This window comes from Musca autumnalis, unplaced genomic scaffold (assembly GCF_047663935.1).
Source record: "Musca autumnalis isolate F117 unplaced genomic scaffold, ASM4766393v1 scaffold_2, whole genome shotgun sequence".
Lineage (NCBI taxonomy): Eukaryota > Metazoa > Arthropoda > Insecta > Diptera > Muscidae > Musca > Musca autumnalis.
In genome coordinates this window covers 197,620,781-197,761,202 of record NW_027411755.1, presented here as the reverse complement: position 1 = coordinate 197,761,202, position 140,422 = coordinate 197,620,781, and the positions used below count along the sequence as shown (strand labels likewise).

The window sequence follows — 140,422 nt, the reverse complement described above, 5'->3', positions numbered from 1 at the left end:
AGCAGCTATAAAATCGGATAAAAATATTTTACGACCATCACCAATAACAATAGGTGTCTATTCTGATCTAAGCCCGACCTCCATGCAAAATTTCGTGACAATCGGTCCATAATTGCGGCCTGTAGTTTGGTTACAATTTATAATGAACAGACGGAGGGACTGACGGACACACATCTCAAAATCGTTTTATCCAACACAAACTTATAATAACCTTTCCACATCGCGGTGTAGGGAATAAAAATTAAATTATTAAAAATTAAAACATGTAAAATAAAAATATAAAAAATAAAATATCTATATATAGATATATATATATATATATATATATATATATATATAAATATATAAAAATTTATAAAATATATAAATATATATATATATATATATATATATATATATATATATATATATATATATATATATATATATATATAATAAAAAAAGGATGATGTTAGTTACTACGTTTATAACTCAAGAACGGCTGAACAGATTTTGACAATTCGCACCGATTCGGAATCGGCTCATGACAGAAAAGGATAAAACCTAAAAAAATCGCGAAAATCTGCCAAAAATTTGCAAAAATGTTTTGTGAAAAATTCATTTTTTCCACACATTTCTATCGAACTTCGCTTTTGGAATATACCATGACCCATTTTTGGACGAAAATTGTATATGCACCAACTGTGAGGGGCCATTGTACGTCTCTGTTTTTCAATTTTTAAAAGTTGTAGAGAATTTTTTTATTCACTATCAAATCGATTTTCATTTATTTTCAAGCATCTTTTTAGCAAATTAACAGCGAAAAAATAGTTAAAAGGAAAGAGTTTAGTTTAGAATTTGTAAAGGATGAAGATGATAACGCCAAAAGTGGTTTCCACAGTTTTAAGGAAAACAGTACAAAATCCACACAATTGGTGGGTTATTTGAAAAATCAAGAGCTCGGAGGTATTTTCAAGGCAATTACAAATTGCCAAATACGTACATATGTATGTACTGGAGATTTTTTTTTGGTCGAATAATTCTGTGTCGGGCCACATAAGTAAGTAAATACATATTAAACGTTGCTTAAAATGCTGCGAGTCAGAAGTTTTTATATTTGACACCAAACCCGTAATGTAGCATGACCTCGAAATTAAATGCAGGGAGACCAAGTAATTGCATGAGAACACCCAAGAGTTAGTGCTACAAGATTTCAAGCATCCTAAATACACAAAGAACGACAACTGATAGAATAGCTCTGCTAACAAGGAGAAATGTACTAAATACAGAATTGTGTAATCTCGGTGAAAATCCAATCACCGCTGTTGTTCGTGTAACCAGAGCTATTGCATCTAACTTCGAACTTGCACTGCAAGTACAATTCGGGTGATCACTTTAAACAGAGACGTCAGAAAGAAAAGCAGACGAAGTTGGTTACTTGATAACGATCGGATCCCTCTACTCAAAATGGGATACTTGATTATTTGATTAAAACACAAATTGAAATAAGCTTTTGCTCATTCGCCATTGAAATTCAAATATTCGACATTAAATTAAAATCCCTACGATGGTATTCCGTATTCGTATTCAATTGTTTGACTGAAATATCACGTTCAGTGGTGGAAACAAGGATTTCAGGAAACCATGAATTATAAAACGAATATGGACATTATGATATTGCTTTGCTTCAACTGTGTCACCAAATATTCTTATTTACATAGCAAAATGTGTTATTTGCTTAAAAATATATCTTAGTCCCGATATACAGTTTCCTAATTTTCTCGCGGCGATTGTCATTTTATAGGAGAGAGAGTGCAGGAAAATAGAAACACTTTGCCTCTCAGTACGCTCTCCCTTCGACAAACTGACAATTGTCGAAAATACAATTGTCTAATGTGCATCTGCTTCAAAGATGAAACAGTTCAATACAAAGACATATTTGCAATTGAGGTGATAGCAATAATAGTATTATAGGTTTGAACCAAAGCCATCAAGTTCACATACCTAACAGACTGAGATACGAAGTTCGCCGGGTCCACTAGTATATAATAAATATAAAATACAAAATATAAAATTTAAAATATAAAATATAACATGTAAAATATAAAGTACAAAATATAAAATATTTATACACACCTTACACCCTATCATCCCTTTGGATTAATGTTTCCCATAGTAAAACATTGTCCGTCAAATATGACCTACATTCAATTTATGTTTATTTTATGTTGATGAAAATTGAAACAGTTCATATCAATTATATACAAGTATAGTGATTGTCCTTTTTATATTTACATACAACAAACATACAACCTTTCTATCAATTATGTTGACCCATTTTCATGGATTCACACTCCCCTTTTGGTGAAAACAAATTTACCTTACATATTTTCATAAATCATAATCGAATATTTTTATAAGTTGAAATATAGTGCGATATCCATCTTTTCTGTAAATATGGAAACATGAATATCAATATTGAAGTATAAAAATAATTAAATGTCCTCACCAAATGTCACCAATAGTAAGATAACATCTTCCTGATTTCCACTAACAATATGTTCATGTGTACATAATTTATGCGTGTTCTATTGGACATTGATGTTTGTGACCTAATTTTTAAGGACAATAGCATGAAAAGGAGGGTTGCATAGCCCATTTTCATTCACAGCCAATAACGTTGTTAAAATGTCCAATCAAGTTGAAAGTTCCTGATTGTTGCCGAGTTCATTGAAAATCATCGACTATGTTCACAATACATGATTATGTTGTAAATTTGTTATGTTGACATTGTGATTGCTGGGCTGGTCCTTATGCCAGAATGACAATGTTAAATTTTAATGTGTTGTATGAATGGATGTATGTATGCTTTTTAAACAATGTGTTACTAATGGTACACTTCATTGATAAAAATCTGTATTTTTGGTACCTATCCTAAAGATTAAACTATATATTAAGTGGGTAAAGTAGGGATTAAAAGGAAAAGTTAAAATAAAAACAAACCAATCTAAATTTGACGATCCCTGCAAAACGCTTTAGTGATAAGTGAGTGATAAGTGAGTGAGTAAAGACAATTATCTGCGAATCTGCAGATGGAATATTCGGACTCTTTAAAAAGAAGATTCAGTTTACGCATTGGCGGATGTACTAACAAAGTATAAACCGATATTACTGGCATGCAAGAAATAAGATGGGTTGGGAAAGACGCCACAACAACACCTAAAGGTGACGTACTGTATTATAGTTGTCATGACTTAAAGCACGAATTTGTTTGCGGATTTATAGCTAGTCATAGGTTAAAACATCTGGTCTCCAACTTCACCCTAGTAGATGAAAGACTTGCCGCAATTCGCATAAATGCTAAATTTTTCAATATCAGTCTTATTTTCGCCCATGCCCCCACCGACGACAAGGACGAGCAGACCAAAGATATATTTTACGAGAGCTTAGAAAAAACTTATGATCGTTGTCCTGCCCATGTCAGTAAAATTATTCTAGGCGATTTAAAAGTCAAAATTGGAAAGGAGAATATCTTTGGCACAACAGTCGGAAAATTCAGTCTCCACAGTTAAACATCTGACAATGCACAGTGTCCGATTTTCCAAAAAACCTGGCCAAAACTCTAAAAATGAATAGATTTTGACCTAACCTTTGGTTCTTATGTTTTTCCAGCCGCTGATTACATTTTTGTTATTATTTAACCCTCAGGCGGTCATTTAAGGGGTCTTTTTGGTCCCTCCTCCTATAAAATGTGATCTTATCGGATCAAAATATTCTACAAATTTGTTCGCCATCAATTTTTACTATGGGTCCTAGAATACACCAAAACTCTATACCTTACCTAAACTCCAGAAATATGCAAAATTATAAACACATTTTAGGGTACTTCATGTGAGTTTTGGCAATATTGTCATACAAAGCATCATTTTAGAAGAATGCCGTCAAAGACAAAAATGTTCTCTGTTAAATTTCACTATAAGTTACCAATGAAAAGAAATCTCTTTGCATTACATCCACAGAAAATATCGGTATCAATTTTGCCAAAAAACCAAGAAACTAAAATAGGGTTGCAAGCTTCCACCATTTCTACAGTTTTGGAAATATTTGAGTTAAGATTCCTTGCACTTTAGGTGTATAATGTCTTTGGTAACTATACTGACAAGAATGCGAGGAATATTTTTCTTAAAAAAATTAAACCTCGTGCGAGTCATAAAAGGGGTCCTTTTGGTGCCTTTTTCCACAAATCTTTAAAATCTCCTATAAAATGTGATCGGATCAGACCAAAATATTCTAGAAATTTGTTCGCCATAAAATTTTACTATAGGTCTTAGAATATACCAAAACTCCAAATTATACCCAAATGCCAGAAAGTGAACCTATACTATATTCTGACATTCTGAATGAAAGAAAATCTGTACATACCTGCAAGACAAAATATCACATAAAAACAAAAAGTGCAAATATGTGCAGGATGTTTCGATGGAAGTTGGTAAAAAACCCTTCCTTTTTTATGAAATGATAAATTACACGGCCCAACTCGATCTTACTCACAACTATTTTCATAATTTATTGTCAAAATTGATCTTGAAAAAAATTAACAAGTACGGACATTTTTTATTAAAGAACGCACAATTCATTGGCGACACTGAACATCTTAAATACGTTTCACATACCTTTCATTACAATTACAAAACGAAAATATTTAATAACCGTTGTTTATTTTGCATATTCTCATAGATTTATAAACAACTTAAATATTGAAAAAAAAAATCCAAATAGGGTCGCTTCGACCTGCTTTTATACCCACTTATTAAACAAGAAATGTATATATTTTTTCATAACTACACTCACTGGGATCCTATAAACAATATGTGACCCTTTTTAGTGTAAATTGATAGTTTTTTTTCTATTTTTGGCCAGTTTTTTTGGAAAATCGGACACTGTACAATGGTATGAGGCTGATAGACTTCGTAGCAGCAAAAAACATGGTAGTTATCAACACCACATTTAAGCAGTTCGATGTTCATGAGGGCACCTGGCTGCCACCAGCTCAGAAAACAAGAAACCAAATTGATCACGTTATGATTGATGGAAGATATTCGCGATCGTTACAAGGAGCAAACATTCACTCGAATCACTATCTTGTTGCAGCAAAGATACATACCCGTATAAATGTAGTAAATAAAGTAGGAACAGAGTCTGTTCAACAGACACAAAACGAAAATTGTTCCACTCAACTTGCCCAATTGCTTAATCAAAGCACTCCTCGTCCCGATAGCATATCAGCACAGTGCCAAAGTATTGCCCAATCCATGCAAACTTTCCATTCTTGGATACCAGAGGCATATCGGCCTACTCTACAATCCGTAGCGCACGAGAGAGGTCTCCCAAAAAATCGCGGACATAACTCCCAACGAGTTTTTTCTTAATTTCAAAATTATAACTCAAAAATTCGTTTTGAGAGTTATGTCCGTTGGGAATTGTGTCACGGCGCCATATGCATCAGCTAGATAGCACCATTTGGCAGGAAGAACGTGTACCCGATGATTGAAACGTGAGTATCCTATGTCCCGTCCACAATAAAGGATATAAGACTGTGTGCTCCCTATTGCATATAAGATAGTGTCTGGGATATTGTGTGAACAACTAATATCAGTGCGTCTTTGGACCTGCTCTTACCTTGAGGTAAATCATGGAAAAGATCCAAGAAATGAAAATCGATTACTACCACATTGATACCCGGTCCCACAGTGTCACGACCGTGGCCAAAAATGGTCAAAATCAAGTACTTCGGAATACAAATTTATTGATGAACATTTATAGTAAACATTTCAATTTCAAGGAATTTGAATTATGGTATTGATTTGTCAAGTAGTTTTGACCATGTGAAGGTTCAAATTCAATAATTGTTGGAAATAAGTATTTTTGTCCTTATTTTACTAAAATTAATAACCTGTACTATGCTCCAAAATTTTTATATTTAATGTAATTTATCGTTCTAAAATAAATTTTTAAAGTTGCTTTGGATGTAACAAACATGGATTTAATTTTGTTTAGAAGTAAATAGTGATCATATTTTGTTTACAGAGCTACCCAAGTCTGTGGTACTTAGTTCATCGATTTTTTGAACCAAATTTTAAAATTAGTGGAGTGGGAAAAAATTGTATAAAAGTGTATATCGATATTATTTGTTGTTTGAGTTGTGAAAAGTGAGTACTTCAAACCTATAAAGGTTCCAGCTGCATAGGTTTGCAGACGAACATGTTATTTCCTTTTTTCAGCGACCACATCACTCAGGGGTTACGGATTTCATTGATGCAATGAAACTTTTAATTTCTATAAATTTAAGAAAAATGTGTATGTATTGAATTCAAACTAAATAGATTGGGCTAAAAACACTAGCAAGCAAACATCTTTTAAAAAAAATGGCGAAAAATGTATATATTCTATGTGTTTGGTTTGCTTTAAAAATTAATGAAACAGTTTCATTAAATAAATGAAAGAGTTTCATTAGATAAATGATAGAGTTCATTCATTAAATAAATGAAACATTTTTGAAATTCCTTTTTGCGTTTTGTATTCCTTGTAAATCTGTTAAGTTATAAAATTTGTCTTCTAATTATTTTGTCTTTATTAAACAAATTAAATTTTTGGCAATCATAAAAAGAACACATTTATATATTGGCTACTTACATTGTATGTATAGAATCACATACATAAATATGTATGAATGCATATTTGCCAAAACTAGCAGAAACGACATCAACTGTACAAAAATTCGCTACCGTCGCCGATTGGCGTTGGTATACATAAATATTCATCCACATTAAAAAGAATGCTCTTCTCAGTTCTTTGTTGTTTGTATTTTCGTTCATTGAATTCCATTTGTGGTTGTGTGTGTGTATTTAACCAGCAGAAAAAAACACGTGTTGTCAAAACAACCACCGCTTTCTTAGCTACCACAAACAATGTTCAAGAACAGGTATCGGCACTAATACAAACGCATTGTTTGCGGCATCATCCGGCAAAAAGGGGCACACGTGCCCTTGATGAGAATAACAACAGAACAACTACCACTCAGTCTACTTTCAGAAGTCAATGAAAAAGGTTCTGCTGTCGGTTGTTTCAATGATTTTTAATTTTAGCAATGTATTAACGCACACGCTGTTTGTGGAGAGAGCGAGAGAGAGTCGTATGTGTGTGACCGCAAACAATGCGTTTGTATTAGTGCCGATACCTGGTTTGCGGTCACACCCATACGACTCTCTCTCGCTATCTCCACAAACAGCGTGTGCGTTAATACATTGCTAAAATTAAAAATCATTGAAACAACCGACAGCAGAACCTTCTTCATTGACTTCTGAAAGTAGACTGAGAGGTAGTTGTTCTGTTGTTATTCTCATCAAGGGCACGTGTGCCCCTTTTTGCCGGATGATGTTCAAGAACATTATTTTAGTTTGCGGTAAACCACAGTCAAGTGCGGATGAAAACAAGTTATTTTAAGTCTGGTGTTTCCAACTTGTGGTGTTTAACATGAAGAGAAAATGTAAATATTATTTTTAGGTGTTCTGTTGTTCTTTAAAGTGAATTTTCATTTATATTGTTCTTGTAATGGAAGCATTCAATAAAAAATCTAAAGATGAGTGGAATGGCGGAGAAACTGTAACCATTGGCCAACGAAGCATCTCTTACTTAGAAAAAGCAAATGTTGTATAGTTTTCTGCCCAACGACGAAAGTTAAAGGTAAAATAATGTTTAGAAAGAAAACCAGATAAATTACTAAAAATTGTTTTATGGTTTTCAATTTTGCTTACAGATGACAACATTCAAAAGGATAATTAACTTCGCTGAAAGTAAGTATGAAGTGTTTAATAATGTAAAATGAAAATTCAAATATTGGTTAAATTATTTTTTGTAGATTTTATGTGTTCGTTTATTTACTTTTTTAATTTTCATTCATAGTTGCAATGGAGATAAAAAATAGAAAATCCAATGATCAGTGGAATTACGGAGACTGTCCGTGGCCAAAGAAGCACTACTCCCTTAAGAAAAAAAAATGCTGTATCCTAACATCGTGGACGTACACAGGGGATGACTCAGCGACAAAAGTTGGAGGTAAGTTATGGTTTAGAAAACCAGTCAATTTGTTAGCAATTTGTTTATTGTATCAATTTTACTTACAGATGACAACGCCCAATACTATCATTAATGTGCTTAATACCCGAGGTATTAAATATGTCTTGTTGTATTAATGGTCAAAACTAATTGCAATAAAATGAAATAAACATATTTAGCATTGACTTCATTTTTGTTCATTACGTGAGTATGAAATGACTTCATAACATGAATAAAATCCTACGTTGTATCAATGAAATTTGTCATTGATTTTGAACCAACGTAAGGCTTCATTGCATAAATGAAGAAGTGTCATTACAACAATGAAAGTATTTCATTGCATTAATGAAAATGTTTCATTGCATCAATGAAGGACTTTCATTGCATTAATGAAAAAGTTTCATTGCATTAACGGAAAAGTTTCATTGCATCAATGAAGAAGTTTCATTGCATACATGAAGGAGTTTCAATGCATTAATGAAGGAGTTTCATTGCATTAATGAAAAAGTTTCATTGCATCAATGAAGAAGTTTCATTATATGAATGAAGGAGTTTCATTGCATTAATGAAAAAGTTTCATTGCATCAATGAAGAAGTTTCATTGTATAAATGAAGGAGTTTCATTGCATTAATGAACAATTTCGTTAATTTTACTTCAATGAAACTCAATGAAACTTTTTTCATTTATTCAATGAAGCTCTACGTTGGCTCAAAATCAATGACAAATTTCATTGATACAACGTAGGATTTCATTCATATTACGTAGCTTTTTCTTTCAGTGTATTAACAAAGCGCATTGCGGTGTTGGCTATAGCGCGAAAACCGAATGATCCGGTCATCATATATTTTTTTGGGCTTATAAAGTACGTAATAATCGTGCTTTTAAACGAGAGACTTTTAAAAATATCAATTTTTAAAAAAAATGTGAATAGCGAATATCAAAATTCGATTTTTTACAAAAATGGACCGTTTTTAACCATTAATCGGTCAAAAAACGTTTTTAAAGGAAAATTTTCATATATAAAGACAAGAGTTTGATGTACTCAATAAGCTCACAAAAAATATGAATACTGAATACCAATTTTCACTCATTTCGGGTGGATAATGAGGCCACAACATTAAAAATACCGAAAATAGGGAGGTACGGTTCTATGGGGGTATACGAAGACGAGGACCTATACTGGCAGATTTTTGGTGGAAAGTTATAAGCCCCCAACGAAGACTCAATACCAATTTTCAGCCATTTCGGTGTGATAATCAGGCTAAAACTCCAAAATACTGAAAATCGGGAGGTACCGTCCTATGGGGGCTATATGAAGGCGTGGACCTATGCAGACAAATTTCAAGGTGAAAGTTTAATGCCCACAACGAAGACTGAATAGAAAATTTCAGCAATTTCGGTGTAATCTGAGGCTATAATCTTCAAAATGCCGATAATCGGGAGGTACCGTTCTATGAGGGCTACACGCAGAGAAAAAATATTGTTGGAACAATCATATTCTAAGAACAAAATAGTGTATTTTAAAATTCTTAAAATATGTATTATAGGCCCAACAATATATTTTGTGTCATCATGTTTCCTAATAAAAAATATATGGTTCAAACAACAATATATATTTTCAGATTTTTAAAATACACTATTTTGTTCTTAGAATATGATTGTTCCAACAATATCTCTTCTCTGTGTGTATATCAAAACGTGGACCTACACCCAAAATTCTCAGTTGGATTGTTTCATACCACTGCTGAAGACTGACCACTAAATTTCAGCAATTTTGGTTGGTGATTATGACTAAAACTTTCAAAATACTGAAAATATGGAGGTACGGTTCTATGGGGGCTATATCAAAACGTGGACCCACCATCCCAGTTTTTTGTCCTGGAGATTGTAAGTCCATAATAGGTACGTGTATCAAAATTGATACACCTACAACAACTCCTTCTATTTTGGCCACAGTTAATATGAACTTGCGACATAGTGGGTCCTCAGTTAAAATATGAAAGAACATCTCCGAACAGCTTACTACCAAAAGAGATTTCAGACAAGAAGATGGACAGTTGGGTGCTCTTAAACATGGTGTTGGAAAAGGTTATACGAGATGTGAACGTGATAAGAAGTGGAAGAATATATACAAACAGACCCACGTTACTTGCTTATGCCGACGACATTGACATCATGGGTCGATCGATAAAAGAAGTAACTAATATCTTTGAAAAATCGAAAGAGAATCTGCTAAATCGGTTTGGAAGTAAACGGCGATAAAACTAAGTTGATGGGACCGACGCGTAATACGTTCACAGATCTCGCACCAACTGTGGATGTTGGTACCTACAATTTTGATGTAGTACAAGATTTCGTCTACCTCGGCACCGCCATAACCACAAAAAACAAACTCAGTTGTTAAAAGAATAATATGCTATATTGGACTAAGTAAGTAGTTTAATAGTAAAGCTACATCTGGTCAAACAAAGCTAATACTTTACAAAACATTGATACTATGCTTCCGAAACATGGGTACTTGTGCAAGCAGATAAAGCTCTGCTTGCTGTGTTCGAGAGGAAAATTCTTCTAAAGGTTTATGAGCCAATCCGCATTGATAGTGAATATTGATGCCTTATGATCTTATCTGTATCGCCTTTGCAACGACATCAGAATAGTTAAACGTATCGAGTTGCAACAATTGCGTTGGCTTGGCCACGTCTTGAGAATGAGCGATGACGACCCAATTACAAAGGCGTACAAATACGGCCACAATGGCACAGGCAAAAGTGGAAGGCCAAGACGTAGATGCAACCAACAAGTGGATGACGAAACAGAAAACACTATATCACGAATTGGCAAAATAAAGAACAAATAGAGAGGAATGGAAATATTTTTTAGTTCGGCGTATGGAACAATTGTTCTGCAGACGACCAGCTAAGTAAGAATGTGACAAGTAAAAAAGTATCAGCAGACATATAACATCAGCCTCGGACCTAAAGAAAAGAATTAACATACAATGCTTCAGACGTCCAAATAATACGATGTACAACGTTTGGACCAAATCCGTTTCTCCTTCGATGCTTATCTTACGTACTACCCAGTTTAGTTGGAGCCGGCAGGCTTTTATGGAGCTTTTGGGTCATTATCTCAAGAAGTCAGGACTTTGAAAAAAGTGTACTCTAGTAATGGAGGCAGCGAATACAAGTTGTTACAAAAAGAAGCAAAACGATTTGAGAGCAGAACTTAAACTGCACTCTTCACACATTTTGTGTGGGAAGTACTCGAAGGAGTGGACCTATATAGTTCATATTCGAACCTGGTCAATGTCCCGTACGGATATTACTACACGAAAAGTATGGACCAAATCGGTTACTCCCTTCAAGAATTATCGTGCGCAACATTTTTCCGAACATTTTTAAACTTTTGTGGGGGTGGTACCTGAAGTAGTGGACTGATATGGTCTAGCTTCGAACTTAAACTAAGACCGAAACGGTTGATCCGTTCGAGAGTTGTCGTGCGCTCCTGCCACTACACATGGTGCCATAGGGGTATTTAAAACCTTTCGGACTATTTTCTCAGGAAGTATGGACTTGCCCCTGATAAAACTTGTACCGTCGTGATGGCGGCAGCGAATACAAGATGCTACAACAAAAATCAAAGCGATTCGAGAGCAGGTCGTAAACTGAACTTTTTCGAATTTTTGTGGGGGAGTTACCCGAAGGTGTGGACCGATAAAGTCCATATTGGAATCTCATCTATGTCTGGTAGAAATTTCACAACTTGCAAAGTTTGGACCAAATCGGTTACTTGCTTCAAGAATTATCGTGCGCAGGTATCTGTAGGAGTAGACCGTAATGACTCATCTTCGAACTTAAAATAAGCTTGGATAAAATATTACTAACACCAAATTTTGGGCCAAATCGGTTCATCCAACCGAGAATTATCGTGCGCCCCAGCCAGACAGACTGACGGCTGTCTTAAACACATTTCGTCCAAACGTACTTTGGGGTCTAAACTCATTATTTTGATGAGGCACATTTTTCCCGTAAGTTTCTTATAGAATTAATTAAGCGTTATAATTATATAAACAAATTCTATTACTTATCGCCTAATTATTATTTCCTAGGTTTGTTGACACCTGCTAAAAATATAACTGTAAAAATAGTGCAAACAAAGCAAACTAAATGACATAGAGCAAACTTATATATTTCATAAATCAAAATCTGATATTAAATTATTATTTGAATAACCCACTTACGAGTAGCTTCACTCTGTGTGCGTTTTGGGATGAGGTACACACACAAAATGGAAGCTTGTTATAGTGAATAGGTCATTAACACCACATTTAATGAGTTCCTAAATCGATACCAATTCAGGACATTTATGGTTTTACTTTATTATACCCTCCACCATAGTATGGAGGGTATATTAAGTTTGTTTTTCCGTTTGTAACGCATTGAAATACTCATTTGCGACCCTATAAAGTATATATATTCTTGATCAGGGTAAAATTCTAAGTCGATATGAGCACGTCCGTCCGTCCGTCCGTCCGTCCGTCCGTCCGTCCGTCTGTGGTAATCACTCTAGCATCCACAAAAATGGAGACAGGACGCTGAAATTTGGGGAAAATGCGTATTTTGTTTGCAGGCAGGTCAAGTTCGATGATGGGCTATATCGGTCCACGTTTTGGTATAGCCCCCATATAACGGTACCCCCCGATTTGCGGTATTTTGACGTTTTTAGCTACATTTTCAGACCGATGTAGCTATAATTTGACATTTAGGGTTCTTAAATGTCAATAAACTTATATAACAAAAGTTGTGGACATAGGTCCACGTTTTGGTATAGCCCCCATATAACGGTACCCCCGATTTACGGTATTTTGACGGTTTTAGCTACATTTTCAGACCGATTTGGCTATAATTTGACATTTAGGGTTCTTAAGTGTGAATAAACATATATAACAAAACTTGTGGACATAGGTCTACGTTTTGGTATAGCCCCCATATAACGGTACCCCCCGATTTGCGGTATTTTGACGTTTTTAGCTACATTTTTAGACCGATTTAGCTATAATTTGACACTTAGGGTTCTTTTGTATCAATAAACTTATATAACAAAAGTTGTGGACATAGGTCCACGTTTTGGTATAGCCCCCATATAACGGTACCCCCGATTTACGGTATTTTGACGTTTTTAGCTACATTTTCATACCGATGAAGCTATAATTTCACATTTGAAGTTCTTAAATCTTTATCCGACCGATGTAGCTATAATTTGACATTTAGGGTTCTTAAGTGTTAATAAACTTATATATTAGAAGTTGTGGACATAGGTCCGCGTTTTGGTATAGCCCCCATATAACGGTACCCCCCGATTTACGGTAGTTTGACGTTTTTAGCTACATTTTCAGACCGATGTAGCTATAATTTGACATTTAGGGTTCTTAAGTATCAATAAACTTATATAACAAAAGTTGTGGACATAGGTCCACGTTTTGGTATAGCCCCCATATAACGGTACCCCCGATTTACGGTATTTTGACGTTTTTAGCTACATTTTCATACCGATGAAGCTATAATTTCACATTTGAAGTTCTTAAATGTCAATAAACTTATGTGACAAAACTTATGGGTATAGGTCCACGTTTTGGTATAGCCCCCATATAACGGTACCCCCGATTTACGGTATTTTGACGTTTTTAGCTACATTTTCAGACCGATATAGCTATAATTTGACATTTAGGGTTTTTAAGTGTAACTAAACTTATATAACAAAAGTTGTGGACCTAGGTCCGCGTTTTGGTATAGCCCCCATATAACGGTACCCCCGATTTACGGCATTTTGACGTTTTTATCTACATTTTCAGACCGATTTAGCTATCAATTGACATTTAGGGTTCTTAAATGTCAATAAACTTATATAACTAGTGGACATAGGTCCATGTTTTGGAATAGCCCCCATATAACGTTACCGCCCGATTTCAGGTATTTTGAGAATTTTACCAACAAGTTTTAACCGAATTATCTGTAATTTGAACATTTGACATTTGAAATTCTTAGTGGTCACCACACCTCTCCACCAAAAATTGTCAAGAAAGCCCCCATATAACGGTACCTCCCGATTTTCAGTAATTTGATGATTTTAGCTACAATATTAAACCGAACTAGCAGTAATTTGACATTTGAAGTTCCTAGTGGTCACAACACCTCTCCATCAAAAATTGTCAACATAGGTCCATGTTCGGATATAGCTCCCATGTAACGGTACCTCCCAATTTTCAGTAATTTGGCAATTTTAGCTACAATTTTTAACAGAACTAACTGTAATTTGACATTTGAAGGTTGTAGTGGTCACCACACATCTGCATTAACAATTTTAAACATAGCCCCAATATAACGATACTTCCCGATTTTCGGTACTTTGAGGATTTTACTTAAAATGTTTAACCGAACGTAGGTCCATGTTTTTGTATAGCCCCAAAACAAACCTCCCGATTTTCCGTACCTTAGCTTTATTTTTTGGACGAACTTTCTGTAATTTGAAATTTAAAAGTCAAAAAAAAATTCTGCAACAAAAATTGTTCATTTAAGTTCATATTTTCGCATAGCCCAGATACCTCCGAACTAGCTGTTAATGACATTTGAAGTTCCCACGTTATGTACCGATTTTCGATATTTTGAGGATTCTAGATAAATTTTTTAACCGAATTAGGAGTTATTTGACATTAAAGGCTCCCATCAAAAACTGTCAACATAGGCCCATGTTTTATTATAACCCCTATATAACAGTACCTCCAAATTTCTAGCCCACCAAAAATTGTCAACAGTTAAAAAGGGTCTCCCGAATGAAGCATTTTATGTACATTATCTGACATTTTAACGTAGTCACTTAAAGTTGGGGACAGGAATGAATATTTTATGGTGGAGGGTATGAAAAGTTCGGCCCGGCCGAACTTAATGCTTTTTTACTTGTTTTATTATTGAAATGGTAACTACTACGACATTTAATGGCTGAAAGTGATTTCGTTAATTTTTATGTTTCAAACTACCTTTCATAACACTTTAGGTCATTAGTGTTGGAATAGAACATAATGTCCCTAACCGTATGTAATGCTAATTTATGTTATACATATACATACATATATGTTCATATATGTACATATGTCTTCTTTACGTCCTTTGATGCCACTTAATGTTCATTATCGGTTGTATGACCTGATTTATGCGGACAATGACATTGTCTGTCAATCCTCGTCACTTTCTTTGTTGCAAATTTTAGAACAACTTGAAAAATCTCCGGCTGTCATTGTCGTTGATGTTGTCGTCTTGTTAAAATATGTATTTTCTATAAACTTTTTTATAGCATCTATTGAAATTCCTTTAAGTAGATGTAAATGAACTGCTGATGATTGTGGACAATGTGTAAAGTTGTCATTTTAATGTCAAAGAGTGTAAGCTCTTATATTTCCCTTGTTCTAGTATAGTTTCCTCCAGGAAATTCTCTCAAACTGTTGATAAAATATTGTAGATGGAATAGTGTGAAGAAAAATGCGATAAGAGGAATTTGACTTTAAGTAGGAAAACGTGTGTTCCACCATGACATGGAAGATGGGAAATATGGGATATTGTGTTAGGCTAGTTACGGCAGCAAATGTTGGTGTGACCATGTGCCGATATCAGGAGATTGTGTTACGGCTTATTTAGGTGTGGATTCCTTGGTACCTTCAGCTGTACCTGCGAGGCTAGAAATAGATTACATGATTACCTAATTATGTTTAAGGGCAATGCTAGAGCTTTCACCACTCTTAGCTCTAGAATCGTCCTTCGGCGGATAGGACCGACGACTTGGAACTCTTTGACCACCTGGACAGAAGGTTGAAACATACCATATTTCCAGAAGACATAGTAATCAGTCTGAAGCTATCCGACGACGAGATTGAAGATGTTAAAAGAAGCTGTGATTGTAGGTATAGAGTCCAATGTCGGTCCACCAGTAAAAACTAATATTATTAAAGATGTCAGGGATACAAAGTCTTATGAAGTGCTACTTCGTATATTCACAAACTCGTGACCGGGACTCAAATTTGAATTACGAGAAGGTATTTTTCAACGTAAGCTATGGAAATGAGAGAAAGAATTTAGCCCACTAAAGAAAGACCAGAGTAATATGGAAGATTGGTAAATGGGCTTGGAAGCACGAGTGGCAGCAACCACCTATAAAAACGACTTTCAATACATGACGCGACAAAAGCTGTGAACGCTGGTGTAGAGCCCATGGACCATCCACCAGTAGTCGACGTTTCTAATGACATTAAAATGACAAGGGTGCCACCGTGGTGCAATGGTATGCACACTCGACTTACACGCTGAAGGTCGTGGGTTCGATTCCCCGGCCAGGCAACATCAAATTTTCAATGGTGGCAAAATACCCCCCAGTAAAGTTGGCGACATTTTCTGAGTATTTCCGCCATGTAAAACTTCTCTACATGTGGTGTCTTAGAACAAGCCGTTAGGACTCGGCGATATAATGTAGATCCCATATCATTGAGCTAATATGAATCGGGGTGCACTCATTGATATCAGAGAAGTCTCCCTTTTCCCGTATGGGATGTTTGTGGAAAAATTATTATACATATAAGTCCAGACGCGAACTATGGTTGGAAAAAATCGTCCTTTCCTTCCGGTAAATATAACCGCTCCGTCTAGAAACTGTGAAACCTGAATGATAAACATTATTTAGTTGTTGGTTTTTTACCTATACATAAACAGTTGCTTTGGTTTGATGAAATTCGCTTGGGCGACGCCGATGTAAAGTAACCTCCAAAGCTCATGGGCAGCGGCTAAAGAAACTTTATTATGATGGCGGAACAAGATTCCTTTATGCCTTCTTTAGTTATTTCTTACATTGGAGACCTTATATAAAAAATCCTTCTATAGGAGTTCTGTACATAGAGACAATGATATAGGTCTTCTTTATATAGAATACCTTCTGTAGAACTTCCTTATATCTGGAAGACCTTACATAGTTCTCCTTTAAATGAAAGTCCTTATACATGTCTCCTTACATGGATGACTATAATTCTTCTTTGCAGGAAAGATCTTCCATAAGACTCCTTTACATGGAAGACCTTTATATGGGGGACCTTCTATTCTTCTTCTGTACATAGAAGACCTTCTGTATGTCTTCTTCTTTCTATTGGTATTTTTAAAATAGAATACATTCTATCTATCTTCTCTACACAGAAGACCTTCTCTGGTCTTCTTTATATAGAAGATCGTCTATAGGTATTTTCTATATAGAAAGCCTTCTATAGGTCTTCTCTATAAAGAACACCTTCTTTAGGTCATCTTTGCATAGAAGACCTTCTATAGGTCTTCTTTATATAGAATATCTTCAATAGGTCTTCTGTTCATAGAAGACCTTCTATAGGCCTTATGTACAAAGAATACCCTCTATAGGACTACCAAGCGTAGAGGGCCTTCTATAGGTCTTCTGTACATAGAGGACCTTCTATAGGACTTCTTTGTATAGAGGACCTTTTATATGCCATCTTTGTATAGAAGACATTCATAACATATAAGGCCTTCTATAGGTCTCCTTTACATAAAGGACCTTCTATAAGTATTACTTACATATACTATAGTCTATTTTTGAAGTCATATATTTGGATAAAATAGTAACGGGATTAGATTCATAACACTTTGAGCCACTTAGAAACAAAATAATTTCAACCTGGGAACGCCTCATGACCATATACCGGACTGTCAAAGATATTGCATCTTACATTGTAAAATTTTATAAAAATCTATCAAACTAAGAACAAATTTGTTTCGCACGACAATTAAAACCCACTAACATAATAAACATTTTTTTAATGGATAACACGTGTAAAGGTATGCAAATTAATATTCTGATTAAGAATTAAAATAAGTTACATTTGGAACGAATATTTGATGTAGACTTGTGGTGTATTTTTTGTGTAGTTTATATTGTAGTTTATATAGTTTTTGGAATAGAACTCTCGGTATTGCGATCTATTCGCGAAACAATATATATGTGGTAGAAGGTAATAGTGAGTACTATATGTGTAGAAAATTTTATCCCCGTATGGATCCGTAAACTTATAGAAAAATACTTACAGATAGCGTGACCCTTAAAAATTTGGATATTTTTTAAGTATTGTGCTTTGCTGGGAGTTAGACTTGTCAATATGACACAAGTCGCCAAATTTGATAGTTATCTTTTAAATTTAAAAATCTTAACCTGTGATTATAAAGTATTCAAAAATCGGACGCGATCGCGGTAGTCTACTTGCAAATGATCAATTAATGATGGAGGTCAAAATTACTACTGTATTGTATACCAATACTTCTAGTAATCTCTGAGATTTCGCGTTTGGCTAAAACCCGATCAATTCTAAGACCTAAAGAATCTATAGTTAACGTTTTATCAAATTCGGTCCAGCCATTTCAGAGGATTTATATTTCGTACATCATGGCAGACCTGAATAATTTTCTATATATATCTAGATATATATACCTGAACCGATCAGAACCAACATTTCCGGACGTGATTCTAAATTGAACAGGATTTACCTTATCAAATTTTATAGCGATCGGATGCAAATTGTGACCTTAGTGCGCATTAAATATAAAATCGGATAAAATCGGTTGAAACATATATGAAAGCTATTCCTATATCCGAACCTATTCCTTCCAAATTTTGCAGACGTATTTTTATGCTCATTATAAACATCGGAGCTAAATTTGTATGTCCAGCAGCTTCCAGTGACTTGTTGCCTCAAAAACCTCTCATTGGGCCCATTGTTCATAGAAGACATTCTATAGGTATTGAATACATAGTTGACTTACTGCAGGTGTTCTGTACTTTAACGACCTTTAACAGGTCTTCTTTCCATAGAAGGCCGTTTTCAGGTCTGCATTCAGAGAAGACTAGGTCTTATGTACATACCTCTTATAGGTGTTATTTTAATCGAAGACCTTCAACAGGTTTTTTTTTTCAGACAATACCTTCCACAGGCCTTCTTTCATAGATGACCTTTTATGGGCGTTCTTAACATAGAAGGCCTTCCGTCTCCCTTATATGAAAGACCTTTTATAGGTCTTTTGTACATAGAAGGCCTTCTATGGGTCTTCTGTACATAGAAGACCTTTCATAGGCCTTCTGTACATATAAGACACTCTATATGTATTTTGTACATAGAATACCTTCCATAGGTCTCCTTATCCGGGAAGTCCTTCTATAGGTTTTATTTACATAAAAGACATTCTATAAACTTTGAACACCCTTCATAAATCTTTTTTATTTAGAAGACATTCTATACACCTTCTTTACATAGAAGACCTCCTATAGGTCTTCTCTATATAGAATACCTTCTATAGGTCTGGATTACATAGAATACCTATAATAGGTATTCTGTACAGGAAAACCTTTTATGGGTCTTCTGTACATACACGCAAAAAAAATCGGCCTCTCTAACATATGTCCCAAACATATTTTGCAGCAAACATATATATGTTTGCAACAGTCCCAAACATAATATATGTTTGGGTCTGCAAACAAATATATGTTTGGGTGGAAACAAATATATGTTTGGGTGCAAACATATATATGTTTGGGTGCAAACATATATATGTTTGGGTGCAAACATATATATGTTTGGGTGCAAAGATATTTATGTTTGGGTGCAAACAATTTTATGTTTGGGTGGAAACAATTTTATGTTTGGGTGCAAACATTTTATATGTTTGGGTGCAAAAAATACATACCCAAAAGGCACAAAAAAACAAACACATGCACCAGTGAGCTCTTACTAAACTTTGAACACCCTTCATAAATCTTTTTTATTTAGAAGACATTCTATACACCTTCTTTACATAGAAGACCTCCTATAGGTCTTCTCTATATAGAATACCTTCTATAGGTCTGCATTACATAGAATACCTATAATAGGTATTCTGTACAGGAAAACCTTTTATGGGTCTTCTGTACATACACGCAAAAAAAATCGGCCTCTCTAACATATGTCCCAAACATATTTTGCAGCAAACATATATATGTTTGCAACAGTCCCAAACATAATATATGTTTGGGTCTGCAAACAAATATATGTTTGGGTGGAAACAAATATATGTTTGGGTGCAAACATATATATGTTTGGGTGCAAAGATATTTATGTTTGGGTGCAAACAATTTTATGTTTGGGTGGAAACAATTTTATGTTTGGGTGCAAACATTTTATATGTTTGGGTGCAAAAAATACATACCCAAAAGGCACAAAAAAACAAACACATGCACCAGTGAGCTCTTACTAAGAGCAAGGGAGCGTAAAATTCAATGTAAAACACTTTAAAATGTGTGCTCACTTGCTCTCAGTAAGAACTCACTGGCTATCTCCATAGTATACACACAAATGTTGAGGTTGTTTATTGGAAGGCAAAAGAACAACAAACACATAGGTACATACAAAATTCCAAAGAAATACATAACACAATTTAATAAAAGAAAAACTGATTGAAATAAATTGTAAATAGTCACACTTTTAAAAAGAAAAAATATATAGAAACGTAGTTGAACGCTTCTCCTTTGTTGTGAAATAAAACAAATTGTCCTCATAGTTGAAATCATCAGCGGGGAATCGGCATCTAGAATCAAATGATTATGTAATGTAATAATAAATATGGATATGCCATATTTCAAATATACATAAGTATGTATGTAATTACCAATATTAAATGCGATTTCTTCCTTGTCCAATAAAATAATTCCATTCAACTTTCCGATTCAATTATAAAATGTATTGGGCATTTAATTTACTAAAAAGCACAATTTCTTTAAGAAAACACAAAACACTGATTTATTCACTCACTTTACCGTCTTGACTCTACAAAGGCATCTAAAACACTGAAGAAAGAAATAAAATATAATTCATATCATTTCTTCTTTTCTTCTTCTCCTCCTAAGTTGGTTAACAACAACAAAACAAGAAACACACGAGTTTGTCGCATACACGCCACCAAAGCCCCCTTCTTCGCTTCTACGTCTTCTATTATACAATACACACAACTCTTCATTATAAAACAGCAATCCACAGCCGCGAGAGCACTGTTATTACTCTCGTTGACAAACATCCTCTCTCCACACATGAAAAAAATGTTCTAACATAAAAAATATGTTGGTACCCAAACATATCAAATTGAGATATGTTACAAAATGTTGCAAACATATATTTGTTTGGACCCAAACATATTATGTTTGGATCCAAACATTAATTTGTTTGCAACCGGTCCCAAACATATATTTGTTTGGATCCAAACATATTTCTAACATAAATTTTTCTGCGTGTAGAAAACCCTCCTTAGGACTACTATGCATAGAGGACGATCTATGGGTCTTCTTATCATAGCAGACCATCTATTGATCTTCTCTACAATTAGGGCTTTTATGTATGTATTTTTATGTATAGGTCTTCTTTAAACAGAAGATATTCAATAGGTATTCCTTACATAGAAGACCTTCTATTGGTATTGAATACCTAGTGGACTTTCCATAGGTCCATAGGACGACCTTTAACAGGTCTTCTTTACATAGAAGACCTAAACAGGTCTGTATTCATATAATACCTCTTATAGATCTTTTTTTAATCAACAACCTTTAACAGGTCTTTTTTCATATAATACATTCCTCAGGCCTACTTTCATAGCAGACCTTCCACAGGTCTCCCATACATAGCACACCTTAAAAAGACCTTCTTTACATGGAACACTTTCCATAGATCTTCTTTATATATAAGTCTATCTATAGGTATTCTTAATATTGAAGACATTCTATCGGTGCTATATACACAGAGGAACTTAAATATGTAGGTCCTCTATGAAATTGCAAAGGAAATCATTCGAATTACAAATGGAATAATTCGAATTACAAATGGAATAATTCGAATTTCAAATGGAATAATTCGAATTACAAATAAAACAATTCGAATTACAAATAAAATAATACGAATTACAAATAGAATAATTCGAATTACAAATGGAATAATTCGAATTACAAATGGAATAATTCGAATTTCAAATGGAATAATTCGAATTACAAATGGAATAATTCGAATTGCAAATAGAATAATTCGAATTACAAATAGAATAATTCGAATTTCAAATGGAATAATTCGAATTACAATTGGAATAATTCGAATTTCAAATGGAATAATTCGAATTACAAATAGAATAATTCGAATTACAAATAAAATGTTACGAATTACAAATGGAATAATTCGAATTACAAATGGAATTCTCGAATTACAAATAAAATGTTACGAATTACAAATAGAATAATCGAATTACAAATGAAATGTTACGAATTACAACTGGAATGTTTCGAATTACATGTGAAAAAGGTGTATATGATGTACATTAGGTCTTCCAAGTGTATATTTCAGAGTTTCGTATGGCTAATAACACTGTGCAACAGTCAATCTCATAATCTCAAATAGAATAATATGAATTACAAATAAAATAATTCGAATTAAAAATGGAATAATTGGAATTAAAAATGGAATAATTCGAATTACAAATGGAATGTTACGAATTACAAATAGAATTCTCGAATTACAAATGAAATGTTACGAATTACAACTAAAATGTTTCGAATTACATCTGAAAAAGGTGTAGAAATTAGTACATACTAATTCACCAGTTACCTATGAATGAAAAAATCACATTAATGAAAAATTTAAAAATCCTTTATTTCATTAATAACAAGTAAAAGAAGTGTCAGTCGGCTTGGCCGACAGAGATACACCCTCAGTCTGTGTATATTGAAACAATTTTTTCCCAAAAAAACGTATGTATTTAGAGGGTTTTAAAAATTTTGAAGGTATGAACGGACAAAAATGTTGATTAGATTAAAGAGCAGAAGTTTTGCGGAGGAAATACTTAAAGGAATGGATCAACATTTACCATTATGGAAGTCGATCTCCAGCCACTACATATGGTGTCATAGGGGGGTTTTACTCCCTTGGGGCTGTCTGCTTAAGAAGTGTGGTTTTGCCCCTGAAAAACTTTTACCACATAATTGAGGCAGCGAATGCAAGTTGCTTCAACAAAAATAAAAGTGATTCGATAGCAGGTCTTAAAGTGAACTTATCCGAAATTTTGTTTGGGAGGTACTGGATGAAGTGGACAAATATATTCCATATTTGAACCTGATCTATATCTGGTAGATATATTTGGATGTGTAAAGTATGGATCAATTCGGCCACTCCCTTCAAAAGTTACCGTACCACAATGGTCCCATATCCAAATTTTCTGGCCAAAACTATTTCAACGTCCATTTTGTATTGAAATTAATTATTATTTATAATAAATGTGCACAAACAGCAATTCTTACGTTTTATCGACCAAAATGACCAAAAACTGCCAAAATTTGTTGAACAGGGTGGTCCCGTTGTGTGGGGTCTAAACCAAAACATTGACCTATGTTAATAATTTTTGGTACGAAGGATTCTTATCTTCCAAGAGGTCAAAATAGCAAATTTCAGCCGAATCGGTCATAAAGTGTCGCTAAAATCCACAAATATCTAAAATCGGACAGTACTTTTATGTGGGGGATACGACAAAAAATTGACCTATTTTCAAAAAAAATATACATACTTGTTTTCTACACTCTGAAACCCTTAAATATGACATTTAAGGGAACTCGGTTGATAGATGTGCGTATTACCGTTCCATTTCAATTGGATACTACGTACAGTCACAACAGGAATTTACAAAAAAATTCTCCCATCTTAAAATAGAAAAATCCACTTTATTTTAACTGTGGCAAATTTGAGCACGATTTGACTTCTGAATTTATTAGTACAGACCCCCTGCTATCTTCCAAATTCGATTTGGAGGTGGACAAATTTGGACATTTTTTTAAAAGTTTAAATATATTTAAAAAATATTTGTAAAAAATAATTTTCAATATGTATACAAACATTGATTTTATTACGCTAATTTTACAAATTTCATCGTTCTCTTTGTAAATATTATGAAAGTACTCATTAACAGCTTCCCGATTCATAATAACTTTGGTCTCACTTCTGTATATTTATGCAGCGACGCAATACAACAAAAATTGTATATTTTACAGCACAAAGTCTGTTTTATTTTTACATAAAAAAGTGTCAACTTTGGTACTGCGCCAATCAACGAATACTAACGTTATTTACAAAAGCTCATTATTTTCAGATGACTTAATGTGTTTTTTATTATTCTGTGCAAAAAAAAAATAAAATTTCGAAACTTCAAAAATAGGGTTTTGGCCAAAAATTTCCTGATTGAAACCTATGTGCGTACGCACAATTTTCCGAACATTTTTAAAATTTTATGGAGTGAACCGATATGGCTTATCTTCGAACTTAAACTATGTTTGCAGATCCGTTGGAGAGTTATCTTACGCTCCAAACACTTCACACGGTGTCATAGGGGTTTTGTGAAACTTTCAGGCTATTTTCTTAGGAAGTTTGGACTTGCCCCTGATGAAACTTGTACTGTTGTATGGGGGCAAAGAATACAAGTTGCTAAAACAAAAATCAATGCGATTCGAGAGCAGGTCCTAAACTGAACTTATCCAAAATTTTGTGTGTGAGGTACCCGAAGGAGTAGACCTATTGAGTCCATGTTGGAACCTTATCTAAGTCTGGTACATATTTCACGATGGGCAAAGTATAAACCAAATCGGTAACCCCCTCTAGAGTTATCGTGCGCACAAATTTTCCGAACATTTTCGAACTTTTGTTGGGGAGGTACCGGAAGCAGTGGACCGATATAGCCCATCTTCGAACTTAAACTAAGTTTGGGCAAAATATTACGAAAGCCAAAATTTGAACCTAATCGGTTCATACGTTCTAGAATTATCGTGCGCTCCAGCCAGCAGGACAGACAGACAGACCGACAGACGGACGGACATGGCTAGATCGACTCCAAATTGTCTGAAACATATTTCGTCCAAACATACTTGGGGTCTAAAACCATTATTTCGATGAGGCAAATTTTCATCGTATCAAAGTGTATATACCCTCCTTAGCCTAAAGGCTGAGGGTATAAAAATTACCCCAGTTTGTTCTTCTGACCTAATACCATAACCTCCACTTGGAAGTTTTTACAACCCAGACTATATTGGTTGGGAACGTGGGCTTGGGTGGTACCGTTATCATAAATTGTTCATAAAATGAGAATTCAAAACCATACCAAATCGGTTCGGAACCAGTGATGCCAGATAAGTTTGGTCGAAATCGTCAATTTATGTTATGTTTTTTGAGTTGCACGACTAGGTTTTACCCATTAAACAAAACTAATATAAATATAGTTTTAAGACCTTAATTATTTTTTTTTTTCCTGTTACTCTTCTTGGGAGCATAGGGCTTCCACAAAGCATCGCCATCTTACACGGTTACTTGCTGCTGTTTTTGCATCTTCCCATGGAAGTTTGTTTTGTCTTAGTTCTTGGGTTATTGTTCGTCGCCAGGTGTTTCTTGGACGCAATCATGGTTATGATATGAACATTTTTTCTTAATGTGTGGCCAATCCGCCTATATTTCCAACGTCTAATCTGCTTTTGTATGGGTTCCTGGTTTGTTAAGTTACACAGTTCTATGTTACTAATAGTGTTGGGCCAGAATATCATGCATATGATCCTCAGGCATTTTTTTTATGAATACCTGTGGCTTTTGCGTGATGGTGTTAGATACAAGCCAGGTTTCACTGCCGTATAGTAGAAACGATTTTGTACAAGCTTCGAATATTTTAAGCTTGGTTTTCCTGGATATATGTGTGCTTCTCCATACAACTTGCAGACGTCCAAAAGCTGCTCTCTTTTTATTTAGCCTATTGATTTCGTCCGTTTCTGCGCCGTTGTTACAGTGCTTCCTAGATAGCAGAAGCTATCGACATATTCAATTGCTTGGTCTTGTAACATGATGTGTTCTGTACTCGTGTTGTTTATTGTCATGCCCTTTGTTTTCTTGATGTTAATCTCAAGTCCAACATTACGAACAAGTCTCTCTAGGTTTCTAATTTTAACTGCATGTTGGATATCTTATGAAAGAGAAGGCATATATCATCCGCATAGTCAGGGACGAGCTTCTTTGCTTAGATCGTATAGCGAGGGCGCCCACTGAGTTGTTTTTGCATTTGCTTCTCTCTCTCACGTACAGTGTAAATGAATGAAAACAAACAAAAAAATAATGTGGTTGTTGCTTTTTTCACTCATACGTTCATACATGTCTTCGCTTCGTTGTATTTCTGTGGTCGTCGCTGGTCTAAGTCTTCGAGTTGTCGTGAGAGACTCCATGTTATGCCTCTTCTCTGAGAGCCGACTTCATTGATTATTTCATCCAGTACAATTGTGAACAGTAGGGGTGACAGAGGGCATCCTTGCTTTACTTCCGCGTTTGAGAGGAATGGTTGGCTTATGTTTCCGTTGTGAAGAATCGCTTTTGTTTTTCGGATTATTTTCTGGGGTACTCTCTGTTTGTTCAATGCTTCCCATAAGGCAGTTCGTTTGATGGTGTCGAAGGCTTTCTTGAAATCGATGAACAGTAGATACAGCGGGGTGCACCATTCTATTGATTGTTCTATTATGACTCCTAGGGTGTTGGCCTGGTCTACACAGCTTCTATTTGGTCTGAAGCCAGCTTGTTCATCTCTCAGAATGTTTTCTACTTGAGGATTTATTTGACGTATACACAATGGAATTGACATTTAAAGTGGCTTTATCAAATTGGTTTATATATAAACGTACTAAAATAAGGTGATCGATTTTATGTATAGTTGTGTTTCAGAGGTCAGGGCTATCCACCACAATATCCACAAAATTCAAATTTTATCTGAAAATGTTGCATTAAGTAAAAAATCGGAATTTTAGGGATAAAAATCGTCAAATCTTCATTTCTGTTTTTTGGTCTAAAAATCGTCAAAATGCCGATAAATTGGCAAATCTGGCATCACTGTTCGGAACACGGACTTGGAAGCTGCCGTTATATGGGGTATTTACCTGAAAATATACATTTATTGAAAATCTTTTGCAGGAAGGTTTTCTATTCCCAAAGAAACCAAAATAAATTTTCAGCTAAATCGAAAATGTGGCTAAGACCATCGAAATTGGTAAAATCAGGAGATACTTTTATATGGGCGCTACTCCGAAACATGGACCTACTTTGAAAATTTTCTGCGAATAGGTATTCCCTACCCTTGGGAAACAAAGATGCCAAATTAGAACCTAATCAATTCGAGAATATGGCCAAGAGCGTCGAAATGGCTAAATTCAGGAAGTAACTGTATAAGAGGGCTATACGAAAAGGGGGACCTGTGTTGATGATTTTTGCATAGATGGTTTACAAATCAAAATACGAATATTTGGCGAAATTTGTTACATAATATGGGTAAAACGTAAAAAATACTCGAAATAGGGGTATATCCTTATATGGGTGCTATACCAAAAATGGACCGACATTGCCCATTTTTTGTACCAATTTTCTATATCAATTTTCAAAGCTCTATATTTAATCTTGCGAAGTGTAGCGCATACCCACGGCCTTTGGTTAGGGTGATATACATATATAAGGAGCTCTAAAAAATTTGGCCTGAGAATCCAAAATGTTTTTGGGGTTTTGATCTACTAACCGAACACTATCACCCCCAGTTGGAATTTTCCATGACCCGAAATTTGTTGCATAGTCTAATTTATCCAAAAATATAAGGAAATGAGATTAAAATAAATGCCCGCACTGATTTTGTTAAGACCCATCAAATGTTTGTGAAAGCCAAATCATCACACAAAAATAAAATGCATTCATACATATATTTTCGAGTGGCATAGTGGGAGATAAAATGCATCGAAAGAAGAGTAAGAAGAACACAAAGAAAAATTCGAAAAGAAGTGTAAAAATATTCTATTCGCTTAGAAAAGAAGAGGAAATATTTGCCAAAAAAAAAAAACGCTGCATAACTCAAACGATGTAAATACAAACAAAAACTATCAACTGATGTCAGATTCCATAACACAAAATATGTGGTGGAGGCTATATAGTCAGCCGAACTGACAAAATTCTACTCTACTCCAAAGTAAAAAATAAAATTCAGTTTGTTAGTATCCTGAATGTTATGGCTAAAGATGGTATATTCATTTGAATACGATGTCTCATGTGTCAATCCAATTCTCGAATCCTCAAATTAAAATAATAAAACAACAATCACATGTAAATTTGCACCAAATTTAAAAAAAAAAACCGTTCGATATACCATTATTTGGAATATTAATTTATTTGAAATTTATAACTCTCTTTTTTGCTCTCATAAACTTATGTTGGTCCTATTTGTGATTTTGCAGCGTATAAATTTGGATTTCGGTGACACCTAAAAGTTGGAAAAGTAAATCCTCAAAAAGAGAGAAGTGGAAATCTATTCTTAGTTTGAGTTATAGGACAAATGATCTATAAAGAGCCACCTAAGTAGGAACACATTGAAAAAACATATCTCAAGTGGTACAACTTAATTGAGAATTTAGATTAAGTAGCCGAAATATTGAATTGACGTTAATAGTGATGTAGGGTACAATCAAATCTATTGAAATTGTTGGACCTTTTAAAAACGCTTTTTTGTAGTAAACAATATTTCTACACATCACCACCAGACGATGTATATGTATCAGCGAAAATGACCAATATTCTATAAGAAAAATTCTCTTTTTTTAGTAGAAGAATATTACAAAACTTTTATTAGATACTTGGATGCATGGGGAGCTTTTCATAAAATGTGAAGATTTTCAGATGTCAGTGACAAAAGAACAAACTACCCAACAAAGATAACGATAAAATTATTTTCCACAAACATGTCAGAAGGGACAAGGGAAGACTATAAATTAGCGTTGCTGCCTTATTATATATTATTTTTTTGCTGTAAAAAGTGAACTGGAATTATACAAAGTATATTAGGTCTTAAGTTTTGTGACCAATATATTGAGTTCAATGGTACGAACGAAACTTTACTAATATTTGAAGTTTCAATTCCCATTACTACTCCTAGTCTGTCAATTAAATTTTGTGGTTTGCGTGTCGTGTGTGTAAAATCCCCTAAGTAATTGCCGACTTTCCTTATTAGTTGACTGGGGGAAATTGTTTGCTACCAACAGGACATAGGGGGGAAGGGAAATCCATTGCACACAGCTATTAACACATTATGTTGGCGGCGACTGATGCCTTAACAATGATAAGAAAAATTAAATGTTTTTAGACAAAATTATTTTTTGTCAAAATATAATAAAAAAAAACACACACAAAAATGTGCAAAGGAGAACTTAATATTTAAGGGGATAAAATAAACAAACACAAAAACTGTGCAGATTATTTTTTCCAATGTAATTTTGATTTTGGGGAAATATTTTAGTTGTTCGGGCGCCACCCACGCATTTTTTGTTAATAATATTTAGTTGTTTTGTGCGATTATGTTCTTCTATTATATTTTTTGCTTGATCATTGTTTACATGTGGTTGTGGTGTTCATGGACAGGGGAAGAAAGTGCATTAGAGAGGGCGTTTATTAAACAATCACACACAGTGGATGGAAACAAGAAACCTATTAAGCAAAAATTAAACAAATAATCTTCTATGGATATAAGACCCTCTTCCATACATACACAGGAGACCATCATAAGGGCTTCCGTAGATGGGGAATTTTCGTAAGGTATTTAATAAGCAGACGAATTTCTTAAGGATTTCTATAGACAGAAAACCTTCTTCTATAGAAAAATACCTTTTTAAAGTCTTCTATAGACAGGAGGTCTTCTTCAGGCCATCTATACAGAATACCTTTTTCGGGCCTTCTATACGCAAAAGTCCTTTTTCAGGTCTTCTATGGAAAAAATCTTCTTCAGGACATCCGTATACGGAAGGCCTTCTGCTGGTCTTCTATAGACAGAGGACCTTCTTAAGATCTTCTGTAAAATAATACCATTTTACGGCAGCTATAGACAAAAGACCTTCTTCAAGTCTTCTATAGGCATAAGATCTCCTTCTATAAGGATATGACCTTCTTAAGGTCTTCCATAGACATAAGACCTTCTTAACGTTTTATATAGGCAGAAAACCTTCTAATGGTCTTCTATGGGAAGAAGACCTTCATAAGGTCTTCTATATGCAGAAGATCCTCTTCAGGTTTTCTATAGATAGAAGACCTCCTTCACGTCTTTTGAAGACATAAATCCTTCTTCAGGTGTTCTATAGGCCGAAGACCTTCTTAGATTATTCTGTGGACAGATGACCTTTTTAAGGTCTTCTGCGCAGAATATCTTCTTATGCTTTCCTACCTCTTTAAGGGCTTCTATACTCATAATACCTTCATAAGGTCTTCCATAGGCATAAGATCTTCTTAAAGTTTTCTATGGGCAGAAAACCTTCTTCTATGGCAGAAGATCTTGTTAAGCAGAAGACCTTCTTAAGATATTCAAAGACAGAAGACCTTCTTAAAGTCTTCTATAGGCAGAAGATACTCTTCAGGTATTCTATAGACAGATGAACTCCTTGACGTCTTTTGAAGAAAGAAATCCTTCTTCAGGTCTTATATAGGCCGAAGACCTTCTTAGGGTCTTCTGTAGACAGATGACCTTCTGAAGGTCTTCTATAGGCAGAAGACCTCCTGAAGGTAATTTATACGCAGAAGATCTTCTTAAGGTTTCCTACATCCTTAAGCCTTCTATAGGCAGAACACCTTCTTAAAGCCTTCTATAGACAGAAGACATTCTTAATGTCTTCTATAAATAGAAGACCTTATTCAGGTCTTCTATAGGCAAAAGTCCTTTTTCAGGTCTTCTATAGGCAAAAAATCGCCTTCAGGCCTCTTGTATACAGAGGGACTTCTGCATGTCTTCTAAAGATAGAAGACCTTCTTAAGGACTTCTATAGAAGGAAGATTTTCTTAAGGTCTTCTCTAGAGGAATACCTTTTTACGGGCAGCTATAGACTGAAGACCTTCCTCTAGTCTTCTACAGGCAGAAGACCTTCTTACGGTCTTCTATAGGCATAAGAATTTTTTAAGGCCTTCCATGCGCGTAAGACCTTCTAAACGCCTTTTTGAGACAGAAGACATTTTTAAGGTCTTCTATTTACCGAAGACCTTCTTCAGGTCACCTATAGGCAAAAGACCTTTTTCAGGTCTTCTATAGGTAGAAAATCTTCTCCAAGTCTTTTGTATACAGAAGAACTTCTGCAGGTCTTTTAAAGACAGAGGACCTTCTATATTTCTTCTATAGAAGGCCGATTTTCTTAAGGTCTTCTGTAGAAGAATACATTTTTAGGGGCAGCTATAGAGAGAAGACCTTCTTCAAGTCCTCTATAAGCAGAAGACCTTCTTAAGGTCTTCTATAGGCATGGTCTCCTTTAGGCAGAATATACTCTACAGGTCTTTTAAGACAGAAGTCCTTCATCAGGTCTTCTATAGGCCGAATACCTTCATAGAGCCTTCTGTAGACAGACGATCTTCTTAAGGTCTTCTATTGGCAGAAGTCCTGAAGGTAATTTATACGCAGACGATCTGTTATGGTTTCATACCTTTTTGAGGTTTTCCGCAAGGCGGTAAGCCTTCTGAAGGTCTTCTATAGGCAGAAGACCTTCTTATGGTCTTGTATTAAGAAGACCTTCTTATGGTCTTCTATTAAGAAGACCTTCTTATGGTCTTCTATTCAGAAGACCTTCTTAAGGTCTTCTATAGGCTGAAGATCTTCATAAGGTCTTCAATAGATAGAAGACCTTCATAAGGTCTTCTATAGACAGAAAATGTTCTTAAGGTTTTCAGAAGACAGAATACCTTTCGAAGCAGAAGACCTTCTTAAGGTCTTCTATAGGCAGAGGACCTTCTTAAGGTTTTCTATATGCAGAAGATAGTCTTCAGGTCTTTTTAAGACAGAAATCCTTCCTCAGGTCTTCTATAGGCCGAAGACCTTCTTAGGGCCTTCTGTAGATAGACGATCTTCTTAAGGTTTCCTACAAACAGAAGACCTCTTTAAGGTCTTCTATAGACAGAAGACCTTCTTAAGGTTTCCTACAGACAGAAGGCCTTTCTAAGGTATTTTATAGACAGAAGACCTTTTTAAGCTCTTCTATAGGTAGGAAACCTCCTTATGGCCTTCTGCAGACATAAGAGCTCCTCAAATCTTCTATAGACAGTAGACCGTCCTCAAGCTTTCTATAGACAATATACCTTCCTCATATCTTCTATAGACATAAGAACCTTTTGAGGTGTTCTATAGACAGAAGACCTTCTTCTGGTTTCCAGTAGGCAGAAGACCTTATAAAGGTGTTTAATAGACATAAGACCTTCTTCAGGTCTTCGATGTGCAGAAATTATTTTTAAGCGGTTCTATAGACCGACGACTTTTTCAGGTCTGCTATACAGAAGACCTCCTACACGTCATATATAGAGAGAAAACCTTCTTCAGGTCTTTTGTAGGCAGGAAATCTTCGCATAGTCTTCGGTAGGCACAAGACTATCTTATGGCCTTCGATAGTCAGACAATTTTCTTAAGGCATTCTATAGATAGAAGAACTTTTTAAAGTCGGCTATAGAGGAAAAACTTTCTTAAGGTCTTCTATAGACAGAAGAGCTTCTTCTGTAGACAGAAGATGTTTTCACGTTTTCTATATACAGAAAACTTATTCAGGCCTTTTGTAGACAAAATGTCTTCTTTCGGTCTTCTATAGACTGTAGACTTTCTTAAGATCTTCTATAAACATAATACCCTCTTAAGGTTTTATTTAGACAGAAGACAATTTCTAGGTCCTTCTTAGACAGAAGCTTTTTCAGATAATCTATAGACATATGACTTTCTTTAGCACTTCTATAAACAAAGATATTCTCCATTTCTTCTATAAACAGAAAATCCTTTTAAGTAGTGCGATTCTCTAACTCATTTTTTGAGTTACAGGCAATTGTCGGTAAAATTAAAATGCTTTTAATATCGGTAATTACCGATGTTTCTCCGATGTGTAAGTTAGCGACGAATAAAAAGCAGTCGTAAAGTTCTACCGATAGCAAGAGTGTTGTCAACTTTTATTTGAACTTTTCATTCATAATTTTGCGTTTTAATTTTACCGATTTTTGTCGGTAACTCAAAAAATGTGTTAGAGAATCGCACTACAGGTCTCTATAGACAGAAGACGTTTGATAAACAAAAGATTTTTTCAGGTCTTCTACAGACAGGAGACCATTTTCAGATCCTCTGTACACAGAAGCCATCTTCAGGTATTCTATGGACAGATTACTTTCTTCAAGTCATCTCTAAACTGAAGACCTACCTAAGGTCTTCTTCAGAGAGAAAACCTTCATCAGGTCTTCTACAGACAGAAGACCCTCTATAGGTCATCTTTAGATAGAAGACATTCTTCAGGTTTTCTTCATTCTTGCTTCATTGAGTAAATGAAAAAAGTTTCATTGAGTTTCATTAAAGTAAATTTAACGAAATTGTTCATTAATGCAATGAAATTCCTTCATTTATGCAATGAAACTTTATCGTTAATGCAATGAAACTTTTTCATTAATGCAATGAAACTCCTTCATTCATGTAGTGAAACTTCTTCATTGATGTAATGAAACTTTTTCATTAATGCAATGAAACTCCTTCATTCATGCAATGAAACTTCTTCATTGATGCAATGAAACTTTTCCGTTAATGCAATGAAACTTTTTCATTAATGCAATGAAAGTCCTTCATTTATGCAATGAAACTTTTTCATTAATGCAATGAAATACTGTCATTGTTGTAATGACACTTCTTCATTTATGCAATGAAGCCTTACGTTGGTTCAAAATCAATGACAAATTTCATTGATACAACGTAGGATTTCATTCATGTTATGAAGTCATTTCATACTCACGTAATGAACAAATATGAAGTCAATGCTAATGTTTATTTCATTTTATTGCTATTAGATTTGACCATTAATACAACAAGTCATATTTAATATCTCAGGTATTAAGCACATTAATGATAGTATTGGGCGTTGTCATCTGTAAGTAAAATTGAAACAATAAACAAATTGCTAACAAATTGACTGGTTTTCTTACCAATAATTTACCTCCAACTTTTGCCGCTGAGTCATCCCCTGTGTACGTCCACGATGTTAGGATACAGCATTTTTTTCTTAAGGAAGTAGTACTTCATTGGCCACTGACAGTCTCCGTAATTCCACTGATCATTCGATTTTCTATTTTTTATCTCCATTGTAACTATAAATGAAAATTAAAAAAGTAAATAAACGAACACATAAAAGCTACAAAAAATAATTTAACCAATATTTGAATTTTCATTTTACATTATTAAACACTTCATACTTACTTTCAGCGAAGTTAATTATCCTTTTGAGCGTTGTCATCTGTAAGCAAAATTAAAAACCATAAAACAATTTTTAGTAATTTATCTGGTTTTCTTTTTAAACATTATTTTACCTTTAACTTTCGCCGTTGGGCAGAAAACTATACAACATTTTCTTTTTCTAGGTAAGAGATGCTTCGTTGGCCAATGGTAACAGTTTCTCCGCCATTCCACTCATCTTTAGATTTTCTATTGAATGCTTCCATTACAAGAAAATATAAATGAAAATGCACTTAAAATAACAACTGAACACCTAAAAAAATAATATTTACATTTTCTTTTCATGTTAAACCAATCACAGTTTTTAAAGTTGAAAACACCAGGCGTAAAATAACTTTTTTTTCATCCACACTTGACTGTGGTTTACCGCAAACTAAAACAATGTTCTTGAACATTGTTTGATGTAGCTAAGAAAGCGGTGGTTGTTTTGCCAACACGTGTTTTTTCTGCTTGTTAAATACTCACACACAACCACAAATGGAATTCAATGAAAGAAAATACAAACAATAACAAAGAACTGAGAAGAGCATTCTTTTTAATGTGGATGAATATTTATGTATACCATCGCCAATCGGCGACAGTAGCGAATTTTTGTACAGTTGATTACGTTTCAGCTAGTTTTGGCAAATATTCATGCATACATATTTATGTATGTGATTCTATACTTATGTATGTTGCCAATATATACATGTGTTCTTTTTATGATTGTCAAAAATTTAATTTGTTTAATAAAGACAAAATAATTAGAAGACAAATTTTATAACTTAAAAGATTTACAAGAAATACAAAACGCAAAAAGAATTTCATTCATTTATTTAATGAAACTCTTTCATTTATCTAATGAAACCCTTTCATTTATTTAATAAAACTGTTTCATTCATTTTTAAAGCAAACCAAACACATCGAATATATACATTTAGTTTGAATTCAAAACATACATATTTTTCTTAAATTTATAGAAATTAAAAGTTTCATTGCATCAATGAAATCCGTTTCGTTTATACAATGAAACCAAAAATCATTGAATTTTAAATAACGTAAAGTTTCATTGTATGAATGAAACATTTCAATATATTAATGTTCATTCATACAACGATGCATTTTTTTTCAGTGTATACATCGAATGTTTTCTTCGCGTTTTCTGTAGAGAAGACCTTGTTATAGTATTCTAAATTTTTTTATGGTCTTCACACAAAAGACATTCTTAAGGTCCTCTATAGACAGAAAACCTTCAAAAGGGCTTTTAAAGGCAGAAGACGGGTTTCTTCAATAGAAAAAATACTTTCTTATGGTCGTCTATACACAAAATATCTTCTTAAGGTCCTGTGTTTTACAGTCAGAGGGCCATCTTCAGGTATTTTATATATAAAAGATCCTTTCAGGTCAGGTCTTGTTTATAAAGGAGACCTTCTTAAGTTATTTTATAGGCAAACGACCTTCTTAAGTTCTTCTATAGACAGAGGATCTTCTTAAAGAATTTCTCTCAGCCACAGTATTTTTGTTCATTTTCTTAATGACACAAAGTAATTTGGAGATTCATTTGCAACAGTTCGGTCAAATATATGCTCGAATGTATGAATGACTGACTGGTTAGTCTTCTACAACAGAACACCAATGAAATAGTGTGAGTAATAATGTGAATGTATGCATGACTGCGATTGACTGGCTCGCTGGCAGAATAGTGGTCGGACGTCGTAATCGTGTGAGTTTCATTGTATTCACTGTGGCATAGTGACTATGCTACGAGTGACTTAACTTCAAATCTTCAAATGCATTCAATGCGATTTCATTCATCGGTCGGTGGGACAGTCGTTTCACATGGCTTCGGTTTCGGTTTTATTCCTCCACTGGTTCTGAATGTGTGCTACGTTGCTGTGTGGTACGAGTGTGTCGCTGCGTACATGTTGAGTTGAATTCAGGGGGATTTTCATTTTCATCGTTTGTAGTTTCATTTTAGTTTACGTTTAGATGTCGAAGTGTTGATTTCGTTGTTTTGGAAAATAGTTCTTCTCCGAAAGAAAATTGACGAGGAAGTGATAAGAAAGAGGAAAAACGAAAAGAAAAAGCTCATAAAAGAAAATTGTTGAGAAAAAGAAAAAGCAACAAAGCAAAACCAAATTATTTTCGCGCAATAAAAAGTGTAATTTGAAAGAGAAAAAACAGCGATTATTTTAAATTGGCGCGCTTTAGCTAAAGCCACCAGCAAGCAATAAAAACGAAAACCCTAATTGAAATTTGAATTGAAAAAAAAAATAAAAATAAAAGAATTAACTAAAAGTGTTGTGCAAGCAATAAAAAATTAAATAAAAAATAACGAAACAAGTCTTTTAAGAAAAAAAAGTAATAAAAATAATATAATCATGTCATCATCTATGGGATATATCTTTGCTCTGCTCTTGGCTGCCATGATGTGCCTTACAACAGGTTTGTGGTTTTGTATTTATTTTTAATATTCCTGGGAAAGGATGTTATCTTCGTTTTTTTTTGTTGTCACAATCTTCCCATATTCATGATGCAATTAAAACAGGTGTTGATGGTATTTCCTTTGTGGAAGGGATTAAAAGTGTTTTTTTCTCTGAAGGATGTGTTGAAATTGTGATTGAAATTCTAATGGAAATATGATTAATGTTTTCAATTGTATGATGATAGTGTTATAGATTATAAACATAGATAAATCGAACAAATTAGAGTGCAGGATTATAAACAAAAATAATAATAATATACCCATGTTAAACTAAAGCAATATACGATTCATGGTATTACAGATGAATTGATTTTTGTTCAATATACGTTTGGTATGAATTAAAGATATAAACACATCTGAACAAAAAAGCAATAGAATTAATTCTAATTTACTCAAGTAAACAATTCAAAACAAAAAAAAACATGCAGTAAAAAAGTAATACATATACTCAAAATCTATATGTTTTCAATATGCCGATTTTTAGCACTCTGTAGTAGGTCGTTGAAATTCGAAGAAAATATAAGCGGTCCATTATGTGGACCCTTCATTAAGGTCTTTTGTTGGACAAGGTACGCCTTGCTTCATCGATTTCGCCCCGTATTGATTTTGAAATTGGGATAGTGAATTCTGATTCTGATCAGTTTGTAATGAGGCGGATGTCCACATTTGAATGTGGATTGTTATACCCTACTCGTACAATACTATGCGCAGTGGCCAATTTTATTAAAATCCTAGTCAAAACTCTAAAAATGACTGGAGTTAGACTTAACCTTGGGTTCTTATGTTTTTCGGGTCGTTGCACAGTGGTCGAAACCACTGATCTAGCGGCGCGAAATTAATAACTTTGAAACGAATGAAGATATCTTTCTGTAATTTTGCACAAACTCAATCTGTGTCTGTGGGTAATTATGGACTAAATATGAACAACATAGGCAAATATTTTGGTATAGCCCCCATATAACGGTACCTCCTGATATTCGATATTTTGAGGATTTAAGCCACCTTTTCCTTCCAAATTAGTTGTAATTGGGTATTTAGGGTTACTAGTGATCGCTAAACCTTTCCACCAAAAATTGTGGACATAGGTCCACGTTTGGGTATAGGTCCCTTTTAAGGTACCTCCCGACTTTCAGTAGTTTGGAGATTTAAAGCTACATTTTCCGACCAAATTAGGTGTAATATGGTATTTGGGGTCCCACAAAAATTCTCCACCAAAAATTGCGAACATAGGTCTACATTTTGATATAGCCCCCATATAACCGTACCGACAGATTTTGGGTATTTTGAGGATTTAAGCTATTTTTCAAGACCATTTATCAGCAAGATTTGCAGCAATTTGCAGCTAAATTTTGGTTATTCGGAATGTAGGGAGTCCAATTTAATTATTAAAAAAATAACTGGACCGAACCTCGGTGGACCTTTGTAGTTACGCTCCATCCAACAAAAGTATATTGCACTAAAAACATACAAAAAATGATAATTTTTGAAAATTTATTGCTTTATAACTATGTAACTTCAGGCCCCAAACATTTTATTTTAATTTAACTTAAACCCTCCCCTATCAATAAAAAATAAACTTTGTTTAGTTTTATTACGAATTTATTTAACAATTAAACAAATATGAGATCAGGTTTTTAGCAACAATTTTATTAAAATCTGATCCGTCAAAATTTTTTGCACTTGACACTGAATAACTGAGTCAATATTTACAACAACAAAAAAGTAAAACAAAATCTTAGTCAGCAGAGTGTCTGTAATCGATATAATTGAAAACATTTCGCAATTTTATACTTTAATTTTTTGACTTTCGCGCCGCTAGATCAATGATTTCCTCCTCTGTGCGCTGGTTTAATCCTTATAAATAAAAAAATCAAATGTGTTATGCAAATAAAATTTGACCACGCCTACTTTTACGCCCACTACTTTCAATTTTCAATTTTTATCTTTTCTACAAAAACTACTGCACTGGTTTTTCTGAAATTGTTAGGGAATGTACAACGATGGCCCCCGGTTAAAATGGGCTACAAATTTTGTTGAATTTCGGAAGGGGCGGAGTACTTCCCCTATACCCTATTTCTTTAAAAATGCAATATTTACAATAATTACGAATGTATCGGTTTGGAAATTAATTTGCGAGAAAATTGTGGTTGTGTCTCCGACCTTACCTACTTTTTTAGGACCCAAAGACTTAACCATGCCCACTTTTTAAAATAAGTTACATCTTCAAAACTACTGAACCGATTTTCCTAAAATTTTCAGGGAATGTACAGGGATGGCTCCCGGTGAAAATAGGAAGCATATTTTCTTAAATTTCGAAGGGGCGGGATACTTCCCTTTGCCATATTTAAAAAACGCCATATATTTATGAATAAAAATCAAATGCCGTCATAATTCAATTTAGGTTTTTATGGAAAGAAAATTTTAGCGTGCCCACTTTTTATACACTCAGCATTTATGCTAACGAGGGTATATACACTTTCATACGGGCAAAATGTGCCTCATCGAAATAATGGTTTTAGACCCCAAGTATGTTTGGACAAAATGTGTTTCAGACAATTTGGAGCCGATCTAGCAATGTCCGTCCGTCCGTCTGTCTGGCTGGTGCGCACGACAACTCTCGAACGGATGAACCGATTTGGTCCAAAATTTGGCTTTCGCAATATTTTGTCCAAACTTAGTTTAAGTTCGAAGATGGGTTATATCGGTCCACTCCTTCCGGTACCTCGCCCAGAAAAGTTCGAAAATGTTCGGAAAATTTGTGCGCACTATAATTTTTGAAGGGAGTAACCGATTTGGTCCATATTTTGCACATCGTAAAATTTCTACCAGAATTAAATAAAGTTCCAATATGGGCTCAGTCGGTCCATTCCTTTGGGTACCTCCCACACAAAATTTTGGAAAAGTTCAGTTTAGGAGCTGCTCTCGAATCGCTTTGATTTTTACTGTAACAACTTATATTCAATGCCCCCTTTACAATGATACAAGTTTCATCAGGTGTAAGTCCATACTTCCTGTGAAAATAGCCTGAAAGGTGCAAAAAGCCCCTGTGACACTGTGTGTTGGGGTTGGAGAGCAAGATAACTCTCGAAAAGATTTGCCGATTCGTACAAAAATTATCCTTGGTAATATTTTGTTCAAACTTATTTTAAGTTCGAAGATAAGCCAAATCGGTCCACTCCTTCAGGTACCTCCCTCACAAAAATTCAAAAATGTTCGGAAATGTTCGAAAAAATGTGGCCACGATAACTCTTGAAAGGAGTGACCGATTTGGTTTATACTTTATACAACCTAATATATTTACCAGATATAGATCAGGTTTAAATATGGACTATATTTGTCCAGTCCTTCGGGTACCTCACACACAAAATTTCGGAAAAGTTCACTTTAAGATCTTCTCTCGAATCACTTTGATTTTTGATGAAGCTATTTAAATTTGCTGCCTCAATTATGACGGTAAAAGTTTTGTTCAGAGGCAAATTCATACTTCTTTAGAAAACAGTCCGAAAGGTGTTCGAAGATCGTTTGTAAATGTATACCGATGGTGTTCACTGTGGTCATGTCTAGAACGATATTATGTTTTCCGTGGACAAGTCCATGCTTCCTGGCATACTGATCCAAAATGTATACGATGACCCACTGAAATGCCTAGTAGGTGCCATATCAATCGAAAAGATATGACTCCCTAAATAAGATCCACTTCCATAATGGGCTATGTCGGTCCATTCCTTCCGCAACAATTTTTAATTTTAATCCTAATCATAATTTTTGTCGACAAGTTTAAATGACCAAAAAGGGCCACAACATTTTGAAAAGACTCCAGACATAGGTTGAGGGTATAACTCTGTCGGCAAAGCCGACGGATACTTTTTTACTTGTTTCAATTTAAATTTTTTTCTGCAAAAATTACTGACCCTATTTTCCTGAAATTGTCAGGGAATGTACAGGCCCCCAAAAGCAGGCCACATATATAAGTGAATTCCAGGGCGCGGGGTACCTCCCCTATGCGATATTTTAAAAAAACTCTATTTTTGCACAAATTACGCATGTATCGTTTTAACAATTTACGGATTAATCTACAATCCAGCTACTACTTTGGGGCCTAAAGACCCAACCACGCCTGTTTTTATACCCTCAGCCTTTAGGCTAGAAAGGGTATATACACTTTCAGGCGGGCAAAATGTGCCTCATCTAAATAATGGTTTTAGACAACAAGTATGTTTGGACGAAATGTGTTTCAGACAATTTTGAGTTGATTTAGCAATGTCCGTCCGTCTGTCTGTCTGGTTGGTGCGCACGATAACTCTCGAACAGATAAACCGATTCGGTTCAAATTTTGGCTTTCGTAATATTTTGTCCAAACTTAGTTTAAGTTCGAAGATGAGCTATATCGGTCCACTCCTTCCGGTACCTCCCCCACAAAAGTTCCAAAATGTTCGGAAAATTTGTGGGCATGATAACTCTTGAAGGGAGTAATCGATTTGGTCCATACTTTGCACATCGTGAAATGTCTACCAGACTTAAATGATGTTTCAATATGGACTCAATCGGCCCACTCCTTCGGGTACCTCCCACACAAAATTTCGGAAAAGTTTAGATTAGGACCTGCTCTCGAATCACTTTGATTTTTGTTGAAGCGATTTGCATTCGCTATCTCCATTACGACGGTAAATGCTTTTTTAGTGGCATGTCCATATTTCTTAGAAGAATAGCCCGACCATATGTGGCGGTCGGAGAGCACGATAACTCTCGAACTGTTCAACCGATTTGGTCCAACATTTGGTCTTCGTCATATTATATCCATACTTAATTTCATGGGGCAATACCGGTACACAAATTCCCGCACTTCTGCCCAATATTTACAAAATGTCACTAAAATGCTAGGACGATATCATTTGAATTGGGCAACCAATTTTGTCCAAACTTTGGATCTCCTAACATTTTTGTCGACAAGTTCAAATGTCCAAAAAGGTCCACACAAAATTCTGAAGAGACCTTAAATACATTTGATCTGTCCGTGGGTGAAAGTTTCACTTCACATTGGCTGAGGGTATACATCTGTCGGCAAAGCCGACTGACACTTTTTTTCTTGTTTTTATACATCTTACAAAAGGTTTTTTACTTTCCATCACCAGTGCAACTGAATTTCGTGAATTTTAGTATGTAATTTTTTTTACAACTTTTTTGTTTTGTAGGGATCTACAAATCGACTTGCTTTTAAGGTTCTATAGACCTGACAAGAACACTTTTATTATACCAAAGAGTGCGGTCCGACTTTATTTTTAGCTCAATGGTTGGGACTTCTTAGCGCAATAAATCGTATATACTGTCTGTCGCGAAACGGTGTCAACGGTGTATACTAACTTTTGCGACAGACTGTAGCTTTAAACATATATAGATAAATAAAAGAAAATATACATGTGTATAAATAAAAACACAAATTCATCTAATGAAAAGATCGGATTTCTTTCACGACTTCCTTTGAATGTGTTCAAATGCTGATGAAAAGATCGGACCTTTCACGACTTCATTTGCACCAATGCAAAAGATCCAGTGAAATCATGACATCTCATGGAACACTTCCACTTGCTGGGATTCTGTCTACTTTAAATAGAAGAACTGTGGAAATAGAAGAACTGTGGAAACCTGATATCTATAGAAAATAGGTGGGGATTCTTCTGTCTACAGAAGACTTCTAGGTTCTGTAGAGGACCTAGGTGCCAAGAGATCTTCTCTGTATAGAAGACCATCAGAAGTCCTTCCATCCATAGAAGTCCTGTAGAAAAGCTTCTGTCAATAGAAGGCTGTTAGACATCTTCTGTCTCTGGAAGACCTGTAGCAGATCTTCTGTCAGTAGCTTATACAAAAGTTTTTATGAATAATGATTTCTCTCTATGGAAGGCCTTCAAACGTTAATCTGGACCATTTAATTATTGGTAAAGTATTTTCCAAGAAGAGGTGTTATTTTGGAATTCAAAGAAATATTCAATTTTTTGAGATAAATGATCGGATGTTTGTTTCAAAATAAATAGGAAGGTGTGCCGTTAATAATGGAAAACAATATCAGCCAAATAGTCATCACGGTCAGGTTTACTTGAACATATCCTTTTCTTAAAATTTTGCATAACCCGATCGCAAAGTGTTTGCCTTATGTCCTCCATAGCCTCACAAATTCCAACTTTGAGGTCAGAAGATAACACAGTCCGGAAAAGTTTTCCTGTAAAAGAGCAACAGTTTCGTTGAAGTACAGTCAAAGTAAATACAATCCAACTCCGATCATTTCAAATTTCATCAAAACACCACCAATCAAATACCTAAAATCGTGCGAACATATATATGGGAGCTATATTCTAATCTGAGCCGATTCTTATCAAAATAAATAGCGTTCGTCCTTTGGAAAAAAAGAAAAAAAAAATCGACCATTAAATGGACAGTGATACGGACTGACAGACAGACGAACATATATTTTTCTTTTGCATGCTACAAACTAAAGCACAAACACATAATACCCCTTACCATATATAGTTTGGTGTAGGGTTTAAATATGAATACGGATATATATGTACATAATTTGAAACGAGGACTTACTCAAGTTAACGAGTCAATAACCCATGGCCCGACAAATATGTAAACGAAAATGGAATTGGATTGGTCACACGCTGAGAAAGAACGATGGGAGTATCGCAAGAATGGCCCTAGAGTGGAATCCCCAAAGGAACAGGAAGCCAGCCCGACAATCTTAAGAGAACTAGAAAATGTAAATAAATCTCATGATGATATTAAAATAATATGTAATGACAGGATAGGTCGGAATAATCATGTAGAAGCACTGTGTTCCCAAGTGGAATAAATAAAGGGGAAATATACATCATCTTTGCTCCTTAGATGGGTCCAGGTGCAGATTCGTGGATCCTGGTACTTACCGTTGTTTTGGATTATCAATGTAATGCCGGTGAATTTTTTGCTTTGCTTCACAGCCACGTAATTATTCTAAAACTTTGTTGTTGGCCCAACATTTAACTGGTATAAGTTACCTTTGGGCGGTATATGTTACCTTTTGCGACTGTTTACGTAAGCTCCACAGTTAATACTACAGGGTGGTATGTGCCAATTTCTGATGAAACAGAAATTAAGAAAAATTCAGAACTTTACCGTGTTACAACCGATTAGGTTCTTTCTTTTGTGTCTTGTATCTACCAATATTGTACGTGTGCAATTAATACTTTAATGAGACAAGTATGTATGTATATGCCATCTAGAACAATATTTACCCCTGATCCCCTGCTCCCATAAACGGGACATCCTAACATGCACGTTATCACCATCATACCCTTATTCAATTTCCATCACTCCAAAAACAAATGACTTTATCATTTATCCTTTCTATGTAATATGAATATTCTCACGTATCCTGTGCTGTCCTGTTTTTCGTTTTGCATGACATGTCCGCCACATAGCCTGACTGTAATTGAAGGTATTATTTAGCTTTGCTTTTCAACCTCACGTTATACTATTCATTAACGTTATTTCTCATAACAAAAAATGCAAAACAAAGACAAATGTGCTAAAAACCTATTTGGCTCAATACAATTTATTACTTTAAAACAAAGTATTGTAAAAATAAAATGAAATTAGATTGCAAATGCAATTAGGAATTTTATTATTCCCTTGTGGATTGTGGACAATGTTTAAGGGAAATTAAGTTTTGGAAAATTAAGATTTTTTAAATCACAAAATGTAGCAACTCTAGAACATGTATTTATTGTATACTAGCAGACCCCGGTCTGCGTTGCTGGCCCGTCGTAATTAGTTTTATTGACTTTGTCGAATTTTGTGCCCATTTTGTGAGATTTCTTATCGTCCACGTCCCATGTCTTTACAATAAAGCAGTCTAATTATAAAAGTTAAAAAAAATCAAGTCTAATTCTCGCGCTTATTGAGACTTATATGTTTTAGTTTTTGATGCCTGTTGAACCGTTGAACCTCACCATTTAAGGAAATTTCTAAATATATCGTTATTCTTGATCGAGGGCGCAACCGTAGATGCAACGATTGCGCTGGTTAGGTCATGTCATAAGAATGAGCGATAATGAACATGTAGAACTGGAGGTCCAAGGCTTCGATGGAGCAACCAAGTGGAAGACGAGATTGAAAGACGCGGTATTTCCCATTGGAGAGATAAAGCAACAAATAGAGAGGAATGGAAATTTATTATTAGTTCGGTTTATAGAACAAATGTTGTGTAAAGGGCCAACTAAATCAGTAAGTAGGATTTTGCATCATGATAACGCACTAGCTCACACATCGATGCTTGTGCGTGAGTTTTTGGAAGTTACCAAAAAATAAAATAAATAAAAAAAATTGTAAAAAATATTTTAAGTAGTCTGTTGTTAAGCTGGTGTCAAAAATGTGATGTCGTGAAATTGGATCAACCAACAATTAACTCATAATTAACATCTTCAAATAAACATGACAACTAAAGCATACAATGATAACACTGTGCGACAACAAAAAAAATGACGAGAAAAATCGAGTAGATTATGAAAGTAGAGCCAAAAATATGAGACACGTGTATCGGCGTTTTAAAAGTTTACGTCGGAAAGTAACCAAAATAGGCGGGGCAAGTTCCGCCCATTTTTAATTTTTTCGAAATATTCGCGTTAAGATATCTTTGAATCCTTGCATTTCAGGTATTAGTGTCTTTGGCAGCTTTACAGAAGAGTATGTGGGCAATATTTTTGTTAAAAATGTTAACCCTCATGCGGTTCATCAAAGGGGTCTTTTTTGTCCTTTTTTTAAAAATCTTTCAAAAACTCCTTAAAAATGTGATTGTATCAAATCCAAATATTCTACAAAATTGTTTGCCATAAAATTTTACTATAGGTCTCAGAATACACCAAATCTGTAACTCTTGTCTAATCGCCAGGAATCTCTAAAAATGAAAATCACGTTTTAGGGTTAAAGTCGGACTTCATCTGAGTTTATTCAAAATTGTCCCACAAAACATAATTTTAGAGAGATGATGTCAGAGACAAAAATATTCTTCGTCAAATTTCACTATGGGTCACCAAAGAAATGAAATGTATATTTACATTTTATAGCATGAAAATATCAGTATCAATTTTGCTGAAAAAAACATGAAAATATTTCCCAATTTTTTTGGTGAAAAATTTTTCCTTCTTTTTTCGAGTTGGTACATGGAAGTAATATGAAACTTGGTTATAGGTGAATAGTGTCAAAGGATGAAAAATTCTACACAAAATTTCACTATGAGTTTCAAAATAAACCATATATCTATGTATACTATTTCCTTAAAAAAATAGATTACAAATTTATATATATTAGGATGAAATTATATGTTTTAATTTTGGACTGTTAATTTCACATAATTCCATACTGGATCAAAATCTAGCAAAATCCTTCACTTTTTGGGAATACTGTTAAAGAAAGAAATGTTCCAAATGAAATTTCATTATGGGTGTCTGAATAAAAGAAATCTGTAGCCATAGCATATAACATTCTTAGCAGCACTTGTTTTTCATATATATGTTTTAGGGCCATATTTCCAAATTTTCATACAGATTGTCGTTGTGATTGGATACTGTAAATATCATATTGATGGTTTTTCGTTGTGAATTCATACAGAAGATGTTGTGCGTTCCATTCATAATGCTTTGTGGTGCATATATATTTGGAATATAAAAACCCACATTGGACCTGCCCAAATTGCGTATTTTTAGTACTTTCAACTTAAATTCCGTAGTTAGGATAAGCCATTGGTTATTTATATTGCATGCGAAAATACATTAGAGGTCTACGGCTATGGTCCAGTGAGAATATAGGTGTCATATGGGCTCTCACATGCACAATTTGGTGTGGTCCAAAAAAACTACAATGATGGGACTCATTCCTACTTTGGTGGCATTTACGGAATTAACCCTAGCAATTGACATAAATGGCTGTATCATGAATGACCATAACGAACCCAGTCATTTATTTAATTAGTCATTTATGTCAATTGCTAAGGTTAATTCCGTAAATGCCACCAAAGTAGGAATGAGTCCCATCATTGTAGTTTTTTTGGACCACACCAAATTGTGCATGTGAGAGCCCATATGACACCTATATTCTCACTGGACCATAGCCGTAGACCTCTAATGTATTTTCGCATGCAATATAAATAACCAATGGCTTATCCTAACTACGGAATTTAAGTTGAAAGTACTAAAAATACGCAATTTGGGCAGGTCCAATGTGGGTTTTTATATTCCAAATATATATGCACCACAAAGCATTATGAATGGAACGCACAACATCTTCTGTATGAATTCACAACGAAAAACCATCAATATGATATTTACAGTATCCAATCACAACGACAATCTGTATGAAAATTTGGAAATATGGCCCTAAAACATATATATCAAAAGCAAGTGCTGCCAGGAATGTTATATGCTATGGCTACAGATTTCTTTTATTCAGATACCCATAATGAAATTTCATTTGGAACATTTCTTTCTTTAACAATATTCCCAAAAAGTGAAGGATTTTGCTAGATTTTGATCCAGTATGGAATTATGTGAAATTAACAGTCCAAAATTAAAACATATAATTTCATCCTAATATATATAAATTTGTAATCTATTTTTTTAAGGAAATAGTATACATAGATATATGGTTTATTTTGAAACTCATAGTGAAATTTTGTGTAGAATTTTTCATCCTTTGACACTATTCACCTATAACCAAGTTTCATATTACTTCCATGTACCAACTCGAAAAAAGAAGGAAAAATTTTTCACCAAAAAAATTGGGAAATATTTTCATGTTTTTTTCAGCAAAATTGATACTGATATTTTCATGCTATAAAATGTAAATATACATTTCATTTCTTTGGTGACCCATAGTGAAATTTGACGAAGAATATTTTTGTCTCTGACATCATCTCTCTAAAATTATGTTTTGTGGGACAATTTTGAATAAACTCAGATGAAGTCCGACTTTAACCCTAAAACGTGATTTTCATTTTTAGAGATTCCCGGCGATTAGACAAGAGTTACAGATTTGGTGTATTCTGAGACCTATAGTAAAATTTTATGGCAAACAATTTTGTAGAATATTTGGATTTGATACAATCACATTTTTAAGGAGTTTTTGAAAGATTTTTGAAAAAAGGACAAAAAAGACCCCTTTGATGAACCGCATGAGGGTAAAAATTTTTAACAAAAATATTGCCCACATACTCTTCTGTAAAGCTGCCAAAGACACTATATACCTGAAATGCAAGGATTCAAAGATATCTTAACTCGAATATTTCGAAAAAATTAAAAATGGGCGGAACTTGCCCCGCCTATTTTGGTTACTATCCAACGTAAACTTTTAAAACGCCGATACACGTGTTTCATATTTTTGGCTCTACTTTCATAATCTACTCGATTTTTCCCATCATTTTGAAAAAAACTGAATTTTGTTGCACAGTGTAATTGATGGTTACTGTAGTGAAGTCCAAGTACATATTTGGTTTAAAAAAGTGACCCCATCAGACATGCTGTTATTATTCAAATCAGATATGCAAACAAAAAATTAAAAGGAAACACAAACGACAGTTGTGACAATTGTTAACAAAACAGATTCTTAACAACAAAAGAATGGAGTGTCCCAAAAACTAGGGAAGGTTAACACAGAATACCGCTTCAAAACTGAGACAGTGGGTAAGAAGGAACTTTTAAATACTTTAATAACTTTTGCTCGATTTAAATTTTAAAATCTCTACTTATATTTTCCTTTTGAAGTACGACTTCTTAAAGTAGTCTTGAACGAAAAACATTCCCGCCTTCGATAGTTTTCCCAATACCACAATATTATTGCATGTACTACAATTTTTGTTAATGTGTGCGAGTGTATATAACTGACATTTACACTGTCATGTCGTTCATGATTAAAATCTTTTTGTTGTTGTTGCTGTCGTTTTTGTTTCTCTGGCCTCACAACCCAAGTACCCAAATAATGTTAAAAAAATACAACAAATGCAACAACTTTGTAAGACATTGTAATAAATCTTGAGACAGTAAGACAAACATGCGTTCTCTGTTAACTGCAGACATACATATAGTTGTTGTTTATTATTGTTGTTGTCTTGCTGTATATTATTCGCACATTCAAATCTAAACAAATAAATCTACATTTGTGTAGATTTTTGTTTTATTTTTTTTCGAATTTTTTCCATAAAATATCATAGTTTTCAAAACAAATCAAATCTGTTAGCAAATTGTTCAATTGTTGCTGTTGGTCCAATGTTGGTTAAGGCCAATAGTGGTAATTTTTTGACAAAAAGAAAACAAAAAAATTTAACAAACAAAAAAATGGACAACAATTTATATTTGATTTTGTTGTTAGTAAAATAAAACTGTCAATTGGTTGACAAAAGATCGGAGAAAATCGTTAGTATTTACAACAAGTAAGAACGGAGTTAAGTTCGGCCCGGACGAACTTGTTATACCTTCCACCACGATTTGTATTGAAGTAAAATGGAACAAATTGTTTCCTTTCGTTTATGAAGAAGACTAAATACCAAATTTTAACAATTTCGGTAAAACAATGTGGCTTACTTTCAAAATACCGAAAACTGGGAGGTACCTTTGCTACATGAAGGCGTGAACTTGTACGGACAAATTTCGGCGGGATTTTTATACTACCAACGATAACTTAGTACCAAATTTCAGCCATTTCGGTGCAATAATGAAGCTGAAACCTTAAAAATTCCGAAAATCGGGTGGTACCGTTCTATGGGGGCTATATCAAAACGTGGACCGATGTAGCATCGGAGGAGTAACATGCAAGGAGTAATAGAAATTTCTATACCAAATTACAAAGCTCAATCTTAAAAATTTCGAGCTGTATCTTGATTTAAACAAACGGAAGGACGGTGGAATATTGAAGCCATAAGCTTCAAAATATCTAAAATCGGAGGTACAGTTCTATGGGGGCAATATGAAGGCTAAACCTATACCTACAAATTCCAGGTGGAAAGGAAGGAATTTCAGCCATTTCGGAGGAATATTGAGGCCGCAACCTTCAAAATACCGAAAACTGGGATGTACCGTCCTATGAGGGCTATATGAAGGCGTGGACCTATTCCTATATTTTTAGAGGGGAACGAACGAAGACTTAATACCAAATTTCAGCCATTTTGATGGATTATTGTGGCTATAACCTTTAAAATCGGGAGGTACCGTTCTATGGGGGCTATTTGTACACATTTCGGGGAGAAAGTTTTACGCCACAAACGAAGACTAAATACCAAATTTCAGCCATTTCGGAGGAATACTGAGGACACAACTTTCAAAATACCGAAAATCGGAAGTTACCGTTTAATGAGGGCGATATTAAGGCGTAGAGCTGTACCGACACATTTCTGGAAGAATGTTTTATATCACCAACGAAGATTAGAAAACAATTTAAGCCATTTCGAAGGAATATTGAGGTCACAACCTTCAAAATAGCGAAAAATCGGGAGGTACCGTTCTATGGGGGCTATATGTCTCGAGACTATTTCGGGGAGAAAGTTTTATACCACCAGCGAAGACTTAATACGAAATTCCAGCCATTTCGGAGGAATATTGGGGACACAACTTTCAAAATACTGAAAATCGGGAGTTACCGTTTTATGGGGGCGATATTAAGGCGTGGGCCTATACCGAGAAAATTCTGGGAAAAAGTTGTATACCCCCAACGAAGACTAAGTACCAAATTTCAGTCATTTTGGTGCAATAATGAAGCTAAAACCTTGAAAATTCCGAAGATCGTGTGGTACCGTTCTATGGGGGCTATATAAAAACGTGGACTGATATAGCCCATTTTCAATACCAAACATTCTAGGAGTAATAGAAACTTCTATACGAAATTGCGTAGCTCTATCTTAAAAATTGCGATATGCATCTTGATTTCAACAGACGGACGGATGGACAGACAGACATGGCTATATAGGGTTTCCGATGTATATTTCGATGTGTTACCAACGGAATGAGAAATTTAATTATAGACTTCATATTATGGTGGAGGGTTTAAAAACATATTGTAACAAGTAAAAAAGCATCAGTCGGCTTTGCCGACAGAGATATACCCTCAGCCTAGAGTTGTTAACATCTATTTCAATTGAACGACCTAGTTCACAATATAGTTCAGTGGACACCGGCCATTTTCAAGAACGAACTGCGAATGAGTTATATGATCTCTTTGTGGGACATTAGAAAAACCTTCGGTACAAATGTCCACAGGATCCTCGAACAGATCCTTAACCACACAAAAATTTTGAACATTTGTGGGGTTGGTACCCTCGGTAAAAATGTCCACAGGATCCTCGAACAGATCCTTAACCACACAAAAATGTTGAACATTTGTGGGGTTGGTACCACAAGGATTGGACAGATAGGACCCAATTTTGAACATAAACTAAGTTGCGACAATATTTAGAGATCCAAAGTTTGGGCCAAATCGGTTGCTACGTCTTTCGAACTTTTGTGTGGGAGGTACCGGAAGGAGTGTACCTATAAGCACCACCTTCGAATTTCATCTAATATTCGAAGAAATATTATAATATCCAAAGTGCGGACTAACGCAGTATTCGGTTCGAGGTCTCCAGCCACTACATATAATGCCACCGAGGGTTTCACAATTTTCGGGCTGTTTTCTCAAGAAGTATAGACTTGTCCCTAATAAAACTTTTATTGTCGTAATTGAGGCAGCGAATCGAAGTTGAATCAACAAAAATCAAAGTGATTCGAGAACTGGTCTTAAAGTGAATTTATCCAAAAATTTATATGGGAGGTACCCGAAGGAGTGAACAAATATTGTCCATATTAGAACCTGATCTATATCTGGTAGATATATTAGGATGTTTCCGAACATTTTTGAGCTTTTGTGGGGGAGGTACCTGAAGGAGTGGACCGATATGGCTTATCTTCTAACTTTAATAAGGTTTGCACAAAATATTACGAAGGCCACATTTTGGACCGAATCGGCAGATCCGTTCGAGAGTTATCTTGCGCTCCAACCACTACACACGGTGTCATAGGGTTTTTTGTAACTTTTTCAGGAAGTATAGGCTTGCCCCTGATGAAACTTTTAGCGTCGTATGGGGGGCAGGGGATACTAGTTGCTACAACAAAAATCAAAGTGATTCGAGGGAAGGTCCTAAACTTTTCCGGAATTTTGTGTGGGAGGTACCCGAAGGAGTGGACCGATTGAGTCCATAATGGAACCTCATCTAAGTCTGGTAGAAATTTTCCGATGTGCAAAGTATGGACGAAATCGGTTACTTCCTTTCCAAATTTTCCGAACTTTTTTGGGGGAGGTACCGGAAGGAGTGAACCGATATAACCCATCTTCGAACTTAAACTAAGTTTGGACAAAATATTACGAAAGCCAACTTTTGGACCGAATCGGTTGATCCGTTCAAGAGTTATCGTGCGCTCCAGCCAGCCAGACAGACAGAAAGACGGACGGACATGGCTAAATTAATTCCAAACGTCCAAACATACTTGGGGTCTAAAACCATTATTTCGATGAGGCACATTTTGCCCGTATAAAAGTTTATATACCCTCGTTAGCATAAATGCTGAGGCTTTAAAAATGTATCAAACATTTCTGTAATCTGTTGGTACCTTTATATGAGAGCTATATCAAAAATAGACCTATGTTAACGATTTTTGGTGGTGAAGTTTCGTGACCACTGAAAATCTCAAGTGTCAAATTACAGCTAGTGTGGTTAAAATCCTCAAAATACTGAAAATCGGGGGTACTGTTATGTAGGGTGATTGTAGCAACTTCAGGCACAAGACCATACTTCCTGAGAAAATGGCCCGAAAGCTGTAAAAACCCGCTATGGCACCCAGTGTAGTCATCCAAAATTGGTCCAAAATTTGACAGTCGTAATATCTTGCGCACACTTAAATCAAGTTTTAAGATGGGCTATATCGGTCCTCTCCTTTGAGTACCTCCCCCCAAAGGTTCAAAATTGTTCGTTAAAATGGTGCGCACGATAACTCTTGAAAGCAGTAACCGATTTGCTTCATAGAATAGATCCGGTTAGAATATGGACTATGTATGTCAACTCCTTTGAATACCTCCCATACCAAATTACGGAAAAGTGCAGTTTAGCTCCTCCTTACGAATCTTTTTGATTTTTCTTGCAACAGGTTGCGCTCAAAGTCCCTATTACGATGGTACATGTTTTTTGAGTGGCAAGTCCATACTTCCTGAGAAAATAGCTCGAAACCCGTAAAAAAACCCTACGACCAACACGTGTAGTTGCTGGTGCGCACGACAACTACCGAACTGAATACTGTTTTGGTCCACACTTTGCATGTCTAAATATTTTTTTGAATATTATATGAAATTCGAAGATTGTGCTTATAGATCCACTCCTGCCGCTACCTGCCATACAAAAATTCGAAAATATTTCCTAAAATGATAAGCGCCATATCTCAGAAACAAAATAACAGATTTGTTTGAACCATTCCTTAGGGTACCACCCACACAAATGTCAACATTTTTGTTTAAGTGCGGTTAATAATCCTTTGGAATTTTTTACCGAAGGTACTCCTTGTTTACAGCGATATGATGTTTTTCGTGGGCAAGTCCATGTTTCCTAATATAATGGTCCTATCGAGAGAATTGCGACAAAATAAGACGCACTTCCCAAATGGAATATTCCTTTAGGTAACTCCCCATGAAAAACATATGAGATTTTTAACCCAATATGAAGACCCCCTAAATACATACGTTTTTTGGGAAAAAGTGTTTCAATTCACAAAGGCTGAGGGTATACCTCGGAAAAGCCGACTGATACTTTTTTAGTTGTCTTATACATAAGTTCGGACAGAAAAACTAAAATGCTGGTATGGGGCCTATACCAAAACATGGACCTATATACACAATTTATATATTTTATGACCACTAAGAAATGTAAATGGCAAATTATAGCTAATTCGGTCTGAAAATGTAGTTAATCATATAAAAATACCTAAAATCGGTCGGTATCGTTATATGGGGTCTATACCAAAGAGTAGTCCGATATAGCTCATATTCGATCTTGACCTGTTCGTAACAATTTTATCATAGTGTAGTTTTTCAGAACTTTCCTTAGGATTAAAGGGGGGGATGCGCAGGTGTCCATTCCTGCCCATTCGCCCATGAAGTCATCGCCTACCGTGTAATTCTTTGGCTGGGCGGTGTACATTTAATACAAGGGCCACACGAAAACTGTTTGGCCTAGATAAAACCGCGTGTTGCCAGGCGCCATTTAAAAATTGTTGGGCAATTTGACCGTTTTCAGCTTATGCGTACTCCGGACAGTTTGTCATACGACCATGTGTTGTGTTGTTGTTGTGATTTGAAACAAGTAAAAAAGTGTCAGTCGACTTTGCCGACAGATATATACCCTCAGCCAATGTGAAGTGAAACTTTCACCTACGTGACAGATCGAATGTATTTAAGGTCTCTTCAAAATTGATTGGCCATTTTTGGACATTTGAACTTGCCGACAAAATGTGGATTAGGAATTAACTGCACTAAGACACAAATGTTGAACCTTTGTGGGGGAGGTACCCTTAGGGAGGACAGATATGGGCAATTTTAGAAGTTAAACTAATTTTTTTTGAATATTAGGAGATCCAAAGTTTGGACCAAATTGGTTGCCCCATTCAAGTGATATCGTCCTAGCATTTTAGTGACATTTTTTAAATATTGGAGATAAGTACCGGAAATTGTGGACCGGTATTGGCCCATGAAACTAACTTTGGATATAATAGGACAAAGACCAAATGTTGGACCAAATCGGTTGAACAGTTCGAGAGTTATCGTGTTCTCCGGAAGCCACATATGGTGACATATGCATTTTTTTACACCCTACGAACTGTTTCCCTAAGAAATATGGACCTGCCCCTGAAAAAACTTTTACCATCGTAGTGGAGGTAGCGAATGCAAACAGCTTCAACAAAAATCAAAGTGATTAGAGAGCATGTCTTAAAGTGAACTTATCCGAAATTTCGTGTGAGAAGTACAAGAAGGAACATACAAATATAGTCCATATTCGAACGTGATCTATATCTGGTAGATATATTAGGATGTGCAAAGTATTGATTACATCGGTCACTCCCTTCAAGAGTTATCGTGCGCAAAATTTTTCCGAACATTTTGAAGTTTTGAGGGGGACGTACCTGAAGGCATGGACCGATATGGCTTATCTTCGAACTTAAACTATGTTTGGACAAAATATTACTAAGACCAAACTTTGGACCGAATCGGCAGACCTGTTCGAGAGTTATTTTGCCCTCCAACCTCCTCACACGGTGTCATAGGGGTTTTTTGCAACTTTCAGGCTATTTCCTCAGGAAGTATGGACTTGCCCCTGATGAAACCTATACCGTCGTATGGAGGACAGTGAATACAAGTTGCTAAAGCAAAAATCAAAGCGATTCGAGAGATGGTCCTAAACTGAACTTTTCCAAATTTTTGTGTGGGAGGTACCCGACGGAGTGGACCAATTGAGTCCATATTAAAACCTGATCTAAGTCTGGTACACGCTCCACGATGGGCAAAGTATGGACCATATCGGTTACTCCCTTCAAGAGTTATCGTGCGCACAAATTTTTCGAACATTTTCGAACTTTTGTGGGGGAGGTACCGGAAGGAGTGGACCGATATAGCTCATCTTCGAACTTAAACTAAGTTTGGGCAAAGTATTACGAAAGCCAAAATTTGAACCGAATCGGTTCATCCGTTCGAGAGTTATCGTGCGCTCCAGCCAGCCAGACAGACAGACAGACAGACGGACGGACATTGCTCAATCGACTCCAAATTGTCTGAAACACATTTCGTCCAAACATACTTGGGGTCTAAAACCATTATTTCGATGAGGCACATTTTGCCCGTATGAAAGTGTATATACCCTTCATAGCCTAAAGGCTGAGGGTATAAAAATCACTTTGCAACAAATGCAATTTACTTGTGAACATCTTTCGACGTGGATAATCACGGTAGGAGTGCATCCATCAACTTAAATCTATGGAAAACTGGTTTAATGAATTCAATCGTTGGTTGGCACTCGCCAAAAAACGAATGTCCTGAAGGTCATCCAAAAGCGGCCGTTGTGCCAGAAAAAATCGCCATGTTATATATCGTGAGATAGAGGGATCATTTTACATTTCTTCCACCAACAAACATTTGATATTGCATGAAAAAATGGCCGCAAAAATGGATTTTTCGCTAAATCCGGCAAAGTTGGACAATCGTTCAAAAAAAAAAGGCTCTTGTGAATTGGTGTAAAGAAACTGTTAATAAAAACGATCGCGGTGCTTCAAACGACGTTTATAAGATCGTCACAGACGACGGATTTTGGATCTATGCCGAAACAAAACAGGAATCGATCGTGAGCCAAATTCAACGAAAGTTGTTCATGTAAGAGGCACTTCGAAGCAAATGGTCGCATGCATCTTTGGCAAAAATGTCAATGTAGCGACTATACGGCTTAAGAAACGTAGGACTGTTAATTCTGAGTGGTACACTACAATTTGTTTGCCTGAAGTCTCCTGAGAAATTCGAAAAACGAACAAGGGAACACGAATCATTCTGCATCATAGCAATGCGAGCTCTCACACATCGATTCAAACCAGTGCATGTTTGACCGGACAAAACGTGAAATAGATGGTTCATCCGCCGTACAGCCATGACTGGGGATCCGATGACTTCATTTGATTCTAGCTTATCAAGAAAAAAAGGAGTGGTCAACGATTTTCGTCGCCGGAAGTTGCTGTTGAAGCGTTCAAAAACTATGTTTTGGAGATGCCTCAATCGGAGTGGAAAAAGTGCTTCAACAATTGGTTTGAGCGCATGAAAAATTTCATATATCATGCTGGAGACTACTTTAGAAAACGATTAAACTATTTTTGATGGTAAATATTCGCGTTTTCATTGTAAGGCCAGATAGTTATCGTGCACCCTCGTGTATCTCTGATATTTTTTACTTGTTAGAGCACACATTCTCCTTTCCTGTGGACGGGACACCGTATCCTCAGGTTCCAATCGTCGGGTACGCCTGATGTTGCTAACTATCTGATCCACATACCTTATTAGGGTATCCGGGTTTGAATAGCTGGCTGGTAAGCCATCGGCTCCTGCTGCCTTATTATTCTTTAGTCGGTTTATTTCTGTCTTTGCCTAATCTTGGCCGGGCGGTATCCATTTAATACCTTCGTTTGGGATTAGATTTGTCGTATTTTCGTCATATTGGCTAGTATTGGATACCAACCGTTTGGAAAAATGATCTTTCTATATCATAAGCAAACTATCTCTATCAGTTACCAAATTACTGCTGGTCTCTATAGGAGAATATGCCTGTACTAAAACCATCAGTTTGATTTTTCTCTCTTTGTTAGTTAAGTTCATATGTACATCACAAAAGCATTGAAATGCTCCTTCAAGCAGTTTTGGCTTTGCGAAAGTGCGAATTTTGTTTATTTATCTATATTTTCACGAAAAATTTGCATTTTCACAAGACCAAACTGCCTGGTCTAGTGGACTATGTTGTGGACTTTGTTGCTCTGTACAATCCCAAGAATCATAAACACGAAGCTTCCCTTAAGATGGTCAGATCACCCCACCCTTATTGAGGGTAAACCGTGAGGATAAACTGTTTTTTGACAACTTTCTCATCCCATCGTTGTCTTAGCCATCTGCTCTGAGTGACCCTATTTGCATATATTTTTAAAGGCAGCTTCATGGATCATGGCATGGATCATGAAATTAAATATTAATATTCACCACAAAGACTTTAAAAATCTTCGTTTATTTATTATTTTTTAAAATCCAAAGTTATAGTTGATCTGTTGTTTCTTCCAAAAATATTCCTAAAAATCCACGATTGTTGATCTGCTTTGCTTGTTTCAAATGATTTATGTTTGTCTTTGACAAATACTGCAATTGGTTTCAAATATTGTGATTTGTTGTTATCGCAAAATCTGTGGGCCGCAAACAATCTCTAAAAGCTGAATGGTTGGTGGTGGTAGGTTTGACAACGACAGTCAGTAACTTGTTGGAGATTTGTATATGAACATTTTATTTTCGACATACTCGTAGATATTTGTTTTTGTACGCATTTAGGGGCAACATTAGATTAGGACATAATATCAATAATTTTATTAAAACATTTTTTTCTAACAACAATTACAAAATGTTATTTTTGCAAAATATTGTCTATGATTGTCGCCATTAAAAATATTAATTGGCACCTACTGATATGCGTACGATTTCAAAAGTTTTGAAATGGAAAATAACAGTTATTTATTAATTTATTTCAAATGCTTGAATCAGCAGTATCTCTTTGACCAATCGCAGTAGTAGTGAATGCTGCTGATACCAACAATATCGTCTGTATGCTTAGTTTGATTCCATGTAAATGTCATATTGCAATCAGTTATTCGTTTGTTGATAAAAAATCCAAATAAAATCAAAGTAATAATACCGCATAAAATAAATCAAATTTATTATTTATTAACGTTGCATTATTTTGTTTATAAATGAATCAAATAGTTGTTTTAATATTTTAAAGTACTTATTTTTAGTCATATACATTTTGTGTATGTAGATAAGAATTGTATGTACATATTTGTAAACATAGCTAAGTGCTACCGGACCACAGTAAAATCCGTACTTGGACACCAGAGACCTCCAAAATAAGAAATCGAAGAGAAGAATGGGCTCATACTTTTAGTTTTGTCATTTTTAAGTATGTACTTACAACAAACCCACATTAGGTTAGGTTGAAAATAGGGGTGATGCAGGATCACCACATGTCCGTGTGGACATACACTTAAGCCATAAAGGAGGCCTGTTATGCCCTCTAATTTTGTATATTTAGTGTATGAATTAGTTAAATTCCTGATTATTCTATTGACGTCTAGGATTTCTGTCATATTGACACAGTCTCTCTTAATGTTTTGAGCTCGATTGTCCTGATATGGTCGAGTCCTTGTATTATGTCGCTCCCTAGTAGCTGGTTTCTCGGGTTTGTGAAGGCCTGGCAATGGCAGAAATATAGCTGATACTGAAGTAGTGTTCCATAGAGTTGGGCAATCTCGTTCAATTAAACGATCCGGATCACTGTCCTCGTTCAAAGACGAATGAGTAACATCATAAAAACTAACGTGTAAAATTAAGTATACGCAGTTTTGCCAATGACATTACCGGTGTCCTTTGAACTAGATAGTGATCCGGATCGTTCAATTGAACGAAATTGCCCAACTCTAGTGTTCCAACGTTATGTCGTCCTCTCTGCATGCCCTGCATTCACTGCTTTCTGCACAACCTAGTAAAAGCAGTCCCTTTGTTTTGTCCTTGTCTGGGTTCCCCCATAGGATTTTCGTGTTTTTCCCCTTGTCTTCTCTATTCCAGAGGGATATATTTATGTGCATCTTTTGCCAATGCCTTTAGCTCTATGCGCTTGGGGTTATCTAGCCTGACTGTAGGTTGCTCCCTGGCCTGGAGTTTGCTATTTCATTACCCCTAATCCCAATATGCCCTGGTACCCATATAATGTTTACCGTGACATGTTGTGAGTAGTTGTTAATAGACTGTATGCATTCCAAGACAGTTCTAGATTTCACTGTCTTGGTTGTTATAGCCGTGATGGCTGCTTTGCTGTCCGTAAGGATGTCCGCAGTGGTGGGCTTTGCGTGAGTGTCAAACCAGTTCAGATACTCTGTTATCGCTCGGATTTCCGCCTGAAGAATCGTATTATGATCCGACAGTCGGAGGGTCCATTTCTATTCTCTATTCCTAAACCCGTAGCTTCCAGCGGGAATCTGTGCTAGAGTTCCATTAATCCACATGTCTCTGTCTGGTATTAAAACTTCACACAAAGCTACTTCACTAGTTTCAGGTATGCGGTCTGATACTATTTGGTTTATAGATTCACCCGTTGTGACCTTTCGTATGTTTTGGTGGTATGTTTGGTGGTCTCTACTGATCCACTCGCTCATCGACTTTAGCCTTGTAGCTGCTATGGCTGACTCATGCCTTACCTGAATTTCTATTGGGATTACAAACAAAATTGTATCTAAAGCCTTAGTCGGTGTAGTCCTCATTGCCCCGCTAATGCTTAGGCAACATGTTCTTTGGACTTTTTGCAGTATCTTCACGTTGCATTTTTTGTCCATAGCTGTCCACCATACTACAGACGCGTATGTTAAGATTGGCCTAATTACGCCCCTGTATAGCCAGTGTGTCATCCTAGGACTGAAACCCCATTTTGAGCCTATTGCCCTTCTACATGTTGACCAACGTCTTTGTGCCTTGTCGGCCCTTTCTTGAATATGGTCTTTCCAATTTAGTTTCCTATCCAGAATTACTCCTAGGTATTTAACTGTGCGGGAAATATTTATTGTTTTATTTAGAAAAACTGGTTCCTCGAAGTTTCCCTCTTTCGTTTTCCTAGTAAATATACACATTTTCGTTTTTTCCGGCACCATCAATTTGTTTTTCCCGCAGATTCTCCTTCGACCTTCATAAAGGTATCAGTTACTTCTTTTACTGATCGTCCCATGATGTCTATATCATCAGCATAAGCAAGCAACATGTGGCTATTGGTGTAGATTGTGCCACTTCTTTTGACGCTTGCCTCTCGTATAACCTTTTCCAACAGGATGTTGAAGAGATCACACGAAAGGCTGTCTCCTTGTCTGACAACTCTTTCAGTACAAAACTCTTCGGAGAGGTTCTTTCCTATTTTAACTGAGGACCTCGTGTCAGTAAAGTCATTTTACGAAGCCGGATGAGCTTTGCGGGGATACAAAATTCAGATATGGCTTGGAATACCTTTGAACGCAGCGGGCTGTCGAAGGCTGCTTTATAATCGACAAAAAGGTGGTAGGTGTCGATCTGCATCTCTTGGGTCTTCTCCAGGGTAAATATCTCGTCAATGGTGGATTGGTCAGGTCTAAAGCCGCATTGGTATGGCCCAATTATTTCATTGACCATAGGCTTTAGTCGTTCGCAAATTATCCCTGATACTATCTTGTATGCAATAGGGAGAAGACTAATGCCCCTATCGTTAGAACATACAGTCTTATCTCCTTTCAGGATGCTCAGGTTCCAATCATCGGGTACTCGTTCTTCCTGCCAGATGGTGCTAACTAGCTGATGAATACACCTTATCAGCGTGTCGCCTCCGGTTTTGAACAGCTCGGCTGGTAAGCCATCGGCTCCTGCTGCCTTATTATTCTTCAGCCGGTTTATTGATGTCTTTACCTCATCTTGGCTGGGCGGTATACATTCAATACCATCTTCTGGGATTGAATATGAGGCATATTCGTCGTCTTCGCTGCTGTTGCATACCAACAGGTATGAAAAGTGTTCTTTCCATATCCTGAGCACACTATCTGTATCAGTTACCAAATTACCTTGCTGGTCTCTACAGGAGGAGGTGCCTGTTCCAAAGCCATCAGTTTAATGCTTCTCTCTTTGGTAGAATTTTCGGACTTGATTCTGGCTCCTGTACATCACGATTTTTTCACACTCCCGCTTTTCCATCTCTCTCCCTCTCTCTTTTTCCTGCGGAAAAGACGTTTCTCCTTTTCTCCCGATACCTTTCTTCGGGAGCAGCACGACACTTCTGGTCTCTGGTATCTAAGCACTGATTTTGCGGCCGTTTGCATGGAGTGGGCAATATTTTGCCATTGTGCTGATATGTTATCGAGACGAGAAGTGCTTTGATTAAGCAATTGGGCCAGTTGAGTGGAATATGCTGTGGCTATCTGTTATGATTGCAGCTTACCGATGTCCAACTTCCGTGTTGTGTCTGTTCGCACTTTGTTTGCTACGTTTAATCTCGTACGTACCTTTGCTGCAACAGGGTAGTGGCCCGAGTCTATGTTTGCAACTCGGAACGATCGTACATCCTACACGCTCGATGAATGTCTTCCATCTACCACCACGTGATCAATTTGATTTCGCCTAGAATAATTTTAATGTCATGGGCAGGACAAAGGTCATATTTTTCTTCTAAGAACTCATAAAATATATCTTTGGTCTGTTCGTCCTTGTCTTCAGTGGGAGCATGAGCGCAAATAATGCTGATGTTGAAGAATTTTGCTTTTATTCGAATTGTAGCAAGTCTTTCATTCACTGGTATGAAGCTTCTCCAGCTTTTATCCTCCAGGTGTTTTAACCTCCGACCAACCACAAATCCGCAACCAAACTCATGCTTTATGTCATAGCAGCTATAATACAGTGCGTTACCTTTAGGGTTGTTGTGACGCATTTCCCATTCCATCGTATTTCCTGTATGGCAGTAATGTCGGCCTTGTACTTTTCAAGTACATCTGCCAATGCGTAAACTGCACCTTCTCTATAAAGAGTGCGAACATTCCAGGTGCAGATTCGCAGATCATGGTCCTTAAAACGTTTGCGGGGGTCGTCCACTTTAGAGAGATTGGCTTTTCTTTTCTTCATAGTAGGTTGCTTTTTTCTAGGTGAGGGTTACTAACCCGGCGGCCAAACCCAACGTTCTTATGGGTGAACGCGCGGCACATTTTAGCTCTCTGCCTTTAACGGATGTTGAAGACAGCTACCCCAGGTGACACCACGGGAGGTCAGTGTCCAATTGAAATGAGAGAGGGACCAAGATAAATCCTGGCCTTTGCCATGTTAAAGCCGGTCAAGACCGTTCCTTGGTATCTCTTATCCCATACGACACCCCAAATCGTGAAACCTAACAAAAACCTAAAAATGTGAGATGGGTAGAAATTCTTGTTCTCCGAAAATGTGAAATGAAAACTTTTATAAAGGAAAAATCTGAATGAAAAATGAAAAAAATTATAAAGGAAATATTTATACCCTACACCACTATGTGGAGAGGGTATTTATTATAAGTTGGTTTTGGGCAAAAAGTTGGTAACGCATCGAAATAATGGTCGTAGACCCATACTTATATATACCAAAATGAATGTCTCGACGAGCTGAGTCGATCTGGCCGTCAGTCCGTCCGTCCGTCCGTCTGTCCATCTAAACCTTGTAATCACGCTACAGGTCGCAATTTTGATCGGATCGTCACGAAATTTTGGATGTTGATGGGGGTCCCGGAGGGGAAGAAGCCTATTGATTTTGGTGATGGTCGGATAATATTTAGGGGTCGGAAAGGGCAAAAACGTAGGTGGATAAAAAGACAACGTTTTTTTCCAAAGCGAATATCTCAGCTTCTGTATGGGGTATACCAAAAGCAAAACCTGACAATGAAAGTAGAAAATATCACCTTTCTAATGATGTAAAGTAGGTGCTCGTAGGTGATCAAACAACGAAGATATCACAATAGTAGCAAATAAAACCCCAATTTTCATTTTTGCGATTTTAATTATATTGACGAATATCACAGCTTTGGTTGAAAATTTTCCAAAAGCAAAGCCTGACTATGAAAGTATAAGATCCCATCTTTACAATGATGCAAACTAGGTTGGCGTAGGTAACCAAATAACGGAGATATCGCAATAGTCGGTAATACATCCCATTTTTCTATTTTTTGGAAATCGCGCTACAGGTCGCAATTTTGATCGGAACGTCACGAAATTTTAGGGGTTAATGGGGGTCCCACAGAGAAAGAAGCCTACTGATTTTAATGATGGTCGGATAATATTCAGGGGTCGGAATGGGCAAAAACTTATTTGGAGAAAAGGTCTATGTTTTATTTCAAAGCCAACATCTCTGTTTCTTTAAGAGGTATATCAAAAGCAAAACCTGGCAATGAAAGTAGAAAATATCACCTTTACAACGATGTAAAGTAGGCTGTTGTAGCTGCTCAAACAACAGAGATATCGCAATAGTCGGTAATGCATCCCATTTTCCGATTTTTTTGTAATCACGCTACAGGTCGCAATTTTGATCGGATCGTCACGAATTTTTTGGGAGTTGATGCGGGTCCCACAGAGGAAGAGGCCTATTTAGTTTGGTGATGGTCGGATAATATTCAGGAGTCGGAATAAGCGAAAAGCTTATGTGGAGAAAAGTCAACGTTGTTTCTTATGCGAATATCTGCGCTTCTGGTTGGAGTATTCCAAAAGGAATACCCGTCAATGGAAGAAGAAAAGATCTCTTTTATATTGATGCAAAGTATGTTGGCATAAGTGAGCAAACCGAGATATTGCAAAATTCAGTAATATACCCAATTTTTCCATTTTTTGTAATCACGCTACAAGTTGGAATTTTAACCGGATAGTGACGAAATTTTGGGGGCCCCACAGAGGAAGAAGCCTATTGATTTTGGTGATAGTCGGATAATATTTAGGGGTCGGAATGGGGAAAAACTCATTTGGAGACAAATTCAAAGTTTTATTCTTTGTGAATATATCGGCTTCTAGTAGGGGTATTCCAACGGCAAAGCCTATCAATGGAAGAAGAAAATATTACCTTTACATTGGTGTAAAGCAGGTTGGCGAATGTGGTCAAACAAGGGTAATGCATCCAATTCTTCCATTTTTTGCAATCAAGCTACAGGTCGTAATTTTGATCGGATGATCACGAAATTTTGGTTGCTTATGGGGGTCCCAGAGAGAAAGAGGCATATTATTTTCGGTGGTAGTCGGATTATATTCCCTAAGAGAAATGTTTACCGGTGGAAAGCTTATGCACAGGGGTAGTGGTGTAGGGTATCACATGGCCGGCCCCGTCCCGACTATAGCCTTTGCTCACTTGTTTTCATTTCAAATTTTCATAGAACAAGAATCCAGACCCTCAAAAATGGTAAAACCTAGGAACAAATTATATCGGTTAATCCTCTAGAGAATTTTCACAGCTACAACATATCTATAGGACTTGCCGTTTCCAAGCAAAATCGCGAAAACCTAAAATAAACCAAAAACTGTGAACTTTGACCGCTATTTATTTTTTCTTGTTTTGGGATTTTTCTCATCTATGAACATTGCTGTTTCATAATGTTTCTCGGGTTTCATTTAAACTTCTAAAACTTCTTTAAACTTCTAAAGAACTCCTAACAATTTTTACTTGAAGCGCGATTTATTTAAACATTTTTCTCATCTATGAACATTGTAGTTTCAGAATCCGCAAAAACTTCCCAGGTGTAAGCTCCTTTCATTTAAAGTTGGCTCAAGAGCACCGTGAGGTATTTCATGCACATCTATTCCACTCACTCTCCCATTACTTCACCTAGATTGGAAAAAATAACGTTTCCGATTATTTTAACTACCTGATATGACTCGTGTGCAATTAATCTGGGCCACAACCCAAATCAAAACTGAATCATTTCACACAAAAGAATTAGCTGTGTTGATGTTGTCATTCATTGCAGAAATCATACGCACACACACCCGCCGCCCATTGATTCTGTTTATATTGAATTAATACAAATATTTAATTGTTTGGCACATCCCTCGCATCTAAACCAAAGCGATTTATTCAAATGAAATTTCAGTGGCGTTGAAAAGAGGAATGTCAGACATCTACAACAACAAATGGGTGAATATTTTAATTTGATTTATTTGTCTATAGATGGAAAAATCTATTTGCATTATATTTATTATACGGGGTGTGACTTTTGTTGCCATAGCTATAACATCCGCTGGAAATGAACATGGAACAATGATTCCATCTTTTTCGTTGTGTAATAATGATGGTGATGATGATGAAGTACATCAAATCTAAGCTAAATGCGATTTATTTGTCATCATGACGAAGAGATTGCGTTTTTTATATACATACAAAGATGACATACAAATTTTTCTTATTAAATTTCCAAAGCATGCAGTCCACACGTTCACAAAATATGAAGAAAAAGGAGAGATGTAGTCAATTCAAGAATCTTAAAGAAAAGTCATTGGCCTTTTCGTAGAAAACATTTGCGTAGCGGATTTGCCATAGCCTAAATTTCTTGTCAATTTTCAATTGCACTTTGCCCATAATCGTGTAATTTTCAACATAATTTGTTTTTGATTAGCAGCGTAGATAATTACGGCGTTGCAGTAAACTAATTTCCTTATTAATGTTCTTTTTATAAATATAGCCAGGCAGAGTTTTGCTGGGAAGCTCCACATGTGACAGAGCCAGACTGACTGTCTGATAAACTTCGCCACTCATGGCAGTGTTATTGCACACATCCACACACTCACAACTAATTACAGGCATTAACAACATTTGTGCATAAGAAACTAGATGATTGGAGGTTTGTTAACAACTTATGAGCCGCTATTATTATATAAGGTAGTGTAAATGATTTTTATGGAGAGAACTCTTCAGAGGAATTCTATATACAGAAGAATCTCTAATAGACAGAAACCCTTCTTAAGACTTTTTATAGACAGAAAATTTTCTTAGACAGAAGACCCTTTAAAAGTCGTCTATAGACAGAAAGTCTAAAGGTCTTCTATAGACAGGAGAACCTTAAAAAGTCTTTACGGACATAAGACTTTCTAAAGTTCATCTATAGACACAAAACCTTCTAGAGACCATCTATAGACAAAAGACCCTTTAAAAGTCTTCCATAGACAGAAGTTCTTCTAGAAGTTTTCTATAGACAGAAGACCTTCCAGAAGTCTTCTATAAGCAGAAAACCTTCCAGAAGTCTTCTTTCGATAGAAGACCTTCTTTTCTTTTATAAGCAGAGGACCATCTAAAGATCTTTAGACAGAAGACCTTCTTAAAGTCTTCTGGAGACAGCAGATCCTTTAATGATCTTTTATAGACAGAAGACTTTTTAACGATCTTCTACAGACAGATGACTTTCTAGAAGTCTTCTTTAAACAGAAGTTCTTTCGTCCTCTAGAAGTCTTCTATGGACAGAACGCCCTCTAGAGGTCTTCTTTAGACAGAGGACCATCTAAAGTTTTTTTGTAGACAGAAGACATAACAGATTTCTTATGTACGCAAAAGGCCGTCCAAACCGTTTAGAAGTCTTCTATAGAGAGAAGACCTTCTAGAAGCCTTCTATAGACAGAAGACCTTCCAGGAGTCTTTTATAGACATAAGACCATCTTGAGGTCTTTTATGGACAGAAGAACTTCTAAGGTCTTCTGGAGATAGAAGACTAACTAAAGTTTTTCTAGAGACAGGAGACCCTTAAAGGCTTTCTAGATACAAAGTACTTTCTAAAGGTATTCTGCAGACAGAAAACCATCCAAAGTCTTATATAGACAGTAGGCCTCCTAAAGGTTTCTATAGACTGAAAACTCTCTAAATGCCTTCAATAGCCCAATTAAAAGTCTTGTGTAGGCTTTAGAGGGCCAAAGGTCTTCTATTGACAGAAGACCCTCTAAAGGTCTTCCACAGATAGAACAACTCCTAAAGGTCTTTAGGAGACAGAAGACCCACTAGCGGTCTTCTGGAGGCAAATGACCCTCTAATTGTCTTCTGTAGACAGAAGACTATCAAGAGATCTTCTATAGACAGAAGATATTTTGGAGACAAAAGACCCTCTAAAGTTCTTCTGAAGGAAGGAGGCCCTTAACGATTTTCTACAGTGACCTTCTAAGGTTGTCTATAGACAGATGACCATCTTAGGTCGTCATTAGATATAAGACCCTCTAAATGTCTTCTATATACAGAATATATTCTGAGGCCTTCTTTAAATAGAAGACCCTCTAAAGGTATTTATAGACAAAAACCCCTCAAAAGGACTACACAAGGCGGAAGATCCTCTAGAGGTCTTATGTTGACAGAAGACATTCTAAAGTTTTTCTAAAGACAGAAGACCCTCTAAAGATCTTCTAGAGACAGAAACCCCTTTAAAGGTCTGCTATAGACAAAAGGGAGTTTAAAGGTTTTTATGGACTGAAAACCATCTAAAGATCTTCTATAAACAGAAGGTTTCTATGGACTGAAAACGCTCTAAAGGTCTTCAGTAGGCCCGTTAAAGGTCTTCTATAGGCTGAAAGCCCTCTAAAGGTTTTCTATTGAAAGATGACCTTCTATAGGTCATCTATAGAATCCTCTAACAGTCTTCCATAGGAAGAAGATCCACAAAAGGCCGTCTACAGACAGAAGACAGTTTAAATGTATTCTTTAGACGGAACACCTTATAAAGGTTCTAAAGACAGAAGACCCTCTAACAGTCTCCTGTAGATATAAGACCTTCAAAAGGGCTTCTGGATACTGACAACACTCTAAAGTTGTCCTAGAGACAGAAAACTCTTTAAAAGGTCTTCTATAGACATAATACCCTTTTAATTTATTCTAGAGACAGAAGACCCTCTAAATGTTCTCTAAAGACAGAAAACCTTCTAAAAGCCTTCTGTAGACAAAAGACCTTCTATAGGTCTTCTAGACCCATAGTAGTGTCTAAATGTCTTCTAGACCGAAGAAGACCTTTTATAGCCCTCCTAGAGAGAGAAGACTTGATACAGATCTACTGGAGACATGAGACATTCTAAGGGTCTTCTATAGGCAGAAGACATCCTAAGGGATTTCTATAAACTGAAGACCTTCCAAATTTCTTCTATGGACAGTGAAGCTTTTGAACGCCTTCTTTAGATAGAATATCTTCTTGTGGTCTGAAGACCTTCTGACAGTCTGAAGACCTTCTGACGGTCTTCAATAGACAGATAACTGTTTGGAGGTTTTCTATAGTTAGAATGCCTTCTGTAGGTCTTCTATAGAATATCTTATGAAGGCTTTCTATAGACGGAAAACCTTTAATAGATAGGATATCTTCTGAAGTCCTTCAGAAAGTCTTCTGTCAACAAAAGGGCTTCAGAAGGACTTCTGTCTATAAAAGGACTTTTGTCTATAGAAGGACAGAAGTCTTTGTGATGGTATTCTATAGACAGAAAACTTTTTGAAAGTCTTCTATAGACGGAAAGCCTTCTGTAGACCGAAGGTCTTCTGAAGGCTTTCTATAGATGGAAAACCTTTAAAAGATAGGACACTTTCTGAAGGCCGTCAGAAGCTCTTCTGTCAACGAAAGGGCTTCACAAAGACTTCTGCCTACAGAAGGACTTCTAACAATAGAAGGTATTTAATCCATCCGAAGGTGCTTTTTATACCCTCAGCATTTATGCTAACCAGGGTATATACACTTTCATACGGGCAAAATGTGTTTCATCGAAATAATGGTTTTGACCCCAAGTATGTTTGGACGAAATGTGCTGCACACAATTTGGAGTCGATTTAGCAATGTCCGTCTGTCTGTCTGTCTGGCGGGCTGGTGCGCGCGATAACTCCGTTTGAGAGCCGATTTGGTCCAAAATTTTGCTATCGTAATATTTTGTCCAAACTTAGTTTAAGTTCGAAAATGGGCCATATAGGTCTACTCCTTCAGGTACCTCCCCCACAAAATGTTCGGAAAATTTGTGTGCACAATAACTCTTGAAGGGTGTAAACCATTTGGTCCATACTTTGCACATCGTAAAATTTCTACCAGATTTAGATGAGGTTCCAATATGGACTCTATCGGTCCACTCCTTCGGGTACCTCCCATAGAAAATTTCGGAAAAGTTCAGTTTAGGACCTGCTCTCGAATCGCTTTGATTTTTGTTGCAGCAACATGTATTCACTGCCCCCATACGACGGTAAAAGTTTTATTAGGGGCAAGTCCATACATCCTGAGAAAATAGACTAAAAGTTTCAAAGAGCTCCTATGACACCGCGTGTAGTGGTTGGAGCGCAAGATAACTCTCGAACGTATCTGCAGATTCGGTCTAAAATTTGGCCTTCGTAATATTTTGTCCAAACATAGTTTAAATTCGAAGATAGGCCATAACGGTCCACTCCTTCAAGTACCGCCCCCTCAAAAGTTGAAAAATGTTCGGAAAAGTTGTGCGCACGATAACTTTTGAAGGGAGTGACCGGTGTAATCGATACTTTGCACATCCTAATATATCTACCAGATATAGATCAGGTTCGAATATGGACTACATTTGTCTCCTCCTTCTGGTACTTCTCACACAAAATTTCGGATAAGTTCACTTTAAGACCTGCTCTCGAATCACTTTGATTTGTGTTTAAGCGATTTGCATTCGCTACCTCCATTAGACGGTAAACGTTTTTTCAGGGGCGAGTCCATATTTCATGGGAAAACACCCCGAAAGGTGTTAAAACCCCCTATGTCACCATATGTGGCGGTCGGAGAGAACGATAACTCTCGAACTGTTCCACCGATTGGTCCAACATTTGGTCTTCGTCATATTATATCCAAACTTAGCTTCATGGGGCAATACCGGTCCACAACGTCCGGTACTTCTCCCCAATATTTAAAAAAATGTCACTAAAATGCTAGGACGATATCCCTTGAATGGAGCAACCAATTTGTTCCAAACTTTGGATCTCCTAATATTTTGTCAAAATTTAGTTTAACTTCTAAAATGGCCAATATCGGTCCTCCCTAAGGGTACCTCCCCCACAAAAGTTCAACATTTGTGTCTTAGTGCAGTTAATTCCTAGTCCACATTTTTGTCGGCAAGTTCAAATGTCCAAAAAGGGCCACAAAATTAAGAAGAGACCTTAAATACATTCGATCTGTCCGTAGGTGAAAGTTTCACTTCATATTGGCTTAGGGTATATATCTGTCGGCAAAGCCGACTGGCACTTTTTTATTTGTTTAAATAGAAAATCTTCTCTCGAAAGGAAGACTTCAGAGGGTATTTTGTCTATTGAACGCCTTTAGAAGATATTCTCTTTACAGTAGGAGTTGTTCATATAAGTTCTTCAGAAGATCTTCTGTCTGCAAAAGGTCTTCACAAGATATTCTGTCTATAGAAGGGCTTTAGAAGAAGTTTTGTTTATTAAAGACTGCGATGAAATGCAAAATGATTTTATTATTGAAGACAAAAAGGCTTTCTCACAGAAAATCAACAAGTCCTCTCATAGAGGACCAATAAGTCATGCCTTAAATTTTCTCACAGAAGAAAAAGGTATTTTCACATCTAAACCGATGGGTCTTCCAACAGAACACCCATACGTTTTACAATAGAATAACAATAGAATTTCTAATAAACGACCAATAAATCCGTTCACAGAAACATATTGGACCTATAAAAGTCCAATAGGTCTTCCCATAAAAGACCAACAGGTTATCTCATACAAAACCGATGTGTTTTCTAACAATAATGAGTCCAGTCTTAGAAGATACCTTCAGTTGTCCCAAAAAAGACTATTCGATTTTGTTCTTATTACCAAAGATGTTATCTTTTAAGAAATAAAATAATGTTCCACATCCCCCTCAATGGGTTAATATAGCAAGTGAAAATTTTTAACTTCATATATGACACGTATGTAATTGGGGCCATGAAGAGAAGTAGGCAAACTGTCTGCTACACTTACTTGCATATATTGTGCGACACAAGTGCAATGCACTCACAATAGGGTTTATGAGAGTTTTTGTATGTTCGTATGGATGTGTGTGTTTTTCTAATAGTTTTTCTTCACAGTTTGCTTTAAATTGATAGTAATCAACGTGTTGCATCAACTAGTCGTTACTGTTAACCTCCCCCCGAAGACCACAAGTGTAGTATTAAGCTTTTTCTTTGATTGCCGAAGTGCAACTTCGTCAACTTGATTGGGGTTTTTGTTTTAGTTGTTGAAGAAAATTATGGCAAACTTTTGTTGATAGCCAAGTTGTTGTCCAAGTTGTGTATGGGGCGCGGAAAAGCAAATGGAAAATGGAAAAAGAAATACGTTCTGCAAAAAGAAAAAAAAACCACAACTGGTGTGCAATTCAATTGTGGGAAAGAAGTTTATCGAAAACATTTTTTTTTAAGTTGGAAAACAATTAACAAAGTAGAGACTTGATGATAAGGTTTGCATTAATTAAAGGGTATTACACGATAAGGATGTTTTGGGATAGAGGACGTTATTGAATATTATTTTAAAACAAACATTCTTCTCATTGAAACTCATTTGTTAATAAATATGAGTACATATATAAATAAATTCGCAAATAATTTCTTGTATAAATATCGTGTTTGTTCTCCTACACACAAATTTGTAAAACTTTTCAAATGTATGAAGGAAGAATGGTACAAATTTTAAAACTTTAAGATTATGGCAGATTATGCGCACCAATACTTAAATTGTGTATAAAAACGGTTAAATTGCAAACCTTGTAGAGTCTTGCAGCTTTTCGAACAGAGCTATTTTTATTAAATCATTTTTAAGATATCTGTAGCATATTCATGTGTTATTTATCTTTCATTATAACTAATTAAAATAAATTTGTGCGCATTCTTCGCTAGCTATTCCCAGTCATACATACATATTTCATAAGTATCCATATGTTTCCAGAGTTTGTTAGACACTGACCTATTTGATGAAGTGGAATGTGAAATATGAAATCATTATGACTAATAATGAAATTAATATATGGAAATTATACTTGTGTGAATAATGAACGATATGATTTCATATTTGGATTTATTGTTAAATGAAGTGTTTTAGATGAGTTGTGATCAAGATCAGTTTTTAAGCCATAGGAAGAACCCTATTGCTTTAGGTGAAAATCGGAACCGAGCGTGTTTCGGCATTTTTATCATATTATCGAACCAAAATGGCTTAAATTTGCTATTTAGAATAGAGAATTGTCGGTATAGGTCAATTCGGAAAATTGTAACTATAGGACTACCTTTTGGTACAGAAACAGTTTAAGGATACTGCCCCAAGATTGTTATTTGAAAGATTTTGTTACATCTTTCTTCTGGAGGGGGTTTTACTTGGTATTTCGGATTCTCAATGGATAGAACACTTCGGCGCACGGTGGTTCAGAAATGGATTTTCCTGGCCAAGAATCAAAATTTTGCTTTGTCCAAGATATTAAATTTCTATATGGGATTCGATAGTAAACATATTGAAACTAAGGAAACCAAAAAATTAGGTCAAAATATTTGAAGGTGTGGGCGTGGGGTGCCCCTTAAAACGAAAATGTTCCCCATTTTTTGGGAAATGCGTAATTTTTGCAACTTTCTGGAGAAAGAAGCTATTTCTCAGAAACTATATTAGATATTGTGTTTATTGTTTTTTTTTTTTTTTGTAAAATAGTTAGGATTGTGGCCTTTAAACATCTTTTAAAAAACCAGGTACTAAATTTTATGAAATTCCAGACTTTTGTGGAATAACATGGAACAATGCCCATATATACTTTTGTACCCACCCCATTCCGTCCGTTTAACACTTTTTTAAATTTATTAAAATTACATGGGTAAAAATGTGTGTTTTTTTCCATACCGTTTCCCATATGAATTACAGCTTTTTTACACAAGTGGACATTTTTTTGAGTATATGAGATTTTATACGAGTTATATAAGTTTTATGAAAACCCAAGGACATTTTTTTTTTAATTTTTGAAGTAATTTAAATTTTATATAATTTTTTTTTAAATTTTTGAAATTTTTTTTTTGATTTTTTTAGTTTTTTTTTGGTATTTTTGTAGTTTGGTGGTGTTTGACCATATTTATTACATAGGAAGATATAAAAAACACTCCTATTTTCATGAAAATTTGTAAAAAAAAACTCAAAAGTTTAAATTTGACCTGCAACTCCGTTCAAAAGTTACAGAAAAGAAGGTAGGAAAAAGCAATTCTGAACCACTGTGCGGCGGAGAACAGACTTATTTCATATGGCTTTCTGTTATTCACGTGGCATGACATAACCGATCCAATAGTTGAAAATCGACACAGTCCTTGTTTTGCGAGGGTCTTCAAAACAAGGGATATTTCTACTCTCAGCATTTATGCTAACGAGGCTATATACACTTTCATACGGGCAAAATGTGCCTCATCGAAATAATGGTTTTAGATCCCAAGTATGTTTGGACGAAATGTGTTTCAGACAATTCAGAATCGATTTAGCAATGCCCGTCCGTCCGTCTGTCTGGCTGGACCGCACGATAACTCTCGAACGGATTAACCGATTTGGTCCAAAATTGGGCTTTCGTAATATTTTGTCCAAGCTGAATTTAAGTTCCTACCCCACAAATGTTCAAATTTTTTCGAAAAAATTTAAGACCTCCTGTCGAATCCTTTTGATTTCTTTACCCTCAGCATTTATGGTAACATGGGGCGCCTTCGCCACGTTTTTGTTCAAAATGTTTTCATACCGACACCGTTAAAGTTTTTTCAAATATTATTTTTGGTACAAATATTAGCAAATCTTAACTATAAGTTTTGATATATTAATGATTATAATTTTGTTTTTAAAATAATATTTTTGAGAATTTACAGAATGTCTAAAAAGTGGCGAAGCCTCCCCACTCATAGGACAGCTTCGCCATCGATATTGAACATTCTCCAACGGACTCTAAAACTGTAATTTACCATACTTATTCCTTAAATATCAACATTATGCAAAAAAGGAACATGTTATCTATGGAATAATCAAAAATGATTTTAAAATTCACAAAAAGTAACCAATTAGGTACAAAAATCATAATATAACTGAAACAAGATACGTTTAGGATAATATTTGATTTTAACTTCACATTATAGTGAGGTATATCTATGTTTGAAAGAATTTAAGTTAAACATGACAAATTTCTAACATTAACCCACCACGCCCCTATCATGGCGTATGCGCCCCACCCCTTACAAATTTGCAATTGCTTTTTTCATGCGAATTATTAGGATTTATATTCTTCAGTAGTTGTCTTCTAATGGTATAAAATGTGCTTTTGATATCACAAAAGGTGAAGAAGATATCGCAATACCATAATTATTTTTTCCAATACCCTGAAAACACAAAACCGCGTGCGTCCGCTATCATACCTATGACACAAATGCCAACTTTTGGGAGATGATAGATCTTCATTAAACTCACAATTTTGCCTTTAACGGATTTTTTCTAGCGTTTGTATTTTGCGAGAAAATAGCGCTGGCGTAGCCGCCCCAGTGGCGAAGGCGCCCCATGTTACCATATACCCTAAAACCATTATTTCGATTGGGCGATGCCCGTATGAAAGTGTATATACCTTTCACACGTGCAAAATATGCAAATATGCCTCAATGGTTTTAGACCCCAAGTATCTCTAGACGATATGCGTTTCAGACAATTTGGAGTTTATTTAGCCATGTCCATCCGTCTGTCTGGCTGGAGCGTACGATAACCCTCAAACGGATCAACCGATTCGGCCCAAAATTTGGCTTTCGTAATATTTTGTCCAAACGTAGTTTAAAATGCGTTATATCGGTCCACTTCTTCCAGTACCTCTCCCACAAAACTTCGAAAATGGCCGGAAAATTTGTGCACGGTAACTCTTGATGGGAGTAACGAGTAGCTGTGCTGCTGTGCGGCTTACGGAATCCATGCTTCGCTACAGGTGACAAAAGCGTAATCGGCCTGTACGATTTACCTTTGCTGGCATTCTTGACTGGCTTCAGCAGCGGGACCACCAATAAGGGTGGCTAGCGACAGGTTGAGGACTTTAGTGAGATACTCCACTCCCGGCTCATCCATCTGTTTCAGCATTACCATGGAAATGGCATTCGCAACATCATCCATTGTAAACTGTGGTGGTTCATCCTCGGCAGGAAGAGATCTAATGCGACGTAACACTCTTCTCTTCGGGGTGCTCGATTGAAGGCCGAATGCCGCATATCATGATGTGCATTAAAGTCCCCCAGGACCAGACGATTATGACCTTCCAAAAGCGGGCTAATGTCAGGCTTATAATCTGAGATACACCTATTTCTCGGCGGGATGTATACGTTCATCAACTCTATTTCGGCAGTTCCACACCCGACTGCTACCCCCATCTATGTACGGGTCGTTAGAGGCAGGCTCAAGCGAGATAGGTCTGTATTGAATAGACTGGTGCGAAAGGAAAGGTAATCCCCCACCTCCACATCTAGTGCGATTCTTCCTTATTACGTTGTAACCATCACAACGTACTGAGCTGTGGTCGTTCAGCATGGTTTCCTGCACTGCCGCGACCTTGATCTTCTTCCGATTCATAAATTCCACTATTTCATCGATCTTACCACGGTGTCCATTGCAATTAAATTGCAAAAAGGATGCATTTTCCGGGATTGGACAACAACTGCTGGCGTTAAATGCTGCGCGTGCGGCTGCTGTTGGGGGGACTGCTGCGGAGCTGCGGAGTTTCGTAATCTGACGACGAAGGAGTTTTGTGATCTGACGACGAAGGAGTTTCGTAATCTGACGACGACTCACTGGGGGCTGTGTTCGCGCAGCATGCAGCAACATAGTCCAGAACAACCCCTTAAATGCACCCACTCCTGACATCTATTGCATTTCGCCGAAGATTGGATATGGGGAAGATGCGGATGTGACAAACCGAGCACAAATATATTGGTCCTGGGTTTTCCTCCGGCACGGACCAAAAGAATCCGGAGCAGACATTCCGGGATATGCTGCTCCCAGCACAGAAAAACGATACAAATACAAACACATGAACACTGAGGTGGCAGCCGCTGGCCGGAACGCCAGAACCCGCTGCCGTGGGATTGCTTTGATTTTTGTTGTAGCAACTTGTATTCACTGTCCCCTATACGCTGCTCGAAGATCATTTGGGAATGTATACCGATGCTGTTCTTTGTGGTCCTGTTTAAAGCGATATTATGTTTTCCGTGGACAAGTCCATGCTTCCTGGCATACTAGTCCAAAAGTTATACCATGACCCACTGAAATGAATAGTGGGCGGATATCATTCAAAAGTATATGACTCCCAAAATAAGATCCACTTCTATATTGGACCAAGACGGTCCATTCCTTTAAGTTCCTCCTTCGCAAATCTTCTGAACTTTAATCCTAATCCACATTTTTGTCGGCAAGTTCAAATGTCCAAAAAGGCTACAAAATTCTGAAAAGACCCCAAATACTTTCGATCTGTCCGTAGATGAAAGTTTCAATTCACATAGGCTGAGGGTATATCTCTGTCGGCAAAGCCGACTGATACTTTTTTACTTGTTGTTGTAGCAACTTGTATTCGATGGCCCCCTTACGACAGTGCAAGTTTTTCAGGGGCAAGTCCATATTTCCCTATTCCCGCCATGGCACCATGTGTTGTGGATGGAACTCGCGGTAACTCTCGAACGGGTAAGTTAAATTAAGTTCTAAGATGGGCCTTATCGGTCCACTGCTTTGGGTACCTCCCCTACAAATGTTCAACACTTTTCGCTAAAATAGTGCGCACGATAACTCTCGAAGACAGTAACCGATATGGTCCATACTTTGGACATCGTAATATTTCTACGAGACATAGATCAGCTTATAATATGGACTATATATCGTCGGTGTCATGCTTAAGTGTTCCATACGCCCGTTTTGAGATAATCGCATTTTAATGTTTTGCGTCACAACTGTGTGGAGCTGACTAAAGCAAATATTTATATTTTTGACTTGAAATATTAATAATAGTATATAGAACATATTTGCAAAAATTTAGAGGAATATGTATTTGAATATAAAAGTTAAAGAGATTTTTTTTAAAAAAGAATTTTTGTCGATTTGTTCCATATCCGCACTTATGACACAAATGTGAAATATTGTAAATCACATGGAACAAAGTGACAAAAAAATTTTCTATATTTGCCTCAATAAATTTTTTTTTGAAATATGTTTTTAAACTTGTAAGTTTTTAAAATATTAGTTTCATAACTGAAAAAAGTTTATGCTTTTCCGTCGAGACGTGGGTATCTCTGAAACTAGAGCAGATAGGAGAAAGCCGACTAGAAATTCAGAAAGAGCATACGGGAAAACCCTAGAAACCACCTGTATCTCAAAAAGTCAAAAATGGCGTATGGAACACTTAAGCATGACACCGACGATATGTCAATTCCTTCGAATACCACACATACCAAATTGTGAAAATGTACAGGTCAGGACATCCTCACGAATCGTTTTGATGTGTCTTGCAACAGGTTGCACTCAAGGCAACCTGGTACAAGTTTTTTCAGTTGCAGGTCCATATTCTTGAGAAAATGACCCGGAAACTGTAAAAACCCCCAACGATCAACATGTGTAGTGGTTGGTGCGCACGACAACTCCCCAACCGAATACTGCTTTGCACCACACTTTGTCTATCGTAATATTTCTTCGAAAATTATATGAAATTCAAAGATGGTGCTTATAGGTCCACTCCTGCCGGTAGCTCCCCCAAAAAAGTTCGAAAATATTTGCTAAAATGATAAGCATGGCGCTCATAAACAGAGCAACCGATTTGGTCCAAAATTTGGATATCGAAATATCTGGTCCAAACATAGTTTATGTTCAAAAGTGGGCCCTATCGGTCCATTCCTTATGGTAACACCCACATAAATGTCAACATTTTTGTTTAAGTGCGGTTAAGAATCCTTTGGCAATTTTTACAGAAGGTACTCCTAGTATGCCTGTTTACAGCGATATTATGTTTTTCGTGGGCAAGTCCATGTTTTGTGATATAATGGTCCTATCGAGAGGAATGACTCCCAAAACAAGACACACTTCCAAAATGTAATATGTCGGTCCATTTCTTTAGGTAACTCCCCATGAAAAGATTTTATCCTAATCCATATCTTTGTGGCAAGTTCAAACGCCCAAAATTCTGAAGACCCCCCAAATACATACGTTTTTTGGGAAAAATGTGTTTAAATTCACACAGGCTGAGGGTAAAGCCGACTGATACTTTTTTACTTGTCTTATACATAATCTGAGTTTATATTTACCTTTCATAAGGAATATGAGGCACCAATTCTAGAATACATAGATCATTTTTGTTTGATCTGCAATTCAAAGTGAGTCACACTTAAATACCTTGCGACTAGCCTAAAGCCAAGTAAAAAGCGGAAAAATAATGTTAAACATGACACTTATTGTCATTTACATTTCAATGCAATTATCTGTCATGATTTTGAAAAGAATTCTAGTGTATCATCAACTGGGAATGGAAATTTCTAAAAGTTGAGGTAATTTAGTGAACAAGTCATATTTTCTAGTATCTACAAAATTACCCCCTACTTGGTTGTGCCTAAACAAATGACAACCAAAAACAAATGCGCAGTAAAAAGTTTTTACTTTCCTTCTCTAAGATCAAAAGATGGCACGGAATGTGATGTGTCGACAACGATTGAGGTTGGTTTTAAAGTGATCATTAAATAAAATTAGACGGAGAATGTGTTTAAAAGTAATTGCAATTTTATTAAGTCACACACATGCTACTGTAATTATGACATGACAAAATCGCTTGTTGTTGTGATTGATGAAGTAGATAATTTGTGGCAAAAAATAATGTGAGAAATTTTAAGAATAAAAAAATAAAATCAACAATGTATTGTGTCTCAGATTTGTCATGTTTCTATTGTGAAACAATTAAGAGCAACAAATGAGATCACTACTTCCCCAATAGCACCACAAAGAAAACACACTTGAAGGGAACAAGAGACTTCCGAAGTACGAGTTGTCGTTTAGAAATTCTGGCCACGAATTGAGATGTTTATTAATTATTTTTGAACTATTATCAAATTCCTAGTGAAGGATCTTTAATAGTTCCTTAAAACAAGACCACCAATTTTGAATGTTTAACACATTGGGATTTAAAGATTATTTAAAGAAATATCACGCATTTTAAATTTATGTCACATTGTGCCGAATTTCCATTTATACACTTTTTCGTAAATAATCATTTGTAATCATTTCGTGTATTCTTTTTCAGCTCAAAGTGTTTTAAAATGTTGGCGCTGTTCAACAGATGTTTCCAATGGAGAATTCTGCAATGATCCCTTCGATCCCAATGGCATAACGGATCAACAACGTTACTGGAGTTATGTCAATTGTACCTACAATGTTGGATTTAAAGCAGTGAATGCCCGTCCAGTGTGCAAGAAACTTGTGCAAGAAGGTAGGACACTTAATAATTTTAAAAGCTAAATTATAAAAAATACAAAATAATGATGAAAGATAAAAAACACACCCACACCCACCCAATAAGGTAATTAATAAAAAACACATCTACCCACCCAATAAGGTAATTCATATGCTTGACTGCATTGAAATAACTGCTGCGGCTGATGTTTGCTGCAGAGAATATTTAGATTCTTGGGAGTGTAAAATCTTTCCTTTTACATCTATCATCTTGTTAGGAATTTGCTTTTATTGATATTGTTAATTGTTCACTTTCTTAATGATCCATTCATTAATTAAGTGCCAGCTGCTGTGAAATTCAATCGCTCATCACCAATCATCATCATGGAATAATATCACGTGCTCAGACTAAATATGAAAGATGCAATTTTGTTGAAATTTATTGCATTTTAATTGGAAACTGCGCAGTTGGTTAACGGCATTTTCTTACAGTTGTTAATCTTGGGAAATGTTGGATCTTTTGAAAATATTGCTATTATTTTATATTCGACCATCCAGCTCAATTCAAGGGAAATTTTTTTTAAAAATATTTGCAAATGGACTATCTGCGTAGATAGTCACTGGTTCAAGGATATCCTTTTTATACCCTCAGCATGTATTGTAACGAGGGTATATACACTTTCATACGTGCAAAATGTGCCTCATCGAAATAATGTTTTTAGACCCCAAGTATGTTTGAAGTTGATTTAGCCATATCCGTCCGTCTGTATGTCTGTCCGTCTGTCTGGCTGCTTGGAACGCACGATAACACTCGAACGGATCAACTGATTCGGTCCAAATTTTGGCTTTCGTCATAAAGTGTCCAACCTCAGTTAAGATTCGAAAATGGTTTATATCGGTCCACTCCTTCCAGTACCTCACCCACAAAAGTTCGGAAAATTTGCGCGCACGATAACTCTTGATTGGAGTAACCGATTTGGTCCATACTTTGCACATCGTGAAATTTCTACCAGACTTAGATGAGGTTCCCATATGGACTCAATCCGTCCACTCCTTTGGGTACCTCCCACACAAAATTTCGGAAAAGTTCAGTATAGGACATGCTCTCCAACCGCTTGGATTTTTGTTGCAGAAACTTTTTGCAGAAACAGTCCGCGTTATGTTAGTAACGAACAGTGAATAGGAAGAATATAACGCAATTTCTAGAATTTCAGGTTGGATCTTGTATCCTAAATGCTTACTGTTTTAGTCCAATGTGACCTGGTGACTGACATGTTGGCACGTTATTCTCTTTCGGTAACTTTAGCGTCCATATTCTATGAAGTATATTATTTCATTTGTCAGTTCAGTGATCATTTACTATAGAACCGATGACCTCTGCGGCCATTTTGTATGTGTCAGTATCTATTATCGGGTAGATGACTTCAGTGGTCATCCAGTATGAAGTGTACATCTATAACGGAGTAAATGACTTCAGTGGTCATTTACTAAGGTAAAACATCAATGATCGCCTGCAATGGAGTGAATGATCCACATCCCATGTCTGTATACAAAACGCTAACAGAAGTGGTGGACCAAAATAACGCCACTATATATTACAAACAAAATATTGAGAATGTTTTTGTAACTTTCGGGCCACTGCACTATGGATCCAACGATATGTTTTTAAGGCAACAAGTCACTGGAAGCAGTTGGAGCTTTCAAATTTTGTTCCGATGTTTATAATGGACATAAAAATAGGAAAAGTAGGAATGGTTCACCCTTTAAGGGTGAACTTTCTAGGAGAGGCATCAATACTGATTCATTCGTTTCGTTTTCCCGGTAGCCTCTGGCCTTAAAGATGTTGCCATCATAACAGTCTGTTCAGGCTATTGTCTCCAAAACCATTGGCATAATAGATTATTGTTTGGTGTTTAATTTGAGAGATTCGAAATAACAAATATGGTTGATTGTTATTATCTCCCCATCAACTTCGGACTTGTTCTGGTTTCCCTGACCACCTCAATCTCAGAAAATCGTTTGATCGGTTTGACATCCCTACACACATAACGGTAGATTTCCTCGTATGGTTGAGTTACAGTTTGATTTTTCCACTTTGTTGTTATTACCCTATGAAGAATCGTTGGATCTACGTTGTTCAAGACCGTCGCTTATGATAACATCATCGCCATCTTAGAGGCCTTCAAAGCACTTTTCTAAATTATACTAATGGGTAAGCTCCTATCTTCCAACAGTGCTAAAATATCTTCGCTGTGTCTGAAACCACCTAATCTTCTGTAATTTTAGTTTGTTAGATTAGATTGTAGGACGCGCAGCTGCCGTTGTTTGTATGCAGCCACTCTACATGAAAACCAGCGGTCCATTGTACCCATCCTGAAAGAAGAGAAAAGGAATGGGACATGAAGAAGCCGGAGAAAAGAATGGATTAGTTGAACTAAATAAAATCTAGGACGACGAGAGGAATGCAATCTCGTGGATACCGAAAAGTCTGTGTGTTTTGTTATACCCTCAGCCTTTAGGCTAGAAAGGGTATAAACACTTTGATACAACCAAAAATGTCCCTCATCGAAATAACGAAATAACCAAGTATGTTTTGACGAAATTCGTTTCAGACAATTTGGAGTCTGTCTGGCTGTCTGTCTCGAACGGATCAACCGATTCAAACCAAATTTGGTGTATGGTAATATTTTGTCCAAACTTAATTAAAATTCGAAGATGGGTCATATCAGCCCACTCCTTCGGGTACCTCCCCCACAAAAGTTCAAAATTTTACTAAAAATTGGTGTTAACGATAACTCTCGAAGGGAGCAGTTGATTTGGTCCAAACTTTACACGTCGTATTATTCCTTCCAGATATATATCGGGTTCCAATATATAGTCCATAGTCGGTCCACTCCTTCGGGTACCTCCCACACAAAATTCGGATAAAGTGAAGTTTAAGAGCTCCTCTCGGATGGTTTTGAAATTTTTTTAGTAAGTTGTCCTTGCGACTCCCTTCACGACGGTACAATTTTTTTCTTGCGCATGCACATACTTCCTGAGATATTGGCCTAAAAGTTCCAAGAAACCCTGACTGCACCAACCAAAATGGCAAATCCGCAAGATAATTGTGGCAGGGAGTTTCTGGTTGGTGCAGACTTTGCACATCGTATTATTTCATCCAGTCATGTTTCAGGTTGGAATATGTACTATATCGGTCCACTCCCTCGGGTACCTCCCTAGGAAAAAGTGAAGTTTAAGATCTCCTCTCGCATCGTTTGATTATTTTTTCAGTAAGTTGTTCTACCGGTCTCATTTACAACTGTACAATTTTGTTTCTGGAGTAAGTCAATACTTCCTGAGATAATGGCCCAAAAGCTCCAAAACCATGCCGGCACATACTAAAATGGCTATTATGGCTATCCTTTTCATAAATGTTATGCAGAAATTACCAGTGTTGATTCATACCGCAATCCCGACTTTAGACTTACTGTTTACTCTACGTGGAACTTTTGAGTTTTTCGACGTAAAAGCACAGCGATGGATTGATGCAGTCTTCCACTTGAAGGTCAGGAGACTGAGTACCTGGTTTTGTTATGCGAGTGCTTCTTGAAGCATCGCCGGCATGACACCATCTGGTCCAGGCGATTTGTAGGATTAAAAAGTTTTGACAGCCCATGAAATACTTGGAATAATACGGGGTATTTTATAAGGGCCTTCAATGATAGAAGAGACCTTCTATAATATCGACATCTTAAAGGTTTTCTATATTGAAGTCTTCTATTGATAAAAGACCTCCTAAAGGTCTTCTATTGATAAAAAAAACCTCCTAAAAGATTTTTTATTGAAAACAGACCTGTTAAAGGTCTAGTGATATAGGATCTCTTAAAGTTTTCTATTGAGATATACCTCTTAAAGGTCTTCTGCTGATAGAGACATTCTATTGATAAAAGACTTGTCTTTTATTGATAAAGACTTCCTAAAGGTCATCCATTTATAAGGGAGCTCATAAATACCTTCATTTATAAAGGACCTCATCCAAGCCTTCTGGTGATATAAGGTCTCCGAATGGTCTTCTATTGACAAAAGATCTCCAAATTCTATTTTATCGATAAAATGCCTCTTAAATGTCTTATATTAGTCCCTAAATACCTCTTAAAGGTATTCTATTGATAAATTCTATTGATAAAAGACTTCCCAAAGGTCGTCTGATGATAGAAGATTTCGAAATGATATTCTACTGATAGAAGATCTTCTAAAGGTCTACTTGTAGTAAAAGATCTCCAAATGGTCTCCTGTTGATAAAAAAAAAACCTTTATTAATAAGGGACCTCCTAAATACCCCTTAAAGATCTTCTTTGGATAGCAGACTTCCTAAAGGTACTCTATTGATAAAATACCTACCTTTTATTGATAAAAACCCCCCAAAGGTCTTCTATAAATAGGAGGTATCTTATATATAAATACTTCTTAAAGAACTTAGAAGAGCTCCTAAAAGTCTTCTATTGATAAAAAACTAATACGCACGCCACAAAGGTTTTCCGTTGATAAAGCTATCCTATTAACATAAGACCTCTTCAAAGTCTTTTGGAAGAATCGTGGGAATGACACCATCCGGTCCAGTCGAATTATAGGGTTGAAAATTTGCTAGTAGATCCAATGCCATTAGAGCGGAGTTCGTCCACGTGTCATCACTTCGCTTAATGCTTCATAGGTTTCTGAAGTCACCTTGGAAAACCTTGCCGCTGCATTAACCCTTTTATAAGTGGGAAAATTATGTCATATATGTCTCTAATCGACTTTAGATTGTCTGAAAGGATTTGATCTAAAACTGTTATTTCTATGAGGCACAGTTTAGATCGCGCTATGTCGCGAGTTCATATAAACGGTAAGCAAAAATAGAAGGAGTTGGCGTAGGTGGATGAATTTTGGTACAAGTACTAATTGTTGACAGACAATTTCGAGGGCAAAAAATTGGGGTGGTCGGTCCACGTATTGGTATAGCCCCCATATAAAGGTACTTCCCAATTTTCCATAATTTTTAATATTTTATCTAAATTTATCGACCAAATTGGCTAAATATTGAGGTGCAGGGTTCCCAGTGGACAAAAAACTTTTCTGATAAAAATTATGGGCATAGGCCCAGGTTTTGATAAACCGGTATCGCCCGATTTTCGGTATTTTGATAGTTTTAGCTAAATTATCCAACCGAAGTTGCTGATATTTGGTCTTAGCCAGGACTGCGAAATATTCCTACAGGGAATTGTTGGTATTTGTCAACGTTTTGATATAGCATATTGAAAAGAATTTACAAACTTCGTGTACCTCCTTCACAAAACTTCTATATGCGTAATTTAATTGTTGTTCGAGGATCATTTGGACATTTTGGCCAAGGGTACTCTTTTTGGTATTGCTTACAGCGATATTCTATTTTTAGTGGGCAAATCCATGCTTCCTGACATAACGGTCCAAAAGATCTATCAGCCATTAAAAACTGAAAACATATAATAAACGGGAGAATTCGACTGTACCATTTTTTTTACTTGTATAATTAGATTTTGACTGTCAAAGTCAAAATTTCGATTTTAACGAAAAAAATGACCGTTTTTTGTCAAAAAATTGGACAACAAATTTAAGAAAATCTGTCTAGCTTAAAGACAGGCTTTTAATATATTTAATAAGCTCACCGAACCATATGAAGATCGGGCAATTTGTTTTCGAGCTATCGTTGGCACCGACTACAAAAATGGCATTTCGAGAAAAACGCGTTTAAAGTATCTATGCTACAAACAAATCACAAGAAATTGTACCCTTCCAATGCTCATATCTCAGCCAATTTTCCTCCGATCGACTTGATTTTTTTGCGGCATACTCTATACTACCTGTACTTCAAAATAAGCCAATAATTGTTTTAGATTTTTCGAAAGTGCTAAGTAGAGCTAACTTCTTAATTTATGTTGTACTTAGAAATTAAAGATATACCCTCAGCCTGTGCAAATTGAAACACTTTTTTCCCAAAAAAATAAAAACGTATGCATTTAGGGGGTTTTCAAATGTATGGGCGTATGAACCGACAAAAATGTTGATTAAGATTAAAGTTCAAAAGTGTTGCGAAGGAGGAGGACCGACATAATCCATTATGGAAGTGGATCTTATTTTGGGAATCATGTCTTTTCGATAGATAGCCCACTAGTCGTTTCAGTTTGGACCAGATAAAGATAATATCCCTGTAAACAGGACCACAACAAAAAGCATCGGTATACATTTTAAAAGGATCTTCGAACAGACCCTAAACTGCACTTAGATACAAATGTGGAACTTTTGTGGGGGAAGTACCCTAAGGAGAGGACCGATATGGGCCATTTTATAAGTTAAACTAAATTTGAACAAAATATTAGGAGATCTAATGTTTGGTCCAAAATGGTTGCCCCATTTAAGAGATATCGTGCATACCATTTTAGTGACTTTTTCAAAATATTGGGAGACGTACCGGAAGTTGGGAACCGGTATTGCCAATCTTCGAACTGAAACTAAGTTTCGACAAAATATGACGATGGCCGAATTTTGGACCAAATCGGTTGATCAGTTCGAGAGTTTTCGTACTCTCCAGCCACTACATATGGTGACATAGGGAGTTTCTACGCCTTTAGGGCTGTTTGCTCAAGAAGTGTGGACTTGCACCTGAAAAAAACTTTTACTGTCGTAAAAGAATGCAAAGAATGCAAGTTGCTTCAACAAAAATCAAAGTGATCCGAGAACAGGTCTTCAAGTGAACTTATCCAAAATTTTGTGTGGGTGTTACCGAAGGAGTGGACAAATATAGCCCATATTCGAACCTGATCTATATCTGGTAGAAATATTAGGATGTGTAAAGTATGGACCAAATCGTTCACTGCAAAAGTTATCATGCGCACATTTTTTCCGAACATTTTTGAACTTTTGTGTGGGAGGTACCTGAAGGAGTGGACCAATATGGCCCATCTTCGAACTATAAATAAGCTTGGACAAAATATTACGAGGGCCAAATCAAAGTGATCCAAGAGCAGGTCTTAAAGTGAACTTATCCAAAATTTTGTGTGGGAGTTACCCGAAGGAGTGGACAAATATAGTCCATATTCGAACCTGATCTATATCTGGTAGAAATATTAGGATGTGTAAAGTATGGACCAAATCGTTCACTGCAAAAGTTTTCATGCGCACATTTTTTCCGAACATTTTTGAACTTTTGTGTGGGAGGTACCTGAAGGAGTGGACCAATATGGTCCATCTTCGAACTTTAACTAATCTTGGACAAAATATTACGAGGGCCAAATTTTGGACCAAATCGTTTCATCTGTTCGAGAGTTATCTTGCGCCCCATCCACTACACACGGTTTCATAGGGTTTGTTTTTGCAACTTTCTGGCTATTTTCTCAGGAAGTATGGACTTGCCCCTGATGAAACATGCACCGTTGCATAAATGCTCCTTAGCATAAATGCTGAGGGTATAAAAAGGATGTTCGCCCTAACAGGCAAAATTCTCAAAAAAAAAAAAACGGAAAGGTTGCTTGACTTGCAAATAAGTCAAATCTATTATAACTAATTGGATTGATAGAATGCTGGAAATCAGACAAATGAACTCAAGCTTTTAGTAGAATTCTATAAGGAAGTCTGTCAACAGAGGCAACCTCAGGTATAGGATATTCATCGCATTCACTGTGGCTTCTGGTAGCGAACGGGATACTTAAGCAATTTAAATTTGACTAGGAACTAGGATCGTTGCCAATGCAGATGGCGTAGTCATTTTAATCATTAGTTCGTTAAAGAGACGTTCGTTCTGTATATTTCATTGCATTTTGTCCAATCCTATCAACTGAATGTACCTTTAACCCATTTTATCGATTATTTTCATACATTTGTAAAACAAGCTGTTTCAATTTAAATTAGGTTTCACTTGGTGGTTCGACACCAAGCTCTGCAGTGCGTTATTAAATTTCATTTTTATTCCCTTCCAAATATATAAAAAATGTGGAGATTATACTAATTGTTTATGATTTTTATCAATTTTTAACATTGCATGTGGTAAATATTGACTGACGGATATTGTAATGTCACGCCTGTGGCAAAAGTTTAATGGATATGGGCCAAAACAAAAGTGTGTTTATTTATATGTATGTAGCTAGATACATACATTTATTAGGAACACATTAAAAAAAATTGTAAAAATTTTTAATATGGTCAATTATTGACAGTATTAAGGAGGATATCAGGTGTAACGGTTGAATACTGCAAAAGAAGTGCTTGAAAAGTCTTCATCCAGACGAGAAAAATATATAAAACTCCCAGGAACACTGAAAATGATATAATTATACAAAATCTGTATGAATTATTATTCTCCCTTTAATATCCAAAATCCAATTCTTTCAAGTGTAGTCTAAAAAAATCCAACATATTAATATTGTGCCCCACTATAATTGCCAACAATTATAGACATGAAACGAATGAAAAAAAACTCCGCCTTGCAGTAAACCAAACAAATTGCAAACGACACATTTTCTAGCTCTCTTGAGTAGACCATTTATATCTTGGCAAACTAGTGGATAAATATAGAAGATTGAAATATTTTTCATTAGACAGAGAAACCAAAAAAAAAACTATCATAAAAAATAAGGCGAACATTTAATAATTAAAAACGCAACATTTTCAGACAAATAAACAGCGGAAAAGTTGCAACAACTACAAAACACCACAAAAAATAATAAATAATTAAGTTGTTTTAATTGAAAACGTATAAAGTCATAACTGAGTGGAGTGAGTGAATGAATGAATGCCAAAAAGCCGAACCAAACCGATAGCACATAAAAACAAATTAATATTTTTTTGATTGAGTCTTAAATGATTTTTATTTTTCAATACGTTGTAACTCAAGTTGTCTTCTTCTGGCTTTGATTTTGCCAAAGTTACGAGTCGATCCTACCATTAATTTAATGACGATATCCAATTGAGTTTCGATGCTTGGACTTTGAGTCTTCGATGGTAGCTTTTATGTTGATGCACAAATTAAGGAAACACAACTGGCAGCAGCAACAACAAAAGTAAATACTAAAGATATTGCATCATATATTTTGTTTGAATTGTTGATGAGACATTTTTAGTGGATTTGATCATAAAATAGAAAAAGGGTTGCCATTTGATTCCGATTTGAATATTAGAAGACGAAGACTACTTTTAGTAGGTCTTCTATCTCAAGAAGACCTTTAGAAGCAATTCTATCATTAGATGATTTTTAGATGAGCTTCAATCACTAAAAGAATTTAGTACGTCTTCTTGCACTACAAGACCTTGGGAGGTCTTCTATATCTCACTAGATGAAGACCTAAGGAAGTTTTCCTCACTTGCAGAAGACCTTAGGAGGTCTTGCCTCACATTAGAAGAAGACATTAGGAGGTTTTTCCCACTTGAAGGACACCTTAGAATGTCTTCCCACACCAGAAGAAGACCTAAGGATATCTTCTCCCACTGGAAGAATGACTTATAGGGTCTTCTCTCAGTAGAAGAATGTCTTATTAGGCCTTCTCTCACCAGAAGAATACCTTAGGAATTCTTCTCTCGCTAGAAGAAGTCCTTAAGAGGTATTCTTTCACAAGAAGAAGACCTTAGGAGGTTGTCTCCACTAGTAGAAGACATAAGGAGGTCTTCTCTCACTAGGAGAAGACCTTGGAAGGCATTCTCCCACTAGAAGAAGACCTTAGGATGTTTTCTCACACTAAACGAAGACCTTGCGATATCATCTCTCACTAGAAGAAGAGCTTAAGAATCCTTCGCTCACTAAAAGAAGACCTTAAGAGGTCTTCTTTCACTAGAAAACGATAGGAGGTCCTTAGGAGGTATTCTATCACTAGAATAAGATCCTAGGCGGTCTTCTCTCACTAGTAGAAGACTTAAGGAGGTATTCTTTCACTATAAGATGACTTTTGGAGGTCTTCTCTCACCAGAAGAAGACCTTATGAATTCTTCTCTCACCAGAAGAAGTCCTTAAGATGTTTTCTCTCACTAGAAGAAGATGTTAGGAGGTCTTCCCTCAATAGAAGGAGAACAAAAGAGGTGTTCTCTTACTAGGATGTGACCGTAGGTCGTCTACTCCCATCAGAAGAAGGCCTTAGAGGTCTTATCTCACTAGGAGAGGGCCTTATGAAATCTGCTCTCACTAGAAGAAGACATTAGGAGGTCTTCTCTCAATAGAAGAAGACCATAAGTTGTTCATAGGAAGTAGTTCAGAAGAAGTCCTTAAGATGTTTTCTCTCACTAGAAGAAGATGTTAGGAGGTCTTCCCTCACTAGAAGGAGAACAAAAGAGGTCTTCTCTTACTAGGATGTGACCGTAGGTCGTCTACTCCCATCAGAAGAAGGCCTTAGAGGTCTTCTCTCACTAGAAGAAGGCCTTAGGAGGTCTTCTCTCACTAGAAGAAGACTTTTTGATGTCTTCTCTCACTAGAAGGTCACTAGAAGAAGATCTTAGATGGAGGTCTTCTCTCTCTCTCCTTAGGAGGTCTTCTCATACTAGAAGAATATCTTCCATCTCTCACTAGAAGAAGACCTAATGAGGTCCTCTCTCATTAGAGGAATACTTTAGGAGGTCTTCTTACACTAGAAGAATATAACATAGGAGGTCATCTCTCACTAGATGAAGATCTTAGCAGAGAGAAGAAGACCACTAGTAGAAGATTTTAGTAGAGTTTATTTCACTATAAGAAGACTTTAGGGGATCTTCTCTCACTAGAAGAAGAACCTAGTAGGTCTTATCTCACTAGAGGAAGACATAAGTAGGTCTTCTCTCATTAGAAGAAAACTTTAGGAAATCTTCTAGACGACATTACGAGGTCTTCTCTCATTAGATGAAGATCTTAGGAGTCTTCTCTCATTGGAAGAAGACCTTAGGAGGACTTTTCTCACTAGAAGAAGACCTTAGGAGGTTTTCTCTCACAAGTAGAAGAATTTAGGAGGTTTTCTTTCATTATTAGACGATTTTATTGGGTCTTCTCTCACTAGAGAAGACACGAGGAGGTTTTTCTCTCATTAAAAAAATCTCTAGGAAATCTTCTAGAAGGCATTAGGAGGTATCCTCTCATTAAAAGAAATTTTTAGGAAATCTTCTAGAAGATTATAGGATCCATAGGGGGGGGGGAGGGGGGGGTCTTTTTTCACTACAAGAAGACCTTAGGAGATCTTCTTTCGCCAGAAAAAGTCCTTAGGAGGTCTTCGTTCACTTGGAGATGACCTTAGGAGGTCTTCCCTCATCAGAAGAGGACCTTAAGAGCTTTTCTCTCACCAGAAGAAGAACTTATGATTCTTGTCTCACTAGAAGAAGACTTGAAAAGGCCTTAGGAGAACTTCTCTCACCAGAAGAAGACCTTCAAAGGCCTTATCTTACTAGAAGAAGACCTTAAGAGGTCTTCTCTCATTAGGACGAAATCTTAAGCGGTTTTCTCTCACCAGAAGAAGACCTTAGGAGGTCTCCTCTCAGTAGAAGAAGATTTTACTAGGTCTTCTTTCATCAAAAGAAGACCTTAAGAGGGTTTCTCTCACCAGAAGAAGACCTTAGGAGGTCTCCTCTCAGTAGAAGAAGATTTTACTAGGTCTTCTATCAATGCCTTAGGAGATCTTCTTTCACCAGAAGAAGACCTTAAGAGATTTTCTTTCACCAGAAGAAGACCTTCAGAGGTCTTATCTTACAAGAAGAATACCTTAGGAGGTCTTCTCTCATTATTAAGAAAACTTAGGCGGTTTTCTCTCACTAGAAGAAGACCTAAGGAGGTCTTCTCTCATTAGAAGAAGATCTTACGAGGTCTTCTCTCATTAGAAGAAGATCTTACGAGGTCTTCTGTCATTAGAAGAATGCCTTAGGAGATCTTCTTTCACCAGAAGAAGACCTTCAAAGGTCTTATCATACTAGAAGACGACCTTAGGAGGTATTCTCTCGTTATTAAGAAAACTTAGGCGGTTTTCTCTCACTAGAAGAAGAACTTAGGAGGTCTTCTCTCATCAGAAGAAGCCCTTAAGAGATTTTCTCTCACCAGAAAAAGAATTTAGACGTCTTGTCTCACTAGAAGAAGACTTGAGAAGGCCTTAGGAGATCTTCTTTCACCAGTAGAAGGCCTTCAGATGTCTTTTCTTACTAGAAGAAGACCTTAGGAGGTCTTCTCTTATTAGGACGAAATCTTAAGCGGGTTTCTCTCACTAAAAGAAGATCTTAGAAGATTTTCTTTCACCAGAAGAAGACCTTCGGAGGTCTTCTCTCAGTAGAAGAAGATTTTACTAGATCTTCTCTCACTAGAAGAATGCCTTAGGAGATCTTCTTTCACCAGAAGAAGACCTTAGGAGATCTTCTTTCACCAGAAGAAGACCTTAGGAGATTTCTTTCACTAAAAGAAGACCTTCCAAGGTCTTATCTTACTAGAAGAAGACCTTAGGAAGTCTTCTCTCATTATAAAGAAAACTTAGGCGTTTTATCTCATTAGAAGAAGACCTAAGGAGGTCTTCTCTCACCAGAAGAAGACCTTAGGAGGTCTTCCCTCAGTAGAAGAACATCTTATAAGGTCTTCTCTCACTAGAAGAAGACCTTAGGAGATCTCTTTTCACCAGAAAAAACCTTAAGAGATTTTCTTTCACCAGAAGAAGACCTTCAGAGGGCATTGAAAGAAGACCTTACTAGGAGAAGACCTTAGGAAGTCTTCTCTCATTTGAACAAAAAAATTAGGCGGTTTACTCTCATTAACGAAGATCTTAAAAGAGATTGTCTCGCTAGAAGAAGACCTTAGGAGGTCTTCCTTTATCAGAAGAAGATCTTAAGAGGGTTTCTCTCACCAGAAGAAGACCTTAGGAGGTCTTCCCTCAGTAGAAGAAGATCTTATGAAGTCTTCTCTCACTAGAAGAAGACCTTAGGAGATCTTTTTTCACCAGAAAAAGACCTTAAGAGATTTTATTTCACCAGAAGAATACCTTCAGAGGGCATTGGAAGAAGACCTTAGGAAGTCTTCTCTCATTAGAACAAAAAATTAGGCGGTTTACTCTTACTAATGAAGATCTTAGAAGATTTTGTCTCACTAGAAGAAGACCTTAGAGGTCTTCCTTCATCAGAAGAAGACCTTAGGAGATTTTCTTTCACCAGAAGAAGACCTTCAGATGTCTTATCTTACTAGAAGAAGACCTTATGAGGTCTTCTCTCATTATGACGAAAACTTAGACGGGTTTCTCTCACTAGATGAAGACCTAAGGAGACCTTCTCTCGTTAAAAGAAGATCTTAGAAGATTTTCCCTCACTAGAAAAAGAGCTTAGGAGCTCTGCTCTCAGTAGAAGAAGATCTTACGAGACCCTAAGAGGTCTTCTCTCGCTAGAAGAAGGCCTTAGGAGGGCTTCTTTCACTAGAAGACCATAGGATGTTTTCGCTCACTAGAAGAAGACGCTAAGAGATCGTCTCTCGTGTGAATCTTTTGTTATAACATATTTTTGAAAACCTGGTAACCCTTCAAGATTCCTCGTCGCTGGACTAGATCTCTGTGTCATCAAATTATATACTACCTACCCATGCCAGTCTATCCATTATTGTCGTCCAACCAGCCACAAGTCGATAATGTTTCGTGGATTGATAATTGAGTGCAATAATCGTTGTCTTGAGTTGTGCTGCATTAGAAACTTCTTCACCATGCCGCTGAATGAGGCAATTGATGTGACTATGCCGATCGATGGTTGTAATAATGATGATGATGTCGCTGACCGTCCACTAGACGTCTAAGTCATATGTGCGTAAAGTTGTATGTTTTGCTTGGCAGGTTTCAGTCGGTCGGTTGCTCAGTTTACATGGGTACCATAATTTGGCAATATATTTTTGGTTTTGTGCCGGTTGTAAGTTATGGTCACAACCAGATTCAGCTACCACTTACAAATGCACAAGTTTCAAGTTGGTTTGGTTGGGTTTGGGTAGATTGGTTGATCGGCAGGCCGGCCAATCGGTCAGTTGTTTTACTGTCATTGCAATAAACAATTCGATTCGATTTTGTTTGTTTATTTGTTTGTTTGACTGTTTGTTGCTGTTGTTGTTTTCGGCCAAACATTCATTTAAACTCTCATAAAAGTTTGTTTATTTGCGCCATAATCAAGAAAATTGTTGGCCATTGGTTGTTAGAAAAATAATTCACTTACTGGTCGTTTGGTCACTACAGGTACATTCATATGAATATTGTGTGTGCGTGCCACCTCCGAATTACATAAAATGTTAAATAATGTTACAATGTTCTCAGCTACGTAATGGTGTTGGTGTAAATGGGTACTTTTGATTTCCATCATCATCGTCGCCGTCGTCTAGCCACAAAGTTGAATTCGTAAAACATTAGCAGGCGGCCACAAATCGAAAATTGTTTATAATCTGAAAATTGTAGACATCGTTTGCAAAATGTTCACTAAAACATAATAAAGTTGGCAGACACAAAACGTGATTCGAATTACATATGAAATGTGCATTACAGCAGCAGCAACAACAACAACAGTATCAATGATATTTTGTTCAAAAATGCAAAGTTACAAATTTAATTAAAAAAATGCCCAGTTTGTGCTCCACAATAAACATTGCAACACATTGCTAAAGAATTTCGCTGTTATTAAAATTTGTAAAATTTCTTTTTTATTATTATTTAATTATGCAGTAGACCTATAAGGAACTTGTCTCTGGTTTCGTTTGCTATTTAAATATTATGGTCCTTTTTATAATCATCATGTTGCCATTGGTTGGATATTAAAAGACAAAATAAAATAGTTGAGCCACTTTTAATTTTAAGACAATTAGAAAACTAAGAATCGTTTCGAAAAATGCAGTTATTAACAAAAATTATATGGTGGGATCGGTCAATAGTTAAGATTGAGGATTAGACAAATGTAAATACCATACGTCGTATAGTTCTTTCATCTTTGACATTTCACGTTATGTGATTCATTCTCTTTGTTTGTTTGCGGATTAGACAATAATATAGCTAACGGTATTGTCTACAGTTCTTTAGAACAACACCATTCGTATTAACAAGTCCAACATAGAAGGCTGCAGGTAGACCTAGAAGCACTAAGTGTGGTTACAATGGTCAATCAAGTGTCCATCTTAAAAAAAAAAAAAAACAAGTAAAAATTATCAGTGCCTTGAAACACTTATTGTCCAAAATTTTGGGCGTATGAACCGACAAAAACATGGATATGGATTAAAGCTCAAAAGTTTTGCTGGGGAGGTACCTAAAAGAATGAACCGACATAGTCCATTTAAGAAGTGGGTATTATTTTAGGTAGTTTCAGTTGGTCACCACATAATTTACCGGTGCACAGTGCGAAATATGGGAACTTTAGTGGAACTTTACTCAAAAATTAAAGTACATAAAACTAATGAGATTCTTGTTGAATTCTATTGCTAAGTATCCCATGACTTATTCCTCATATTCAGTTTTGCGATTTACCCCGCGAAACAACTAGAAATGCATTTAAAATTGCACTTTTGTTTTACAATATTTATTTTCTTAAAAAATTGCTTCTAGCTTTGCTTACGTAATATAGTGATACAAACAAAATGTACGTTATTTGACTATAGTTTTTGTTGCTGTTATAATTCTCGACAATTTTTTGATTATTTGGCGTTTATAGATTTGTAAAATCTAATTTAGTTTGGTTGCTATTCGTTCCCCAAAAATGTACTTTTTTAAAAGTCTACTAAATTATTTTTGTTTTATAAGTTTAGGAGGTTTTTTAATGTATTGTGGTGAATTGCAGAATAAATCGCACATTTTCTGAGATGTAGGATATTTTTCTATAGACAAACCAAAAATTAGCTGCGGGTTCGCGCAGGTTTGCGAGATATGCGACTTTTTCAGAAAGTCATTCGAATATTCATATATCTATATTTTTGAAAATTTGATAGAAGAACCGGCATTAGACGTCAAAGTTGGTTTCGTTTATCCCAAAATGGATTCACCAATACTAAGAAATGTTGATTTCGATAGTTTTATGACTAATTTGAGCAGTTTTCTCAGGACATCGTTAAGTACATAAAACAAAGTATAGTTGCACCAGATGCTTTTAGGTGATACACTCATTTGCAGAACCGTGTAATAAGATAAACATATCCTCAGTCGAAACGTTCAATTTGTAAAATTTATGTTAGCAAAACGAGAAAATACGTTGCTAATATTTCGCAAAACGGTTTTCTACCTACGGAGAACATAAAATAAAAAATAAAAACAAGTAAGAAAAGTCTATAGTCGGACGGAGCCGACCATGTGATACCCTACACCACTACCCCTGTGCATAAGCTTTTCACTGGTAAACATTTCTTTAAGGGAATATAATCCGACTACCACCAAAAATAATATGCCTCTTTCTCTCTGGGACCCCCATAAGCAACCAAAATTTTGTGACCATCCGATCAAAATTACGACCAGGAGCTTGATTGCAAAAAATGGAAGAATTGGATGCATTACCGACTATTGTGGTATCTCCCTAGTTTGACCACCTTCGCCAACCTGCTTTACACCAATGTAAAGGTAATATTTTCTTCTTCCATTGACAGGCTTTGCCGTTGGAATACCCTACTAGAAGCCGATATATTCACAGAGAATAAAACTTTGAATTTGTCTCCAAATGAGTTTTTGCCCCATTCCGACCCCTAAATATTATCCGACTATTACTAAAATCAATAGGCTTCTTCTTGTGTGGGGCCCCCATCTACCCCCAAAATTTCGTCACTATCCGATCAAAATTCCAACTTGTAGCGTGATTACAAAAAATGGAAAAATTGGGTATATTATTGAATTTTGCAATATCTCCAACATACTTTGCATCAATATAAACGAGATCTTTTCTTCTTCCATTGACGGGTATTCCGGATATATTCGCATAAGAAAAAAACGTTGGATTTTCCCCACATAAGCTTTTCGCTTATTCCGACTCCTGAATATTATCCGACCATCACCAAACTAAATAGGCTTCTTCCTCTGTGGGACCCGCATCCACTCCCAAAAAATTACGTGATTACAAGCGTGATTACAAACAAATCGGAGTGGGATGCATTACCGACTATTGCGATATCTCTGTTGTTTGAGCAGCTACGACAACCTATTTTACATCGTTGTAAAGGTGATATTTTCTACTTTCTTTGCCAGGTTTTGTTTTAGATATACCTCTTAAATAAACAGAAATATTGGCTTTGAAATAAAGCGTAGACCTTTTCTCCAAATAAGTTTTTGCCCATTCCGACCCCTGAATATTATCCGACCATCATTAAAATCAGTAGGCTTCTTCCTCTGTGGGACCCCCATTAACCCCTAAAATTTCGTGACGATCCGATCAATATTGCGACCTGTAGCGTGATTACAAAAAAATCGGAAAATGGGATGCTTTATCCACTATTGCCATATCTCTGCTATTTGACCACCTACGATAACCTACTTAACATCGTTGTAAAGGTGATATTTTCTACTTTCCTTGCCAGGTTTCGCTTTAGATATACCTCTTAAAGAAAGCTTTGAAATAAAATGTTGACTTTTCTCCAAATAAGTGTTTGCGATCTGTAGCGTGATTTCCAAAAAATAGAAAAATGGGATGTATTACCGATTATTCCGATATCTCCGTTATTTGGTTACCTACACCGACCTAGTTTGAATTATTGTAAAGACGGGATCTTCTACTTTCATAGTCAGGCTTTGCTTTTGGAAAAATTGCAACCAAAGCTGTGATATTCGTCAATATAATTAAAATCGCAAACATGAAAATTGGGGTTTTATTTGCTACTATTGTGATATCTTCGTTGTTTGATCACCTACGAGCACCTACTTTACATCATTAGAAAGGTGATATTTTCTACTTTCATTGTTTCATTGCTTTTGGTATACCCCATACAGAAGCTGAGATATTCGCTTTGGAAAAAAACGTTGTCTTTTTATCCACCTAAGTTTTTTGCCCATTCCGACCCCTAAATATTATCCGACCATCACCACAATCAATAGGCTTCTTCCCCTCCGAGACCTCCATCAACATCTAAAATTTCGTGACGATCCGATCAAAATTGCGACCTGTAGCGTGATTACAAGGTTTAGATGGACAGACGGACGGACTGACGGACGGACACACATAGCCAGATCGACTCAGCTCGTCGAGGCATTCATTTTGGTATATATAAGTATGGGTCTACGACCATATTTCGATGCGTTACAAACTTTTTGGCCAAAACCAACTTATAATACCCTCCCACATAGTGGTGTAGGGTATAACAAATAGGTTGGTAAATGTGCTTGGAATCATTAAAATATGTTATATTGGCCCCGTTCAATGGGGGCTATACCTATTCGCGAACAGATATTGACAATATTTTGTACATATGTTCACTGAAACCCCAATATACCAATTTGCAGAAAAATCGGTAAAAAAATGAACCTAATACGTAAAAACGGTCACCACCCATATGTGGGGGCTATAGGAAACCGCAGGTCTATGTGGCCCATATTTATCCACATACCACCCTCAACTATAAGAAACATTTTTGGAAAGTTTTAGTAACCTACGTTCTTCACATTAAAAGTTATGAGTAAAGTTCCACTAAAGTGCCCATATTTCGCACTGTGCGGTGGTGCTCAGAATATATTGTGCATTAGTCTCTCTGAGCGAGTCTTTCCTTTGCTAAACCACGACAGATGAGAATAAAGAGAACACATGTTGTTGTTGCAGTCACGTTAACGTATATGGGTGATCTTAGTTGTTTTGGACCATTATATCAGGAAACATGTATTTGCCTACAAATAACACAATATCGCTGTAAACAGGGCTACTAAGAGTACCTTAGGTACAAATTTCCAAAGGATCGTGGAACAGGCCCTTAACCGTACAAAAATGTTGACCATTTATGCAGGTGGTACCCTAAGGAGTGGACCTATAGGGCCTACTTTTGGACATAAACTAAGTTTGGACAAAATTTATCGAGATCCAAAGTTTGGACTAATATATGTATGTAGTCCATATTCTAACCGGATCTATGTCTCGTAGAAATATTACGATGTGCAAAGTATGGATCAAATCCGTTACTGCCTACGAGAGTTATCGTGGACACCATTTTACCGAACAATTTTGAACTTTTGTGTGGGAGGTACCCAAAAGAGTGGACCGATATGGCCTATCTTGGAAGTGGTTTTAATTTTACGCAAAATATTACGACTGCCGAATTTTGGACCGAATCCGTTCGAGAATTATGGTGCGCTCCATCCACTGCATATGGTGAAATAGCGGGCTTTTACAGCTTTCGGTCCATTTTCTCAGGAAGTATGGACTTGGACCTGAAACAACTTGTACCGTCGTAAGGGTAGTAGCGAATACAGGTTGTTAAAACAAAAATCAAAATGATTTGACTTTATCCGAAATTTGTGTGGGAGGTACCCGAAGGAGTGAGTCGATATAGTCCATATTCAAAGCCGATCTATATCTGGAAGGAATTATACGATGTAGAAAGTTTGGGCCAAATCGATTGCTCCCTTCGACAGTTATCGTATCCGAAGGAGTGCACCGATATGGCCCATCTTCGAACTTAAACTTTGTTTGGGCTAACTATTACGAAGTTCAAAATTTGGTTCGAATCGGTTAATCAGTACGAGAGTTATCGTGCGCACAGCCACCCATACAGACAGATGTGATACCCTACATCTTTACCCCTGTGCATGAGCTTTTTTCTAATAAAAATTTGTTTTAGGAAGATACTAAAGTTTTCACCTATCTTGCTTTATTTTATCAAATTACTAAGGCCGAACTGAACCAAAACAATTAATAATTAATTTTATTTTGACTACTGCCGACAATGTATTTGGTACTGATTGAAAGCTTTGCTGGTATTCTTGATTAACATTTTACATGTTTTTAAGAGAGGCAGAAGTATTACTAAATGAAATAAAACTTCAAAATATTAAAATTTGGATAGCTTAGAGCAATTTAAGATAAATCTGATAAAGTACCATCAATTTGAGATTTTGAATTAATTTACAGCTCAGATGGTCTAATATCATTATCAAGCTCTCCCCTTGGAATATGTCCAACAGAAACATAAATATCCGCCATGTAAATAAAATTCCACAAATTGAGATATTGACGTCTCCTTCTACATTGCTAGTATTTGACCAATTTTGGTAACGCATTTGGGACCAATATAAAGCTAAATGCCTTCATTAATACAGGTCACTTTTGTTGACACACTGTCAGTACATTTCAAATAAAACAAGTTAAAAGTATTTAAGTTTGGCCGGGCCGAACTTGTTATACCCTAAATGTCTAAATTATTTAATCTAATCTAAAAATGTGTTCAACCAGGTAAAAGGTACCACCTATCGGGCTATTTTAAAGTGTGGACCAATCTTCACAATTTTTGGTGTAAAAGTTTTGTAACTGCAAATTACGGATAGTTCCGTCAAATAATATAGCTAAAACCCTCAAAATACCGAAAATCGGGAGGTACTGTTATATGAGGCCTATACCTAAACATGGACCTATGTTGACAGTTTTTGGTAAAGAAGTGCTGTGATTCTTAAAACCTCAAATGTCAAGTTACAGCTAGTTCGGTTACAAATTGTAACTAATATCCTCAAAATACCGAAAATCCGGAGGTATCGTTATATGGGGGTTACACCTAAACATGGACCTTATTTGACAATTTTTGGTGAGGAAGTGCTGCAACCCCTAAGAACTTCAAATATCAAATTACAGCTAGTTCGGATAATAATAGTAGTAATAATAAAAGCCTCAAAATAACAAAAATTGGGAGTTAACGTTATATGGGACCTATGTTGACCTATGTTGGCGGAGTAGTGTTGTGTCCCCTAAGAACCTTAAATGTCAAATTACAGCTAGTTCCGTTAATAAGTGTACTAAAACTCTCAAAATACCGAAAATCGGGAGGTACCGTTATATGGGGGCTACACATAAAAAAGGGGCCGATATAGCCCATGTTCGATCTTGAGCTGCCTATGGAATAAGATAATCGGGTCAAAACTCTAGCCCTCTAGCTCAATTTTTGTGGACGCTAGAGTGATTAAAACAGAAGGCCAGACGGAACCCCTATTAACCCCAAAATCTCGTGATTATCCTATCGAAATTCCTAATTGGCATCAACGCACAGTAGGGTGGTTTTAAAAACTCGTCCGATTATGTGCGGCACCCCCTAAAGTGTTAAGTTTTGTTTGATTTTAAGATTGCCAAAGTTTGAGCACAATCGAAATATGTTAACACGTGCCACAAGGGCCTTAAAGTTTCTATAGTAATTTGTACTTTCATTACTTTTACTTTCGTTTATAAAAGTATTAAAATCTGCGCCAAGTCAAGGCTTATTCCTCAAAGAAGTGAAATAGGCTAACTGAAAGACCATTCTTTGAGGGCTACAAGAAGACGAGGAGCAATACCGACAAATTTTAGGTGAAAAGTTGTGGGATATTGAAGACACAATCTCCAGAATACCGAAAATCGGAAGGTTCTGTTCTATGGGGGCTATATGAAGTCGTGTATACCCCCATCGAAGACTAAATACTAACTTTCAGCAATTTTCGTGGTATATTGAGGCCACAATCTTCAAGACACCGAAAATCGGGTGTACCGTTCTATGGGGCCTATATGAAGACGTGGACCTATACCGACAAATTTCAGGTGATATATTTGATGCCCACAACGAATACTAAAGACCAAATTTCAGCCATGTCGTTGGGAATTTGAGGGCAGAACCTCCAAAATATGAAAAATCGGGAATTTCTAAGTCGAAATAGCCATGTCCGTCCGTCCCTCTGTTGAAATCAAGATATAGCTTTATAATTTGGTATAGAAGTTCCTATTACTCTTTCTTAATACTTGCACTTCGTAATATTTTGCTCAAACTAAGTTTAAGTTCAAAGATGGGTCATATCAGTTCAATCCTTCAGGTACCTCCCACACATAGGTTTAAAAATTTTTTTTGTAAAATGGTGCGAACTATAACTCTCAAAGAGAGCAATCGATTTGGTCCAAACTTTGCACATGGTATAGTTCTTCCAGATATAGATCGGGTTCGAATATGGACTATATTGGCCCACTCTTTCGAGTACCCTCTACACACAAAATTCGGAAGAAGTGAAGTTTAAGAGCTAATCTCGCATCGTTTTGAAATTTTTTCAAAGTTGTCCTTGCAGCTCCCCTTACGACGGTCAAATTCTTTTCGAGCGCGAGTCCACACTTCCGGAGACAATGGCCTAAACTCTCCAAGAAACCCTGACCGCACGAAATCAATGTATAAGGTTGGAAGATGGACTACATCGGTCCACTCCTTCGGGTACCTCCCACAAAAAATTCGGAAGAAGTGAAGTTTTAGAGCTCCTCTCGGATCGTTTTGAAATTTTGTCAGTAGGTTGTCCTAGCGGCCAAACTTCATGAGATGATTGCCAAAAGCTCCAAAAATCCTGCCGGCGCATACCAAAATGGCTAGAGTGAAAGATAACTCTCAAACTTTTTCAAAAATTTCGTACAAACTTAGTTACTTACATAGCTGGCCCATTACAGAACATTTGTTCCATAAGTCGAACTAAGACAAGATATCACACTTTCTCTATTTGTTGCTTCGCTTTTTGGAATACCGCACCTTGTCATCTCTTCTTCCACTTGTTTTCTCCATCGAAAGCGTTATTTTTGTTTGACGAGATGTGGCTTTGTTTTTAAACTGCTTATTTAAGACAAAGTAGCATATTTTGGCCAATACAGTTCTTCTTTTTATTTCACAACTGATGTTATTTGTTGTGTTTATGGCGGTGCCGAGGTAGACGATGTATTTTATTACCTAAAAATTATAAGAGCCAACTTCACCAGGAGGTCCGAGCTCTATGGACGCATTGCGCGTCGATACCATCAACTTGGTCTTTTCGCCGTTTACCGCCAGGCCCACTTTAGCAGATTTTCCTTCGACATTCATAAAGCTATCAGTTACTTATTTTACTGATCGATCCATGATGTCTATATCATCAGCATAAGCAAGTAACATGTGGCTATTGGTGTAGATTGTGCCATTTCTTTTAACGTTTGCCTCTCGTATAACCTTTTCCAGCAGGATGTTTAATAAATCACACCAAAGGCTGTCTCTTTCCCTGAAACCTCTTTTGATACAAAACTCTTCGGATAGGTTCTTTCCTATTTTAACTGAGGATCGAGTGTCAGTTAATGCCATTTTACAAAGCCCTATGAGCTCTGCTGGGATAGTAAATTCAGACATGGCTTGCAATACCTTTGAACGTATTGGGCTGTCGAAGGCTGCTTTATAATCGACAAAAAGGTGGTAGGTGTCGATCTGCATCTCTTGGGTCTTCTCCAGGATTTGCCGCAGGGTAAATATCTGGTCAATGATGGACTTGCCAGGTCTAAAGCCACATTGGTATGGTCCAATTATCACGTTGATTATAGGCTTTAGTCGTCCGCACAATATCCCTGACACTATCTTGTAGGCAATAGGGAGAAAACTTATGCCACTGTAGTTGGAGCATAAAGTTTTATCTGCTTTTTGTGGGCGAAACACAGGATGCTCAGGTTCCCATCGTCAGGTACGAGTTCTTCCTGCCAGGTGGTGCTAACTAGCTGATGCAGATGTATGCATCCGGTTTAGAACAGCTCTGCTGGTAGGCCATCGGCTCCTGCTGCCTTATTATTCTTCAGCCGATTTATTGCTGTCTTTACCTCATCTTGGCCGGGTGGTATACATTCTATACCACCTCCTTGGATTGGATCTGTGGTATCTTCGTCGACTTCGCTGCTATTGGATACCAACAGTTTGGAAAAATGCTCTTTCCATACAGCACACCATATGTATCAGTTACCAATTTACTTTGCTGGTCTCTACAGGAGCATGTTCCAGTACCAAAGCCATCAGTTTGATGTTTCAATTTTTAGTAGAATTTTCGGACTTCATTCTGGCTCCTGTACATCTCGATTTTTTCACACTCCCGCTTTTCCATCTCTCTCTTTTTCCTGCGGAAAAGACGTTTCTCCTCTCTCCTGTTCTCCCGATACCTCTCTCGTGCGCTACGCGTTGCTACTGATTGTAAATTAGCCCTATATGCCGCATTCTTTTCTTCGGTCATACCATCGATTCCTTGGGGGAGGTCTCTGGTATCCAAGTACTGATTTTGCGGTTGTTTGCATGAAATGGGCAATATTTTGACATTGTGCTGATATGTTATCGGGAAGTGCTTTGATTAGGCAATGGGGTCAGTTGAGTGCAATATGCAGTGGCTATTTGTTGTGATTGCAGCTTACCGATATCCAACTTTCGTGTTATGTCGGTTCGTACTTTATTTGGTACGTTTAATCTGGTACGTACCTTTGCTGCAAAAAGGTAGTGGTCCGAGTCTATGTTTGCACCTCTGAACTATCGTACATCCAACACGCTTGATGAATGTCGTGATCAATTTGGTTATTTGTTCTTTGATCTGGAGACAGCCAGGTGCCCTTATGAATATCGAGATGCTTAAATCTTTTACTGCTAACTACCATGTTTTTTGCCGCTGTGATGTCTATCAGCCTCATTCTATTCTTAGATGTTTCACTATGGAGACTGAATTTCCCGACGCACAGAGGACGAAATCATTGATCTAGCGGCGCGAAAGTCAAAAAATCAAAGTATAAAATTGCGAAATGTTTTCCATTATATCGATTACAGACACTCTGCTGACTAAGATTTTGTTTTTTACTTTTTTGTTGTTGTAAATATTCACTCAGTTATTCAGTGTCAAGTGCAAGAAATTTTGACGGATCAGATTTTAATAAAATTGTTGCTAAAAACCTGATCTCATATTTGTTTAATTGTTAAATAAATTCGTAATAAAACTAAACAAAGTTTATTTTTTATTGATAGGGGAGGGTTTAAGTTAAATTAAAATAAAATGTTTGGGGCCTGAAGTTACATAGCTATAAAGCAATAAATTTTCAAAAATTATTATTTTTTGTATGTTTTTAGTGCAATATACTTTTGTTGGATGGAGCGTAAGTACAAAGGTCCACCGAGGTTCGGTCCAGTTATTTTTTTAATAATTAAATTGGAATCCCTAGATTCCGAATAACCAAAATTTAGCTGCAAATAGCTGCAAATCTTGCTGATAAATGGTCTTGAAAAATAGCTTAAATCCTCAAAATACCCAAAATCTGTCGGTACGGTTATATGGGGGCTATATCAAAATGTAGACCTATGTTCGCAATTTTTGGTGAAGAATTTTTGTGTCCACTGGGAACCCCAAATACCAAATTACACCTAATTTGGTCGGAAAATGTAGCTTTAAATCCCCAAACTACTGAAAGTCTGGAGGTACCTTAAAAGGGGCCTATACCCAAACGTGGACCTATGTCCAAAATTTTTGGTGGAAAGGTTTAGTGATTACTAGGAACCCTAAGTACCAAATTACAACTAATTTGGAAGGAAAAGGTGGCTTAAATCCTCAAAATATCGAATATCAGGAGGTACCGTTATATGGGGGCTATACCAAAATATTTGCCTATGTTGTTCATATTTAGTCCATAATTACCCACAGACACAGATTGAGTTTGTGCAAAATTTCAGAAAGATATCTTCATTCGTTTCCAAGTTATTAATTTCGCGCCGCTAGATCAGTGGTTTCGACCACTGTGCGACGGTTGGGCCAAAGATATTCTCCTTTCCAATTTTGGCATTAAAATCGCCTAGAATAATTTTAAAGTCATGGGCAGGACAACGGTCATATGTGCAAACTTAGGTTAACATAATTTAATATTCCGAGTCATCTATCAGAAGTTTGCTCACTAAAAATTTTTGTTATAGCCCCAAATTACGGCACCTACACATTTCACGTATTTTGAATCAACCTTGTGATACAAAATCAATGTATTTTTTGATCAGGGGCTGAGGGTATATCTCCGTCAGCACTACTGACTGATACTTTCATACTTGTTTTTTTGAAGATATTGGTCACATTTTCCTACCGATGTCCATCTTTAGGTGTTTCGAAGGGGTTTTGTCAAATTTTCGATCCGATATTGCTGTAATGTGGTATTGTGTTTAGTCAGAGGATAGAAAGGACAACGATGATCTCTTTTAAAGAGTGCTGCAACATTTTTCTTCTGAAGTGGATGTAAACTGGTATTTTGGAATCTCAATGGGTAGAAAACCTCCACACAAAAAATTTCAGTATGAAGTTATTATCATCAGTTAAGATATCATTCTCCTCCAATGAATTACACTTAAAGTAGAGAAAGAGCTTTATAGTTACTAATTGTTCAAATTTACTTCAATACAGTGGTGTTGGAGGATGTAAAAAGTTCGGCCCTTCCGAATTTAACGTCGTCCTTACTTGCTTTATTATTAGTTTTATCACAAATACTAATTTAGATAAATATTGAGCACCCTGAAACCCTAGCGTAAATAGATCAACTGCAACTTCTAGGCTTTTCACTGTTAATGCTCATTTGTAGCCTTAAAAGTTCATCCTCCACATTACTAGCCACTAACTCTACAACTCTCCATGCCGTTATGCTCCAATTATTTGTTAATTGGCATCGACTTGCAATGATTTGTGATTGGATATCAGTTTTCCGATTTATTGCCACAATGACAAACAAAAATTTTAAATAAATGTTCATTTATGGAATTTTTGAAATTGAATCCAAGCACCGCCACCACTACTGTCTTCGTCTCGACTGCAATGAACATAGCCTAAGGCTAACTATCCGGCTAGCTAAATACACAGTTGCCTGTAATGTCAGCATTATTTAAATTTATTGCCCGTGCAAAATTCAAGAGGTTTTGAATAACGAGCAACCAACCACTGACTGCAGTCGGTCGCAACAGCCTCTTTTCATTTGCATCATTTTTTTTTCTTTTCAATTGGGTGGAAAATGCAACATGTGAGTTTGTATGAAACTAAATCAAAGCTTCAAAATTCCACCGCCTCCTCCACCCTCTTTTTCTTTAATATATGTTTGTATGGCGGGTGTGTTTTTCTCTTTCGCGGTAAATCTGGGGTCACACCTAGGTATGTTTGAATCCCAAATGGTGCATACAAATGAGTGCCGTGACACTGGAAACAGTTGGCGGCGATATCGGTGTTAGAATGCATAGAGTGCCCCATGCTGCACCACGAGTCCCATGTGGCGCTAATTTGCTACAATTTATACCTCTTTCCGCAACAATTGACTCCGACTGAGCGGGTGTTGGAATTTTATTTTGCTGCCAATTGGTAGTGTTTGCCATTGTGATCCCAATTGTTTGGTTTTTGGTTAGTTTCCAATTTTTCATTTGATTGGAATTTGTTTAGTTTTGTTGTTGTTGTCGTTGCTGTTATTTTTCATAAAATTTGCATTTAACAAGTGCGTGCCTAACAATTGTGTCAAAATTGCTTGATTTTGAGCAGCGCCCACATCACCGAAACCAGACACGGCGGCTAGACAGACAGACGGACTCAACCCATATCAGTTATGCCCTGTGACTTTAACAAGCAATTGACAGATATGTGAGCATATCACGATCTCAGTACCAATCATGTAAATGCAAATTGTCTTCACCTGTTTAACCTTTTGTTTTGGGGGGTGGGATTGAGGGAGGCATAACAAAGATTTGGAATTCGTAAATCAATTATTGATTGAAAATGGATTTGAGAAAAGAGCCAACTGCATTTGTGTTTCCATAGAATTGAAATCAACCATAGACAAAACCAGTAAAAGAGGGCTATAGACGGGCAGGGCCGACCGTATTATCGGATCGTAACATCAGAGGAATTTATCTCTGCTTTTGTTAATCTTTATTCTCAGTACGAGTTTTTGCCAAGGTATGACTTGGCTTATTACTTTTAAGGATTTTAAATTTGTGGGTGGTAACGTATATGACCCTAATTAAATATTCAAATCTTTACAGCAAGGCTTCCCAACGAAATCATGATCCTTTCATATAATTTTTATGATCAGCAATTAACTGAAAATAGTAGCCTTTTTCGAAAAGTGGTCTCCCCTAACCAAATTTTGTACTTTTTCTTTTTGTTTTTCGCAATTCCACACAATTAACATTGTCAACATTTGCAAATAAAGTTATTATTGCTGTTGTTGGTTGTTATTATTTATTTTAGCCAAAAACTACTTTCAAGCCTCCGCCTTCCCTCCACATAAGTTGTGTTTGAGTGTGCGTCTTATGGGGTGCTGTGATTTGTTGGAATTGTTCTATACGATTTCTATTAAGTCAAGAGAATGGAGGAGAAATAGAAATAGGCAGCAAATGTTATTTTTATGGTTTTCCATTCGATCGGCGGTGGCCTATTGCGTGCAAACGCTGCCGAATTGCATTGGCTATAATAGACGACGAAAAGTCGTATAAAACTTCATTTTAGAATAGGTTCAAGGTTTATCTTGCAATGTGAAGTGTGTGCGCATGTATGACTGACTGTCTGTCTGCCTCTATCTATCCAGTTGTAGCGTGTCTGTCCAATTGTGGCGTCTGCGTTGATTAACAGTGGTTTTAAATAGAAACTTAAACAGGTGAAAATTGGCTAATGTTCCCTTATCTAAATTTAAAGGGAATTTTTAAAAGTAATTTGAAATTGCCATGGCGGGCATTTCAGGCACTCCTGACTTCTGTCTATTGATTTAAAATATTTATTTTTTCAATTCAAACCACAGTGTTGTATATTTGCTTGTTCTTGGATTTTTCGAGTATGCAACAATAACTCAATAATAAACAACATTCAACAACTTTTAAATCAAATCTTGACTCGAACACACAATCACAGTTAAATAGATACATTTCATATAATTTCAATATGAACAACAGTTATAGAATACAATAAAACAAATAAAAAAATCTTTTTAATTTTTGCCATTGAGGACAAAATCGTTTTCAAAAAATAAATATTAATAATAAAATAAACATAACAAAATAATAATAATAATTAATAAATCTTTCGGGGTAGGATGAATGGTCGAAGATACTTTTGCAAATGAGGAAAGGAAAGTCGTATTTTATTTTCTTTATCTTGTATATTTTATATGTTATATTTATTATTTAATATTTAATATTTTCCATTTAATATTTTACTAGCAAAATGCCCGCTACTTCGTATGCGGAAATGGAATAACATACAAATAAACAATATTTAATATGAAAATAGTGGACACTGAAATTTTTGATGTACTAGTAATACCTAATTTAATTGATATTTAATTTCATTTTAGTACTGTTCGTATACCTTTAGTTCGAATTTCCAAAAAAGGATCTTATCGCACCCCTACACATCAACAGAGTATTATTGAAGTAGTAGCTGTAATTTCGGAATTTGTTATATCAAAATGGAGAAAATCCATATTCAAAAAATGTTACTGTTTGCGCACACTTTGAAATGGATGGCCTCTATATAAGAGTTAATTTTTTGAGACATTTCAATTTAGGCGTTTTTGTTCTCTTGTAAAGCAATAGCTGCATAGATCCACGTTTTCAAATTTCAGTGCATTATATAGAAACCACCTTCCTGTTAACATGAAATCAATAGTACAAGTAGAAAAATTTCACACATTTTATAGGCGGATTTTCATAAATATTCTGATCCAATCTGAACAGTGATCCTCATGACAAAACATCATGACATTTATCGGTTCACTCAATACCAATGCTTCAATATTTGGTATTATTTAATATTTCTAGTGCACTTTTTGTACTACCTCCTCTAACAGTGAACCTGACAAAAAATAATAAATCCGAATTCCACTTCTATTCCTTAGCCTCATACCAAATTTGCTACACCTTCGTACTCTTCGCACACTAATTGTATAATTCCAGCTTCACCCAACACCAAATGTAGTACCATTCTGTACGTTTCGTATTTAAAACACAAACTCAATAATTCAATCATTAGCGACCTCCATGCCTAATTTCATAATTTGTATGCATTTCAAAAACTCCTTATCTAAACACCAACCCTAATCAAAATGTAATAGGGTCTACTCATGAAATTTGAAACTTCAAAATTTGGTACCATAAAATACTTCTTTTCATCCTAAACGTATAATAAAAATGACCTACGACAGTTCTGAATGCTATATATTAACATATTTTTTTTCAAATTTGTTCAATTTTTGAGGATTTTCAAAATGTATTTATGTTTTTCCTGAGAAAATTTTTAGAACGACCCTATTATTCAATATTTTCTTTGACATTAAACTTTCAATAACAACAATGTTGTTCTTGTAAATTGGTTAGTTGTTGTAATTGACCCAGCTACCTTATATAAATATGACTTGCCTTTACACAATAACAATTTGAACCAAATTCTGTGGCATTTAGTAATTTACGTTCACTTTTGGTACGTATATCCACCAACAACAACCTCCATATTTCAACCCTACACACCAACAGCAACTGTAATACAACAGAATTCCACCTACATTCATATACCAAACTTAGAACCACTTATTAAGGTACGAATTTCAATAACTATCAAAATCCTCCACTCCAACAGTAATCTTAATTCTATATTTCAGGATTTTAGCTCGATGTGTTCACCAAATCTAAATTGTACCAAATTTAGTACCATTTACTACTTCGTACACATAAGTATAAATTTCCGAAATCTGTCTCAATCATCCACGCAACAGTAATCATTATTCCAAATATCACGATTCCAGCTCCATCCATTCATCCAAATCCAAATCGTACCAAATTTAGTACTTTCTGTCTATCTTCCACGCAACAGTAATAATAATTCCAAATTTCACGATTCCAGCTCTATCTATTTACCAAAATATAAATTGTACCAAATTTAGTACCAGCTGGTACACATATCGTACACTCAACAGTTATCATTATTCCAAATTTCAGGATCCCAATTCTATACGATCACCCAAAACTAACTTGTACTAAATTTAGTACCATTTAGTACTTTTCGTACGCAATAAGTACGGATTTCCAAAACTACCTCAATCCTACACTCAAAGAGTAATCTTATTTCCAAATTTCAGAATTCCATCTCTATCCGTTCAATCAAATCCAAATATTATCAAATTTAGTATCTTTTTAGTACGAATTTCTACAAATACCTCCATACCTGAATCCTCCACTCCAACAGTAAATTTCAGGATTCCACCTCTATCCGTTCACCCAAAACCAAATTAGTACCATTTAGTACTATTCGCATGCAATAAATACGAATTTCCAAAACTACCTCAATCCTATACTCCAACAGTAAGCTGTTTCCAAATTTCAGAATTCTATCTCTATCCGTTCAATGAAATCCAAATAGTACAAAATTTAGTACATATTAAGTACGAATTTTCAAAAATACCTCCATATCTCAATCCTACACTTCATGGATACACTTCACTTCCAACTCCATCCGTTCTTCAAAATCAAAATTGTACCAAATGTAGTACCATTTAGTAGTTTTGTACACATGAGTACGAATTTCCAAAACAATTTCCTTTTATAAACACCACTTCCCAACCTTGATTTCCATACCAAATTCCAAGGTTCTAGCTATAGCCTTGCAAAATATAAAATTGGTACTAAATTTAATAACTTTTACTACTTTTCGTACACTTATAGGTCGAATTTCCAAAAAAACCCTTTGGTAGAATTGTAGCTCTTCCCGTTTGCCTAATACAAAGGGTACCATATTTAGTACTTTTTGTACCCTTCTAGTTCGAATTTCCGAAAACCCAGCCTTATCTCACCCCTACACACTAACAACAATCCACACTCAAAATTTCAAGCTTCTAGCTTCAGCCGTTTCGTCTGGGCGATGATCTGTCAGTCACTCACTCACTCATCACCAAGCTCTTTTATATATATAGATGTTTTATATTTTATATGTTATATAATACTAGCTGACCCGGTTCCGCTTTGCTGACCCGTCGTTTTTGATTTCCGTGTACGCCTTAGTAATCTATCAACAATTTATGTATCTAGTATTGATAACTCTAGATTTTCGAATCGAATTGACTATAAATCGGGTCCTAATACAATGGAATCTCCAGATGTAAAATAGAAAATTACTTTAATTACACTGTACAACACAAAAAATAATTACAAGATAATTCGACCAGATTATGAAAGAGGACTGAAAAAAAGAAGACACGTGTATCGGCGTTTTGAAAGTTAAGTTTACGTCGGGAAGTAACCTAAATAGGCGTGACAACTTGCGCCCATTTTTACAGGTTTTAAAATATTCAACATCAGATTCCTTGGAATCCTTGCATTTTAGGTATAAAGTGTCTTTGGCAATATTGCTGACAACAATGCGGGGTATCTTTTTATGAAAAAATTAACCCTCATGCGAGTCACAAAAGGGGTCTTTTTGGACCCTTTTTTCAAAAACGTTTAATAACTCCTTTAAAACGTGATCGTATCAGATCAAAATATTCTACAAAATTATTTGTCATAAAATTTTACTATAAGTTCCCGAATACACTAAAACTCTAAATCGTACCTAAACGCCAGGAATCTGCCAAAAGTAAAATCACGTTTTAGGGTTAATGTTGTACTTTATCTGAGCTTATTATGTTTTGTCCCACAAAACTTCATTCTAGATAGAAGACGTCAAAGACAAAAATAATCTCCATCAAATTTCAATATAAGTCGCCGAATAAATGAAATATGTTTTTGCAATATATATCAAGAAAATATATACATCAAATTTGCCAACAAAACACCTAAATATTTTTTTGTAATAAATTTGTTTTGTTCTTTTTTCGAGTTGATGCATGAAAGTAACATGAAATTTAGTTCTAGACGAAAGGTGTGAAAAGAAGAAATATTCTACACAAAATTTTATTGTAAGTCCTAGAACAAACTAGATATCTGAATAAAATACTTTGTTAAGAAAATGACGTTACAAAATTAGATATTATAGGTAGAAATTATTTGTTAAACTTTTAGACTCTTAATTAAAATTTATTCCAAACTGAGTAAATTTAAAATTTTAAATTTTAAATTTTAAACTTTAAATTTTAAATTTTAAATTTTAAATTTTAAGTTTTAAATTTTAAATTTTAAATTTTAAATTTTAAATTTTAAATTTTAAATGTTAAATTTTAAATTTTAAATTTTAAATTTTAAATTTTAAATTTTAAATTTTAAATTTTAAATTTTAAATTTTAAATTTTAAATTTTAAATTTTAAATTTTAAATTTTAAATTTTAAATTTTAAATTTTAAATTTTAAATTTTAAATTTTAAATTTTAAATTTTAAATTTTAACCTAATTTCGATGGGACATCCCTGTATTTTCCCTGACAATTTTAGGCAAATCAGTTCATTAGTTTTTGTAAAAAAAAATTGAATTGAAAATTGAAAAAGGTGGGCGTGGTAAAATGTTCTTTCCATAAAAACCTAAGTTAAGTTATGACGGCATTTGGTATTTATTCATGAAGATATGGCTTTTTTGGATATGGATTTTTTAAATATGATAAAGGGAAGTTCCCCGCCCCCTTCGAAATTCAAGAAAATATGCATCCTATTTTAAACGAGGGACATCCCTGTACATTCTCTGAAAATTTTAGGAAAATCGATGCAGTAGTTTTATAGATGTAACATATTTTAAAAAGTGGGCGTGCTCAAGAATTTTGTTCCCAAAAAAATGGGTAAAGTCGGAGACACAACCACAATTGTCTCGCAAATTAATTTCCAAATCGATGCATTCGTAATTATTGTTAATATAGCATTTTTAAAGAAATAGGGTATAGGGGAAGTACCCCGCCCCTTCCGAAATTCAACAAAAGCCTATTTTCACCGGGTGCCATCGCTGTACATTCCCATTCCAGTAGTTTTTGTAGAAAAGATTAAAATTTAAAATGTGAAAAAAGTGGGCGTAAAAGTGGGCTTGGTCAAATTTTCTTTGCATAAAAAGATAAGTTAGATTATGACGAAAACTTCACAAAAAAAACTATCCCTATCGGTTAAGCCGTTCTCAACTGATGCCATTACCAACGAACGAAATTTGATTTTAATTTATATAGATTTTCTATTTTTATATATATTATTTTTTTTATTTTATATTTTTTATATTATATTGTATATATTTATATATATAGATGCATATTATTTTTTTATTTTAAATTTTGTATTTTTTTAATATATTTCAGCATTTATTTAAATTTTAACAGAAACAATTTTACATGTTATATTTTATATTTATTATTTTATATTTTGTACTATATATTTTATATTTTACAAGTAATATTTTTTTATTTCATATTTTATTTTTTATGTTTCATATTTTATATAATATATTTTATGTATTATATTTTATTGTCTGGAATATTATATCGCCATTAGTAATCTGAAAATGAAAATTAACAAATATTTATTTTTATTACAATTATTCATATTTTATGATGTGTTTTTGCGATTACCATGTTTTGTAATTAAAAAAAACGAAACCACTTACAATAAATATGCTAACTACAACAAAATTGTTTATGACTTGTTGAAATGTCAGCATTTACAATTTGTTTCAAATTTATACCCATATTTTTGCCAATGTTATTTATGCAACAAATTGAGAAATATACTTTAGAACTGCCGCCATTTTTCGATCAGTTTGATGGCGGCAGCGGCATTAAGTGGCATTTTAAAATGGTATTACAACTCACCAATCAAATAAATTCTAATGACTTTGTTGCGATTGTATAAAAATGTTGGAAACAAAATACATTAAACGATTTCGAAAATAGTTTTAATTTATTGTTTTTTAAAAGCTAAACAGATAACCCACGCAAAATTAAATTTGCAACTAATTCATGGAATAATATTTATAAGCACAAAATTTTGTTTAGTTTCCATCATAACAAATTGTGTATTTGTTTTAGATACATATATTTTAGGAATTTTGCTAGGATTTCGCTTAACATACGTTACATATTTGGAATGAAAAAATCTTACCTACATATGTATGGGTATCACTGACAGATTAATTCTTATTTGCTTCGACCACAAACTGGGATACCACCCACTTCATATATTGTCCCCTTTTGTCAATTGCATGATTTATAACCTCCCATTTGATTTCTGATTACAAAATACTGAATTCTCCTCTTGTCTCCTATCTATTTCATTTTCAGTTTATGGCAAGCGCGTCATATCACGTTCCTGTTTCTATGAAGACATTGATGATCCAGCAGATAAATGTGCCCGTGATACCACTTCATCTTACATTAAGACCGTATTCTGTGAGACGTGCAATTCGGATGGTTGCAATGGAGTATCTGGTCTAATGCCTTATGGGACACTATTGGCGTTGACAGCATTGCTAGTGAAATTAATCAAATAAAGGAAAGCATTTTGTGTTTAGTGGTGTCCATCCAGCACTTACCTCTCACCCACGAAAAATTGAAAAAGAAAGAAAACTTAAAGCGACTCGATGTGAATTCGAGCTGTTGAAGGAATGTGAAATGCGCTTTTAAATTCGAATCTCTTTAAATAAACAAAAAATATATCAAATCATTGTTAGTTATTAAGAAAATTGTTCAGAAATTTTGTAAATTTATTTTATTTGGTTTCATTTCTATTTTTTGTTTGGATAGTCTTTTGTAGAATCACAATAACATTTCTTATTTGTTTTCCTTGTAAAATTAATTGTTTTTTCTTTGAGTTTAGTAAAGCTTTAAAATAAAACAAAAATAAACGATAATTTATTTAATTTAAAAATACATTAACTTAACTGATTTAAGAGAATATTTGCATTATTTTATAAAGTATAAAAAATATTAAATTCATTTTTAAGCAATAAATAAATTGTACGTTGTCTTACACTTAAACACACACATAAATACATCCACCTGTCACTCCCCTGCCCACACTTGTACTGTAAATGAATAAATTACACATATACATTAAAAACATATAAACAATCAAAAAACAAAAATACCCAAGAACCAATCAAACAATCAGTCGATCGTATTTAATATTTTTTAGTATTATTTTATAAATTTCAAATAAAAAAGGATTAAAAAAAATCAAGGGATTTGGAATTATTTTACAACGGTGGGTTGGTTTCCTTGGGCTAGGGTTTTTTAACGACTAATTTTTTGGGGCCAAGAGATCAATAACCTTGAATTTTTTAAAAATATTTTTAGAATATATTCCCTGGGGCCGATAGATCAATAAGCATTGATTTTTTAAGAATATTTTTTCAGGGACCAATAGATCAATAAGCGTGGATTTTTTAAGAATATTTTTTCTTAGGCCAATAGATCAATAAGCGTGGATATTTTAAGAATATTTTTTCAGGGACCAATAGATCAATAAGAATATTTTTTCAGGGGCCAATAGATCAATAAGCGTGGATTTTTTAAGAATATTTTTTCAGGGGCCAATAGATCAATAAGCGGGGATTTTTTAAGAATATTTTTTCAGGGACCAATAGATCAATAAGCGTGGATTTTTTAAAAATATTTTTTCAGGGACCAATAGATCAATAAGCTTGGATTTTATAAGAATATTTTTTCAGGGGCCAATAGATCAATAAGCGTGGATTTTTTAAGAATATTTTTTCATAGGCCAATAGATCAATAAGCGTGGATTTTTTAAAAATATTTTTTCAGGGACCAATAAATCAATAAGCGTGGATTTTATAAGAATATTTTTTCAGGGGCCAATAGATCAATAAGCGTGGATTTTTTAAGAATATTTTTTCATAGGCCAATAGATCAATAGGCGTGGATTTTTTAAAAATATTTTTTCAGGGACCAATAGATCAATAAGCGTGGATTTTATAAGAATATTTTTTCAGGGGCCAATAGATCAATAAGCGTGGATTTTTTAAGAATATTTTTTCATAGGCCAATAGATCAATAAGCGTGGATTTTTTAAGAATATTTTTTCATAGGCCAATAGATCAATAAGCGTGGATTTTTTAAGAATATTTTTTCATAGGCCAATAGATCAATAAGCGTGGATTTTTTAAAAATATTTTTTCAGGGACCAATAGATCAATAAGCGTGGATTTTATAAGAATATTTTTTCAGGGGCCAATAGATCAATAAGCGTGGATTTTTTAAGAATATTTTTTCATAGGCCAATAGATCAATAAGCGTGGATTTTTTAAGAATATTTTTTCATAGGCCAATAGATCAATAAGCGTGGATTTTTTAAGAATATTTTTTCATAGGCCAATAGATCAATAAGCGTGGATTTTTTAAGAATATTTTTTCAGGGACCAATAGATCAATAAGCGTGGATTTTATAAGAATATTTTTTCAGGGACCAATAGATCAATAAGCGTGGATTTTATAAGAATATTTTTTCAGGGGCCAATAGATCAATAAGAGTTGATTTTTTTAAGAATATTTTTTCATAGGCCAATAGATCAATAAGCGTGGATTTTTTAAGAATATTTTTTCAGGGACCAATAGATCAATAAGCGTGGATTTTTTAAGAATATTTTTTCAGGGACCAATAGATCAACAAGCGTGGATTTTTTAAGAATATTTTTTCAGGGACCAATAGATCAACAAGCGTGGATTTTTTAAGAATATTTTTTCATAGGCCTATAGATCAATAAGCGTGGATTTTTTAAGAATATTTTTTCAGGGACCAATAGATCAATAAGCGTGGATTTTATAAGAATTTTTTTCAGGGGCCAATAGATCAATAAGCGTGGATTTTTTAAGAATATTTTTTCAGGGGCCAATAGATCAATAAGCGTGGATTTATTAAGAATATTTTTTCAGGGGCCAATAGATCAATAAGCGTGGATTTTTTAAGAATATTTTTTCATAGGCCAATAGATCAATAAGCGTGGATTTTTTAAGAATATTTTTTCAGGGGCAAATAAACCAATAAGCGCGGATTTTTTAAGAATATTTTTTCAGGGGCAAATGAACCAATAAGCGTGGATTTTTTAAGAATATTTTTTCAGGGGCAAATAAACCAATAAGCGTGGATTTTTTAAGAATATTTTTTCAGGGGCAAATAAACCAATAAGCGTGGATTTTTTAAGAATATTTTTTCATATGCCAATAGATCAATAAGCGTGGATTTTTTAAGAATATTTTTTTCATATGCCAATAGATCAATAAGCGTGGCTTTTTTAAGAATATTTTTTTCATATGCCAATAGATCAATAAGCGTGGATTTTTTAAGAATATTTTTTCATAGGCCAATAGATCAATAAGCGTGGATTTTTTAAGAATATTTTTTCAGGGGCCAATAGATCAATAAGCGTGGATTTTTTAAGAATATTTTTTCAGGGGCCAATAGATCAATAAGCGTGGATTTTTTAAGAATATTTTTTCAGGGGCCAATAGATCAATAAGCGTGGATTTTTTAAGAATATTTTTTCATAGGCCAATAGATCAATAAGCGTGGATTTTTCAAGAATATTTTTTCATATGCCAATAGATCAATAAGCGTGGATTTTTAAGAATATTTTTTTCATATGCCAATAGATCAATAAGCGTGGCTTTTTTAAGAATATTTTTTTCATATGCCAATAGATCAATAAGCGTGGATTTTTTAAGAATATTTTTTCAGGGGCCAATAGATCAATAAGCGTGGATTTTTTAAGAATATTTTTTCATAGGCCAATAGATCAATAAGCGTGGATTTTTTAAGAATATTTTTTCATAGGCCAATAGATCAATAAGCGTGGATTTTTTAAGAATATTTTTTCATAGGCCAATAGATCAATAGGCGTGGATTTTTTAAGAATATTTTTTCATAGGCCAATAGATCAATAAGCGTGGATTTTTTAAGAATATTTTTTCAGGGGCAAATAAACCAATAAGCGTGGATTTTTTAAGAATATTTTTTCAGGGACCAATAGATCAATAAGCGTGGATTTTTTAAGAATATTTTTTCAGGGGCAAATAAACCAATAAGCGTGGATTTTTTAAGAATATTTTTTCAGGGACCAATAGATCAATAAGCGTGGATTTTATAAGAATATTTTTTCAGGGACCAATAGATCAATAAGCGTGGATTTTATAAGAATATTTTTTCAGGGACCAATAGATCAATAAGCGTGGATTTTATAAGAATATTTTTTCAGGGGCCAATAGATCAATAAGAGTTGATTTTTTTAAGAATATTTTTTCATAGGCCAATAGATCAATAAGCGTGGATTTTTTAAGAATATTTTTTCAGGGACCAATAGATCAACAAGCGTGGATTTTTTAAGAATATTTTTTCAGGGACCAATAGATCAACAAGCGTGGATTTTTTAAGAATATTTTTTCAGGGACCAATAGATCAACAAGCGTGGATTTTTTAAGAATATTTTTTCAGGGACCAATAGATCAACAAGCGTGGATTTTTTAAGAATATTTTTTCATAGGCCTATAGATCAATAAGCGTGGATTTTTTAAGAATATTTTTTCAGGGACCAATAGATCAATAAGCGTGGATTTTATAAGAATTTTTTTCAGGGGCCAATAGATCAATAAGCGTGGATTTTTTAAGAATATTTTTTCAGGGGCCAATAGATCAATAAGCGTGGATTTATTGAGAATATTTTTTCAGGGGCCAATAGATCAATAAGCGTGGATTTTTTAAGAATATTTTTTCATAGGCCAATAGATCAATAAGCGTGGATTTTTTAAGAATATTTTTTCAGGGGCAAATAAACCAATAAGCGTGGATTTTTTAAGAATATTTTTTCAGGGGCAAATGAACCAATAAGCGTGGATATTTTAAGAATATTTTTTCAGGGGCAAATAAACCAATAAGCGTGGATTTTTTAAGAATATTTTTTCAGGGGCAAATAAACCAATAAGCGTGGATTTTTTAAGAATATTTTTTCAGGGGCAAATAAACCAATAAGCGTGGATTTTTTAAGAATATTTTTTCATATGCCAATAGATCAATAAGCGTGGATTTTTTAAGAATATTTTTTTCATATGCCAATAGATCAATAAGCGTGGCTTTTTTAAGAATATTTTTTTCATATGCCAATAGATCAATAAGCGTGGATTTTTTAAGAATATTTTTTCATAGGCCAATAGATCAATAAGCGTGGATTTTTTAAGAATATTTTTTCAGGGGCCAATAGATCAATAAGCGTGGATTTTTTAAGAATATTTTTTCAGGGGCCAATAGATCAATAAGCGTGGATTTTTTAAGAATATTTTTTCATAGGCCAATAGATCAATAAGCGTGGATTTTTCAAGAATATTTTTTCATATGCCAATAGATCAATAAGCGTGGATTTTTTAAGAATATTTTTTTCATATGCCAATAGATCAATAAGCGTGGCTTTTTTAAGAATATTTTTTTCATATGCCAATAGATCAATAAGCGTGGATTTTTTAAGAATATTTTTTCAGGGGCCAATAGATCAATAAGCGTGGATTTTTTAAGAATATTTTTTCATAGGCCAATAGATCAATAAGCGTGGATTTTTTAAGAATATTTTTTCATAGGCCAATAGATCAATAAGCGTGGATTTTTTAAGAATATTTTTTCATAGGCCAATAGATCAATAAGCGTGGATTTTTTAAGAATATTTTTTCAGGGGCCAATAGATTAATAAGCGTGGATTTTTTAAGAATATTTTTTAGGAGCCAATAGATCAATAAGCGTGGATTTTTTAAGAATATTTTTTCAGGGGTCAATAGATCAATAAGCGTGGATTTATTAAGAATATTTTTTCAGGGGCCAATAGATCAATAAGCGTGGATTTTTTAACAATATTTTTTCAGGGGCCAATAGATCAATAAGCGTGGATTTTTTAAGAATATTTTTTCATAGGCCAATAGATCAATAAGCGTGGATTTTTTAAGAATATTTTTTCATAGGCCAATAGATCAATAAGCGTGGATTTTTCAAGAATATTTTTTCATATGCCAATAGATCAATAAGCGTGGATTTTTTAAGAATATTTTTTTCATATGCCAATAGATCAATAAGCGTGGCTTTTTTAAGAATATTTTTTTCATATGCCAATAGATCAATAAGCGTGGATTTTTTAAGAATATTTTTTCAGGGGCCAATAGATCAATAAGCGTGGATTTTTTAAGAATATTTTTTCATAGGCCAATAGATCAATAAGCGTGGATTTTTTAAGAATATTTTTTCATAGGCCAATAGATCAATAAGCGTGGATTTTTTAAGAATATTTTTTCATAGGCCAATAGATCAATAAGCGTGGATTTTTTAAGAATATTTTTTCATAGGCCAATAGATCAATAGGCGTGGATTTTTTAAGAATATTTTTTCATAGGCCAATAGATCAATAAGCGTGGATTTTTTAAGAATATTTTTTCATAGGCCAATAGATCAATAAGCGTGGATTTTTTAAGAATATTTTTTCATAGGCCAATAGATCAATAAGAGTGGATTTTTTAAGAATATTTTTTCATAGGCCAATAGATCAATAAGCGTGGATTTTTTAAGAATATTTTTTCATATGCCAATAGATCAATAAGCGTGGATTTTTTAAGAATATTTTTTCATAGGCCAATAGATCAATAAGCGTGGATTTTTTAAGAATATTTTTTCATATGCCAATAGATCAATAAGCGTGGATTTTTTAAGAATATTTTTTCATAGGCCAATAGATCAATAAGCGTGGATTTTTTAAGAATATTTTTTCATAGGCCAATAGATCAATAAGCGTTGATTTTTTAAGAATATTTCTTCATAGGCCAATAGATCAATAAGCGTGGATTTTTTAAGAATATTTTTTCAGGGGCCAATAGAACAATAAGCGTGGATTTTTTAAGAATATTTTTTCAGGGGCCAATAGATCAATAAGCGTGGATTTATTAAGAATATTTTTTCAGGGGCCAATAGATCGATAAGCGTGGATTTTTTAAGAATATTTTTTCATAGGCCAATAGATCAATAAGCGTGGATTTTTTAAGAATATTTTTTCAGAGGCCAATAGATCAATAAGCGTGGATTTTTTAAGAATATTTTTTCAGAGGCCAATAGATAAATAAGCGTGGATTTATTAAGAATATTTTTTCAGGGGCCAATAGATCGATAAGCCTGGATTTTTTAAGAATATTTTTTCATAGGCCAATAGATCGATAACCGTGGATTTTTTAAGAATATTTTTTCATAGGCCAATAGATCAATAAGCGTGGATTTTTTAAGAATATTTTTTCATAGGCCAATAGATCAATAAGCGTGGATTTTTTAAGAATATTTTTTCAGGGGCCAATAGATCAATAAGCGTGGATTTTTTAAGAATATTTTTTCATAGGCCAATAGATCAATAAGCGTGGATTTTTTAAGAATATTTTTTCAGGGGCCAATAGATCAATAAGCGTGGATTTTTTAAGAATATTTTTTCAGGGGCCAATAGATCAATAAGCGTGGATTTTTTAAGAATATTTTTTCATAGGCCAATAGATCGATAAGCCTGGATTTTTTAAGAATATTTTTTCATAGGCCAATAGATCAATAAGCGTGGATTTTTTAAGAATATTTTTTCAGAGGCCAATAGATCAATAAGCGTGGATTTATTAAGAATATTTTTTCAGGGGCCAATAGATCGATAAGCGTGGATTTTTTAAGAATATTTTGTCATAGGCCAATAGATCAATAAGCGTGGATTTATTAAGAATATTTTTTCAGGGGCCAATAGATCAATAAGCGTGGATTTATTAAGAATATTTTTTCAGGGGCCAATAGATTAATAAGCGTGTATTTATTAAGAATATTTTTTCAGGGGCCAATAGATCAATAAGCGTGGATTTATTAAGAATATTTTTTCAGGGGCCTACAGATCAATAAGCGTGGATTTTTTAAGAATATTTTTTCATAGGCCAATAGATCAATAAGCGTGGATTTTTTAAGAATATTTTTTCATAGGCCAATAGATCAATAAGCGTGGATTTTTTAAGAATATTTTTTCAGGGGCCAATAGATCAATAAGCGTGGATTTTTTAAGAATATTTTTTCATAGGCCAATAGATCAATAAGCGTGGATTTTTTAAGAATATTTTTTCATAGGCCAATAGATCAATAAGCGTGGATTTTTTAAGAATATTTTTTCATAGGCCAATAGATCAATAAGCGTGGATTTTTTAAGAATATTTTTTCATAGGCCAATAGATCAATAAGCGTGGATTTTTTAAGAATATTTTTTCATAGGCCAATAGATCAATAAGCGTGGATTTTTTAAGAATATTTTTTCATAGGCCAATAGATCAATAAGCGTGGATTTTTTAAGAATATTTTTTCATAGGCCAATAGATCAATAAGCGTGGATTTTTTAAGAATATTTTTTCATAGGCCAATAGATCAATAAGCGTGGATTTTTTAAGAATATTTTTTCAGGGGCCAATAGATCAATAAGCGTGGATTTTTTAAGAATATTTTTTCATAGGCCAATAGATCAATAAGCGTGGATTTTTAAGAATATTTTTCATAGGCCAATAGATCAATAAGCGTGGATTTTTTAAGAATATTTTTTCATAGGCCAATAGATCAATAAGCGTGGATTTTTTAAGAATATTTTTTCATAGGCCAATAGATCAATAAGCGTGGATTTTTTAAGAATATTTTTTCATAGGCCAATAGATCAATAAGCGTGGATTTTTTAAGAATATTTTTTCATAGGCCAATAGATCAATAAGCGTGGATTTTTAAGAATATTTTTCATAGGCCAATAGATCAATAAGCGTGGATTTTTTAAGAATATTTTTTCATAGGCCAATAGATCAATAAGCGTGGATTTTTTAAGAATATTTTTTCATAGGCCAATAGATCAATAAGCGTGGATTTTTTAAGAATATTTTTTCATAGGCCAATAGATCAATAAGCGTGGATTTTTTAAGAATATTTTTTCATAGGCCAATAGATCAATAAGCGTGGATTTTTTAAGAATATTTTTTCATAGGCCAATAGATCAATAAGCGTGGATTTTTTAAGAATATTTTTTCATAGGCCAATAGATCAATAAGCGTGGATTTTTTAAGAATATTTTTTCATAGGCCAATAGATCAATAAGCGTGGATTTTTTAAGAATATTTTTTCATAGGCCAATAGATCAATAAGCGTGGATTTTTTAAGAATATTTTTTCAGGGGCCAATAGATCAATAAGCGTGGATTTTTTAAGAATATTTTTTCATAGGCCAATAGATCAATAAGCGTGGATTTTTTAAGAATATTTTTTCATAGGCCAATAGATCAATAAGCGTGGATTTTTTAAGAATATTTTTTCATAGGCCAATAGATCAATAAGCGTGGATTTTTAAGAATATTTTTCATAGGCCAATAGATCAATAAGCGTGGATTTTTTAAGAATATTTTTTCATAGGCCAATAGATCAATAAGCGTGGATTTTTTAAGAATATTTTTTCATAGGCCAATAGATCAATAAGCGTGGATTTTTTAAGAATATTTTTTCATAGGCCAATAGATCAATAAGCGTGGATTTTTTAAGAATATTTTTTCATAGGCCAATAGATCAATAAGCGTGGATTTTTTAAGAATATTTTTTCAGGGGCCAATAGATCAATAAGCGTGGATTTTTTAAGAATATTTTTTCATAGGCCAATAGATCAATAAGCGTGGATTTTTTAAGAATATTTTTTCATAGGCCAATAGATCAATAAGCGTGGATTTTTTAAGAATATTTTTTCAGGGGCCAATAGATCAATAAGCGTGGATTTTTTAAGAATATTTTTTCATAGGCCAATAGATCAATAAGCGTGGATTTTTTAAGAATATTTTTTCATAGGCCAATAGATCAATAAGCGTGGATTTTTTAAGAATATTTTTTCATAGGCCAATAGATCAATAAGCGTGGATTTTTTAAGAATATTTTTTCAGGGGCCAATAGATCAATAAGCGTGGATTTTTTAAGAATATTTTTTCATAGGCCAATAGATCAATAAGCGTGGATTTTTTAAGAATATTTTTTCATAGGCCAATAGATCAATAAGCGTGGATTTTTTAAGAATATTTTTTCATAGGCCAATAGATCAATAAGCGTGGATTTTTAAGAATATTTTTCATAGGCCAATAGATCAATAAGCGTGGATTTTTTAAGAATATTTTTTCATAGGCCAATAGATCAATAAGCGTGGATTTTTTAAGAATATTTTTTCATAGGCCAATAGATCAATAAGCGTGGATTTTTTAAGAATATTTTTTCATAGGCCAATAGATCAATAAGCGTGGATTTTTAAGAATATTTTTCATAGGCCAATAGATCAATAAGCGTGGATTTTTTAAGAATATTTTTTCATAGGCCAATAGATCAATAAGCGTGGATTTTTTAAGAATATTTTTTCATAGGCCAATAGATCAATAAGCGTGGATTTTTTAAGAATATTTTTTCATAGGCCAATAGATCAATAAGCGTGGATTTTTTAAGAATATTTTTTCATAGGCCAATAGATCAATAAGCGTGGATTTTTTAAGAATATTTTTTCATAGGCCAATAGATCAATAAGCGTGGATTTTTTAAGAATATTTTTTCATAGGCCAATAGATCAATAAGCGTGGATTTTTAAGAATATTTTTCATAGGCCAATAGATCAATAAGCGTGGATTTTTTAAGAATATTTTTTCATAGGCCAATAGATCAATAAGCGTGGATTTTTTAAGAATATTTTTTCATAGGCCAATAGATCAATAAGCGTGGATTTTTTAAGAATATTTTTTCATAGGCCAATAGATCAATAAGCGTGGATTTTTTAAGAATATTTTTTCATAGGCCAATAGATCAATAAGCGTGGATTTTTTAAGAATATTTTTTCATAGGCCAATAGATCAATAAGCGTGGATTTTTTAAGAATATTTTTTCATAGGCCAATAGATCAATAAGCGTGGATTTTTTAAGAATATTTTTTCATAGGCCAATAGATCAATAAGCGTGGATTTTTTAAGAATATTTTTTCAGGGGCCAATAGATCAATAAGCGTGGATTTTTTAAGAATATTTTTTCATAGGCCAATAGATCAATAAGCGTGGATTTTTTAAGAATATTTTTTCATAGGCCAATAGATCAATAAGCGTGGATTTTTTAAGAATATTTTTTCATAGGCCAATAGATCAATAAGCGTGGATTTTTTAAGAATATTTTTTCATAGGCCAATAGATCAATAAGCGTGGATTTTTTAAGAATATTTTTTCATGGGCCAATAGATCAATAAGCGTGGATTTTTTAAGAATATTTTTTCATAGGCCAATAGATCAATAAGCGTGGATTTTTTAAGAATATTTTTTCATAGGCCAATAGATCAATAAGCGTGGATTTTTTAAGAATATTTTTTCATAGGCCAATAGATCAATAAGCGTGGATTTTTTAAGAATATTTTTTCAGGGGCCAATAGATCAATAAGCGTGGATTTTTTAAGAATATTTTTTCATAGGCCAATAGATCAATAAGCGTGGATTTTTTAAGAATATTTTTTCATAGGCCAATAGATCAATAAGCGTGGATTTTTTAAGAATATTTTTTCATAGGCCAATAGATCAATAAGCGTGGATTTTTTAAGAATATTTTTTCAGGGGCCAATAGATCAATAAGCGTGGATTTTTTAAGAATATTTTTTCATAGGCCAATAGATCAATAAGCGTGGATTTTTTAAGAATATTTTTTCATAGGCCAATAGATCAATAAGCGTGGATTTTTAAGAATATTTTTTCATAGGCCAATAGATCAATAAGCGTGGATTTTTTAAGAATATTTTTTCATAGGCCAATAGATCAATAAGCGTGGATTTTTTAAGAATATTTTTTCAGGGGCCAATAGATCAATAAGCGTGGATTTTTTAAGAATATTTTTTCATAGGCCAATAGATCAATAAGCGTGGATTTTTTAAGAATATTTTTTCATAGGCCAATAGATCAATAAGCGTGGATTTTTTAAGAATATTTTTTCATAGGCCAATAGATCAATAAGCGTGGATTTTTAAGAATATTTTTCATAGGCCAATAGATCAATAAGCGTGGATTTTTTAAGAATATTTTTTCATAGGCCAATAGATCAATAAGCGTGGATTTTTTAAGAATATTTTTTCATAGGCCAATAGATCAATAAGCGTGGATTTTTTAAGAATATTTTTTCAGGGGCCAATAGATCAATAAGCGTGGATTTTTTAAGAATATTTTTTCATAGGCCAATAGATCAATAAGCGTGGATTTTTTAAGAATATTTTTTCATAGGCCAATAGATCAATAAGCGTGGATTTTTTAAGAATATTTTTTCAGGGGCCAATAGATCAATAAGCGTGGATTTTTTAAGAATATTTTTTCATAGGCCAATAGATCAATAAGCGTGGATTTTTTAAGAATATTTTTTCATAGGCCAATAGATCAATAAGCGTGGATTTTTTAAGAATATTTTTTCATAGGCCAATAGATCAATAAGCGTGGATTTTTTAAGAATATTTTTTCATAGGCCAATAGATCAATAAGCGTGGATTTTTTAAGAATATTTTTTCAGGGGCCAATAGATCAATAAGCGTGGATTTTTTAAGAATATTTTTTCATAGGCCAATAGATCAATAAGCGTGGATTTTTTAAGAATATTTTTTCATAGGCCAATAGATCAATAAGCGTGGATTTTTTAAGAATATTTTTTCATAGGCCAATAGATCAATAAGCGTGGATTTTTAAGAATATTTTTCATAGGCCAATAGATCAATAAGCGTGGATTTTTTAAGAATATTTTTTCATAGGCCAATAGATCAATAAGCGTGGATTTTTTAAGAATATTTTTTCATAGGCCAATAGATCAATAAGCGTGGATTTTTTAAGAATATTTTTTCATAGGCCAATAGATCAATAAGCGTGGATTTTTAAGAATATTTTTCATAGGCCAATAGATCAATAAGCGTGGATTTTTTAAGAATATTTTTTCATAGGCCAATAGATCAATAAGCGTGGATTTTTTAAGAATATTTTTTCATAGGCCAATAGATCAATAAGCGTGGATTTTTTAAGAATATTTTTTCATAGGCCAATAGATCAATAAGCGTGGATTTTTTAAGAATATTTTTTCATAGGCCAATAGATCAATAAGCGTGGATTTTTTAAGAATATTTTTTCATAGGCCAATAGATCAATAAGCGTGGATTTTTTAAGAATATTTTTTCATAGGCCAATAGATCAATAAGCGTGGATTTTTAAGAATATTTTTCATAGGCCAATAGATCAATAAGCGTGGATTTTTTAAGAATATTTTTTCATAGGCCAATAGATCAATAAGCGTGGATTTTTTAAGAATATTTTTTCATAGGCCAATAGATCAATAAGCGTGGATTTTTTAAGAATATTTTTTCATAGGCCAATAGATCAATAAGCGTGGATTTTTTAAGAATATTTTTTCATAGGCCAATAGATCAATAAGCGTGGATTTTTTAAGAATATTTTTTCATAGGCCAATAGATCAATAAGCGTGGATTTTTTAAGAATATTTTTCATAGGCCAATAGATCAATAAGCGTGGATTTTTTAAGAATATTTTTTCATAGGCCAATAGATCAATAAGCGTGGATTTTTTAAGAATATTTTTTCATAGGCCAATAGATCAATAAGCGTGGATTTTTTAAGAATATTTTTTCATAGGCCAATAGATCAATAAGCGTGGATTTTTTAAGAATATTTTTTCATAGGCCAATAGATCAATAAGCGTGGATTTTTTAAGAATATTTTTTCATAGGCCAATAGATCAATAAGCGTGGATTTTTTAAGAATATTTTTTCATAGGCCAATAGATCAATAAGCGTGGATTTTTAAGAATATTTTTTCATAGGCCAATAGATCAATAAGCGTGGATTTTTTAAGAATATTTTTTCATAGGCCAATAGATCAATAAGCGTGGATTTTTTAAGAATATTTTTTCATAGGCCAATAGATCAATAAGCGTGGATTTTTTAAGAATATTTTTTCATAGGCCAATAGATCAATAAGCGTGGATTTTTTAAGAATATTTTTTCATAGGCCAATAGATCAATAAGCGTGGATTTTTTAAGAATATTTTTTCATAGGCCAATAGATCAATAAGCGTGGATTTTTTAAGAATATTTTTTCATAGGCCAATAGATCAATAAGCGTGGATTTTTTAAGAATATTTTTTCAGGGGCCAATAGATCAATAAGCGTGGATTTTTTAAGAATATTTTTTCATAGGCCAATAGATCAATAAGCGTGGATTTTTTAAGAATATTTTTTCATAGGCCAATAGATCAATAAGCGTGGATTTTTTAAGAATATTTTTTCATAGGCCAATAGATCAATAAGCGTGGATTTTTTAAGAATATTTTTTCATAGGCCAATAGATCAATAAGCGTGGATTTTTTAAGAATATTTTTTCATAGGCCAATAGATCAATAAGCGTGGATTTTTTAAGAATATTTTTTCATAGGCCAATAGATCAATAAGCGTGGATTTTTTAAGAATATTTTTTCATAGGCCAATAGATCAATAAGCGTGGATTTTTTAAGAATATTTTTTCATAGGCCAATAGATCAATAAGCGTGGATTTTTTAAGAATATTTTTTCAGGGGCCAATAGATCAATAAGCGTGGATTTTTTAAGAATATTTTTTCATAGGCCAATAGATCAATAAGCGTGGATTTTTAAGAATATTTTTCATAGGCCAATAGATCAATAAGCGTGGATTTTTTAAGAATATTTTTTCATAGGCCAATAGATCAATAAGCGTGGATTTTTTAAGAATATTTTTTCATAGGCCAATAGATCAATAAGCGTGGATTTTTTAAGAATATTTTTTCATAGGCCAATAGATCAATAAGCGTGGATTTTTTAAGAATATTTTTTCATAGGCCAATAGATCAATAAGCGTGGATTTTTTAAGAATATTTTTCATAGGCCAATAGATCAATAAGCGTGGATTTTTTAAGAATATTTTTTCATAGGCCAATAGATCAATAAGCGTGGATTTTTTAAGAATATTTTTTCATAGGCCAATAGATCAATAAGCGTGGATTTTTTAAGAATATTTTTTCATAGGCCAATAGATCAATAAGCGTGGATTTTTTAAGAATATTTTTTCATAGGCCAATAGATCAATAAGCGTGGATTTTTTAAGAATATTTTTTCATAGGCCAATAGATCAATAAGCGTGGATTTTTTAAGAATATTTTTTCATAGGCCAATAGATCAATAAGCGTGGATTTTTAAGAATATTTTTCATAGGCCAATAGATCAATAAGCGTGGATTTTTTAAGAATATTTTTTCATAGGCCAATAGATCAATAAGCGTGGATTTTTTAAGAATATTTTTTCATAGGCCAATAGATCAATAAGCGTGGATTTTTTAAGAATATTTTTTCATAGGCCAATAGATCAATAAGCGTGGATTTTTTAAGAATATTTTTTCAGGGGCCAATAGATCAATAAGCGTGGATTTTTTAAGAATATTTTTTCATAGGCCAATAGATCAATAAGCGTGGATTTTTAAGAATATTTTTCATAGGCCAATAGATCAATAAGCGTGGATTTTTTAAGAATATTTTTTCATAGGCCAATAGATCAATAAGCGTGGATTTTTTAAGAATATTTTTTCATAGGCCAATAGATCAATAAGCGTGGATTTTTTAAGAATATTTTTTCATAGGCCAATAGATCAATAAGCGTGGATTTTTTAAGAATATTTTTTCAGGGGCCAATAGATCAATAAGCGTGGATTTTTTAAGAATATTTTTTCATAGGCCAATAGATCGATAAGCGTGGATTTTTTAAGAATAATTTTTCATAGGCCAATAGATCAATAAGCGTGGATTTTTTAAGAATATTTTTTCAGAGGCCAATAGATCAATAAGCGTGGATTTATTAAGAATATTTTTTCAGGGGCCAATAGATCGATAAGCCTGGATTTTTTAAGAATATTTTTTCATAGGCCAATAGATCGATAACCGTGGATTTTTTAAGAATATTTTTTCATAGGCCAATAGATCAATAAGCGTGGATTTTTTAAGAATATTTTTTCATAGGCCAATAGATCAATAAGCGTGGATTTTTTAAGAATATTTTTTCAGGGGCCAATAGATCAATAAGCGTGGATTTTTTAAGAATATTTTTTCAGGGGTCAATGGAGCAATAAGCCTGGATTTTTTAAGAATATTTTTAGGGGCCAATAGATCAATAAGCGTGGATTTTTTAAGAATATTTTTAGGGGCCAATAGATCAATAAGCGTGAATTTATTAAGAATATTTTTTTAGGGGCCAATAGAGCAATAAGCGTGGATTTATTAAGAATACTTTTTCAGGGGCCAATAGATCAATACGCGTGGATTTATTAAGAATATTTTTTCAGGGGCCAATAGAGCAATAAGCGTGGATTTATTAAGAATATTTTTTCAGGGGCCAATAGATCAATAAGCGTGGATTTATTAAGAATATTTTTCAGGGGCCAATAGATCAATAAGCGTGGATTTATTAAGAATATTTTTCAGGGGCCAATAGATCAATAAGCGTGGATTTATTAAGAATACTTTTTCAGGGGCCAATAGATCAATACGCGTGGATTTATTAAGAATATTTTTTTAGGGGCCAATAGATCAATAAGCGTGGATTTATTAAGAATATTTTTTCAGGGGCCAATAGATCAATAAGCGTGGATTTATTAAGAATATTTTTTCAGGGGCCAATAGATCAATAAGCGTGGATTTATTAAGAATATTTTTTCAGGGGCCAATAGATCAATAAGCGTGGATTTATTAAGAATATTTTTTCAGGGGCCAATAGATTAATAAGCGTGGATTTATTAAGAATATTTTTTCAGGGGCCAATAGATCAATAAGCGTGGATTTATTAAGAATACTTTTTCAGGGGCCAATAGATCAATACGCGTGGATTTATTAAGAATATTTTTTTAGGGGCCAATAGATCAATAAGCGTGGATTTATTAAGAATATTTTTTCAGGGGCCAATAGATCAATAAGCGTGGATTTATTAAGAATATTTTTTCAGGGGCCAATAGATCAATAAGCGTGGATTTATTAAGAATATTTTTTCAGGGGCCTACAGATCAATAAGCGTGGATTTTTTAAGAATATTTTTTCATAGGCCAATAGATCAATAAGCGTGGATTTTTTAAGAATATTTTTTCAGGGGCCAATAGATCAATAAGCGTGGATTTTTTAAGAATATTTTTTCATAGGCCAATAGATCGATAAGCGTGGATTTTTTAAGAATATTTTTTCATAGGCCAATAGATCAATAAGCGTGGATTTTTTAAGAATATTTTTTCATAGGCCAATAGATCAATAAGCGTGGATTTTTTAAGAATATTTTTTCATAGGCCAATAGATCAATAAGCGTGGATTTTTTAAGAATATTTTTTCATAGGCCAATAGATCAATAAGCGTGGATTTTTTAAGAATATTTTTTCATAGGCCAATAGATCAATAAGCGTGGATTTTTTAAGAATATTTTTTCATAGGCCAATAGATCAATAAGCGTGGATTTTTTAAGAATATTTTTTCATAGGCCAATAGATCAATAAGCGTGGATTTTTTAAGAATATTTTTTCATAGGCCAATAGATCAATAAGCGTGGATTTTTTAAGAATATTTTTTCATAGGCCAATAGATCAATAAGCGTGGATTTTTTAAGAATATTTTTTCATAGGCCAATTGATCAATAAGCGTGGATTTTTTAAGAATATTTTTTCATAGGCCAATTGATCAATAAGCGTGGATTTTTTAAGAATATTTTTTCATAGGCCCATAGATCAATAAGCGTGGATTTTTTAAGAATATTTTTTCATAGGCCAATAGACCAATAAGCGTGGATTTTTTAAGAATATTTTTTCAGGGGCCAATAGATCAATAAGCTTGAATTTTTAAGAATATTTTTTCAGGGGCCTACAGATCAATAAGCGTGGATTTTTTAAGAATATTTTTTCATAGGCCAATAGATCAATAAGCGTGGATTTTTTAAGAATATTTTTTCATAGGCCAATAGATCAATAAGCGTGGATTTTTTAAGAATATTTTTTCATAGGCCAGTAGATCAATAAGCGTGGATTTTTTAAGAATATTTTTTCATAGGCCAATAGATCAATAAGCGTGGATTTTTTAAGAATATTTTTTCATAGGCCAATAGATCAATAAGCGTGGATTTTTTAAGAATATTTTTTCATAGGCCAATAGACCAATAAGCGTGGATTTTTTAAGAATATTTTTTCAGGGGCCAATAGATCAATAAGCTTGAATTTTTTAAGAATATTTTTTCAGGGGCCTACAGATCAATAAGCGTGGATTTTTTAAGAATATTTTTTCATAGGCCAATAGATCAATAAGCGTGGATTTTTTAAGAATATTTTTTCATAGGCCAATAGATCAATAAGCGTGGATTTTTTAAGAATATTTTTTCATAGGCCAATAGATCAATAAGCGTGGATTTTTTAAGAATATTTTTTCATAGGCCAATAGATCAATAAGCGTGGATTTTTTAAGAATATTTTTTCATAGGCCAATAGATCAATAAGCGTGGATTTTTTAAGAATATTTTTTCATAGGCCAATAGATCAATAAGCGTGGATTTTTTAAGAATATTTTTTCATAGGCCAATAGATCAATAAGCGTGGATTTTTTAAGAATATTTTTTCATAGGCCAATAGATTAATAAGCGTGGATTTTTTAAGAATATTTTTTCATAGGCCAATAGATCAATAAGCGTGGATTTTTTAAGAATATTTTTTCATAGGCCAATAGATCAATAAGCGTGGATTTTTTAAGAATATTTTTTCATAGGCCAATAGATCAATAAGCGTGGATTTTTTAAGAATATTTTTTCATAGGCCAATAGATCAATAAGCGTGGATTTTTTAAGAATATTTTTTCATAGGCCAATAGATCAATAAGCGTGGATTTTTTAAGAATATTTTTTCATAGGCCAATAGATCAATAAGCGTGGATTTTTTAAGAATATTTTTTCATAGGCCAATAGATCAATAAGCGTGGATTTTTTAAGAATATTTTTTCATAGGCCAATAGATCAATAAGCGTGGATTTTTTAAGAATATTTTTTCATAGGCCAATAGATCAATAAGCGTGGATTTTTTAAGAATATTTTTTCATAGGCCAATAGATCAATAAGCGTGGATTTTTTAAGAATATTTTTTCATAGGCCAATAGATCAATAAGCGTGGATTTTTTAAGAATATTTTTTCATAGGCCAATAGATCAATAAGCGTGGATTTTTTAAGAATATTTTTTCATAGGCCAATAGATCAATAAGCGTGGATTTTTTAAGAATATTTTTTCATAGGCCAATAGATCAATAAGCGTGGATTTTTTAAGAATATTTTTTCAGAGGCCAATAAATTAATAAGCGTGGATTTTTTAAGAATATTTTTTCAGGGGCCAATAGATCAATAAGCGTGGATTTTTTAAGAATATTTTTTCAGAGTCCAATAGATCAATAAGCGTGGATTTTTCAAGAATATTTTTTCAGGGGCCAATAGATCAATAAGCCTGGATTTTTTAAGAATATTTTTTCAGGGGCCAATAGATCAATAAGCCTGGATTTTTTAAGAATATTTTTTCAGGGGCCAATAGATCAATAAGCCTGGATTTATTAAGAATATTTTTTCAGGGGCCAATAGATCAATAAGCGTGGATTTTTTAAGAATATTTTTTCAGGGGCCAATAGATCAATAAGCGTGGATTTTTTAAGAATATTTTTTCAGGGGCCAATAGATCAATAAGCGTGGATTTTTTAAGAATATTTTTTCATAGGCCAATAGATCAATAAGCGTGGATTTTTTAAGAATATTTTTTCATAGGCCAATAGATCAATAAGCGTGGATTTTTTAAGAATATTTTTTCATAGGCCAATAGATCAATAAGCGTGGATTTTTCAAGAATATTTTTTCAGGGGCCAATAGATCAATAAGCCTGGATTTTTTAAGAATATTTTTTCAGGGGCCAATAGATCAATAAGCCTGGATTTATTAAGAATATTTTTTCAGGGGCCAATAGATCAATAAGCGTGGATTTTTTAAGAATATTTTTTCAGGGGCCAATAGATCAATAAGCGTGGATTTTTTAAGAATATTTTTTCAGGGGCCAATAGATCAATAAGCGTGGATTTTTTAAGAATATTTTTTCATAGGCCAATAGATCAATAAGCGTGGATTTTTTAAGAATATTTTTTCATAGGCCAATAGATCAATAAGCGTGGATTTTTTAAGAATATTTTTTCATAGGCCAATAGATCAATAAGCGTGGATTTTTTAAGAATATTTTTTCATAGGCCAATAGATCAATAAGCGTGGATTTTTTAAAAATATTTTTTCATAGGCCAATAGATCAATAAGCGTGGATTTTTTAAGAATATTTTTTCAGAGGCCAATAAATTAATAAGCGTGGATTTTTTAAGAATATTTTTTCAGGGGCCAATAGATCAATGAGCGTGGATTTTTTAAGAATATTTTTCCAGAGTCCAATAGGTCAATAAGCGTGGATTTTTCAAGAATATTTTTTCAGAGTCCAATAGATCAATAAGCCTGGATTTTTTAAGAATATTTTTTCAGGGGCCAATAGATCAATAAGCCTGGATTTTTTAAGAATATTTTTTCAGGGGCCAATAGATCAATAAGCCTGGATTTATTAAGAATATTTTTTCAGGGGCCAATAGATCAATAAGCGTGGATTTATTAAGAATATTTTTTCAGGGGCCAATAGATCAATAAGCGTGGATTTTTTAAGAATATTTTTTCAGGGGCCAATAGATCAATAAGCCTGGATTTTTTAAGAATATTTTTTCAGGGGCCAATAGATCAATAAGCCTGGATTTTTTAAGAATATTTTTTCAGGGGCCAATAGATCAATAAGCCTGGATTTTTTAAGAATATTTTTTCAGGGGCTAATAGATCAATAAGCGTGGATTTATTAAGAATATTTTTTCAGGGGCCAATATATCAATAAGCGTGGATTTATTAAGAATATTTTTTCAGGGGCCTACAGATCAATAAGCTTGGATTTTTTAAGAATATTTTGTCATAGGCCAATAGATCAATAAGCGTGGATTTATTAAGAATATTTTTTCAGGGGCCAATAGATCAATAAGCGTGGATTTTTTAAGAATATTTTTTCAGAGTCCAATAGATCAATAAGCGTGGATTTTTTTAAGACTATTTTTTCAGGGGCCAATAGATCAATAAGCCTGGATTTTTTAAGAATATTTTTTCAGGGGCCAATAGATCAATAAGCCTGGATTTATTAAGAATATTTTTTCAGGGGCCAATAGATCAATAAGCGTGGATTTATTAAGAATATTTTTTCAGGGGCCAATAGATCAATAAGCGTGGATTTTTTAAGAATATTTTTTCAGGGGCCAATAGATCAATAAGCGTGGATTTTTTAAGAATATTTTTTCAGGGGCCAATAGATCAATAAGCCTGGATTTTTTAAGAATATTTTTTCAGGGGCCAATAGATCAATAAGCGTGGATTTATTAAGAATATTTTTTCAGGGGCCAATAGATCAATAAACCTGGAATTTTTAAGAATATTTTTTCAGGGGCCAATAGATCAATAAGCGTGGATTTATTAAGAATATTTTTTCAGGGGCCAATAGATCAATAAGCGTGGATTTATTAAGAATATTTTTTCAGGGGCCAATAGATCAATAAGCGTGGATTTATTAAGAATATTTTTTCAGGGGCCAATAGATCAATAAGCGTGGATTTATTAAGAATATTTTTTCAGGGGCCAATAGATCAATAAGCGTGGATTTATTAAGAATATTTTTTCAGGGGCCAATAGATCAATAAGCGTGGATTTTTTAAGAATATTTTTTCAGAGTCCAATAGATCAATAAGCGTGGATTTTTTAAGAATATTTTTTCAGGGGCCAATAGATCAATAAGCCTGGATTTTTTAAGAATATTTTTTCAGGGGCCAATAGATCAATAAGCCTGGATTTATTAAGAATATTTTTTCAGGGACCAATAGATCAATAAGCGTGGATTTATTAAGAATATTTTTTCAGGGGCCAATAGATCAATAAGCCTGGATTTTTTAAGAATATTTTTTCAGGGGCCAATAGATCAATAAGCCTGGATTTATTAAGAATATTTTTTCAGGGACCAATAGATCAATAAGCGTGGATTTATAAGGAATATTGTTTCAGGGGCCAATAGATCAATAAGCGTGGATTTATTAAGAATATTTTATCAGGGGCCAATAGATCAATAAGCGTGGATTTATAAGGAATATTGTTTCAGGGGCCAATAGATCAATAAGCGTGGATTTATTAAGAATATTTTATCAGGGGCCAATAGATCAATAAGCGTGGATTTATTAAGAATATTTTTTCAGGGGCCAATAGATCAATAAGCGTGGATTTATAAGGAATATTGTTTCAGGGGCCAATAGATCAATAAGCGTGGATTTATTAAGAATATTTTATCAGGGGCCAATAGATCAATAAGCGTGGATTTATTAAGAATATTTTATCAGGGGCCAATAGATCAATAAGCGTGGATTTATTAAGAATATTTTATCAGGGGCCAATAGATCAATAAGCGTGGATTTATTAAGAATATTTTATCAGGGGCCAATAGATCAATAAGCGTGGATTTATTAAGAATATTTTTTCAGCAGCCAGTAGATCAATAAGCGTGGATTTTTAAAGAATATTTTTTCAGGGGCCAATAGATCAATAAGAATTTATTAAGAATATTTTTTCAGGGGCCAATAGATCAATAAGCGTGGATTTATAAGGAATATTGTTTCAGGGGCCAATAGATCAATAAGCGTGGATTTATTAAGAATATTTTTTCAGGGGCCAATAGATCAATAAGCGTGGATTTATAAGGAATATTGTTTCAGGGGCCAATAGATCAATAAGCGTGGATTTATTAAGAATATTTTTTCAGGGGCCAATAGATCAATAAGCGTGGATTTATAAGGAATATTTTTTCAGGGGCCAATAGATCAATAAGCGTGGATTTATAAGGAATATTGTTTCAGGGGCCAATAGATCAATAAGCGTGGATTTATTAAGAATATTTTATCAGGGGCCAATAGATCAATAAGCGTGGATTTATTAAGAATATTTTTTCAGGGGCCAATAGATCAATAAGCGTGGATTTATAAGGAATATTGTTTCAGGGGCCAATAGATCAATAAGCGTGGATTTATTAAGAATATTTTATCAGGGGCCAATAGATCAATAAGCGTGGATTTATTAAGAATATTTTATCAGGGGCCAATAGATCAATAAGCGTGGATTTATTAAGAATATTTTATCAGGGGCCAATAGATCAATAAGCGTGGATTTATTAAGAATATTTTTTCAGGGGCCAATAGATCAATAAGCGTGGATTTATAAGGAATATTGTTTCAGGGGCCAATAGATCAATAAGCGTGGATTTATTAAGAATATTTTATCAGGGGCCAATAGATCAATAAGCGTGGATTTATTAAGAATATTTTTTCAGCAGCCAGTAGATCAATAAGCGTGGATTTTTAAAGAATATTTTTTCAGGGGCCAATAGATCAATAAGAATTTATTAAGAATATTTTTTCAGGGGCCAATAGATCAATAAGCGTGGATTTATAAGGAATATTGTTTCAGGGGCCAATAGATCAATAAGCGTGGATTTATTAAGAATATTTTTTCAGGGGCCAATAGATCAATAAGCGTGGATTTATAAGGAATATTTTTTCAGGGGCCAATAGATCAATAAGCGTGGATTTATAAGGAATATTGTTTCAGGGGCCAATAGATCAATAAGCGTGGATTTATTAAGAATATTTTATCAGGGGCCAACAGATCAATAAGCGTGGATTTATTAAGAATATTTTTTCAGGGGCCAATAGATCAATAAGCGTGGATTTATAAGGAATATTGTTTCAGGGGCCAATAGATCAATAAGCGTGGATTTATTAAGAATATTTTTTCAGGGGCCAATAGATCAATAAGCGTGGATTTATAAGGAATATTGTTTCAGGGGCCAATAGATCAATAAGCGTGGATTTATTAAGAATATTTTTTCAGGGGCCAATAGATCAATAAGCGTGGATTTATAAGGAATATTGTTTCAGGGGCCAATAGATCAATAAGCGTGGATTTATTAAGAATATTTTTTCAGGGGCCAATAGATCAATAAGCGTGGATTTATAAGGAATATTTTTTCAGGGGCCAATAGATCAATAAGCGTGGATTTATAAGGAATATTGTTTCAGGGGCCAATAGATCAATAAGCGTGGATTTATTAAGAATATTTTATCAGGGGCCAATAGATCAATAAGCGTGGATTTATTAAGAATATTTTTTCAGGGGCCAATAGATCAATAAGCGTGGATTTATAAGGAATATTGTTTCAGGGGCCAATAGATCAATAAGCGTGGATTTATTAAGAATATTTTATCAGGGGCCAATAGATCAATAAGCGTGGATTTATTAAGAATATTTTATCAGGGGCCAATAGATCAATAAGCGTGGATTTATTAAGAATATTTTATCAGGGGCCAATAGATCAATAAGCGTGGATTTATTAAGAATATTTTTTCAGGGGCCAATAGATCAATAAGCGTGGATTTATAAGGAATATTGTTTCAGGGGCCAATAGATCAATAAGCGTGGATTTATTAAGAATATTTTATCAGGGGCCAATAGATCAATAAGCGTGGATTTATTAAGAATATTTTTTCAGGGACCAATAGATCAATAAGCGTGGATTTATAAGGAATATTGTTTCAGGGGCCAATAGATCAATAAGCGTGGATTTATTAAGAATATTTTATCAGGGGCCAATAGATCAATAAGCGTGGATTTATAAGGAATATTGTTTCAGGGGCCAATAGATCAATAAGCATGGATTTATTAAGAATATTTTATCAGGGGCCAATAGATCAATAAGCGTGGATTTATTAAGAATATTTTTTCAGGGGCCAATAGATCAATAAGCGTGGATTTATAAGGAATATTGTTTCAGGGGCCAATAGATCAATAAGCGTGGATTTATTAAGAATATTTTATCAGGGGCCAATAGATCAATAAGCGTGGATTTATTAAGAATATTTTATCAGGGGCCAATAGATCAATAAGCGTGGATTTATTAAGAATATTTTATCAGGGGCCAATAGATCAATAAGCGTGGATTTATAAGGAATATTGTTTCAGGGGCCAATAGATCAATAAGCGTGGATTTATTAAGAATATTTTATCAGGGGCCAATAGATCAATAAGCGTGGATTTATTAAGAATATTTTTTCAGCAGCCAGTAGATCAATAAGCGTGGATTTTTAAAGAATATTTTTTCAGGGGCCAATAGATCAATAAGCGTGGATTTATTAAGAATATTTTTTCAGGGGCCAATAGATCAATAAGCGTGGATTTTTTAATCATATTTTTTCAGGGGCCAATAGATCAATAAGCGTGGATTTATTAAGAATATTTTTTCAGGGGCCAATAGATCAATAAGCGTGGATTTATAAGGAATATTGTTTCAGGGGCCAATAGATCAATAAGCGTGGATTTATTAAGAATATTTTATCAGGGGCCAATAGATCAATAAGCGTGGATTTATTAAGAATATTTTTTCAGGGACCAATAGATCAATAAGCGTGGATTTATAAGGAATATTGTTTCAGGGGCCAATAGATCAATAAGCGTGGATTTATTAAGAATATTTTATCAGGGGCCAATAGATCAATAAGCGTGGATTTATAAGGAATATTGTTTCAGGGGCCAATAGATCAATAAGCATGGATTTATTAAGAATATTTTATCAGGGGCCAATAGATCAATAAGCGTGGATTTATTAGGAATATTTTT

The 140,422-nt window shown here is 34.8% G+C and overlaps 1 protein-coding gene and 1 long non-coding RNA gene across 4 annotated transcripts; one reads left to right on the top strand and one right to left on the bottom strand.

The window, feature by feature from the left end:
• Window positions 1-33,852: 33,852 nt before the first annotated feature.
• On the bottom strand, window positions 33,853-34,865 carry LOC141393272 (uncharacterized). 3 transcript variants are annotated; one of them, XR_012410047.1, is made up of 4 exons: window positions 34,776-34,865; window positions 34,578-34,702; window positions 34,468-34,504; window positions 33,853-34,358 (listed from the first exon to the last, which is right to left on the bottom strand). It is a non-coding gene; the product is annotated as an uncharacterized lncRNA (long non-coding RNA). The 3 variants fall into 3 exon arrangements; XR_012410048.1 differs by having other exon boundaries at window positions 33,853-34,139; window positions 34,197-34,358; window positions 34,578-34,852; XR_012410046.1 differs by having other exon boundaries at window positions 34,578-34,852.
• Window positions 34,866-36,129: 1,264 nt separating this feature from the next.
• On the top strand, window positions 36,130-115,625 carry LOC141395084 (UPAR/Ly6 domain-containing protein twit). The gene is made up of 3 exons (XM_073970506.1): window positions 36,130-36,927; window positions 79,590-79,775; window positions 114,823-115,625. Exons 1-3 carry the CDS (start codon window positions 36,864-36,866, stop codon window positions 115,029-115,031), a joined length of 459 nt encoding a protein of 152 aa, XP_073826607.1. The 5' UTR covers window positions 36,130-36,863; the 3' UTR covers window positions 115,032-115,625.
• Window positions 115,626-140,422: the final 24,797 nt, after the last annotated feature.

Bases quoted from the DNA above. Each gene is read 5' to 3' on its own strand.
- LOC141395084 (XM_073970506.1), top strand. From the start codon at position 36,864: ATGTCATCATCTATGGGATATATCTTTGCTCTGCTCTTGGCTGCCATG. The intron at 36,928-79,589 runs GTTTGTGGTTTT...ATTCTTTTTCAG, and splicing joins CATGATGTGCCTTACAACAG to CTCAAAGTGTTTTAAAATGT. The intron at 79,776-114,822 runs GTAGGACACTTA...TTTCATTTTCAG, and splicing joins CAAGAAACTTGTGCAAGAAG to TTTATGGCAAGCGCGTCATA.